Source organism: Neltuma alba, unplaced genomic scaffold, assembly GCF_004799145.2.
Source record: "Neltuma alba isolate B1F8T4 unplaced genomic scaffold, ASM479914v2 tig00013412_pilon, whole genome shotgun sequence".
NCBI classification, from domain to species: domain Eukaryota; kingdom Viridiplantae; phylum Streptophyta; class Magnoliopsida; order Fabales; family Fabaceae; genus Neltuma; species Neltuma alba.
Window position 1 is genome coordinate 1 of NW_021637666.1, and position 136,957 is coordinate 136,957.

The 136,957-nt window shown below is 37.3% G+C and overlaps 19 protein-coding genes, 2 non-coding genes and 1 pseudogene across 34 annotated transcripts in view; 17 read left to right on the forward strand and 5 right to left on the reverse strand.

Moving 5' to 3' along the window:
- Positions 1-89: 89 nt before the first annotated feature.
- On the forward strand, positions 90-7,324 carry LOC114737166 (DNA polymerase zeta catalytic subunit-like; the record flags this gene model as incomplete). The annotated part of the gene is given in 10 exon segments (XM_028925077.1): positions 90-230; positions 350-383; positions 385-939; positions 1,740-1,886; positions 2,696-2,971; positions 3,239-3,346; positions 3,754-3,959; positions 5,101-5,404; positions 5,776-6,390; positions 6,606-7,324. Coding segments are annotated over 10 exon segments (2,560 nt in total), but the record flags the coding sequence as incomplete, so codon positions are not given.
- Positions 7,325-12,941: 5,617 nt separating this feature from the next.
- On the forward strand, positions 12,942-17,088 carry LOC114737153 (cyclin-H1-1). The gene is made up of 13 exons (XM_028925060.1): positions 12,942-13,162; positions 13,464-13,514; positions 14,025-14,094; positions 14,246-14,364; positions 14,499-14,572; positions 14,956-15,076; positions 15,160-15,228; positions 15,396-15,437; positions 15,792-15,869; positions 16,156-16,214; positions 16,353-16,437; positions 16,552-16,640; positions 16,727-17,088. Exons 1-13 carry the CDS (start codon positions 13,103-13,105, stop codon positions 16,806-16,808), a joined length of 999 nt encoding a protein of 332 aa, XP_028780893.1. The 5' UTR covers positions 12,942-13,102; the 3' UTR covers positions 16,809-17,088.
- A 543-nt stretch (positions 17,089-17,631) lies between these two features.
- LOC114737156 (uncharacterized) lies at positions 17,632-20,108 on the forward strand. Its single transcript, XM_028925065.1, has 3 exons — positions 17,632-17,764; positions 18,511-18,574; positions 19,817-20,108. The coding sequence occupies exons 1-3, from the start codon at positions 17,702-17,704 to the stop codon at positions 20,032-20,034; spliced, it is 345 nt and encodes a 114-aa protein (XP_028780898.1). The 5' UTR covers positions 17,632-17,701; the 3' UTR covers positions 20,035-20,108.
- Positions 20,109-23,187: 3,079 nt separating this feature from the next.
- LOC114737154 (nuclear transcription factor Y subunit B-4) lies at positions 23,188-25,291 on the reverse strand. 4 transcript variants are annotated; one of them, XM_028925064.1, is made up of 2 exons: positions 23,886-24,402; positions 23,188-23,251 (listed from the first exon to the last, which is right to left on the reverse strand). In XM_028925064.1, exon 1 carries the CDS (start codon positions 24,380-24,382, stop codon positions 23,930-23,932), a length of 453 nt encoding a protein of 150 aa, XP_028780897.1. In that variant the 5' UTR covers positions 24,383-24,402; the 3' UTR covers positions 23,188-23,251; positions 23,886-23,929. The 4 variants fall into 4 exon arrangements, with proteins under 4 accessions (XP_028780897.1, XP_028780894.1, XP_028780896.1 ...); XM_028925061.1 differs by lacking the exon at positions 23,188-23,251 and adding an exon at positions 25,287-25,291 and having other exon boundaries at positions 23,516-24,384; XM_028925063.1 differs by lacking the exon at positions 23,188-23,251 and adding an exon at positions 23,516-23,705.
- Positions 25,292-29,124: 3,833 nt separating this feature from the next.
- Positions 29,125-35,270, forward strand: LOC114737151 (uncharacterized). The gene is made up of 3 exons (XM_028925057.1): positions 29,125-29,190; positions 30,851-31,681; positions 32,931-35,270. Exons 2-3 carry the CDS (start codon positions 30,887-30,889, stop codon positions 34,947-34,949), a joined length of 2,814 nt encoding a protein of 937 aa, XP_028780890.1. The 5' UTR covers positions 29,125-29,190; positions 30,851-30,886; the 3' UTR covers positions 34,950-35,270.
- Positions 35,271-45,211: 9,941 nt separating this feature from the next.
- LOC114737152 (zinc finger protein GAI-ASSOCIATED FACTOR 1) lies at positions 45,212-48,538 on the forward strand. 2 transcript variants are annotated; one of them, XM_028925059.1, is made up of 4 exons: positions 45,212-45,669; positions 46,542-46,938; positions 47,210-47,421; positions 47,503-48,538. In XM_028925059.1, exons 1-4 carry the CDS (start codon positions 45,471-45,473, stop codon positions 48,177-48,179), a joined length of 1,485 nt encoding a protein of 494 aa, XP_028780892.1. In that variant the 5' UTR covers positions 45,212-45,470; the 3' UTR covers positions 48,180-48,538. The 2 variants fall into 2 exon arrangements, with proteins under 2 accessions (XP_028780892.1, XP_028780891.1); XM_028925058.1 differs by having other exon boundaries at positions 45,213-45,669; positions 47,210-48,538.
- Positions 48,539-52,034: 3,496 nt separating this feature from the next.
- On the forward strand, positions 52,035-59,397 carry LOC114737168 (acyl-CoA-binding domain-containing protein 4). The gene is made up of 18 exons (XM_028925079.1): positions 52,035-52,314; positions 53,032-53,102; positions 53,353-53,416; positions 53,510-53,581; positions 54,094-54,288; positions 54,396-54,473; positions 54,737-54,847; positions 54,954-55,020; positions 55,435-55,496; positions 55,624-55,763; positions 56,108-56,234; positions 56,308-56,422; positions 56,830-56,918; positions 57,009-57,092; positions 57,204-57,392; positions 57,662-57,802; positions 58,151-58,210; positions 58,881-59,397. The coding sequence occupies exons 1-18, from the start codon at positions 52,156-52,158 to the stop codon at positions 59,088-59,090; spliced, it is 2,034 nt and encodes a 677-aa protein (XP_028780912.1). The 5' UTR covers positions 52,035-52,155; the 3' UTR covers positions 59,091-59,397.
- Positions 59,398-60,083: 686 nt separating this feature from the next.
- Positions 60,084-63,125, forward strand: LOC114737157 (autophagy-related protein 18a). Its single transcript, XM_028925066.1, has 4 exons — positions 60,084-61,017; positions 61,969-62,176; positions 62,324-62,450; positions 62,838-63,125. The coding sequence occupies exons 1-4, from the start codon at positions 60,235-60,237 to the stop codon at positions 62,926-62,928; spliced, it is 1,209 nt and encodes a 402-aa protein (XP_028780899.1). The 5' UTR covers positions 60,084-60,234; the 3' UTR covers positions 62,929-63,125.
- A 271-nt stretch (positions 63,126-63,396) lies between these two features.
- Positions 63,397-64,746, reverse strand: LOC114737169 (histone H2A.1-like). The gene is made up of 2 exons (XM_028925080.1): positions 64,188-64,746; positions 63,397-64,026 (listed from the first exon to the last, which is right to left on the reverse strand). Exons 1-2 carry the CDS (start codon positions 64,389-64,391, stop codon positions 63,802-63,804), a joined length of 429 nt encoding a protein of 142 aa, XP_028780913.1. The 5' UTR covers positions 64,392-64,746; the 3' UTR covers positions 63,397-63,801.
- Positions 64,747-65,675: 929 nt separating this feature from the next.
- Positions 65,676-68,566, reverse strand: LOC114737167 (luminal-binding protein 5). Its single transcript, XM_028925078.1, has 7 exons — positions 68,498-68,566; positions 68,083-68,350; positions 67,768-67,979; positions 66,916-67,638; positions 66,653-66,807; positions 66,486-66,568; positions 65,676-66,364 (listed from the first exon to the last, which is right to left on the reverse strand). The coding sequence occupies exons 1-7, from the start codon at positions 68,541-68,543 to the stop codon at positions 65,869-65,871; spliced, it is 1,983 nt and encodes a 660-aa protein (XP_028780911.1). The 5' UTR covers positions 68,544-68,566; the 3' UTR covers positions 65,676-65,868.
- Positions 68,567-76,891: 8,325 nt separating this feature from the next.
- Positions 76,892-82,391, forward strand: LOC114737165 (respiratory burst oxidase homolog protein B). Its single transcript, XM_028925076.1, has 12 exons — positions 76,892-77,689; positions 77,801-77,960; positions 78,845-78,893; positions 79,030-79,143; positions 79,561-79,989; positions 80,112-80,498; positions 80,582-80,677; positions 80,774-80,889; positions 81,010-81,112; positions 81,225-81,298; positions 81,404-81,918; positions 82,030-82,391. The coding sequence occupies exons 1-12, from the start codon at positions 77,182-77,184 to the stop codon at positions 82,137-82,139; spliced, it is 2,661 nt and encodes an 886-aa protein (XP_028780909.1). The 5' UTR covers positions 76,892-77,181; the 3' UTR covers positions 82,140-82,391.
- A 1,024-nt stretch (positions 82,392-83,415) lies between these two features.
- LOC114737158 (heavy metal-associated isoprenylated plant protein 35) lies at positions 83,416-85,489 on the forward strand. Its single transcript, XM_028925067.1, has 3 exons — positions 83,416-83,574; positions 83,678-83,753; positions 84,227-85,489. The coding sequence occupies exons 1-3, from the start codon at positions 83,515-83,517 to the stop codon at positions 85,135-85,137; spliced, it is 1,047 nt and encodes a 348-aa protein (XP_028780900.1). The 5' UTR covers positions 83,416-83,514; the 3' UTR covers positions 85,138-85,489.
- A 9,377-nt stretch (positions 85,490-94,866) lies between these two features.
- Positions 94,867-95,798, forward strand: LOC114737164 (rapid alkalinization factor-like). Its single transcript, XM_028925074.1, has one exon. It carries the CDS (start codon positions 94,977-94,979, stop codon positions 95,334-95,336), a length of 360 nt encoding a protein of 119 aa, XP_028780907.1. The 5' UTR covers positions 94,867-94,976; the 3' UTR covers positions 95,337-95,798.
- Positions 95,799-97,856: 2,058 nt separating this feature from the next.
- LOC114737163 (REF/SRPP-like protein At3g05500) lies at positions 97,857-99,471 on the forward strand. Its single transcript, XM_028925073.1, has 3 exons — positions 97,857-98,002; positions 98,336-98,563; positions 98,774-99,471. Exons 1-3 carry the CDS (start codon positions 97,967-97,969, stop codon positions 99,212-99,214), a joined length of 705 nt encoding a protein of 234 aa, XP_028780906.1. The 5' UTR covers positions 97,857-97,966; the 3' UTR covers positions 99,215-99,471.
- A 1,318-nt stretch (positions 99,472-100,789) lies between these two features.
- Positions 100,790-104,714, forward strand: LOC114737162 (ATP-dependent Clp protease proteolytic subunit-related protein 3, chloroplastic). Of its 2 annotated transcripts, none has more exons than XM_028925072.1 (10): positions 100,790-101,168; positions 101,507-101,608; positions 102,094-102,216; positions 102,367-102,426; positions 102,882-102,978; positions 103,072-103,145; positions 103,327-103,380; positions 103,483-103,566; positions 103,669-103,791; positions 104,270-104,714. In XM_028925072.1, exons 1-9 carry the CDS (start codon positions 100,884-100,886, stop codon positions 103,762-103,764), a joined length of 975 nt encoding a protein of 324 aa, XP_028780905.1. In that variant the 5' UTR covers positions 100,790-100,883; the 3' UTR covers positions 103,765-103,791; positions 104,270-104,714. The 2 variants fall into 2 exon arrangements, with proteins under 2 accessions (XP_028780905.1, XP_028780904.1); XM_028925071.1 differs by having other exon boundaries at positions 100,884-101,168; positions 104,241-104,714.
- Positions 104,715-106,004: 1,290 nt separating this feature from the next.
- Positions 106,005-109,670, forward strand: LOC114737160 (tafazzin). Its single transcript, XM_028925069.1, has 7 exons — positions 106,005-106,419; positions 106,817-106,932; positions 107,047-107,112; positions 107,290-107,487; positions 108,003-108,121; positions 108,304-108,409; positions 108,911-109,670. Exons 1-7 carry the CDS (start codon positions 106,200-106,202, stop codon positions 109,451-109,453), a joined length of 1,368 nt encoding a protein of 455 aa, XP_028780902.1. The 5' UTR covers positions 106,005-106,199; the 3' UTR covers positions 109,454-109,670.
- Positions 109,671-112,311: 2,641 nt separating this feature from the next.
- LOC114737159 (F-actin-capping protein subunit alpha-like) lies at positions 112,312-120,436 on the forward strand (annotated as a pseudogene).
- Positions 118,068-118,139, reverse strand: TRNAE-UUC (transfer RNA glutamic acid (anticodon UUC)). Its single transcript has one exon. It is a non-coding gene; the product is annotated as a tRNA-Glu (tRNA).
- Positions 118,473-118,640, forward strand: LOC114737172 (small nucleolar RNA snoR127). Its single transcript, XR_003739398.1, has one exon. It is a non-coding gene; the product is annotated as a small nucleolar RNA snoR127 (small nucleolar RNA).
- A 620-nt stretch (positions 120,437-121,056) lies between the features above and the next one.
- Positions 121,057-125,583, forward strand: LOC114737161 (26S proteasome regulatory subunit 6A homolog). Its single transcript, XM_028925070.1, has 10 exons — positions 121,057-121,378; positions 121,968-122,084; positions 122,657-122,764; positions 122,907-123,098; positions 123,185-123,376; positions 123,820-123,938; positions 124,093-124,180; positions 124,410-124,529; positions 124,617-124,757; positions 125,144-125,583. Exons 1-10 carry the CDS (start codon positions 121,262-121,264, stop codon positions 125,219-125,221), a joined length of 1,272 nt encoding a protein of 423 aa, XP_028780903.1. The 5' UTR covers positions 121,057-121,261; the 3' UTR covers positions 125,222-125,583.
- A 2,590-nt stretch (positions 125,584-128,173) lies between these two features.
- Positions 128,174-133,133, forward strand: LOC114737170 (E3 ubiquitin-protein ligase RFI2). Of its 2 annotated transcripts, XM_028925082.1 has the most exons (7): positions 128,174-128,569; positions 129,910-130,079; positions 130,741-130,799; positions 131,308-131,333; positions 131,449-131,625; positions 131,710-131,833; positions 132,077-133,133. In XM_028925082.1, exons 1-7 carry the CDS (start codon positions 128,392-128,394, stop codon positions 132,546-132,548), a joined length of 1,206 nt encoding a protein of 401 aa, XP_028780915.1. In that variant the 5' UTR covers positions 128,174-128,391; the 3' UTR covers positions 132,549-133,133. The 2 variants fall into 2 exon arrangements, with proteins under 2 accessions (XP_028780915.1, XP_028780914.1); XM_028925081.1 differs by having other exon boundaries at positions 128,175-128,569; positions 131,449-131,833.
- Positions 133,134-133,397: 264 nt separating this feature from the next.
- LOC114737148 (serine/arginine-rich splicing factor SR30) overlaps positions 133,398-136,957 on the reverse strand; it is a 6,595-nt gene continuing 3,035 nt past the window's right edge. Inside the window, exons 7-15 of one of the 8 annotated variants that reach the window (XR_003739394.1) lie at positions 136,735-136,784; positions 136,544-136,600; positions 136,024-136,157; positions 135,900-135,941; positions 134,941-135,672; positions 134,799-134,858; positions 134,364-134,674; positions 134,010-134,078; positions 133,585-133,905 (exon numbers count right to left, since the gene is read on the reverse strand). Coding sequence is in view for 1 of the 8 variants with exons in the window: in XM_028925052.1 (XP_028780885.1) it covers positions 133,861-133,905; positions 134,010-134,078; positions 134,364-134,397; positions 135,900-135,941; positions 136,024-136,157; positions 136,544-136,600; positions 136,735-136,784 (431 nt within the window). In the remaining 7 variants the exon portion in view is untranslated. Of the gene's footprint in view, positions 133,906-134,009; positions 134,079-134,363; positions 135,673-135,899; positions 135,942-136,023; positions 136,158-136,543; positions 136,601-136,734; positions 136,785-136,957 lie in introns of those variants that run through there. The other 7 variants (XR_003739397.1, XR_003739396.1, XR_003739392.1 and 4 more) reach the window with 7 other exon arrangements.

Here is a 136,957-nt window from a genome sequence, read left to right on the forward strand (position 1 = left end):
TTTGGAACTATGTTTTCTGTTTGGTCAGTTGTTCAATGAACCTCGGTCAACTTTGTTACACATAGGTCTACCTGCTTGCATACTGGCAGGTTTCTTGCAGAATCAAGAGGAGAACTTTTACCTGATCCCCGGTTTGATGCCATCAACGTTGTAGCTCTTTTTTCAAATGATAATGACACTATTGTAGATATTATTGTCCTTTTGCATTGTAAACTAGAACCTTGTCAGAGGTATGGGAAAGTGGAATGACTTCGCATTGCCTCAATTAGAAATTATGTATCTCTTCCAAGTTCCAACTTAGCAAGTGTTTGTGAAATTGGTACCTATGCTTATTCTTAAATGTTTGCAGAAATTTTGGGGGCCTATCAGGCTGCAAGGTGTTGGGTCTTCACAGATGAAAAGTACTTGCTAAAAAAATTTATTAAGATTGTGTCTTCATATGATCCAGATATTCTGATGGGTTGGGATATTCAAGGCGGTTCTCTTGGTTTTTTAGCAGAAAGGGCTTCGCATCTTGGTTTAGGATTACTTAATAGTTTATCTCGCACTCCATCTGACTCTCGGACTACTTCTGATGGTACTGAAACGTCTGAAAAAGATATGTCAGAAACTGCCATTCCGGGTACATCTAGTGCAGATGATGTACAAGAAAGTTCAATAATTGAAGATGAATGGGGACGAACACATGCCAGTGGAGTTCATGTTGGTGGCAGAATCGTGCTTAATGTGTGGCGACTTATCCGTGGAGAAGTTAAGCTCAATTTATACTCAGTTGATGCTGTGGCTGAAGCTGTATTGAGGAGGAAAGTTCCTTCAATTCACAACAAGGTTCTGACCAAATGGTTTTCTGGTGGTCCTGGACGAGCAAGATATCAGTGTGTCAAATATGTTACTAAGAGAGCAAAGCTGAATCTTGAGATATTAAGCCAACTTGATATGGTATTGATAGCATATGACTCTAGCCTGAATTTCTTTTATGAGTCTTCAGTGCTCATAGTTTTGATAGTCTTTTGTCGTGGTACTCTGATAGAGCTCTGCTCTAAATATAAAAGCAACAGTAGAAAATAAATGTGAGAGGACAGCAATTGAGGGAAATACTGAGGTTTTGCTATTAAATGCTTTAGAACCGAATCTGTGTTACAAAGGAACTTCACTAATTCTGGCCAAAACCCTATTTCCTAATACAAAACGGAAAACACAATGAACTGAACAAAACAAAGCAAGACAAGGTCCCTCACTGGTGGTGTTTGAAAGATCAGCACTCCCCTCACTTCTATCCGACTCTCAAAACATAGTTTTCAGTGCTCACAAAAACTAGATACTATTAGTAGCAATAAAAAGTGAGAAGCATCGTGTGTCTAGCATGAGTCTAGAGCCACTCTACAACATTATTTCTCTTTAATCCCCTGAGTTTCCTTTATAGGTCTGAGTAAAGCCAGCAGCTCTATCATACTCTTTTACGGGAGTCCTTCATATTGTCTGTCTTGCTGCATGGGAATGTCAAATGCGTTTACACTTTATAATAGCACATTTTTCTCGCTAGTCATACAATCTAGTTTATGTCTCATTTGATTCCTTATTAGCTTCATCAAAACTAACTTATTGGTCTGAAATAAGTTGCAAATTCATTTTTGATCATTTTTATTTTTGTTCTTTTTTATGCTTTTGATTTCGATGTTTGTGATTCTTAATCATCTTTATTTCCTGGTGGGTTATGCTGATTTATTTTGTTTTCATAGGTAAATCGAACATCAGAACTTGCTCGTATTTTTGGTATAGATTTTTTTTCTGTTCTCTCCAGAGGTTCACAATATCGTGTTGAATCAATGTTTCTGAGGTTGGCACATACGCATAACTATCTTGCCATCTCTCCTGGAAATCAACAGGTTTGCGCACTATTTTCCCTTCACAACTTCTCTATTTGTGGATTCATATTGATGCTTTGATGTGACATGTCAGTATGTTCCCATCATAGACCATATTATCCTGCGTATTTTGTTTTAAGAAGTTTGGAGCTCTTTTCTCGTAACTGAATGATAAGAGCAGGATGTGGTGAGCGAGTAAGGCTAAATCTTTGTTAGAATGTGATAAAAAATCTGAAGTTCACATGCTAATAAAGCCAAGGAGGTCTCCAAATTATAATAAGAATTCGATCATGAGGTGACTCTTGCAGTACGTCATACACCTGTTTATAATGCAAAGAGGAATAGGAACTAACTGTAAAGCATAACTGACACATTCCTAAGCCTAAGACACGATACTGACAATGACTTATCAAAACTGAAGCTGCAGTGGCTTATAAGGCCCTTAATACGCCACCCCACACAATCTTGAATTAAAAGTAAAGTGGGAAACGCAATCAACGGGCCCCTTTGAATGGCTAAGTCAGACCTCTCTCCACACTCCCCTCTTCTTCCGTTAGTATGTGTTTCACATGGTAGTCTATCACTGAAAAAGTTAACTTCTGTCATATGCTGGTCCAGTTCTTACCCATCCCTGACGTGTTTTGCGAATTCAGCTGTTGCAGTTTTCATCTTGCCATGTGACATTGTATTTGTGTTATAAGAAACCCTCAGAATAACAAAACAGCACCGCACAATGAAATGATTGGTCCTTAATGAAGTTTATGTGAGAATTTTTTTTTTATGCACATAATAATTCTTCCTTCACTTGACTCATCATTGTCTCATTTAAGGTTGCTTCTCAACCTGCCATGGAGTGCCTGCCCCTTGTGATGGAACCAGACTCAGGATTTTATTCAGACCCGGTTGTTGTATTTGACTTTCAATCATTATATCCATCCATGATAATTGCGTACAATCTTTGCTTTTGTACGTGCCTTGGCAAAGTTGTGCCATCAAAAGCAAACACGCTTGGGGTTAGTTCATTTTCACCCAGGCAGCATGTTCTGCAGGATTTAAAAGATCAGATCTTGCTTACTCCAAATGGTGTTATGTTTGTTCCTTCCAAGGTGATTTTGTCAAATCTTTTATACTCTACTGGCTATCAAGTAGTCTTGCATGGCTGCTGCCATCTGAATTATATTTTGTCATGTACTTTGACGTCAAAGAATACCTAGGTTAAACCGAACTGTGCCTTTTTTCCCTGTAAATATCAGGCTAGTTTCTATTCAGTTGACCGTCATCCTCAAGTCATGCAATCATTTCTTTGTCAATTCTCTGTTCAATTGTCCTTTAAACTTCCAACGGCAATCCTATGGTATAACTGTTTCGTACAGGTTCGTCGAGGTATACTACCACGCTTGTTGGAAGAAATTCTATCAACTAGGATAATGGTGAAACAAGCAATGAAAATTTTGGCTCCTTCACAGCAAGTCCTTCAGCGGGTATGGATGTGGATTTGATTTTAATTTGTTCCTCTAACCTCTTAAACTTCTATTCCATTATGGTAAATGCCATATAGATATAAATTTTCAGTATCTACTAGGGATGGGCTGGTGGCCCAGTCATTTCAGGTGGGCATCTAGTCATCCCTGTCTGGGCATAGCGATAGGTTGATTTTTGCAATCCAAGGTGTTTCTGGGCCAGGCACTTTGCTTAGATGAAACCTGCCTTGCCCCTAAACTCTATGTTCATGGGTCAGGCATTTTGTATTCTGCATTTTGTGTTGGGCTTTTGTTTTTATTATAGCAAGCAGTAGTTAGGGAGCTTAACTGGTTCCTAACAGTTCGTAAGTTTTCTTGTATGTGTATCATTGCAATGTGATTTGCGAGTACTGCAATCTTTGTTTCAGATATTTAATGCAAGACAGCTTGCTTTGAAGCTTATATCAAATGTGACTTATGGCTACACTGCTGCTGGATTTAGTGGTCGTATGCCTTGCGCAGAGCTTGCAGACAGTATAGTTCAATGCGGCCGTTGCACATTGGAAAGGGCCATATCATTTGTAAATCAACACGATAAGTGGAATGCAAAAGTCATTTATGGAGATACTGATAGGTATTATTGCGGTATTTCTAACTCGTGCTTTGTGTGCAGTACTGTGAAAATTTCTTATAGAGACACAAACTTTTCATAAAAATAATAATTTTGTTGAAGATAACAGTAAACAAAGAAATGAGGACAAGAAGTCCTCCAAAATAAACAATTAAGAAGAAATAAAAGGGGACTCTAGCTCTGAAGTGCCTTCCAATCCCTTTGTTAAAATCAAAATCCACAAGGGAACCACCTACTCTGGGAAAAAAGGTTCATTTGCTGAAACTCAGGCTAAGAAGGTAACTCTGTCCAGAGCAGATGAGAATGCAGAGATTTTTTTTTTCCGTTGACCCTCACATTCATCTGTCACCAATAACACTTCTATGACGCCAAGATAGCAAACTGCCAGGGGGCTTTATATTCCTTTCCTTCCAATCAAAGCTAGTGAAAAGTTTAGATATGATTTGAATGGTCTAGAGTTTTTTCCCCCTCATTTAATCATTATTTTTTGAAGTGGCAATTAAAAAAGTATTTTTGCCGTGTTTGATTTTCTTTAAAGCAGAAAAAGAAAATTGCCAACATGAAAGAGAACTTGAAGCCTGACCATCCAAATCAATTCAGACAGTTCTGATTGCTCAATTTGCTTTGTAAAAATCTGATTGATGAGGTTACTGGTCTAAAAAGTCTGCAGATTTTCTGGATGCACCTGTCGCTCCTGAAAATACCAAATAGCCTACCTTAGATCTGCTTTGGTGACTTCATAATGCAGAGATCGATTAGGAAAAGGTCCAAATCATGGCACATTATCATGTTGAGAGCATGATATTTCCTTTAATTTTGTATATCCTAGTATTAGATATGGATATTATATCCTATATTAATATCTTATCATGTCCTGTTTATTTTGGAAGAATGAATCTGAGATGTTGGCTTTAGTTTTATGATACTAGGATTAGTTTGGGTTTTCTTATGGATACCATCATGTGCATGGTTTTATTCCAGGATTAATAATAGAACAGCGGTACTCTTTTCCCTCTGCCTTCAATCCTTCGTATCAGTATTTATTCTTTTCAGTGATATTAAATCCGGACCTCACTGTTATCTCTTTCATGATTGTCCTTACTTTCTCAATAAATAATCTTGTATAGTGGCTGTTCTCATGCAGCATGTTTGTTCTCCTCAAAGGACGCAATATTAAAGAATGTTTCCAAATTGGGAGTGAGATTGCTTCTGCTGTCACTGCTATGAATCCTAGTCCTGTCACCCTGAAGTTGGAGAAAGTTTATCAGCCTTGTTTCCTCCTTACTAAAAAGCGGTATGTTGGTTACAGTTATGAAAGCCCTGATCAAGTTGAGCCAGTTTTTGATGCTAAAGGTATTGAGACAGTTCGTAGAGACACATGTGGTGCAGTTGCAAAGATAATGGAACAGTCTTTGAGGCTTTTCTTCGAAAATCAAGATTCATCGGAGGTAGAAATTCTTTCTAATTTTTTATTGCAATGTTTTAATTTCAAATTTCAATGGAACATGGTGAACAATTTTGTTATCGTATTTTATTTTACCATACTTTTGGCAGAAACTATCATTTCGTTATTTTAATCACACTAGAGAGAGGTTGCTAGGTTTTCTTGATGGAGATGATCTCAGCAAAAATTTCTAATGCCTATACCTTCCAATTTCCCATCCCCCTTTCTTGTTTAAACTTCCAAAGTTTTTTTTTTTTTTTTTTGAGGTGAGAATAAATACTTAAACAATAGGATTTCTAGTGATTATTCTGATAAAGTGACAATATTAGTTTTACCTGGATTTCTGTTTTTCACCTTGTTTTCCTCTGAATGCAGGTGAAAAGTTATTTACAACGTCAGTGGAGGAGAATTCTTTCAGGCAAAGTCCCGCTTAAAGATTTTGTCTTTGCTAAGGAGGTTCGCCTAGGTAGCTATAGCGCAAGGACATCATCGTCTTTACCTCCAGCTGCAATTGTCGCCACCAAGGCAATGAGGTTTGACCCTAGGGCTGAACCACGTTATGCTGAGAGAGTACCTTATGTTGTAATCCATGGAGAGCCTGGAGCCCGCCTGGTTGACATGGTTGTGGATCCGTTGGAAGTTTTGCGACTCGATTCCCCACTAAGAATAAATGACTTGTATTACATAAATAAACAAGTAATACCTGCTTTGCAGCGGGTGCTTGGGCTTGTTGGTGCTGACCTTAACCAATGGTTCTTAGAGATGCCCCGTCCTTTAAAGGAAGCCCGTGTAAAGCATCTCATAGCTCCGAATTCACATCGAACAAGAATAGACTCCTATTATCTGTCAAAGCATTGCATACTGTGTGGCGGGTTGGTCCAAGGATCTGCACATATATGCATTCAGTGTTCTGAAAATGGAGTGGCTGCTGCAACGGCTGTGATTAGTAAAACATCAAAGTTGGAACGAGAGATGCAGCATCTTGTTGCTGTAAGTGATTGTTTACTGCTTTTCTTTTTATCGCCTTTGAATCAAGAGGTATACAATTTCTAATTATATATCGTGTATCGGCAAAGCAAGAACTTGAAAGCCCTGTGCAGTGTTGACGTTACACGTGGTGACCATCTCTGTCAACTATCTTCCATGGCTTAGCCCCTGCGCATCATTTATTGCTTTGATGATAGTTGTATCGGTATGCTTTGTAGATATGCGACCATTGTGAGGGTGGAGGCAGGCTTCTGGAAAGTGATGTGAAGTGCACGTCAATTTCATGCTCGGTGTTTTATGAGAGACGAAAAGTTCAGAAAGAACTACTAGCGATGAACCATGTTGCTGCTGGTGAAGGCTTCTATCCCAAATGCATGGTCGAGTGGTTCTGAGCAACAGTTGTCACGTTCACCCCTGGATATTTGTGTAGATATATTTCTCTTGTGATTAGATTTGCGTGCCTGGGGTTTGCCATATTTGGTTTCCTTCTTTTCCTTGTTCACAAAATTCATAGTTGCCCATCTTGTTTCCGCAAAAAGAAAAAAGATCCCCATCTTGCTCAGCCTACGAAAAGAAGTGCGTCTCATGATTTATGGAGTTGAAAATGGTCAGGTCAGTTGGGATAGACAGCAGCCGGCTGATGGCCGTCGCAGGCCGTCTTCCGCCTGAAGAGAATATATAGTTTCGAAATACAGTCTTCTGCCGTGGTGAGTCCTAACTTTTTCTTCTTATTTTTTCCTTTAATCTTACACGGATATATTTTCCTACATGCTGCATGCAGTCTAAGAAATGAGTAGGGTTATTCACTATCTTTCGGACCAGAGTTATTAACTGTTTGTGGATGATGTGATTTTGATTTTATATTGTATGCTAATGCTGATGCTGAATGTTTATCTTTGGACAAAAACCTAATATTAGTTACTTTTAATTATTCTAACACCCTTTCTAGTTCTAGGAATAAGTAAAATATAAGATATTTTTTAAGATTATGATTTGATCATAAATATATAATGTCACATTTTCATATTATTTTTCTTTTTCATGACACTTTATGGGGGCAATTTTGTTCTTATGGATGAAATTTTAATTGATAAATGATAGAATTTTGTTTAACAAGTATCATAGATTTTCGATATATTAATTACAAATAATCAATTTGCTTACATTCTTTTTTTATCCGCTCTACATTTGGTCGAGGAAGCCTTATATTTAAAACTAGATTTTACTCTCCCGTGCGCTGCACGGGAAGCTTACAATTATGCAAAATTATTTTCGTTACAAATTTAAATCTCATCAAAACATTAGAAATTGTGTGATTTGTGTTAATTACACAACATCACCATCTATATTTTTTTTAAAAATTCCTTATAAACAACATTTGATGTTTATTGATATTCATTTTAATATGGCTATCAGCTTACCTGGATTGACCTCACATCCATTTGCCTCTTAGAATGCGCACGTTCGTTTCCGTGATTCAAAACATAGAGGGGTTACTTAAATATAATGAAGCAGGTTGAATCCTAGATATCTAATATACAGGGGTTACTTATGATGATGGTGTAATTTTTTATTTTAATAGAAAACTATTCAGAAAAGGAAGACAAAACAACAAAACAGAATCCAAAATCCTTTTATCAACCTCCTCCTCTTGCTGAAGAAGTGGAAGTTGATCAAACGTATACAAATTTTTTATCATCATGTGTGAAGACTTGGCTAAAAAATCAGCAAAACCTAAACGCTCCCTAAAGGTATGATTAATCAGAATATGCAAATCCCTATGTAACAATAATCTAGCGTCTTCAACTATGCCTCTAAAAGGACGAAAGCTAACATAGCCTCTAGTAACTAAGGTCAAGGCTTCTAACTAATGGTGTCATTTAGATAACATCAATCCATTAGACGATATTTGTCATAAACTAAAAAATGATTGATGGAAAATCACAAATCACTTGAATTTGCTTCAACACCATTAAGGCATGAAACCAAGGTTTCTTGCTTTCTCTTGGAACAGCGTTAGCGTATTTAGTTGGATGAACCCCTTTATTCTTGGGTCAAATAATTCTAAGAAAATAATGATGCAAAAAGGTTGATATATTTATCATCTCATTAATTTCAAACCATTTAAATACCTATATAAACCTATTACATTACAAGATATATCAAAAATAAAAAATCATCTCCAAATATTTCAACATAGCCCTTGGGCCAAAAGAAAAAGACAAAGATCAAGCATTTTATACCAAGTTGCAACTGATATGTGCATTTTGTTACGCAAATGCACATCCATTTGAATAAGAGATATTGAAAACAAACAATCCAAATATGAGAGTTGTGTGAAAAAAAATTATCAACTCTAACTTCTCGATACCCATACTGCATCTCAATATAAAAATCTTTTCTTATGGGCATCAAAATATATAACCTTCATTTGCAACTGAGGTTTTTTGGTCATTCAAGTGATGAATACTGCACAAAGGAAATTAAAAAAAAAAATCATTCATTACACGCCAGTTAGTGTGTGCATATAAAAAAAATAGAATGCCACTTGATTATTTAAAAACAATCAAGATCATCCTACACCACAACGATATTCTATTTTTAATAATACCGAACCTGCAAAACCAATCATTCCTTAGGTGCTAGTGGAATGAATTATTCAAAGCATAATTCGTCTCTTGGCAAACAACCAACATAGTGAAAGAGCTTCTTCCTTTCACTTTTCTTTTAACCATTCCTAGATGAAACATGAGAAATTCAAAACTTAGAAAAACCTTCAATCTTCAATGAGGATTAAGCTACGATAGTACAAACTGATAGGCAAAATAAAATTAACAAAAGTTTATGAATGAGAAGCAAAAAAAAAAAAATCCAAATTAAGCGACCACTTGCGATGATTTATTATGATAATGAAGCGCATATTAAAACTCAAATTCACAACTCTATTAAGAGTTATATATATATATATATATATATTATTAAACATTAAAAGAAAATATGAGAAATAACCTGAAGGTTAGGCTTAGAGCATAAGAGACAGAGAGATAAACAATGACTTATTTTTGGGATGTGAAGGAGAAGGCCGTCTATATAAACAATGACTTACTCCTCCGATCTTTAATATAGGACCCAATTTTTGTGTTAGTTTTGGTCCTAAATATAAGATCCATTTCTCATATTTATTAATTTTCTCTAAATTACCCCTATGGATACTCCCTCAACCATAATCAAGTAGAAGAGAGAGAAGAGGTATTAAGAAGGATGATTATGGTATTTTAGAAAAAGTGTGGCACTTTTCCTATAATTAACTAATTTACCTAACTTCCTTAATTTAATCAAATTAGTTAAATGAATCTTATATTAAGGACTGGATGAGTATTAAACATTAAAAGAGTGGTCATTGCTCCTTCATGCCACTTCCCACTTTCATCCTGTAAGTCAATCAAATCTCATATCATAAATAACCCAATACTGAAGCTGATTGATCGGTTCATTCATTCATCCATTCAGGATTTGAATCTAAGAGAGAGATGAATAAGAATGTTAGGTTCAGACTTGGGACATTACTTACTGGTACGCCATGGTCTTGAAGCGAGTATTAACAATCTTACTGATCTCCTCATCTACCTCAATCTGAAGCTTCATAATATGCCCGCATGCTAGTGCACCGATATCAACACAGAGCCCAAGTGCACTGCTTGGGGGTCGATTTCTAAATTTTGAATGAGAGAGAGAAACCGATGGGTAGAAAAGATATAAATAAAAGAGAACGTTTGGGAGAAAAAATAGAAACAAACAGCAACTTTACATGGAAGATAAGGAATAAGAAGGTCAAAAGGATCTCGATAAAAAAACGAAGGAGATATAGAGATGGTGGAGTTCCATTCTGCATAAAACATAAGATCTGATTTTAAATGAGAGAATTGTTGGTATTGAAGAGACATGAATAAAAAGTGAAAGCGGAGCGAATTGGGGGGTTTGAAATTTGAAACGGATGACAAAAGCATAAATGAAGAGAGAGAGAAAGAGGAGGAAATGAGGGATTTTGAAATTCGAAATGTGTGATAAGGAGGGAATGAAGGATTTTGAATTATCTGCTTAGAGAGGGAAATATAGTGTTGGTGCATAGGCAGTACTTGTTGAGGAGCTATTGTTTAGCTTCAATAAATGGCTTGCACGCAGCCCATGGAAGGACGATGAGTAAATTGGACAGCTTATGAATAGTATTCTAGGTGAGAAGCCAATATTAAGCCGCATATACTGATCGGCTAAGGTGGAAGAGTATTAATGTTATATTGATAAGAGAAAGTAGTCTATTTCATGCTGCTACTCCACGCTTTCAAGCTAAGTTCTCAATTTTTATAACCGAAAGTTTTTAGTAATTCGATGGTCCAATATTGATTGATTGATTTTATCCATGAGAAGGTGGTGTAATTGTATCATTCAAAGATTAAATGTAAAATTGCACCCAAAAAATGACGAGTAAAATTATGTCAAAAAAACATTTTAAGTAAAATTATACCACAAAAAAAATTGAATACACTTAAAAAATAAACATAAGATAAATTTGCAGCTTTACTCTAAATTTAATACTTTACTTTGTAATCTGATAGTCCGAAATTAATTGACTAACTGATTATAATTGATTTGCGGCATTTAATTTAACCTTAGAGTGAGTTTGCGAAACTCATAAAACATTGAGAAAAAAAATGTAAGTTGAAATAACTTTTTTTTCACATATTACTTTTTTTTCCAATCACTTTTGAAAAAAAAATACTAATAATTTAAACTCTTGTTAAAATTTACTTTAGGTAAGGTCGGCTTTCTCTTTTACGCTTTCAAGTTGAATTCTTTTCAGTTTTCATGTAGCGGTAATTTGTTAAATTGAATGACCATTAATTGATTAAGGGTGTGTTTGGATAGAAACCAAACCATGGTTTCAGAAGTGCTTTTACGGATTACGAAATAAATATGTGGAGGAGATTATCTCGTTTCGCGGAAAAGTGCTTCTGAAACCGCGGTTTTGGGATACCCAAACAGGCCCTAAGTATAACATGCAACGGAAAATTTTCTTTAGGCCAAAAAACAAGGGGAACATTTTCAAGTTGAATGACGATTGATTGATTAAATATAATTTAATAATCGGCTTTGAGCAGGTAAAAAATAAATATCCATTCAATTGATTAAAGAAATCCGTCTCCAACAAGTAAAAAGAAAAAAAAAGTCTGTTTCCAGCTGGAAAAAAAATCTGCCCCCACCTGGTAAAGAAATCTATCTCCAATTAACGAAAGAAAAATCTCTCTCCAGCAAGCTGGTCTCCCCCGGAAATTCACGCTCTCTCCGGCTGACTGGGAAAAAAAAAAAAAAACTTTTTCTCAGCTGTTAAAAGAGAATCTGTCCCTGACTGTTAAATTGAAAATCTATCCCTACCTGCTAAGAAACACCTGTCGATGAGCCAAATTCTTAACTGGTGACCGTGAATTACCTTCGAGCTTCACCGGCTTCAGCGGAATTCAATCAATGGCCATACACAGAGCTCATAATCTTCACCGTCGTGCGTCATCTCCATGTTCTTGGTCCCCTTCTCATCCATGATCCATCCCTTCCTCGTTTCTTTTTCCCTCTTAATGTCTTCCTGTTTCTGGACTGTCTGATGGAGCTTCCTTATTGTAGTTAACATTTGAGTGTCCGATGATACCATCAGCTGATTCAGTTGATTCTTTTGGAGAGGAACGCAGACTGATGACTTTTAGAATAATCCGTCTCCCAAATTGCTGACGTAATACTGTTATGTTCCACTAAATCATGATTTCTGCCATTTTGAAGGGTGCTGGATTTTTTCCTATCTAAATGTATGGGAAAATCGCAAAAAAAAAAGGGGGGGTAAAATTGTAAATTATTTTGTCAAAAATTTGTTGTCATCTATTGTACAATTGTTGTCAAAGTTTATGCAAATTATGAGATCTTGATTTGCAATTTTATAATTTTTATGGTCTTTTTTTATGATTTTCCAAACATGTTACCCCAGCCTTCTCTCCAATCAAAATGAGTTTTGAAATTCAAATTCGATTTCGTCTCTAACTAGATACAAAATATCATTTGTTTCTAACTTATACTAACTACGTCATACAAATAATATGATTTATTAAAATTTTTATGGTATATAAAGATATGTAAGTATATATTTTATTATCGAAAACCATTCATCTTTTTGAGACTGTAATGTCGTTTGTATTTTTTTTTATTATTAAAAATAAACTGCATATATATGTTTCCATTAAAAATATCTGCTCTCACATTTTATATTTAAAAGGTGTTTGGACAAACCTAAAAACACTTTTAAAAAGTATTTTCAGATAAATCAAAATAAAATTATATATATATATTTTAAATTTCATGAAATTACTTTTAAAATCCTATCATAGTTTGATTTTTACTCAAATAATCTTTAAGTTGTTTTATTAGGAATAAGTAATTTAATAAACTGCTTATATTAGCTCATCTTGACGAATCACGCGAGTTCTATTGAAAGGGTTAATACTCAAAAGGAGTAATAATACTTGAGGGGAGGACCATTAGAACTCCAAATGCCCATAGAAATTCTTGTGGAAGTGACAGAGCGTTTCGCCATCTGAGTTCATCAGTGTGTTCCAGCTTTCGTTTCTTGGGTAAATAATAATATAGCAAAAACGCCTGTTGCAGGCTCTGGCTGGCCATGGCCGATTTTCAGACTTCTACCCACCGTGCCAAGTGGATCTTCACTCCTCCCCAACTGGTGCTTTTCTGTGCTCTCTTTGATTTATGTCTTCATCTTTAGTTGATACTTCATAAAGAATGCTGGGCAAAGAAAACTCCAGCGCAAACTTCTTGACCTTGTACCAACGACAGCTAATTTATCTTTGCGATAGACAATTTGGTTTGCTTTAGAAGCAGAAAAGTAGTAATTTGAAGCTGGAATGCTTTAAAATTAATATTCGTCGAAGTTCGAGACGATTTTTTTTGGTTGCAAAAGTACAAGGGTTTCTGTTATACATTATATGCGTATTATTGCTGAAGCGTATGTTTTTTCGTTTTAGGCTGAAAAATATAAAGCTGCTAATCAGAGAGCAATACAAATTTTAGAGAAGGTATGTATATTTTCTTCCTCCGATCCATCATCTCCCCCCCCCCGGGGGGCCCCCCAAAACAAATGTGTCAACAGCACTGATGCTATACTTAGCAAAAGAAAGAGAAGAAGGTACTAAAAATAGTTTCTTGCATGCTTTATGTTCTTTTCGGTGGAGGTGATAACCTAGAATTTTTGTAGTTATAATCAAATAGAGTATAGACACATGTTAAGGAGGGGTTAGAATAAAACATGTACCTTCTTCTAGAGACATCTTCAATGGTGTCTGAGAACCCGGATTTTACTGCAAGATTCTTCTGTGTTCATCTCATTCCAATATTTTCAATCACGATACTATAATAGTATGTTACAATAAGTTGAACTTACATGTAATCTGTATTAGCATTAGAACTTCTCTCCCTCTCTTTCAAGCATATTTTCTTAGCACAATGTAACTTGTCACAGAAGAAAATGCATTGGTAACATTTGGAACTTTATATTTGGTCACTGATGACTACTGACTTTTTTGAAGCATGGAGCAACTCTTATGGAAGTAGATGTCGATGGGTCTTTGTCATATCCTTCACTTCAGAAAGATAATGGTAATTTCGGGAAAATTCTCATCATCTTACTTCCTTGCATATTGATAGCAGTCAGCATCTCTTGGTTCAGAAGTACTTCATCAGATTCTTGTTCCTCCTGATACTTATGTGAATTCATAACTGTTGACAAGGTTGCTATCTTTTATGTCAGCTGACAAGCATTCTCGCCCTAAACCCCTCAGTATTGAAGAGGAACAATGTATCCGAGTTTTTTACGAGAACAAATTACAAGAAGTGTGCAACAATTTTCACTTTCCTCATAAAATCCAGGTATGCACTATTGTAATTGTAACTTGAAGGAAAGACTGTGCTAACAAGTTGGCTTTGACAATATGCGTTCCATAATGGACTTTTTGAAATGTCTTTTTTTCTTTTTCTTTCTTTTTTTTTAAATTTATATGCAGGCTACAGCGCTCATTTATTTTAAAAGGTTCTATCTACAGTGGTCGGTGATGGAACATCATCCAAAAAATATAATGTAAGATTGGCTTAAATCAGTACAAGAGTTTCTCAGCACTGAGAATGAACCGCGCTCATTGTTTGCTATGATATTGCAAGTTGAAATTGTAGTTCATAAAATCATATGTAGTTTATTCCAAAAGTTGGAACTTGGTTGGGATATAAATCAGCTCATGGATAGCTTTTAAGATGGGTCGATTATTGTTAGTCAACTCTTTTGATCTTTTAATTAATCGTTTTTCCTCATATATCTTCTTATTGGTACTTAATATAATCACATTTTTTAAATGTTATCATCTGATGGATGGTGTGGCGTTCTGATTAGACTTTTACACTTCGTCAAAATCAATGTTGTTTCTGTGTATGCAAGAATAACTAATTGGATCTGTTATTTTGGCTCAGGTTGACCTGCATATATGCTGCTTGTAAGATAGAAGAAAACCATGTATCTGCTGAGGAGCTTGGTAAGGGAATCTCACAGGATCACCAAATGATTCTCAATAATGAGATGATTGTCTATCAGGCATGGATATGCCTCACATGTCAATTTTTATATGTGTCTTGCTGTTGTTTTAAATGCCCATGACATGATCCCTTGTTTTGCAGAGCTTAGAATTTGACCTTATTGTGTATGCTCCGTACCGCTCAGTTGAAGGTTTTGTAAACAATATGGAGGTTTGTGTGATTGATCTATCAATGGACCTTTCTACTTGTTAATTAGATTTTGCGTCTTGCAATAAATAATTTTCTCTTTTGTCCTAATTTTAACTTGACTGCTACTAATATTGCATTCTTTGGACTTTTGTTGTTTCATGCTGGACACTGACCATTGGCATTAACAGGAATTTTGCAAGGCTGGTGACGAAGTGCTTCCAATGTTGAAGGTATTTGTTATTGTAACCAGATTATTGCTTAGGGTGCCTACATGATCTTCAACTCAGAATTTTCCATTTAGAAATCGTTTTGGTTACAAACATATGCAATCACATCATCATAAGGAGGAGATGAAAATTTTTCTTTTAATAATTTGTTCATTTTTTTTTTAATTGCTTCTCCCGCCGTATTCCTTTGGGAGGCCAGACTTTTGTCTGGTCAACTCTTTTTGGTAACGTTTTTTCTATTCATTAAATCTTTATGCTTGCACATCATGCTTGTTATTTAATATGATATGATGAGATGGCTTTCTGTCTCTTGATAATAATGGTGTTTCCTTCTATTGATGTTCTGATACTTTGTAGGCCTTGCGAGACACTGCAAGATTGGAAATTGATAAAATGATGCTTACAGATGCTCCACTTTTGTTTCCTCCTGGCCAGGTAATATGAGTATGACTATATTCTGTAAATATCGATGCTTCCTATTAAATTCTTACTATTCTTTTATGACAAGAGTCTTTTTTTTTTGGGCTTATCATTCTGACTGCCTCTAATTAATGAACTCCGTTTATCAACCTAAAGAATCCGTCTTATGCCTTAAGCTGTATACTCTACATTACGAATACGCATCAGTAGATTTCTTACTTCAAGATATAGTTCATTTTGATTTAATCTATTCTGTTGCTTCTGAATCTTATTTTAACCTTTCATTTGTCTTCCGTTGCAGTTGGGATTGGCTGCTTTGCGAAATTCAAATGCACTTCTTAAAGTTCTTGACTTTGACGGGTAATTGTTGTGTATCCCTAATTTTTCTAGAAATACATAATTTTCGGGCTGGGGAGTCATCTTGCTGTATACACTTTTGACCGAAAACTGACGGTTATTTTATTAGAGTTTCACTTTTCTACTGCCACCTGATTGTAGCTATCTAAGGAGCATCATTTCCCACCAGAACTCTACACATACTGTTCCTGAGCTTATTGGATTGCTGAATGCAATTGACTCGTTGGTAATGACTTCACATTGTGGCTTTTCGTTATTAAATTGAGTGTCGGATGCACAATTCATTGTGTTAGTTGGATATCATTTACGTTGAAGAAGCAAATGTTGACTGTGTTTGCAGGTAAAGAAATACAAATTTCCTTCAGAGAAGGAATTGAAGCATATCAACAGGAAATTGAAATCCTGTTGGGGTGTCAGCTCAAATGACGAGTATTTTCTGTGCCCTTAATGCCCCCTTTTTTCTGATTTTTGGGAGTTGTTCCAAAATTTAATCCTGCCATGTTATGGCTTTGTAGGGGTAAAAAACGAGAGAAGAAATCAAAGCACAAATCCAAAAAGGGCTCCAATGAACCCCAAAATGTGCCTTCTCTCGCCTAAGCTTCTATGATAGGCCCTGCTCTCGCTACTGGGCTGCTTTTCCGGAGATGCTATGGTGTTTCTCTTCATCTGTGATTCAGGTCCCCCGGCCAGTTATCGTCGGGAAACTAAATTCCCTGCACATCATTTTATGAACTCAAATTTTGTGATGTAATTCTCAGTGGATAAGGGCCGAGGAAATTGGTCTGACTTTACCGGTTGAACTTAAAAATCGATGAATACGTTTGGTTCTGGTATAAATTATTAATTGTTTAATGTTACTAAAAATCATTTTAATGCATATATTTTTAAATTTTTAACACATTTATTTAAATATTTATCTAGTAATGTTATAAACACGTGTTGGTCAAAAATATCTTTCAAACGCAAAAATAAATCAGGAATTTTAATGCTGCATGATTTATAAATAACATATAAAACTCCTGCGTGATTTAATTAGAAACAACAAACAAGCGTCTCAGGTATTCAAGACTAAATCTATAAGGTTTTGTCTCGGCTAATTAAAGGGAAACATGATGAATTTTTATGAAAAAAATGAGAGAAAAATACCTTTTAAATTTTAAAATGATAAATGGATGAGTTTAACTTGTTAAAATCATTACAAAAATCATCACCAGTAGTCAATTTATCTTTTTAAAATTTAACAAATATTTTTTTTGGTTATTTTTTCAATTTTTATTGCTTCTCGGTTCTCACTCGCCACTCGTTGCGTATATTTTTTTTATTTTTAGTTATTTTTATTTCAAATTTTTTCCATCTTTAAACTTTTTTTGTAAAAAAAAATAACAAGTCACCCCTGTTGTGCCGTTATGAGAGGGGAAAACCCAGGGTAGCGTATCAGGCGCCGTTCCCGCTTTCGGAGCGGCAAAAGCGGTGGCTGCGGAGCCTTCAAAATGGCAAGCCTAGTTCCCATCTTCTACGTCGGTCCTCTGCGCGCTTCACAAACTCTAATCAAGGTACGTGTTTTCGTACCATCTGTGCTTGTAATCCTAGACCTCTTCTTCCACTTTCTTTCGAAGCCTCAATTTTCGTATCGAAGCTCCAGCTCGAAAAAGCCTTTTTCGTCAATTTATGGAAGTTTAGAACTTCACATTTTTTTCACATCTATTAGCTTTTATTGTATGCGGGTGACTGTTTTCTGGGGAATTACTAAGTGAATGTTCGTACTGTGGATAAGTTCTCTTTGTGTAAGCAAATTTTATTACGGGGGCGAAATAAGGCGATAGCTTATTTTATATCGGAATACGCAAAATTAAGCCAATACCTTCATGTTTTCCTGATAACTCTAAAGGATTTCATTTTCAATGAAGTAAAATAAAGGAATCCATAGAATCAAAATGTAGAAAAGCTGTCGCTGCTTTATAGCAACGGAAAATTTCCATGTCTGGGGTTTTCCTTTCTCTCAGGTTGCACACTAATTAAAAGGTTAAAGGGCTATCTTAGCTTAGGAAGTTAAGCTTGGTCTGGCTGCATTACTGCATAAGTGAAAAACGTTTGCTGCCTTATCCCTGTGACCTGTAAATTTTATGGAATCATAACCCTCTTCTTTCGTACAAAGGCTGGAAAATTGCTAAGTGGTAACGTTTTGATGACCATTGCTGCAACCTTGCCTCGCTTATGCGATACTCACCTTATTGCAATAACTTTGACTATGTTTGCGTTGCAATGATGCAAGCTTTTTTTTTTTGTGACTAACTTGCAGAGGAGGCATCAATTAGAGTTTGCTTTGGGTAGAGTTACGAGTATGGTAACAAGTTGTCACACAGGTATTTTTCTTTCACATCAAATGCTTGAGTACCATATGTTCAGAACTAGAAGCACCTGCTTTTCTTCTTCTTGTTTTAATTACATAGAAATTTAAATGAGTTGAACATAATGGGCTCATAAGGGCTCACGACTCAGAGTGCTTATGATTTATATGTTACTCACTAACAATATCCTTACAGAGGCCAAGCCCTTACCGACTCAATCAAACATTATTGATCAAAAGTAAAAACACCTTTAATAGATTTGAGTTTTTTTTTTTTTTGCCTTAATTTATTTAAGATAATAATTATTTGCCTACAACTAGCTATTCACACTTATTTTTCTCTGGTTACTTATTCCATTAACAATAGCACATAGCCAGGATCATGGAAATTTTATATTACTATTTTGCAGTCTGCACCAATTAATATCAGATTTTAATTTAAAACTTAGTTGATGTGATTGTATTTCAAATCTGCTTTCCCCTTTTGAATTTGAATAATTCCCTATTAGGCTGGTGTTTATAAACCATTTTTCTACATTTCTTTTATTATTTAATTAGATATTATATAAATCTTGATTTGGCAAATGCCTTATAATGCATGATGAATATAATTATTTATACGTGTATAAGATTTCCATTAAACTAAGAGCATTTTCCAATCTTCAAGAACGCTAAATGAAATAAAATGATCTTAAAGGGAAAGAGTTCAGCCTTGTGTAAAATATGGCGCAAATCTCCAATGCCTCCTATAAAGATCAAGGGCGTGGCAGTTTATTGGGCTCCAAATCTGATGAGACACATAAAACATAAAGTTCATCCTTAATCAGATTCTCTAAATTATGACAATTATGGTAAACCTGTTCAGGTCTTCGTTTGCACGGCTGGACATTTAAACCAGTTGTGTCCGGATCTGTTTTTGAGTAGAGACCAGGAGTTAATGTTGCCCTTGTGAATCTCCATGGGGTTTTATGCGAAGCGGAAACTTGCGTAATGAGATGTTTTGATGAATATGAGGAACTATGAAGCAAAGACGAGGAATTGGCATCAGCAACATAAAAGCTAAATGATCTATTATGTTACCTGTATTGCTTACTACACAAAATCCTGAGTGATTATTGTATGTGCGGGTCTTATATGTTTGTGCTATATTCAACTTTAACGATTAAGATGATGGGCAATATTTTTGGAAGAGTCTTGCCTTTGGTAATTGATGCCTTGTATGTAATTGTCTTTTGAGCAATATTTGTATATTTTGCAGCTCAAAATGTTCTTGGCTCCTTCGTCAGTTCAAATAAAGGCGTATTGTCTGTGAATCAAATTTGTCATCATCACTTAGAGGCATTTATATCGGGAACTCAGTCTCTTAATTTGATTGCTGATTGTTGCACTGATATAGTAATATCGGGATATTGGGTAGGACCTGATATCGATGACGGGTGGGGATTTGTGGAAGCTGTTATTAACCAAGTTAGTTGATTTTGTTGTCTCGACAAAGAGCTGATTTCTGTGTGCTTCGAATAAGAGATGCAAGTGCCGCTTACTATTTTGGTCAGTCGACCCGAGTTTCTGTTTTAAAGGCTCTCTCAGGTGAACGATATGGACTATTGAAGGGTACCATGTGAACAGTGAAAAGTAGCCCTCTGGAAGAGTATTTATAACATTAAACAAATGGGGGAAACGCTTCCTATCAGAAAAATGATCAGTTGTCCCACATGAATGTCATTCTACACACGAATTAAGACGTTCACTTCCGCTTCTGTATTTGGAAGACGTCTGGTTGTTCACATCCTCAATTACAGCCAGCGCCATCCCCGCAACTAGACGAAAGAATAAGCTGTGCCCTGCCTCCCCTGGGCTATTAAAATAAAAAATTTAATTAAAAAAAAAAAGGGAAACTTGTCTTGTCTCCGAAAATCAAATCAATTTGCTTCTGAGTTCTGAGCTTGAACCTTGTGAAATGTAAACCCCGTTCAGTGTATTTTCTCCGGAAATCATCAGCGTGTTGGCCATGATTGTGATGACTAAGGTTTTTTGTTGGTCCCATGACTCTATCTAAAGAAAAGCCAGGACCTTTAGACTTGAACACGAGCTGAACCAAATTGTAACCAATGCAACAAAACCGGTGTTATGCGTTTTCTTCTATTCATGCCCATTACCATCCAAATGTTTGAACTTGCTTTATCATTAGCCTATTCTCTCCCCCCTCCCTTCTCGATCAAAGCGAACTTTTTTTCAGAAGAAAGACTAAAGGAAAAAAAATTTTGGGGGGGGGGTGAATCTCCTAGATTTTTATTGGCAAGTATTCATGTTACCGATATTTTGTAAATTGTACATACAGAAGTGCTTTAATTTAGATATTTTTCGCCAATAAAATTCTAAATGGAGACTTTTCCCCCATTATCGGATTGGTTTATCCCTCTCGACGCAACCCGTTGTGCAAGACATCAGTAAAATTACATCGGAAAGTTGAAACGGCGACGGTCGACGCACAATTTTGAAACTAATCACTCAAAGGAAACGAGTGGTATTAGTCCACCTCTACCTTGTCTACACATGCTAGGAGCTTCATCGTCCCAAGGGACGAGAATAGATGCTTCGTTGCTTCTACATGCTTGTCTGATTGGGCTTCGGAAGAAATAGTGCCTAGTGTGTGAAAAATGGGCAACTGAAATATTACGTCTTCAAATTCCACTTCTGGGTTGTAATTTGTTGTGATGTAAGCAAAGAGGCGTCGATCTAACGAACTGATGAATGGATATGAAATTCTCTCTTGTTGCGTTTTGATTGAATGTTGAACATCATTATTATATGCATGTCATTGTAGCTTTCATTTTTAGTTTTCTGTTAACTCTGATTGTCTTCATCTGTCTGCAAATTGAAGGCTGCTCAATTTTCCTTATGTTAACCTCGGAGGGAAATTCCACCAACAGCAGAGCCTAAATGAAATTAAAATATATGGATGAAAAGTTATCAATTATACCCCAAAAAAAAGGTTGTGTTCGTCTATATCTACTTGTGGGTGTGTGTGTGTGTAGACAGATAGATGGATATGTATATCATTTCTGACCATCCTGAATCTTCAAAAATTTCTGCATTGAGAAAAGCCACCATTGACATTCACAGAATTAAGATGCTAATCAAATTATATTATGGGCCACATTTCTTACCAATAGGTGTACTTGAAATGAGCAAACACAAAAATCAAGAGCTTAAGATAGATTCTGATCAGAAGATGTGTGTATCGTCTAGCTATATTTAATAAGGTCACATCCTCTTATCATCGATTAATTTAGCTGGCGAATCTGCCTCGTACATGCTCGACAATGAGTTACATCCATCCAGCACCATGACTTATTGGAACTAAGTTAATGAGAATTATCATAACGAATATATACAGATCTTCTACGGTTACTGGCATCAGGTTTTAGAGATGCAAATGAGGATATATATGTACAAATTCGAGATATCTTCTTCTGAGCTGGAGATGCAAACGAAGGTATATATATACAAAAGATGAAAATAGTTGAAGACGGAATTTTAATTCACTAAACATATAAGACAATTGAAAATTTTATCAAAATGTATATATTCAGCTTTCTCTGCAGTGACACTAGTAACTGTCAAAGATCCATATTCAACATATATAGAAACATTTAACATATGGGGCGGTTGAATGCCGGTTTGCCACAACTAAATAGAGATTAATTAAAAGAAATGATGAACATGGAGGCAATTGATGAATCTCGATGCCGCAAATTCATGCATGGTCGGACCCAACGGGAACACTGTTCATTCGAAACTGTTTATTTAAGGAAACCATCGCCCCATTATATGCTTCATAGTCGCCAGCAAACTTTTAGGATTCCAGAAATCAAATCACATGTAGATCATTAACTTAGTGCTGCTAATAAGTATTTTCAGCTTTTCAAAGTGTTACGGTCAACACGATTGCGTTGGGTTGCCATAAATTTTAATGTTTCATAACCTTATAACTGATTAATGTTAATGCTTTGTTTTTCAGGATTTAAATCTCACATGAGTAGAAGTTTTAGTTTTAATAATAATATTGTCACGATGAGGTTGTAAATAGTACTGCATACCAGATCTGGTCATCAGAGATCATATATATGAATTTTATATGCGCATTTGCAGGTGTCAGAGAGAGAGGCGTGGTTGAGAAGTGGTCCCAAAGAAGGCAAGGGTTTATGGGTTTGTTCCTGGATAAGGATGCTGGAAACCCTAAATTCTAACGCAAGTTCAAATTAAATAGATAGGGCGTTGCCACTGCTAAGAACCCTAGCTCATATAAAAGCGAAGCATGCCTGAGATATGATTTGATTTTCACGATTTATTAAGCACATGTAAAGCATCGAAACCATGTGGTCCCTGGTTCTAGGGTTAGGAAACCAAAACCTAGTACATGTATGTGCCAGTTTTCCATACCCTGACATATCACTTACTGGTTGGATTCGGAACTCACCACTGTTTTAATTTGTTCCTCGAAAAAACCTGATTAACTTATCTGTGGTTATATACATATCCCCTCACTGGAAGAGTAATTGATTTTATTATAACAACTTTTAACCATTTCATATACATAAAGAATTTCCATTATCTCGCATCAGCTGCGTTTTCTTCAGCAGGTTCTTCGGTCGCGACTAACCACTCAGCTTCTTCCCTAACCACTCCCTAGCTGGAAAGAGTCGCAGTATTATTATATCGGATCATCTTGATAACATGTATAGGAATTCTGATTGGTCCATCGGATAGATCGAACAATCAATATGCATACAAATCATGTTCTTAAACTTCAAGTCACAAGGCTTGTATTTACGCAGCAAAAGATACAAAAAGATACCTTTTATGGAGCAAGCTGGAAGAGGGATTTCCTTCCCAGTTGATTACTTGATTAGACAAAGTGGGGAAAAACGAATGATCAAAAGATAGCGTGGTTATTAACTTGAAAGAATTGCAAGACTTGGACTATCTGAATTTAGAGTATTGATCATCCATCACACTATAAAGAAGGCTCCTGCTGCTTCAAATCATCACTAGCTAGGCTAATAGCAATATAAAAAAGTTCAAATTCTTCGATGCAAATTAAAGAGGCCTTCTGCAAAAATTATCTTCGGTTGACCTGTCCTTACCTAGCTATGATTCAATCAACATTTGTAACAAGTATTAAACTCTCTACTATAGCAGCGAGCCAGCTTTTAATTAATAACACCCAGATATAGTGATACTGTAGATAATTAAAGGTAAAGAAAAGGAACTGATTGAACTGATGAGATGAGCAAGCAGCTTCAGACTATATGTATATATATTACCTTTCAAATAGGAGCCAGAATTAATTAGACGGTATCAAGTAACTTCATCGAGATTGATTTGTTGCAGGAGCCTTCTCTTCAGAAACCCTATTCTCTGATGCATCACAGATTTCAGATGGGTGCTTGTCCCTTTGGGCGGAGCTTGCTGATTTTTCAAGCATACGCTGAGTTTTATGATGATGAGGTTGGGTTTTCTGGTTGACGATTCTGTGCCTCTCAGCTTGCCTGTATTTATGTAAATACCTGGCAATGGCCTCAGCATAATTATCAAACCCTAAAGCACTTAGGGCCCAACAGATGTCATCCCCATTGACGGTCTTGCGATTCTCTTTGTGACACTTGTCAGAAGCTTCCTCTGTCACAAAGCTTATGAACTCAGTCGCACATTCTTGCATTAACTGCTTCCCTTCTTTTGAGATCTTTGCACTCCCAGGAAGTATCTGCCTCATGATCCTTCCCACATTCGCAATCGGCAACAGTCTCTGATCATCCTCCATTTCTTAAAATCAACGAACAAACTCAGCTTTTATTACTTCCAATAATCAATGAACGTAGCTTGCTTTCTTAGTACCGCTTAGGTGTATTTATATATATAGTCTGCCCGTTTGTGTGAAAGCAATTGTTCTTCGTACCGCCGAGCTACTTAATTATATAAATTAAGTTTGTGTGTTTGAGAAAGCAACGGTTCGTGAAATACGATATGAATGTTGCATGTTAAGACATCAATATTTTCATCGTCGGAAGATATTAATTTATAATTACTAATTTCAAATTAGTCATGATTGAAATCACAAGAGATGGTACCTTTTCATCTGAAAAATTTGTTTTTGTTTTTGTGTGGATGTGATATTCTCATAGTTAAGATAGCATCACTTTACTGCTAGCTGAAACAATATGTCTCAATAACATAACAAAATCACTAATTAATTGCAACCTGTGAAAAAGCATAAAAAAGGATCATACAGGAATGATTTGGGAACCAGATGTCGAGAGAAATTTGCTAGCTAGCTGGATAAAATGACAGTGGTGTATATGTATTATGTTTGCCTATATAAATAATGCGAGTTTTCATAATTTGTGAAGATAGAATCAAATTTTACGGAAGTCTGCTCATTTTCTATTTTGGATTGTCGTAAAGTTGAAAAGGTACATAAACCAGAAACAACATCAAGGACAAGAGATAACATTGAAAATTTTCAGTTTTGGAATCAAATGCCTACTATAGTTACCACTTACCAGCTTTGGTCCATCCATGGTCCCCACGGCCATTCCACTAATATCCCTATACTTTAATAGCTAAGTTAAGACAATATATAATAATTGACCTGTTATTCGTACTAGTCACATTAGTGGAGCTAGCACATTTATGCGTTGTCAGGTTCTGGGACGTACAAATTCCACCTAATGTTCCTGAAAAAAGTCCTCACAGTACACTATAGTGGGAATATCATTTCCTTCCCTTTCTGAATTAGTCAGGTGTTCGGTCTAGTTCTGTTGATAGATAAGACGTAATTTTAATGTTTGCATTCTCGACAAATCTATATACTATCGACACTCCATTTATTCTTTAACATGAGATCTAAGTTGTAGTTAGATCTTATATTAAGTATTAGGGGTAGTATATATATACTTTCTTGTAGTCCAGGAGTGGCGATATGTTTACATTCACACTCTAGCATGAAGGAGAAAGTAACATATAAGAGGGAGTGAGAGAGAGTGCTACAGGCACAAGTTTTTGAAACGACAAGGCTTTAAAAGTTAGCTATCAGAGTCAAAAATTCAGAGTCTTGCGAGATTCTTACCTCAAGATAACCTTCCTAATATAAGACTCATGACATAAAGAGAGAAAGAACATGCGGCTCCCGTTAATGGAGGGTCCAAGGTAAAGATAGATGTGTAGATTCTAGCAAAGCATCAGCTTTTGGATGTTGGGATAAAGAATCGATGGCCAGGTTATTCCACTATTCGGTCCCTTGCAATATTGTGCTTCTTTCATTAATTAGTTCAGAACAGTACAATGCTTTTCTGTTGCCTTTTAGGATCTGGGAACACTTGTGAGTGTCTTTTGCTAAATGAGGAGGATGAAGCCAAAATCATCTTCTGCTAAATACTACTACACTATGAACCCCATGTTTGATATAGCTCGTGCATAATCTATTAGCTTGCGCTGCGGCAAGAACCAGGAGGAACAATGATTAGCTGGTTCCATTGTGTCAACTCCCATTGCAAAGTATTCCTTTCTCGTATTGGACGAGGTTCTGTAACATTCACGCTTCACTTTTATGCGTTCGGGAGTATTTTTTTTTTTTAAAGTGCATTCAATATTTTAAAATATTTTGTAATACAGCCAAAGTCGTAAAATATTTTTTTTCAGGTGACTCTAATATTATAAATCATGTTACGGGGCTAGACACATTTGAAAAAAAATATTTTAAAGTGCTGAATAAACCATAAAATACTTTAAAACACTAGATATATTTGAAAAAAATACTTAATAGTAGTGGATGCACCTTCACACAAGAAACTATTCCAACTTTAGGCTTTTTTTTCTGATACAAAAAAAGTTTAGGTAAGCTAGATCTCGAGGTTCATTATAGCCAAGACATGCCATTCAGGCTCAAAAAGCGCTTACAGAGATACTGACAAATCGCCCATCAACCTTATAACCTTGTAGGTTATAAACTGACTTCTTATCAACCGGATCAACTCTGGTTGGCCCAACTACTGGCTTTGATTTATCTTGTGCGACGCAGCGTAAATTGGGCTCACGGCCTTCTTTAAGTTTGGGAGCAATCCTTAAGGCCGAATCGCTTCCGAAGGCGGGCTTTAGATGATGTTGAAATTTTCTTCTTTAACTTGGCCCCACATATCATTGGTTTTTAGGAAAGTGATATTCTGTCGACTGTTGACCAGAAAAGAAGTCTTCTTTTCAAATATCAGAATTTTATATTTATATATATAAAAAGAAGTGGGTTAGATGAAGTCCAAGGTTGTCAGGGAACGACCCTGGGCTGAGCCCAATCTACCGCTCAATGAATTCACCACTTTTTTTGAAAAGGAAGTCTCTCTTGTTTTTTACGGGGTGTTTGAAAAAGCAAGTTTTTTTAATGTAATGAGAATTTTACACATAAACTCGTAAAATATTCAATGTGGCCTGATAAAATAAATAAATAAATAAACTATTAATCCTGGCCGCGGTTTAGTCCCTTGTTTTTCTTTTTTGGGCGTTCAGTCATACCAATTGCCAATTGACGCCTGTGCCCTGTTTTTTCGCCGGGGGCGGGCAATCCATGCATCTCCGTGTCATTGACTCGTTGCCCAGAATCATAGTTTATTCTAAGACAAAAACAAAATAAATAATTGTTAATTAAATTCATGAAATATACTCCTTCGGGTTCTTAATATGAGAGTTAATTAATTAATTTGAATAAATTAAATAATATGAGTATGATCTTTTGTCATGTAAATTTCTTAATTATCATTCCAAGCAAATAATAGCCAAGCCATTTCTTAAATTAGTTATTTATAATAAATAAATGTTGTTTTTTTCTAAATATGTACATTAACTAGAACTATTATTTAATAAAATTTTTAACATGTACAACTACTACAAATACTACTTTGAAAAAAATATATCAATATGAGAGATAAGATGAATTGAAATCTTGTATTTAAAATCATATTAAAAGTTAATTAAAAGAATCAGCTGTGTTAGTTATATGTAATAAAGATATTATTTTTTCTAAAATATCCTTACTAATTAAGTGTATTGGATAAAACTATCATTACTACAATAACTATTTTGAAAAAAAAAAGATAAATATGCGAAATAAAGTCTATGGGGCCTTATATTTAATATCAAAATAAAAGTGAAACAAACTTAATATGCAAGGATAAAAAGTAGTACATAACTAAAAGTAAAGATATATTTGCTGGTGTGTTTGTCACAATCATTTAAGCCAGAAACAAAAGGCATGTTTGGGAGGGCTTAAAAAATTTCCTATGAGCACATTTTACATAAGTCAAGACAAAACTCATCTCGCATACTTGTCTCGTATTTCGTAAATTACTATTAAAAAGTTATTTATAAACTACTTATAAGATATTCTAAACGGGTCTAAATTCTCTCAACTCCACTAAATATTTATCGGCGGTTATTTGTGTAACAGGGTTAAGAATACAAAATTCTTCTAATGGTGTGATAGAATATATGCATTGAGTTAGGTATTAGAAGCATGAAGTCTAAGCTACATTTTTTAAAGAACAGAAAATTCTGGTGAACCACGATAAAAACGAACTAATTGCTGGCTTTCCTGCACTTACATGGATTTTGGGGGGGAAAATGTCTGACACTTGGATAGAGTGTGCTAGTCTGTAGATTTGCCCAACTCGCCCAATAGTATTATATGATAATTAATGTTGGTTAGATCAGATTTAATTCAAAAAGCTCGCCAAATTCATGTTGTATAATGTTGTCTACATATTGCACGTGATAATATTTATCAGTATGCGCTTTATAATTCTATAATAATGTGACACATACGATGTCAAGGTTCCTCTCAGGGACAAAAACATATTAGTTTTAATATCTTATCACTAGATCATCGGTTTGTGTCACGTTGCTCGTATAATGTATAACGAGATCAGATCTTTTCAATACACAATAAATCAACGCTGGCTCGTTAATTGTGTTCTCAGCTCATTATAAATTAAGAAATGAGTAGCGGGTAGATAAAATTATCGGAGAAAAAAATTATTGTGACGTGATGTTATCCTCTCAAGCTAATCATTAGATTGATTAAAGGCGCATTTGATTCAGGTCTTGTTCCTGTCACTACCATGGTATTACTTAGAAAAAATATGAATAAATTCTTTTAAATGCACTCTTTTATGTACATTCTGGATTTTAATTAATTTTTTTTAATAGAATTCGAACTTGTTTTAATTAAACCAATTCCTTCGATTCTTAGTATAACAATGATACATTACGCTACATTGAATGGTTTTGTACATGTAGGGGAGATAATTATACATAACTGTGAACTGTCCAACTGTCCAGCTCCAAGCAATTTTTCTTTTTTCCTCATCCGGATTTTTGATTATCAGAATTACTTGGATGACTTGTAATCACGTCAACTCTACTCGTCTTCAAGAACTCGGCCGATTCGGTTGTCTAAGGCAACTCGGCGTGTTTAAAAACGCAGAGACGAGTATTTTCTTGTTCACTTCTCTCTCCCCCCTCTCATGTAATGCCCCGCGAATTCACCCTTATGTTCAGCCATTAAAGTCAGCTCTTTTTCACCAGGTTCTCTTTCTCTTCATTCCACTCTTTCAGTTTCCGTCTTGTACCATAGTTTTTCACGCTTGCTTTAATGTGTTTGATGCCCAGTTTGATAAGATATGCAAATCAGCTCGAAATACAAAGCACCCATTTTTCTCACGTTTCTCCTTTCGCGTTACCCTTTGATGTTAACTCTTCCCTGGTTGTTAGCTGATATTTATCTTCCCCTATCATCAATCTTATCAATGCTCTTTATATTGTCCAATACATGTCTTCGTGCTGCATCTCAGGATTATATGGTTTGTGGGTGTATAATATCAAAGAACACAGAGAAAGATCTTTCAATATTTTTGGGTCCATAGTTTATCGATTGATTGTTTGCTGTATGGTTGTAATTTTGTGGCTTACTCAATCTTCATACCAATGTGCTTGTTGTTTTCTGGCCTCCATTCCTGCTTTTATTTTTTCCTCTGCTGTACGTCTAAGTCTGATCGTTCTGTATCGATTTGTATACAACATCGTTAACTTTGATTACGAAGTCGAGTAGGAATGGATCTGGGTTTAATTATCTTGGAGTTAGTTGGCAATTTACCCCGTCATATATGCTATTTCTACAGAGGGTATTTTCCACTAAGATCGCATATACAGTTGTCTTCTTATGGTATGTTAGTTCTGAAGCTGCTTCAAGCAGTGAAGAATATTGTCTTCAAGGAGGAGTAGAGAGTAGATAGGCTGACTTTGCTTTCCCTGGCAAGGCAAATTTATAGGGTTTTATGTGAGTACTTTAGGCACCCAGCCATTGTTCAGAATTCTGATGTTTTGTGGTATTACCAATGGCTCTAGTTTGAGCTGGGATCTAATTAGCCTCAACACGCGAAAGAATCTTGTTTTCTATTTTTCTCTGTAATTTTTTGGTTATTAAAGGATTCCTTTCCCAATTAATAGCTTCTTACCTGTTGGTTGAAGCTAATCTGATAGTCTTCAACATCTCATGTTCTCGCTTTGTAGGAATTAAAACTATTCAGTTTACGAATAAGACATGTGCTCCCGCCCTTAAAAAATATTAAAAAAAAATTACGGCAATATCATCAATCCTCCTTTCAACCATTATATCAGCTATTATCAAAGAAACCAATGTAAAGCATTTGGACTTTGAGGAAGTTGAAAATTCTAATAGGATATCTCCACAATAATAACCATGGCAAGTCCTGTTTGTGAAATAATTATACTAAATAAACACCAGTTGCAGTTGACTAGTATGTACTGCTTATGCAAAAGGCAAACGACCTATTTTCCATTGCTATCTTTTAAATCCGCTTGCATAATATTGGAGATTTATAATTTTCTTTAAAGCTAAACAAACTGTTCACGCAGTTTATGGAGAGTGTTTGATTATTTAAATGTAGTAAAAACAAGGAGAGAGATCTCAACCTTTTTATATGGCTCATATGCATCTATAGGATGATCAATTGTCTTTAAAAAGTAAAGCTCATAATCTTGAAATCAGAATGCTAATGATTAGAAAAGCTGAACATTTCCTATTATTATGATGCTCTTACATAGGCGTTGCCGAGTAAAATAGCTTGGTGACTCCCGCTGCATTATTCGTATATAGAGAGGGAAATCATATTTGAATCATGTCCCTGATTATATTATCTTCATAACCTTCATAATGTTTTTTCAGGTATTGATTGAGTTATTTGTCAGTGTTGCTTGGCAGATGGATTTAGTTTGCGTCGATTGTGATAATAGTTGCACGGAGTTTAAATGTAATATACAGTCAAGTCCTCCTGGTTCTCCTGATATAAATGACATAGTTGGAGCCCCACAGCTGAATCCCCGACTTGGTGATGAATATCAAGTGGAAATTCCTTCCATGACAATTGAATCAGAACGACTTAAACTTATAAGGAGTCCTGCTGATTCAGAAGTTGTGAATGACAAGTCTCTTTACTTTGCATTGGGTTTGCCTGTCCCCCTCATATGGATTGATGATGAAGTGGAGGATGGTAGAAATGAAGGGCAGGAATATTTTAGAAACAATGATGGTGATGTCAATGTTTTTGGACCAGCAGAAACAAGTGATGTGAAACCAAATATTACATCAGACAATGAAATAGAAATGAGCCCGATCACTTTAAAACCTGTGACGACAGAAGAAAGAAAGTCATGTCAACAAGATCAAGGAAAAACTTATGGATCAGCTCCCGGAAAACTGAGTAGTTCTTGGAGTGATGCTGACATAAAAAGCTTTCTACTTGGTCTGTTTATATTTGGGAAGAATTTCATTCAGATAAAGAGGTTTTTAGAGGACAAAGGAATGGGGGAAATACTGTCATTTTATTATGGAAAGTTTTACAAATCTGATGACCATGTTAGATGGTCAGATTGCAGAAAAATAAAAGGGAGAAAATGTGTGACGGGCCAGAAGCTTTTTACTGGATGGAGGCAACATGAACTGTTGTCTCGCTTAAATTCAAAGGTTCCAGAGCAAGTTCAAGATACATTGCTGCAGGTATTCGGCTGTGCTATCATTAACTCCTTTTTCCTCCAATGTCATTAATGAACTGCAATATGTATATTTCTGTTACTTGATCATTAACTAAGTCTGTATCTCTGTATTCTTTGATGTATATTTCTGGAAGTCTTCAACCTTTCAGTTGACCTTGGGGGTAGGGCTTCTTTCATTTGTCTTTTATAAGTGGCAGTATGGATCTTTTATGTAAATTTGATGATTATAGAATAGTTTAGTTAGCACTAATGTGGTCTGTGCGTACTATGATTGCCTTTGATACGGGTGATTGACTCTGTAGTAGAATACAGGGGGATCAGAAATAAGGGGTCACGTATCATTTGAGGGAAACGTAACTCCTTCTTGAGAGGTGAACTGTGGCATGGAAAGTCATAGTTTATTCTGTTCATGAATTTCAAGTGATGCTTAAATTTTGTACTGTTGCTTGACCCAGGGATTAAAACTTGGAAATATGATTTGTACATTGTTTATTGGTGCCTTTACAAGCTAAAAGTATACTTCTAGTTGTGATGCATCATGATAAATAAATGATGAAATAGTATTGGGACCGTCAGTTTTAATTTTCTTGAATTGAGTTGTCATTATAAACCCTTAAATTAAAGGATCTGAAACTTCCCCATGAATCACTGCCTCTTCCAGTACAAGAGGTAATGGATTGTTGGGTTGAAGTAATGATCATAGGGTTCAATCCCTTATGCCAGTAATTAGGGAACACGTTGACTTATTTTATGGATATTTGAGCCAGTTCGAGAACATACGCCCTTACCTTTGAGGTTTCAGTGTTAATTCTGTTTTGGTCTTATGTCGTTTGTTTAATTGTGAAGATGACCTGCAAATTGATTTAAACTTATCAATTTACTTTTCAGAGCTATGTTATTGTGTATATACTTCTTTATTTAACAAATGGGCTTTACGGAGAAACTTTTGCATGGCATAGCTCCACAACTTACTTAAGAAGCACAGTGTCTTTTATATCCCCATTATTTCTGTAAGGTGACGAGCTGATCTGTTTGACAGGGGTTGTTTTCTAGTTTGCATTTTCCTATTCTTGTAATCCTATTATTAATCTTGAAAAATGAATGCTTAACAAGCTTTACCGGCATACTATTTCTTCAACTTTGCATACTTTGTAGTTTGTTTCTTAGCGGCAATATTACTAGGCAACTCAGAATAAGATAATTTTAGTGTGGAAGAATAATTATTTGGATCTTTATTTTGCTTCTCTTATCAGGTTTCTAAGTCTTATGCTGAGGGCAGAGCTTCACTCCAGGAATACATCTTTTCTTTGAAGTCTACTGTTGGACTCAGCAGTCTTGTGGAAGCAGTAGGAATCGGTAAGGATAAAGCAGACCTCACAAGCTTTGCTGCAGAACCTCCTAAGAGCAACCCATCGTTTTCAATTCATCCCTCTGCCCCAGCTGGCAAAGCCTGGTCTTCCCTTGAACCCTGTGATATAATAAAATATTTGACTGGAGGGTTTCGACTAAGCAAAGCCAAAAGTAATGATCTCTTCTGGGAAGCCGTTTGGCCCCGCTTGTTGGCCAGAGGTTGGCACTCTGAGCAACCCAACAACAATCCAGGCTTTGTAAGCTCCAGAGATTATCTGGTTTTTCTTATCCCTGGTGTTAAAAAATTCTCAAGGAGAAAACTTGTGAAAGGTGATCATTACTTTGATTCTGTCAGTGATGTGTTGAGCAAAGTAGTATCTGAGCCAAATCTTCTTGAGCTTGAATTTGAAGAAGGTAAAGTCGGAAGCTGCAATGGAGAAGATGGATGGATTTCAGAAAGGGCATCAGACAAAGATGATCAATCTGATAGTTATCGCCATTGTTACCTCAAACCCCGAGTTTCTTCTTTCAAAACGGATCATATGAAGTTCACAGTTGTTGATACCAGTTTGAAGCATGGAGGAAAGTCATCTGATTTGAGGGAACTGAGATCTTTACCCCCTGGATTCAAAATAACCTCCCAACATACCAATCAAGTGAGAGGAAAAGAAAGTGACTCGTCTGGCAACGCAAGGGGTGAAATTGAGGTAAACGCTGCTGTTAAGGCTGATAAAGGGGACAAACATTCCAGTGAAGCAAACCGCAGGAAAGGTACGTTCGATAGTATAAGCCAAAAGTTGACGAAGTTCACAGTAGTTGATACCAGTTTGGTTCACTGTGGAAAGTTATCTAGAGAACTGAGATGCGTGCCAGTTGAATTGAAAGATGCTTCTAAGAAGATGACTGCTCTTTCAAGAGAAGTCAATGGGAGCTTGTCTGATTATTCTCCTGGTGAAAAGGAGACCACTGCACCATTAGATGACAAAAAGAATAGCAGTAGTGTTAATTGCCATAGGGACACATCTGATGGTGAATCAATCAACAGAAAAGGGGCATATGATAGTATAAATAATAATGCACACAAAATTGTGGAAAAACATCAAAGTCAAAAGGCCAGCGTGTCTGATGATAAGCAACTTAAGAAGATCGTAAAGCAGCAGTTCAGTCGGAGAGCAAGATCTGGTCATTCAACTCACGCAGCTCCTCCCATCAAACGTAGAAGATTGACTGCTTGTGCTAAGGCCGAGACAAGCCGTATTCTTGAGGTTTCCTCAGAAGACTCAAAATCCGAAAAACCAGGACTTAGTCAGCCATCAAGCCTTCCAGAAGACAGCCAAAATAATGCATTCTTAATTGCTTTTTCTGTTGAAGTTATGGAAGAGGACAGCAAAGGAAGCATTCCCAACAAAGATTGCCTTGGCACAGGCATGTCTTGCAGTAAAGCTGAAAAATGTGAATCACAGCCACCAATCAACTTGAACTTACACCAGCTTCCACCCAAGTCTGAAAACGGTGAAATGATGGGGGAAGATGAGGAGTGCCTGAGGCCAAATGATGGAAGTTTTACGTCTGATGGTCAGAAGCAAGTTCCCAAGCCAGTAGGAATCTCTGGCGATGGTGGTTGTGTGGAGCAGAAGACGGATGTAAATCCCAGGAGGCAGAGCACAAGAAACCGACCGTTGACAGTTAGAGCCTTGGAGTCTATGGAGAATGAGTTATTATATGTTCAGAGGAAACAGAAAAAGAAAGAAGTACAAACACCAAAGGCCCCATTCAGTCCATGCCGGAGGGCACGTACCAGAGTCAAAACAACAATGCATCGTCATAGTTCAAGTGGTGGTTCTTCTGCGGGTTCAATGCAAGAGAAACACTTGAATGGAGATAGTGATGTTAACCAGGATATTAACAAGGCTCTTCATTAGAATGGTCATTTTAATACTACATATTTTGAAGGTGCCTGTGATCGCGCTAGTTCTGACACCTGGGAACAATACCTGAGTGATCTTTACTATTGTACAGAATTTTGCCTGCTCAGGAGAATGCTGACACGACGTCAGTTTGTTGGTGGTAATTTTTTGCGTTCTCACAGCGTTATAACATGTCATCTTGATGTTGATAAAGATAGACTTCTTGTTATTGTCTTATCTGAAGTTCATCTTCTTGGGCTCCTAGACAATAATTATAAACAACCCTGTATAGAGCTCCATCCTGGGCTTCAATCAAATTCTCTGTGATTCTGGCCTGCTTTTGTTTCTTTTTCTTCTTGTTTTCACTTTTGGAGCAAATCATTTAATATTTGCAAGTAATCCAAATTTGAATCGAGTTAAGCCCCAATCCAATTGAAAAGGGCTACTACAATGGGCTGACTCTGACTCCTTAATAGTTTGATGTCAAATTTCCATCATTCGAGGCGACATGCACGAGACCAACAAATTCTCGTACATTTGTTCTTCAGAGCATATGGGCCTTTCTTTCAACCCAAATGGCTATGGGCCTAACCGCATTCTTCCTCTAAAAAGTTTTGTATCTATTCATTGTGATTATCCTTTTTCTTTTCTTTTTTTTTGGTTGAACCCAAGCTATTCACAAGCTGTTGATAATGATTAGTTCCCTCACAGTGTAGACTTTCCAAAGGAGCTTTAGTGCTGGCTACAAGATCCTTTCTGTATACACCACCAGAGATTGAATTCTTAACTAAATGCTTAAAAAACCCAACTAAGTGCTAATTATTCGTTTTTTGATTACCCCTTTTTCTTAGTAACGCATTGTAGGATTATTTTGCAATATCAGCTTCCTATTTGTGAGAAAACCACCCTGTTTGTTGGGAAAAGAAAAAAAGAAAGAAAAGAAAGAAAATCACTGTGTTTGGTACAAACGGGACTGAAATCAGCATGACTGAAAGTTAGTTTGTGGTGGATAACAGGGGAAAGTTAAAGGGAGTCAAATAAAGGAGGGAACACGGGGAAATTGTTTTAAAATGGTCATAATAAGAAATTTGAATTTGATGCCCATGAAACATAAAGGACTTGCGGAAATCAAAATCATAGACCTGATCATTATATTTGAACATTTTTATCACTTTTTTAATTTATTTATGGGCACTTGTGATTCTTTTGGGTCGAATAATTCTGGGTACTAGACCAATGATCGCTTAAAACAACAGAATTCAAACGGGGGAAAATTTGAGATGAAGCAAGAGGCGATCCCTCATGTTCCCGCTCTTTTGCTCTTTTGCATGATGGGCTCCACCAGGCAATTTCGTGCGGGGCCCATGTCCTGCACTCACTGACCATCACGGGTCCATTTTCAACGTCTCTTTCGGCTCTCTCCTCTCGCGCTCTCTCTCGTGCTGCATCCATCTCCCATTTCCTGAGGATAGGATTCAAATTTTTCATTTTCAAAGTGTAATACGTCGTCATTAGTCTCATAGTCTAATCATATAAAATTTTTTATGCTGGTCAAAAATATAAATTTTTTTTATAAATATAAAGTTGCGAGTTCATTTTTACTTATAATCTTGTATTATTGTTATATGTCTTTTTAGAAAAAATCTTGATGCGTAAGTTATATACTTATATATTTTAATGTCGATGCTTTATAATTTGAGATTTGGCATGAAGTTGAAGGATGATATTGTTTAGAACTCCTCGCTCACTGTTCATAAACCCTTTTTTTTTCCCCTACAGTTTTTCAAATCATGAAGGACTAAGCTTACAAAAAGGATCGCCCTACGTAATAATAATTCCCCTATCTAAATCTGTGATTCCTCTTTGGCAGCACTGTACCTTGGAGGACCCACTATTTTAAAACATTTTTCAAAGAAACAGTGTTTATAAACAAGGGGGAAAAAGAAGAAGAAACTATTTAATTACAAGCATATTTAAACAAGGGACCTGTTCATGGATTAACGAAAATGTGTAAAAGCTCTATTTGTCTCTGTCATTCTATGAGTATCTTTCTTTTTGCGTATAGCATCGCCACTACCTTTCACAGCATCCACTAATTCAGAACTTAATTTGAAAGCCATGAGAAGAAATTCTCCACGTTGAGGGGTCTAATAATTTTACAGCTCAGGATATCATGGATGGATTAATCGGGAGGGGTTTATTAGACTGATCTGGTTTACGAACAACCAAACAGAAGGGGATAGTTGTATGGAAACGAAACCAAGTGATTGTGCAAATAAAGCGAGCAATAATTGTGAGTATAAATGATGAATGATATAAAGAGGAAATAACTTTAGAAGTGAGTGATATGTATGGTCCCGAATCATTCATTCATTCTATGGGGAGGAGACAGGAGAATCTAGGGGACGTGTCTAAAGACTAAAAAGTATATCTCCTTTACTTATTTATTCATTCTTTTTCAGTTAATAATTAGAGGATCGAGCAAGGACGACGCAGGAAATAATTAAAAGATTTAATCTTCCTGAAGATCTTGAAATGGCCGGGAAGGAACAAAAAGGAGCGAGGGAGAGGACGAGAGGCTTAAGCTTTAACCCATGGATCATTATGATGATGGCTGGTCCATGGCATACTGGGAGGTTCTTTTTATCATTATTTACCAGACCCAACATAGAAAAGAACCCGAAATCCCTATGAGGATCTAACCCTGTCATTTTAGTTCGAAAAGACCAAAACATGATATGCACCGAAAAAAGGAATAATAACAAAATTATGTAAATTTTTTACAAAAGTAGGGGAAAAGCTTCGATGTAAAGCGATGGGCATTTTCCAGTGATGATGAGGCGGAGCTAATAAAGCGTCACGAGGCAGCCAGTTCTTATCACTTCCAACCACGTTACGTTCGTTCTTTATCAATCATCCGTCCAGATCAAATTAATTAAAATTTCTTTCATTATTTACCCTTTACTACTTACTTAACATCTATTTGATGGTATAAATTATACTCCTCCGGTCCTAATTATAAGACCCAATTGACTTATTTGAGGAGATTAAGGAAGTAAGTTAAGTTGGTTATTTATAATAAATAAGTGTTGTCATTCCTAAAATATCCTTGCTAATTAAGTATATTGGCTAAAACTATCATTATTAGAAGGATTATCTTGGAAAAAAATGTATAAATATAAGAGACAAAATGGATTGGGTCTTATAATTAGGACCAAATAAAAAGTCAAATTGGGTCTTATAATAAGGACCGGAGGAGTACTATAAAATGGGTCTTATATACAGAGTAGGATGCAACTGCACTGCTTGCTTCTTATTTGTAAGTAGTACAATTTTTTGTGTTTCACATTGTAAATTGTTAAGAAAATAGAAAACTGAAACATGAAAAATAATCTCAAAAGAAGCATACATTTCTTTTCTTCTGTAATTTATGGTCGATATTCAGCATATTTTTTACGAAACCACCTCCTCCTTTTCTTTTATGGGTGAATTTCCAGCTAATCTGTCACGTAGATAAAGTGTTTGATGTAATATAATAGATTGTATCAGAAGGGAAAGGGGGGAATAATGAAGAAAAGGCTGTAAGCCATTGTATGGTGAATGATGCCACATGCCTTTCCCTTTCTTTGGATGCATTATATGTATGTAAGTTCTTCTTTTCCGTAACATTTTCTTTTGTATTTGATTTTCCGCCATTAGTAAAGTTAATTTCCTTCCACACAGGCCTCGATGGCAATGCAAGCATGAATGTTTGTTTTCGTTCATGAAATAATGGGATAAACATTATACTACCTCTGGTCCTAATTATAAGAGTCAGTTGACTAATTTGAAGAGATTAAGGAAGTAGGTTGAGTTAGTTATTTGTCCTAAATAGGTGTTGTCTTTCCTAAAATATCTTTGCTAATCAAGTGTATTGACTGGAACTCTTATTATTATAAGGGCTGCTTTAGAAAAATATATATAAATATGAGAGATAGAGTGGATTGGGGTCTTATATTTAGAACCAAAATAAAAGTCAAACAGGGTCTTATATTAAGGATCGGAGGTAGTAATTGATAACCTACCTAACGCATGCTTATGCGTAATTCCTAAATTAAGCATGTTAAAATTTGTTAAGTCAGGCTTTCATTTCTAATAAAGATGTAAAGAACACGACCGCCTTTGCATATAAGCCACGTCCTAAATGGAGGACAAGTCGAAAGGAGGAGAGAGATGAGAGAGAGAGAGGGATGATGGTACAGGGTAGTGGCTTTACACATGAAAAAAGTTGCCGTGCATGCTTAAAAGAGAAACAGCCAGTTTGCCACTATGTCCACCACACACAGTGCTATATAGCCCCACGAGGTCCCACTCATGCAACTTCCTAGTTCCTCATCAGTGTATTAAAATCTCCATCACACTTACCTTTTCCTTAAAATGATTGATACAGGATCTTTCCTCCTTAACACTATGTCTGCCATGAATCCCTTTTTTTAAAAAAAAATTTATTAAGTAATTTACAGATGGGACAATCATCAGAAAATTAAAAGAAAAATGCAACAAAATAAATAAATTTTCATCAATCTGGTTTGAGATTGCCTTCGCACATATATACAGCTTACAATTTAATTACGAACAATAAGAGGCCAAATCAGCATGGACAGAAAGGGGGAAGGAGTTTATTGATTTAAGCGGATAAGATGGCAATATTGCTAAAATCAGCCAAGTTTATCTGATAATCAAAATTTTGTTACCTAACAGGAGAGAGAAAACAGGCAAATGTACTAGTGGACCTTAGGAAAGACGCAAGCTCCTGCAAGGGCGAGAGAGAGAGTGGAAGAAACAAAAACAAGTAGTGAGGTTTTGTGGATTATTAGGGTATGTATGAGTACAAATCGGGTGCCCTTTTTTTTGTATCATTCCCTGAACTCAGTGAATAAGAAGTTTCCTTTTGGTCGTTTTTCAAATGTGTATCATTTTTCCGAAGTTGGACTCCATGTCTGCTTCTTCACCATACGTCAAATAACCATCGATGATAACAACGTAATCATTCCAAAATAATGACAAAACATGCTCGCGACGACACCCTACAGATGTGCCGTTGCTCGTTTCGCTCTCCCTGTGTGTGCATGTGTGTGTCGATATATATATATAGAGAGAGAGAGAGAGTACTTTTAGGGCTTTAGCTATTTCTCATCATTCCATTGTCTCCTTCCCATTAACCTGTATATTTCTCCTGCTTTTACCCACAGCTTATGGATTGTCATGTAGCAGATATGATACATGTGGCAAAATACTTCTCCAGTCCTTAATATATGACCTGATTCTTGAGTTGGTCTTGGTCCTAAATATAAGGTTCATTCATCATATTTATCAATTTTCTTTAAATTACCCCTATGGTACTCCCTCAACTGTAATAAGTAGAAGAGGAAGAGGGGGTATTAAAAAAGATGATTATAGTGTTTTAGGAAAAATATGTCACTTTTTTATAATTTACTAACTTACCTAACTTCCTTAATCTAATCAAATTAGTTAAATGGGTCTTACATTAAGGACCGGAGGAGTAGTTTATTTTGAGAATTATGTGAAAGTGATATATATATATATATATTCACACTCCATTCACTCTTTATTATAATTTTTAAATAATTAATTCAATAATAATAAAAAATTACTTAAAAATAATAAATAGATTAGAAATATACTTTTATTTTTAAATATTTTTTATAAAAAATAAGAAAATGAATGAAAGAGAATGTGTGAAAAATATGAAAATTATAAAAGATAATGTTAGGAAAAACATTAAATATTAAAATCAAATTAAATTCAAATTTATAAATTAACTAGATCACCTTTTTTTTTTAAATATGAAGTTTTATAAATAAGGGCCTGGGTAATACATATTGTATGGAAACGACAATAACGTCGGCTTACAGCCTGACAGGCAGATTCAGTGGACGACGTTGCATTTTAAAAATCATTTTTATTTTTGTGGGCATCGAAGCCCGAGAAGTGTGGGGACCAACGCTAACCCAAGTGGTCGATCGATACTCTCGACGACGGGAGAGGAAGGAAGGAAGGAAGGAAAAAAACTTAATTTTAAGTGAAATGAATAGGGACCGATCGATTAAATTATGTTTTGTCAACTCCATCGCCTCAATTAATCAATGACTCGGTGGAAAAACAATATCCCTCGCCTTTTCATTGATTGATAGAGATAAAATTTCACACGATCCACCGTCCATGTCCGTGTTAAATCATATATTTCGATTTACTAACAAAATCGAGACAATAACAATAATAATAAGTAAGAATTATTTAACCAATTTAAGTAGCTCAAAAAAATTAGTTAGGTTATTTGTAATAAATAAATATTATCTTTTTGAAAATATCTTTACTAATCATATGTATTAGCTAGAACTATTATTTGGTAAAATTTTTAATATCTGTAACTACTACAAAAACTATCTTAAAAAAATAAATAAGAAAAAAATTCAATTAATATCTTATATTTAAAATTAAATAAAATACCAAATTAGTTTTCACATTAAAATCTACCAGTTAACATCGCTGAATGGCAAAAAGCGCGAGGTTTGCGTTGATGAACGGGAACCGTCCGATATTTTCCAAGTGGAGCGAGAGGAACCGTCGAAATGCAAGCCTGAACAGTCATGGGAAAATATGTGTGCCTATTCAGTACTATATTCGTCATCATTAGATAGTTGTATGTGAACCAAAAAGGTGCAATCATGGTTGTTAAGACCATGCTTTAAAGTTAAGAAACCAATGTTACTTAATTGGTGTCTCATTCATTCGTTTGTTCGCTGTTTATATTTTTTTTTAAAGGAAAAACAACATATCTGCACATGTATTAATCCCCATGCATTTGCCGTACGTCAAAGTTTAAAACCTAAGATTACGAGCGCAGAGCATCCACTTTCTTAGTTTTTTTTTTGGTCAGAAAACTTTCTTGGTTATTATCACCGCCCAGTAGCTAGCCGTGGGCCACGGCAGGCACACGTACATAAATGAATATATATACACGCACATTTGAATTTAAATATATATATTTATATATAACTAGTTGCTATTAAATTGGTACATTGGATGAGGAGATAAGGTAGTATACGCCTGTAAGTCGCATATACACAAGTCAGTCAGCATCAAGTACAGTGTGGATTCGTTTTCTATCTAATGGTGGACCCGTGCATTATCTACAGAAGGGTATCTTTCAGTTTGAATCATTAAAACACTGGATTATTGATCGGGTCACAATGAAGATATTAAGCTCAGCTCTGTTCTCAGTAATAACATGCAGAAATAAGTCGTACGCGTATTTCCTATATTATAAGTATATGGTCCTTTTTATTTTTATTTTATTCATTTGGATATTATATGTGCGTTGAATAATTCGTTAGTTGTCAATCAGGACACGCAAAATACAAAAAAGGAACGTAACGAACACGAGGGGAGTACGTTGAATAATACAGTCCCTGTTCATTCTTTTTATCTTTTTTTCCTCCCCCCTTCTTGTATGATATTTTGAACATTAGCCTTAAGGCGTGCGTACATATAAAAGCAATGGGCTCTTATATGATATGCCGTCACCACGTTAAGCCACACCACCCGCCAATGTGGCATGAAGAACTGCCCTCTTTTGCAATTTCTAGCACATAAATCCTCTTTTAAATATTAAACGTATGCATATTTTTCAACGGAAATTTAAACACTATTGATTACTATATTATGAGTGATCATTAGCTGTTTTTTATTAGATTGATAATTTATATTGATTGGCCCAATTGTATTTAGTAATGAACTAATTAAACTCCCCTGAATGCCCTTTTTAAACAAAAAGACATTGTAATTTAATTTCGTCTAGTTTCATGCAAGATTTGAAAACGCCAATTACAATAACCTGAACACTTGGGATAAATTAACTAACTGTCGTGAATAAAGTCTTTTTTTTCCTTCTCCTTTTTGCTCTGCGAAGCCGATGTTTTTTTTTAAATAATTAATTAATAATGGAATAGTACTCCTCCGGTCCTAATTATAAGACCCAATTGACTTATTTGAAGAGATTAAGGAAGTAAGTTAAGTTGGTTATTTATAATAAATAAGTATTGTTATTCCTAAAATATCCTTGCTAATTAAGTATATTGGCTAAAACTATCATTATTAGAAGGATTATCTTGGAAAAAAATGCATAAATATAAGAGAGAAAATGGATTGGGTCTTATAATTAGGATCAAATAAAAAGTCAAATTGGGTCTTATAATAAGGACCGGAGGAGTATATATTTAAGGCGGATATATTCCCTTTAGGCTTTAGGTTACGTGTGTGCTAAACAGTTCGTTGGAGTATAAAGTTTGTATAGTATATGTTTTTATTTATGTCACTTTCTCAGTCAAGCAAGTCTCTCTGGAAGCAGAACCGATTATTAATATCACCCAACAGGAAACTGAGATTAAAAAAAAATTATTGTATAGTAATTTCATAGCTGAACAGCACAAAAAGTTGAATAAGATCGAACACGAGAAAATTTGCTATCGAACAATGGAAAAAATTAAGCAACTCTTTTTATTGATCCTACGGCCGGGCTCATCACTCAATAATTGTATTATATAGTTTGTGAGCCGTATTTCGCCTGTTAAGTGCGTAGTTTCTGTTTCATAACGAAACTGACATGAAATATACTATTATTAAATAATGTGTAATTGCCGTCATAATTGAAGTACTCATTAGTCTATTATTATTGCATGTTGAAAAATGAACTCGAATTGACACGCGTGACCCACACTTAATCATCAAACCAATATCAACGTCAAATATCAAAACTATGAGCTCATATTATTCACAAATTATAAATAATATAATTTATTTCAGATCCTATAGGTCCAATCATATAATAATACTGCCCCAAGTTCCGTGAGAAATCCGATCGAAATCTCTGGCCTGCAATCTTCGAAAATAAAATAACGCCACCTGAAACGGCAAGCTAACCTCATTTATATTCTAGGCATGGTTTGGGTCTATATATCACTCTCAATAATGATAATATTATCTTGTTTTATATTTTAATCTGGTGCATAACCAATTTTAAATGCGAAGGGGGAGAAAAATAAATACTCCTCTAGTTCTATTTATAAGGCAGAGAGAGAAGATATTTTTGGTCATATTTATTGTGCACTGAGAGAAATTTTCTGTATGGATGTATAATTTTATCCCTCATTTATTATTGTGTTGACTTTGTTTATATGAGGCACAATATATAATAAATAAGAAAAAAGTTAGAAAATCATTAAATTTTAATTAATAATTAATAAAAAAAAATTATCTTTGTAAAACATACTGAAAATGTCTTATAAATAGAATTAAATAAGTTAGAGAGGAGGCCGCTTACGACACGCCACTGTTATTTGCTCATTATGCTCCCAGTTACGCGAAAATGACGAAAGAGCCCTGCTTTGAATATGTTATATCAAAATTGGCCCTCAGTGGTGTCGCCGCACGTGAATAGAAGAATTTTTGGATTATCTATCGGGGAATCCACCCGCTATTATTGAACCATTTTCGAGAAGGATTTGGATCAGAGCTCGCTCGCCTATCATGGGGGAGGCTGGTTTAGTAATTACATGCTGAAGGCGGCAGGCTCAGTGGCAGTATTGTGATTTTGAAAACAAGCAGTGGCAACTCCGGAGCGAGATTATTCCATTTAAAATATCATCAGAAACAGCCAAAATCATAAATTAAACTCTTGCGGACAGACCCGTTGTAATACCCATACTGCCCTCCTGATTCTCCCCGCTTTCAATTAATCCGCACCTCAATAAATAAACCAGTCAATAAAATATACATTTGATTTTTAAATTTAATAATTATTAAGGGTATTTGAAAAAAATTCTTTGTATTTTTAAAAGTGTTATTTAAAAAATACTTTATAAATTTAAACGAACTGAAGTGAGTTCTTTGATTTAGATAGAGTGTTCCATTCACAGTTATGGAAATCAGAAAAGTTTTTTGCCACCGAAAGTCAGATAAGTGATGACTGTTGTCTGTTGTCTTGACCTCCGTCCTGAACTTTTTCTAGAAATATTTAAGAACATAAATTGGCATTTTGATCAGTATTTAATGCCACACTGAGTGAGTTAATAATGGAAATAGAGAGGAGGGTAATTAATGGGCAAGTATTTAATATAATTGAAGGCCAGGGGCATAAATAATATAGGCACAAGCAACAGTGGCTTCAAGAAATAGAATATATATTAAATCCAAAGCCTGGTTTCTTGTATTCTTCTGCCAGCAACAAACCTGGTCTCCCCACACCATAAATGGAGGAGAGTTTCCTGGTTTTTGTCTTCCTCTAGTTACTCATATCCCTTCCTTTCTGTTTCGACCTCACCACCTTCTTCCCCTGAGATTTTCTGAGGAAAATCTTCCTCCAGGGAGAAGCAAGAAAAGGAGAAAAATCATTGTAGCTTGGAGAGAGAGAGAGAACGATTTCAATTCATAGATAATAGATTCGCGTCCCTTATCTCTTTGCCTGCCTTCAATTCAATGTCGAACAACACAAGCGGCGACAGTGGAAGCTTCTCGACAGAGAACGCCGGAGACGGTGTCGGAAAACGGCAGTCGGAGCTACTCGGTCAGTTTCACAGTCCAAATTCTCTTACTTCAACGACAACTAATAGCAATGGTTCCAACACACCTCCCCCTCCACCTCCTAAGAAGAAGAGAAACCTGCCAGGAAATCCAGGTATTTTAATTTTCACACCCAACTCATGACTTCAACTTTTCTTCCCTTGAAGAATATTGATTATTATTATAATTTGTTTGTGTTTTTTCTGGCCCCGTTAATACTGAGCGTTATGTTTGCAAGTTTTCGGAAGGTTTTATAAAGTTCCTGGCCTGCAAATGCAAAATTGAAGTAACTGAGTAAAATATCGTATATTAATTGAAGTGGGAAACTGGGTGAATGGCGATCGAGTGGTCGGTACGTAATGAAGTTTGCAGAAGCAGCTCAATTATTGTCTGCGATTACCAATTTACAATCGTCGCTCTTCCCTGTTGACCTGTCTTGACTCCTCTCTCCTCCTGTTTATTTTCTTTTTGGTTTCACGTGCTACTGTACCTTCTATGAAATGCCTCTGATCTTCACAGTTCACCCCCTTTCTCTCTCTCTCTCTCTCTCTCTCATTCACACTGGCACACGCTTACACTCACAGACACCTCCCTAGACCCACACTTGCGAGAGAGAAAGAGGGATTTTCTGGGTTTTATTATATTTAATTAGTACATTCGGTTTATCCATGCGTGAAGCGAACAAAAGAATCATATATTACAATTTTCTTTGTTTTTACATATACCCCTATCTTCACAAAAGACAGGGATCTTGTTTCTCATCTCACTTTTTCAAAATTCGGTCATTTTCGGTTTTAAAATGACGACACTCACATTTGTAACGTAACGTGATGGTTTTTTCTTGTCAGTTAGCCTATTATGATATTTCGTTCAAACCCTTTGAAAAATTGTTGCCTTCGGTGCCGTGCAATGCCAATATATACATATAAATATTGCATCAATTTAACTAATGAATCTGTCATTTTTGTATGTATACGATAATGGCAGATCCGAGCGCTGAGGTGATAGCTCTATCGCCAACCACCCTAATGGCCACAAACCGATTCATCTGTGAGATTTGCAACAAAGGGTTTCAGAGGGATCAAAACCTGCAATTGCACCGGCGAGGCCATAACCTGCCATGGAAGCTCAAGCAAAGAACCACCACGGAAGTTCGAAAGAGGGTCTACGTTTGTCCTGAAACATCGTGTGTACACCACAACCCAGCCCGAGCACTTGGTGACCTCACTGGCATTAAGAAGCACTTCTGCAGAAAGCATGGAGAGAAGAAGTGGAAGTGTGACAAATGCTCAAAGAAATACGCCGTTCAATCTGACTGGAAAGCCCACTCTAAGATCTGTGGAACCAAGGAATACAAATGTGACTGCGGCACTATCTTTTCGAGGTTCATATTTTGAGACAATTCATTCACTTGCTTGCTAGATTCTTCCACTGAGGCATTGACCATTCGCGCTCTAGTCCTTTTCTAGTTAATTTTTCCATATAAACTATGCTAATTAATATATATAGCTAGTAGATTCAATCTAGCTATAATCTACCGCGATTATTAGACTTAATATGGGACTATTATATTGTACCTAGATGTACGCCTTTTCGGTTTTTTTATTTTATTTCCATCTCATAATTATCTGACGGCAAACTTCATTTATGTGCAGGAGAGATAGTTTCATCACCCATAGAGCTTTCTGTGACGCACTAGCTGAGGAGAATAACAAAGCCAGCGAAAGACAAGCAATGCAAGGAATGAGCCCGAGCTTTCGGCCGGCGGGGCATCAAATTCAGAACCTGGTTTCTTCATTACCAGTCAATAATACCAATAACATCCCGAACCCACAAGCCGGGAAGATTATGGACAACAACAATAACAATAAGCATCCAATGTCGTCACTGTTTCAGGAGCTCATGCCAATGCCTGCAAATAAACCATTAAACCATAATATGAATGCAGGAAACCTATTCACGAGAAGCCTCTCTTCTAGTTCCTCGACACCTCCTCTTCAACTCAATTCAAATTCACCCAACGTCGTCTTTGAAGAAAATGGGCACCACCAACTACCGCTACCGGCAGCAGCTGCTCCCTCGCATCTCATGTCTGCGACGGCGCTGCTGCAGAAAGCCGCCCAAATGGGTGCAACTGTGAGCAGCTCGTCGTCCATGGCGGAAAAGGGCTTCGTGACGAGCATGGCGCCTCCGTCATATGGTCCCAACGGGCTTTCCTTCATGAACCACTATATGCAGAATGGGCAAGAGGATCATATCTCCGGTCAGTATTTAAATGCGAACGGGAGCCTGGGAATGAACGGTGTGGATATGTTTAACGCTATCTTGGACCAAAGCAAAGCTTTCTCGAAGATCATAGAGGAAAATAACCGGAGCAATAATGGAGTTTTGCATGGTGGGGCAAGTGGTGGGGCTATTAACATGGATGCAACTAAGGGAAGTGGGGATGTGCTGACTCTGGACTTCATGGGAATAGGAGGAGGAGGAGGTTCACATGCAAGTTTCTACGGAAACCAACACCAACAGCGAGAGAAGGGTGCAATTACAGGAGATGAGATCTGGAGAAGTTGGTCCATGAAGAATGCCGGATTTGAGTCATTCTCAGCAACAAGCAGCATCAACTGAAGAAGGCCATTAGGGTTAATTAATGCTCAACAATAACTCCTTTCTGGGGCGTGACATCTGTCAGCTCTCAGTTTGATTGCTTATTTAATTTTTCTTAATTTCATCCTTTTTTTTCCTAAGAAAATGTTTCTTCTCACCCATAGTCATAGTGTATAAATCATGGAACAAATATCTAGAGTGGCTTGCGAAAGAGCAGGTCGATCGATCATATTGGTTCATTTTGCCATGAGATGCCCTAGGGTAGAATCTGCCATAAATTAGTGTTCGATATTTGTGCTGAATTGATGGTCAAGTAGTACTTGTTCAATGCGGACGCTATATATATAGAATATATATTTGATTTCATAACGTTTCAATAATGCTTCTCTTTTTGGATGTTATGTGCACCATATACACATGCAGTGTCTAAAAGCTGAGCCCATCAAGATCATCCACATGCATATATATATATATGCATATATATATAACCTCTCCTATATGTATATGATTTCCCCCACTACATGGCATGTAACACGACTCACAATTAACGTCCCCACGCCTAAAAGGCTCTACTGACCACCCAATGAGGTCGCAACGTAGGGACAAGAAGAGGATATCGTACAACTTTTTCCAGTTTGCCCCCAGCACGATACACGACACATGTCATTGGGCAAGCCAGCTTCATGCCTTCAGTTTTACTTTTTCGTTCCGAATAATGTTCGTCGCAGAGAAAATAACTACGAGTCCATTAGGGTGGTCTCCAGCAAGGGGCAACTCGGGCGACGACTGACTTTTCGGTGAAATTACCGGTTTTCTTGTCACTCATAAGAGGAGAATGAAGGGCTGACGTCATGCATGCTCTTTATTTATTTATTTATTTATTTTTCCCTTTAGCTCCTGCCTTGCCTTTGATGACGACTGGTTGGGCTGTCAAAAGTCAAAACTTGAGGTAGTCTTTGGTCAGAGCAGACTCTGTTTGTATTACCAAACACTATCCTTTGTTCCTCAGGTCTCAGACCAATTCTGCAGCGCGTCTCCGAGTCAGTGGACGTCGAGACCGTGGCGGGAATCTGAGTAGACTTTCAGGATCTCCTAGTAATTACGTTGTGGAGGGCATGTATGGCATTCTTGCTATTTTTCCTATAATGCCCTGGAATGCTATGGTCCTAGTCAGACAATTATGACATGAATCCGGGCTACTTAGTTACTAAGTATTGGTGTAACCATCCTCCTTTTCTCATCACTTTTTTTTATGGGAATATAAAGTTAATTTTTCTATAAATTGTCATTCTGCCTAAACAAAAAAAAAAAAAAAAACTCTTTGCGCCTTTTAAAACTTGTTAGCATTTTTGACTCATTTCTGGGCTTAAAGCTTGTGAGCTAATATATACTATTTGGACACCGGAGGTCCACGAAGGAGACTGAAGCTATGGGCCGGCCCAATATTCTCAGCAACACGAGAAACAAATTTGTGTTGAGCTACTGGATATATTTTTCCTAATTCTCATCATCTTGCAGATGAACGCAAAAATCATGCGACACAAAAACGAAAAAGAAAACACTACAAACGAATATTGTTAAACTAGAATTGACTGTACATGCCATTTGCCCGACTCGCTGGCTTCACAGGTACGAACCCAGATGAACACCGATGGCTTCGATCTTGCATTGGGCATAGCATATGGATATGGTGCCTAATTACATTCAGCCAATTGATACTATTTTGTTCCGGCGAGATGTGTCAACCTGCATACAACTTCCTGGTGATGGTTCGTAAGACAAAACATATTATCTTACCAGATGTTCTGTCAAGATAAACAACTTCCCATCACACAGAGGTGGGCCTGAATGATGCAGCAGCCAGATAAAAGGGTCAAAACCAAGACAGAATTATAAGGGAGGAATTAAGAGTAAGATGCAGACATACCTATGCGATATTCCTAGCAAAAAAATCACAAACGTACCTGTACTGACCAGTCTAAGTAATCCATGTTCATCTTTCATTTTCTCATTGGCTGTCTCTAAAAACCCCTCTTTATATGATGGCTCATCATCATTGACCTCTCTGTAATAATATTTCCAAGCTTTAATATCACTGTTCAGCCTAGTTTCAGGTTCTTGCAGACACTAACCATTTTCCCCCCATAAGACTGAAGAAGTCTCTCCTGAAGGGGCAACATATTGACCTCAAAACGATAAGAGGGAGCCGTCAAGATTAAGTTGCTGTGGCTCTGACCACCGTGAGGAACTTATAGCTTTTCTACTAGAGTTATTTTAGCAACATTTTAATTCAGTACTCCTGTGATAACAAGTCATGGGGTATTCTGTAACATCAATGACTGCGTTTTATTTTCTAAACTTTAGAATGGAGAATTTACCCATAGACAGGAAAGAACAGAAGTTGAAGCCCTCCGGCTCTCATATTTGCGAGTGGCAGGCACATCAAAATCATTCCTCTTGCTCTCTTGATGAAGATCAGATCACCCTCGTCTAATGACAATGGATGGGTTTCTTTAAAGATCACCTCCGGCTAGCTCTCACGGCAGAATTAGCTGCCTTTGTCTTTGCCTGAATGTATTGTTATGAGTGCTGATGACAGCGGCAAATATGCAGTTCGATCTTCTATTCGTTTGCTTCTAAGTGAATCTCTACTAATCCCAAGGATGAACATGAGATGAGATCATCGGGGTCCCGACCCTGTAAAGGTCTAAAAGAGCAATGACTACATTCAAATTTCAACTCAGCCCACCATATTAATGCAGATCTTTCTTGTGGTGCAGATCTTTCTTCTGGTAATTTAGTGCATATATTTTACTGTGTGCGTAGTGCATATATTATTTAGTTTAATACGATCCTAAATTAAAACTCATTTTGTAATTAAATTATACTAAAAAAAATAGGTCTTGTTTAGAATCAGAGCGGACGAGTATAAAATATATAATAATTTTATTAATTAGTTCCTCCTCAAACTTTTTTTTCCGCAAATCTTAATAAATTAAATAATATGCATATACGCTATTCAAAATCTTCCGAGTATAAGGAATTAACGACCGCACTGTATTATTTCCCAAAAAAATCTAATGGCATTGAAAACTAAAAGGAATTGAAAAGAGCCAGAGCTGAAAAACGTGCATAGCGTTGAAACAATAAAAAAGGAAAGAAAGAAACATGTACCCCGTGGGTCCGTAGCCCAAAAGATTGGCCGAAATCCATAGCTACCGATGATTTCTCTTGCTTTTTTCGTGATTTTTTTTACTGTGCATGCAGTCATATTGAAGCACTGTTGAGCACTGTGAGCACCTTGCCTAAGAAAAAATTGAGTCATGTTGTGAAGAAGGTATTGGTTCTTGATTTTTTTTTTGTTAAATATAAAAATCTTTCTATTTGAGACAATTCTATTTAGATCGCCATTATAACACTAAATGTAGGCACATTTTCTGACAAATATTCAAACATTAATCATTACGTTATAAAAAATTAACTCCTTCTGCTCCACCTAACCTCTATTGGTGATTCATAATCTTATAAACAAAGTTAAAAATTAAAATAATCCAACTTAAGCAACCCTCTAAGGGCCTATTTGGCATAATCTAAAAAATTTCAAATATGTTTCATGTAAATTAAAACAAAATTTTTTTATACACTTATTTTATATTTCATAAATCACAACTGAAAACCTACTATTTTGAATACGCTTTAAAACTTAAGTTTTTAACCCTAGGCACTTATGGGAGACTCGGGGTTTGGGACAGTGTAATTAAGAAAAGCTGAGGGAACTATGCCAAATATTCGCAAATAGCTGTGAAGAAGAGTGCAAAGTCAGACAATATTACCGCGCTGCTTGTCAACAGACTTCCCTTTTGGTTTTATCTTTTTATGCAAATCTAAAATCTCATTATTTCTGAAAATCCTTTTAGGACACGCATTGTTTGCACCCTTCCTATGTCCTGGACTGTTTCAGAACGTTAATCATCGATCTGAAGAGGTACTGAGAGAGATGGCGATGGCGAGGGCAAGCTCTGGTCTGCAATACCCAGAGCGCTTCTACGCAGCGGCCTCCTACGTTGGATTCGACGGATCCACATCTCCCACCAAATCTCTCACTTCCAAGTTCTCCAACTCCACTGCCCTCCTTCTCTATAGCTTGTATCAGCAGGTGCCACAATCTTCTTCATCTCCCATTCATTCTCATATTTTTGTTTTCATTCTATGCATTTCTGCTTCGCGCCTTCCTTATGGTGATCTGATCCATTGGATGCGGATTTGTGATATTGTGATCTCCTCTCTAGCTTGGCGTCGTGATCTCTTGCCTCCTTTATGTGGTTTTAAGTGAAATTCTGTGTGACCGCATGTCCCCCCCCCCCCGGGGTTTTTGCGTGCATTACCTGACCAGCTTTCCCAAACGTTCTCTCGGCTGGTTAATGCTAATCCCAACGTATTTGAGCATAGGAAATTGAGAATTTTTGTATTAATTTAATAAGCTTGTCTTATAATCTTTCTATTGATATCTTCATTCATTTTATGGATGAAATGGGCGATAAAAAGGCTTTGAATCTTTGATGGTCATTTACGCAATAGTAGACAAGACATCCTTGCTGATTTACCAACCTCATGAGCAATTAAGCAATTTGTCTTATTAGAATTAAACCATTTACAATTAGATAATCCTAGGTTCAGATGGAATGCCCGAATCACAATTTTGTTCCCTAAGATCAAGAAGTCATTTGAATTGTGAAGGAATATTATAAAAGATTGATTTACTAATTACCGGTCCTTTATGGACATATCCATCAGTGCGGAATTTCGGCAAGGGAGCCATTATCAATCCATTCAAGAGGGTTTGAATGTAATTTAAGTTTAATTTTCATGGCAGGCTAGCGTAGGACCTTGTAACATCCCAGAGCCCAGTTCATGGAAGATTGTAGATCATAGTAAATGGGCCAGGTTTGTACACTTTAAACATTCGTGTTGCTTTTTACTATCTGATCTATTTCTATTCACACTTTTTGATTCCTCCAGTGGACCTGTATTTGTTTCCCTGGTCGTGATATTCCATGCATAGATAATTTTATGTTATTTTAGTTGTTTGTCATAAATACTACTATAGTTCTCCTCAAATATCATATCTGCAATATGCATTATTATATTGCTAGGGTCAAATTGAGAATACTTCTGAAAGGTATTATTAATGCAGTTGGAACCAGCTTGGAAACATGTCTTCTGCAGAAGCTATGCGTCTTTTTGTGAAAATATTGGAGGTAATACATACAATTTCCCCTCCATGTTTTTCATTTCTGTAATGCAGACTGTTAACTGATTATTTTCCTTCAATGTTTTTTTCTTTCATTTAGGAAGAAGATCCTGGCTGGTATTCAAGGGTATCTAACTCTTTCGTAGAGCCTGTAATAGATGTGCCAATGAATGTGAGTATTCTGATTGTTATATATGCTGTTGCGTCTTGTCTGGCAGGTGTTAGTCAGATATTTGTGTATCTATATACCTCGATTGCAATAGCTTTACCTGTTATATTCATATGTTATTCAGAATGGAAGTACTGATCGAATTTGGTCTTTGCTCATAATCAAATGAGAAAGAATCATATTATTTTGCAAAGCTAAATCTGTGTCCTGTACATAACATGTCTTATTGAGTTTCAACAGCCTTTACCCCAATGTGTGTGAGTGCAATTTTTGACCCACTCAAATACTTGCCTGGTTAATTGCCATTCATGTACAATTTTCAGAGAATGAATTTAGAATTTGATGTTTTGAACTAGATTTCATTTTATGAGGCAAGTTGTCTTGCAGTTAGATAACAGAAGCGCCACAAAAACATGTTCATCATGTTATTCAACTTTCTCTACTGTGCTACTATTTACATTGAAATCTCTTTTATGTGGGGCGTATTCTTCAATTCCATGATTTTCGTCTTACAGCATAATTCTAAAGCGGAGCCAATAATGGAGAATGGGAAGTCTTATCCAGAAACAAAGACTATATCTACTGAAAATGGAAGTCAAGTTGGAGCTGAGGACAAAGATGTTGTTGTCGAGGGCTTTGGTTCAGTACGAGTCTATGATCAATGGATTGCCCCTCCTGTATCTGGTCAACGACCGAAACCCCGATATGAGGTATTGACCTGTGCAAAATATAAATATATTAAATTTATTCTTCACTATTTTTTGCCTTTATGAATTCATTCTTTATTTTTCTAAGCTAAATGTGTTTATATGTTCAGCATGGCGCTGCAGTCATTCAAGACAAATTCTACATATATGGCGGAAACCACAATGGTCGTTACCTTAATGATCTTCATGTAAGCATGTGTTCACTATATCTGTTGCATGTGATTATACATTTTGGCCAAGTCATGTTGTATCTATAAAGGTTGATGGGAACCATTGATTTTATGCTATTCCTCTCTTTCTATGGTTTTGTTCTGATATATCTGTCATAGTGTTTTTGGATATTTATTTGGCATTTTGTTCTGATATGTCTTACCCCCCCCCCCCAAACACACACACAGAGGCTTGTTGGCTGAGTTATTTGGCATTTTGAATCACATGGATACTGATGCAGGTTTTAGATTTGAGAAGTTGGACTTGGTCAAAGATTGAGGCCAAGGCTGGAGCTGAGCTTACTGAGTCGACACCCCCTCTGAAATTAACTCCTTGTGCTGGCCATTCATTGGTTTGTGTTGAGAATAGTTTGTTTTCATAAAATCGAAAGATAATATTATCTACTGCTTCCAACTTATTTCTTGCTCGTGCTAATTCTGGAATATTTTTTATGGTAGATTCCATGGGAGAATAAACTTCTATCAATTGCTGGACATACCAAAGATCCTTCTGAAAGTATCCAAGGTACAAATAAAAATGTTATCATCTATTATTGTCTAGACATTATCATTTTTGGAATTCTTTCTGTGGAAAAATTTTTAAAATGTAGAATAGAAAATATGTTGGAAGAGCATGCCAATAAGAATAAAAAGCATGACAGTGTTGCTTTACGCATCTTAAAGAAAGAGATATGTAGAGTTGGTAATGATAAAATTCTCAACAAATTTTTTTATCTCTACATATAAAAACTATAGAGAGCTGCATTAGTCGGCATGTCATCTCAATTTTGAATTTTTCCTTTATTGTACGCTTCTGGTTGAAAAAACTACACGTGTTGCTGAGTATGGAGTTTTTCCTAGTTTGTGAATTGTTTTCTATTTTTATTACAGTTTATTAACATTACTGTAACCAGTGTTCATTATTATTACTTTATGACAGTGAAAGTGTTTGATCCGCAAACGGCAACATGGTCAGCCCTGAAGACTTATGGGAAAGCCCCAGTAAGTATAAAAAATCCATAGAAGCTTTTCAAATGTTAAATTAGTATGCGACGTGTGATTCTTATTTTTGTAAAGAGAGAGACGTTAATTTTATGGTTCGCAAATGCATAACAGTAATATTTTGTAGGTATCAAGAGGAGGTCAATCAGTGACCCTTGTCGGGACAAGTTTAGTGATTTTTGGTGGACAAGATGCTAAGAGAACTCTCTTGAATGATCTGCATATTCTTGACTTGGAAACCCTGACATGGGATGAAATTGATGCTGCGTAAGAAACTTTCTGAAGCAATCCTCTCTATCTCCCTGCTTTTCTTATTTTATTTTCTGCTCCACGGCAGGCATGGCGTGCTGGTGACTTCTTTGTAATGCATGAGATGTTTTGGATTTCTGAGTTGAAAAAAGCCTTTGATAAACTGAATCAAAATTGGAGCACCTTTCTGGGCCTTCTTGTTCCGTTGTTCCAAAATCTGGTTTTATACTTATCTGTTTGATTTCTTCAGTTTACTCCCCTGTTGTGTTTTGATTTTGGATTCTTGATTTTTTGAGATTTTTTCTTTTCTTTTTGAAAAATCATGTTTGTGCTTGCTGCTGACAAAGTCTTGCAAATGGCAGTGGCGTGCCTCCTTCACCACGGTCTGATCATGCTGCTGCTGTACATGCGGAGCGATACTTACTTATCTTTGGTGGGGGTTCACATGCAACTTGCTACAATGATTTACATGTTCTTGATTTGCAAGCTGTAAGGCTATTGCCTCCTCTATTAGCTACGGCCTAAAAAATCTACTGCTTCTAATCAACTTTTATTTCTGTAGATGGAGTGGTCTCGGCCAGCACAACTAGGTGATATACCTACACCACGTTCTGGACATGCTGGTGTGACTGTAGGGGAGAACTGGTTCATTGTTGGTGGTGGTGACAATAAGAGTGGTATCTTTTGGCCGCTTTGTCCGTTAAATTTAAGATTGTTTTTAGATTATTTCTTATATCAGGAATAAGGGCATATTGTTTACTCATATTGTTACTGGAGCTAGGAATGAGGGCAGTTAAATGAGATGACTTCTTCATGGTCATCTCTTCCATTTCTTTGGTTTCTTATCAGTTCTGGCCTGGTGCATCTTTTTTTCTTGCAAAAGCTATGTGATTAACAAATAAAAGGCCTTAATCTGTTTGCTTCTGATCACTTTGAAGCATAACTCTTGCTGTGGTTATCACATATCTATAGTGCTTATCACGATTCACGATTGCTTTAAATTTATGACTTGTGGTGATGACTCTAATTGCCATTTGTGGCATGTATCCTTGATAACAAGTTATATTCCATGTTATCTTTGCAGGAGTCTCTGAGACTGTTGTGCTGAATATGTCTACATTGACATGGTCAGTTGTAACTTCTGTCCAAGGGCGTGTTCCTGTTGCTAGTGAGGTATCATCGGTTTCGGAAGGACCTCTTTTTGTGTTGTGAAATTGTTTAAGTACTGATCCTTCATGCTCAATTCTCTGATTCTTATTGCAGGGCTTGAGTGTGGTTGTAAGCTCCTACAATGGTGAAGATGTACTTGTATCTTTTGGTGGATACAACGGCCGTTACAACAATGATGTAAAACACTACTTCATATTTTTGGTCTCTTCTGTTACTTGTGTTGTTTCTTTTTCTTAATTTATTTATTTAATTTTGTCATCCTTCCTCTGATATGATTTCCCGCTTTAGGTCTTTGTACTTAAACCTAGCCATAAATCAACCCTGCAATCAAAAACAGTTGAAACCCCTGTTCCAGACAGTGTCGCTGCCGTGCACAATGCCACCAATGCTACCCGTGATGTGGAGTCTGAAGTTGAAGCTGGTTATGATGGGAAAATTCGGGAAATTGTCATGGACAATGCTGATCCAAGGACAACAGTATGTTTTATTACTATACATGCTCATCTTTTCTGCCCAGTTTTAAGAAGTTTACTCTTGCATATATGGCGTAAAAAAATACTTAAAGCATATTAGCACATATTCTGACCTACAATAAAAGCATTAACATATACTTCAGGGGTATTTTCGTTGACAGATGATCACAAGTTGTTTTTTAGTGTTTTAGTTAGATCCGGACCAATTAAATTATAAACAACAATCACTTATTCTGCCAATGACAGCTTTTTCATATTTTGGCTGCCTCATAGAATTCCAAAGGGGATCTTATATCCAGCCTGAAGGCAGAGAAAGAAGAATTGGAATCATCGCTCAGCAAGGAGAAAATACAAACTATTCAGCTAAAGGAAGAATTAGCAGAATCTGAGGCTCGTAACTCTGAACTTTACAAGGTAAATTACTTGCAGAGTTGAAGTCCTTCTCCATGTTGGAATCTGTTGAAGTAGAATACCATGGTTTGTGTATGTATTATATTGAACAGATTGCGTAGGTAATACCGGTAAAGTTAAAGAAATTTACCATGCTATTCCAGCTTGCTTGCTTGATTTATTACTGAGAACTAAACAGGTCATATACTTCGTGAATACTGATTTTTCTAAGGTTTGTGGATGGGATACTACATATAATGTATTACTAGTACTTGTTACAAGCAAAAGTTATGTATACTTGTTGAGATTTGGACTATGTTGTTTATTCTGTAACGCAATCAAAAGTCCTCATACTTTGCCCTGATATTGTAGGAGCTCCAATCAGTGCGTAGTCAGCTTGCTGTTGAGCAGTCAAGGTGTTTCAAGCTTGAGGTATGCATAAATGCTTCTGTGTATCTTTTCCTTTGACTTTTATAGCTAGGTTTTGACATGACATATGACTTTTTAAGAACAAGAAAGGTATAGAACTAGATATTGCTTTAGCAGTTTTTTAAAATCATTTTTCATTTCTTGTTCGAGTGTGGCTTTTCACCCCTTATTATATACAGCATGATCTTTTTATTGTGAGAAACATCTTTTAATATTAACATTGATGGAATAATTGAATATTGACGCGATGTATATGTAGGCCAGGGTTTTGATGGAATCCTTTCTCCCTTTTGGGAGGTGAAAATGTTTACAGTGACGTGGAGAAAATTGAGCGTATTGGTTATTTTGTCCAACCTAGAAGAATGTATCTGGTGTTACGATGCTTAACGTGTAAAATGTTTTGACTTCGGGTGCAGTGTGATCAAGAATTTGAATTTCAATATTTTCTGTTCTTTGCAAAATGGGTCTCGAGTGCTTATTTTACATGGACAATGTAATGTTCAACTTGATGATTGGTCCTGGGCGTATACACTGCCTCGGGGGTCTCGCCTTCCATTGAAGACCTAGGCAGATAATTTTGCTTTCAATATTAGTTTGTTATCAGCATTTTATCATCAGCTGAGCTCTAGATGAAATGAATTTTAGAAATTTATCTAAAAGTTTGAGCTTGCAGGTGGAGGTTGCTGAATTAGGACAGAAGCTTCAAACTATTGGAACATTACAGAAGGAACTTGAACTCCTCCAGCGACAGAAAGCGGCATCTGAGCAGGCCGCCTTAAGTGCAAAACAGAGGCAGAGTTCAGGTGGTGTATGGGGTTGGCTTGCCGGTAGCCCCCCAAGCCAGAAAGCAGATGATGGATCAAATTTTAACCACTCGCCCTAACTGAACAGCGATTCTACGTTCGGTTTCGTGGAGTTACTTGTCTTCGCAATACTATTTTTTTTCTCCTTTTGGAATTGAGTTCTTTTTTTACTGACGGAAATAAGTTTCAGCTTTCGTTTTGGCCAAAAGGAAACCCCATCGGGGCAATTCGCGGTGATACATGTACTGTAACTTAGTCGTCTAGCTTCATATTGCTGCTAGTCCAGTATTAGTGCACATCTTATTTTTCCACCATTTTTGCCGATGATTGTATTCAATGTTAATCCATTATTGAATGAAAGTAAAGATATTCTTTTTGTTTTTGCAATTTTTCTCATTGGATATCCGTCTACGCCTACCAGCTAAATAGGATATGTGTTTGGAGAAGGTAAGTTCCTCGTAATGTAGTGAATTAAAATTCGAATACCTATTCGAAGAAGTATCTCTATTTAGTATCCTGTCTCCAGTAAAAGCAATGGTCTTTTTTTAAAAAAAAATTGGCACTTCAGAATTTTAATAAAATATTTATTTGCTTGGTTGGATAAGAAAACATTTTTCTTGTGCAATGTCTGGGAAATGCGAGATTAGTCGGGTTAAAATCAATGATCATGGCGTGGGCTTTGCAGGTCCTGGCCTCCTGGGGGAAAAAAAATGCAATACCAATATGATCTGATGAGGCGGGGGCTTTGTTGCTTCTCAAAAAAAGATACCAATATTTCTTTGTATAATATGAAATTTGTATTTGTATATAATAAATTATTATTAATTTTTTAAAGTAAAACATGTATATGAAAATCAAGTATTTTTTATATATTCTTTATAGAAATTTATTTAACTGTTCAATAATTTTAAAAGTAATTACAGGATTAAATAAACTAATTATAAAATTAAATGAGTTAAAATGGACTAAATCGATGTCAAATCAAAACCGCTCCGATTTAGGTAGATTCGGGGGCTTAGAGCCGACCTCTATCCGATAAAGGGGTGGGTATATATTTCTGGGCTGACTTCTCCTTCACGTCGTCGTGTCAATCAAGTTTGTGTTAGTTACTTGCTCCTGCTCACGCCCCAAGTTGTCTTCTTCCTTTTGTTTGATCACATACCTCGCTTACGCAGCTTCCTGTTCAGCTTGAAGGCATCGTTTTCTTGCCAGTCATTCTCACCCATGTCAGTGCCGCATCCTCCTCAAACCCTCTCGCACCCCCATTCCCAAAGTGAAGATTCCTACTCCGCCGTCGCTCGAGCCCAAGAAACTCATTCGATTTCAAACCCTACTTCTCCTATTCGGACCCCGAATTCTGATGCAACCGGAATGGCAACCCTCCTTCATCTCTCATTCAATCAAGATTCCGGCTGCTTCGCCGCCGGCACCAATTGTGGTTTCCGTGTATTCAATTGTGACCCATTTCGCGAGATCTTTCGGCGGGATTTTGGCCCTTCCGGTGGGATTGGATTGGTTGAGATGTTATTTCGGTGCAATATACTTGCCTTCGTTGGTGGTGGGTTTGACCCTGCATACGCAATCAACAAAGTGATGATTTGGGACGACCATCAGTCCCGCTGCATCGGCGAGCTATCATTTCGTTCTGAGGTGAAAGGGGTTCGTCTTAGAAGGGACAGAATCGTGGTGGTTCTGGTGCAAAAGATATTAGTGTACAATTTCGATGATCTTAGAGTGTTGCATCAAATTGAGACAATTGCGAATCCAAAGGGGCTTTGTGAAGTCTCCCATGTCTCAGGGCCAATGGTTCTGGTTTGTCCCGGGTTACAGAAGGGTCAGGTAAGAGTCGAACTTTACGCGTCAAGGCGGACCAAGTTTATAACGGCGCACAACTCCCGAATTGCTTGTTTTGCGCTTACGCAAGACGGGCGCTTGCTTGCCACCGCAAGTAGCAAGGGCACTCTGGTTAGGATTTTCAATACTATGGATGGTTCATTGCTCCAAGAGGTAGTTACAACTTGTTCATACTTTTTTCCTTGAATAACTAATATTTCAGCCATATGCTAGTGATTTTTTTCCATCTACGAAGACTATTGGCCCTCGGGAATGTCAATCTATAGTGTCTCCAAGTCCCATAAAATTGTGTCATAGGAATTTTAAAAAGTAAACGCAATCAATCGAAAGAGAAATATTTTGATTTGGTATGTCTTGTCTTCTAGAGCTCCAAATAACTGGCTAAATTTATTTAACAGTTGAACCTAACACTAACCTGCACCCATTGGCAATAATTTGCATTAAACTTCAGTCCTTTCTATTTGACCCATTGAACCAGCATATGCAAGCACTTCGATAGTTGCAAAATGCTAACTTGACTAATGTGCTCTAATGTCTAACTAGAAGTGGACCCCATATATTGGATGGAGTCTAAAAAGTATGTCACACTATTCATAACTTGTCAGTAGTGTGATATGCCACAGATTTCATGTTGATTATATTGATTTACTATTTATTAGGAAATTAGACTCTGGACCCCATGCCTTGTTTGGAGTATGAGGTAAGAATAGTGCAGCATGCGATAAATTTTATATTGCATATTGATAACAAGTGTTCACAGGAATGCCCTGCAGAGATTCTTAATTTTCTATGGAGAGTCGCCCTTCATGGGCTTGGTGTGTTTACGTAATACAATTGAATGTCATCTGTCTGGAATTTTACTCTGCATTTGTCTATGTCATCCCATCATCTCAAAATCAGCTTTCCTGTTTACATTCTTCAGAGGATCAAACTGTTTCTCAAGTGTGATATGCATTACCTGCTACAGACTAAAGTTCATGCTGTAATTACTACTGTTTAGGACTCAAAATGTTATATTAAGGTTGTCAAGGAGAGGCTAATGCTAATTTCATGAAACTCTCGGAAGTTTGATGTGATGTAAAATTAGTCGGATGATACTTTCAGGTGCGAAGAGGTGCTGATCGAGCAGAGATACACCATCTTGCATTCTCTCCCACTGCTCAGTGGCTAGCCGTCTCAAGTGACAAGGGGACTGTTCATGTCTTCGGTCTAAAGGTTGATTCAGGATTACTGGGGCATCGTGGATCACAAAGTACATCTGAATCTAATCCCACTAGCCCCTCCTCAGTTTCATCCCTTTCATTTATTAAAGGTTTGTGGGTTTGTCCACTGGCTTCATCTTAGTTTCATCTGGCATTTGGTTCTGTGACATTATGTGCTCTCTTATAGACTTGAAGTTGAAAACCTTCTCTATAGCAAGTTATGGCTCATGGTCATCTCAGATCTGGTTGGTTTACAGGTGTCCTGCCTAAGTATTTCACCTCAGAGTGGTCAGTGGCCCGGTTTCGCTTGAATGAAGGCTTGCAATATAATGTTGCCTTTGGCCACCAAAAGAATACGATTGTGATACTAGGCATGGATGGAAGGTATATCTTGTGGATCATATCTTTATGCTTTGTGTATTGTTCTTTTCAACTTCTTCCACGTGTTTCACAATTCTTAATAAAGTTAGTTATTCTGCTTAGTTGTATTTGAAATTGATTTTTTTCCCCCTTCAAACCTCTATGGAATTAGTACTAATAGTGTTGGACGTTGAGCGGCATATATTGGAAGAGGAGCCGTCTGTGATTGTTTGGTTGTTTTTTTTTTTTTTGGGGGGGGGGGGTGGCGAATTCTAAAGTAACCCAGTCTCAAATGAGCAACTTTTGTGATAAGAATTTTATTTACATTGTATTTACTAGTGCTTTGTCTGTGGCATTTCCGTCTCTTGTGAGTTAAATTTTGATGTCGTGTGTTTTGGAATGTGAATGCAGCTTCTATCGATGCAAGTTTGACCCCATGACCGGAGGAGAGATGACTCAACTTGAATATTACAATTTTATGAAGCCGGAAGAGACTTTCTAGATTTGAATGTATATTTATTCACTATGCGTGGGCGTGGCTCTTGCTGTAAATAGATTTGATCTTTTTCCGTTAACCGCCGGCACCGTCCTCTGCCTGCTTATGTTACAGCGTTTGTAAAGCCGCGGTAGCCAATATCTTTCGCAGTCCTATCGATTGCCATGAATTAAATAAATCACCGCCGCCAATTCAGTTTTGAAAATTTTCTGGGCCTTCTGGTTTTTCAGCCGACCTTTTTTATACGCCAGAACTCAGAAGTGGAAAGCTTTTATATTTATTGGCATCACGGTACCATAATTTTTTTCGGGACGGTCAATTCATATTTATGATATTTTACTGAAATGTTATTAAAATTGGATTATTTTCTAATAGACAGTGCACCGAACTCCGAAGCTTCAAATGTCATTTTTTCCGCAGACGAGAAGAGTAAAATAATGCTCCTATCAAAATAAAAATAATTCATGTCTCATTTAAATTTCTAAAATATACTTTCCTTCCCGGGGGGCTATAAACAGAGGCTGAGAGTTGGGCTTTTGGGCTCACTGGGATTAGAGCAATTTTACTGACCAAAAATAAATAGCTGCTGGGCGGAGCGTTGGCCAAGTTGGTAAAGTGATACTTATTGGCAATCAGACAAATTTTTATTGGTGGGAAAAAGGTGGTAAAGTAACTTTTGTATGAAGTAATGATTATTTTGAAATGGAGTCATGGGGGAGTTCAATGCTAATCGAGGTGGAAAAAACGCGGAAGGCCCACGCCATATGCCGAAAATAAATTGAGGAAGTTTGGCGGCTACATTAATGCAGTGCGTAGCATGTATGACCGCCCCAAATTAAAGAAAGTGGAAGTGAAATACAGTTATACAGATGGAAGGGTCTACTGTTGTTCGGGCTTCACATCGTCGTCAGCGGCAGAAGAAGGAGGTGGCTTCTTCGGCAGCAACACCGGGTTGATATTTGGCAGCACTCCTCCGCTTGCTATGGTCACTCCCTGCAGAAGCTTTGCCAGCTCATCGTCGTTCCTCACCGCAAGCAGCACGTGTCTGGGGTTGATCCTCTGCTTGTTGTTATCACGCGCCGCATTCCCTGCCAGTTCCAGCACCTACGCTCCATCCCGTTCCAGAGTCAGAACCACTAAAACAATATAATCCAGCATTTCAAAAACAAAATCCAGAACACCAGACAAATACACGCTCAGCCTCAGGTGTATCGCGAAACCTGAAGGCGTTGGGGAGCGACCGAGCAAGGAAATCAACAAAATACCTCGGCGGCGAGATATTCGAGGACGGCCGCCAGGTAGATCGGTGCTCCAGTGCCCAAACGCTTAGAATAGCGACCTTTCCTCATGAACCTGGCTACACGAGCCACCGGAAACTGAAGGCCCGCTTTCACAGACTTGGTTACGGCCTTTTTCCTGTTCCCTCCTATTCTTCCGCTCGTGCCCTTAACTTTGTTTGCGGGATCCATTGCCGACGCTATCAACGATAACCGCCTCGTTTCAGTGTAATGCCTGAAATGAGGACGCCGCTTGTATTAATTAATACTGCCACACGCTGACTGTTCCTTCGATCCATGGCATCCGACGGTATCCGTGTGAGCCTCATCAGTGATCCATGGTTTCGATCTCCAGCAGCAAATGCACGCATGATCGTGAAAGCGCGAAATGTTCGGAGACGATAAATGACCCGAAATCGCCATTTTCTTTTGTTTTTTTTCCTTAATAAATTAATTTGATGGATGATCGTGGGGCTGACAAAGTCCACACTCCGGCGATCCATCATCTTTTTAACATTTTTTTAATCTTCAATTTCGGATCATGAGGAGAGGAGCTACAAAATTTCTTAATTAAAAAAAATAAACAACAGAACAATGAAATATGTACGAAGATATATATATATGCATATGAATGACGAGATATCCAAAGAGAAGGAAATTAATAGAAGTGGGAGGTGGCATTAATTAATGAGCGAAATGGGAGAAGAACAAGATTTATCTGATCCCTGGGGAGGTGGGTTGGTTGGGAGCTAGGGAAAGTTGAAGGTCGAGAGCTTGAGGGAAAGAGCAAATGATGTGTAACTGCATTCTCCTCAAGCACGCAGCGAACTCCAGTGCCTGATTCATGCTCGCCCTTGCTCCTCCCAGTGCCTCCAACAGCTCCGTGTTGGTCAAATAATAAGCGCTCATCTCACTCAGTATCCGGTCGTGTCTCTCTTGGTATCTCGCTACTCTCTCTTCTGCCGCCTCCAGCGCCTCGCTTATTATTCTTAGCTTTTCTGCCGCCATCTTCTTCTTCTGCCATCTCTTCACATTTGGCACGCACAGTAAAAACGATGTTGAAAACCCTATGACGGCGAAAATGATGTTCCCACACTTCATGGTCGTATGTTTTGTATCCTACCCTGCTAAGTTTTGAATCCCCCGGCATTTCAGTTATGCGCTGCCTCCGCACCGATACTTTGCTTTCATCTGGGGACACCACATTGCTTCATCCTCAATTCATTTTCCAACTCGCATCCCTCCTGATCTGGGCTCTCTGTTAAAGTTTAGTTGTTAAGAGTAAAGAGTATGTATGAGCAGCCCAAAAGACAGGCCATCGTTAGCCCTCAATCTTACACTAGCGAAGGGTGTACGGTGTAAAGAGGGCAGGGTGGCTGCACTCTGAATTTAGGTTAATGTACTTACAAATTGGAATTTGGAAGCACTCACCCCATTCCCAGGGGCGAAGTCGAGAACATATGCGAAGCCAATCACTTTTTAATAGCAATGTCACATTTTCAATGATTCACTATCGTCAAAAGGAGAACATAATTAAATAAAGAACATATAATAAAATCTCCTGAAAGAGACCCACTCGGAATTCACAAGAATAGAACTCTCGCCTATCCACACGGGAGGAGAACAGCCCTCCGAAGAGTAAGAGTAGAAAAGAAAAAAGCGCCTGACTCTACAGTTCATCGTTTGGTTCCGCATCATCATCAGCAGAAGCAGAAGAGCTTCCACCGCTCCTCTCATAAACCTGCTTGATGACTGGATTACATACTGCCTCAACCTCCTTCAATTTCTCGTCGAACTCATCTTTCTCGGCGTTTTGGTTGTCATCCAGCCACTCAAGGGCCTCCTTCAGCACGTTCTCTATCTTTTCCTTATCCTCCGAATCGATCTTGTCTGTCAGCTTATCCTTGTCGTTGATTGTGCTTCTCATGTTATATATGTATGTCTCCAATTTATTCCTGGCATCGATCCGTTCCCTAACCTTTCTATCCTCTTCCGCCAATTCCTCGGCCTCCTTCACCATCCTTTCAATCTCTTCTTGGCTCAGACGCCCTTTATCATTCGTAATCGTGATTGATTCCGATTTCTTTGCCGCCTTGTCCTCTGCTCTCACATGCAGGATTCCATTCGCATCAACCTCAAAAGTAACCTCAATTTGAGGCACACCCCTGCAAGTATTATTCATTAATGATGATCAGAAACAACATTGTCCTACTTTCTTCTATAGCACTCAAGAAGAGAAATTTTACAATATGAAAGGCTGTATCTTTGTTATTTCCTCAACGTTACCTAGGTGCTGGTGGGATTCCCGACAGGTCAAACCTCCCGAGCTCGCGACAATCCTTAGTCAAGGTTCTTTCACCTTCATAAACCTAAAATTTTGCCGCACAAGGATTAGCACACAAATAAAGCGGCAGTCACTTTTGCTATTAAAACAGGGATGTTAATTATCTTACTTTGATGGACACTGTGGTTTGTTGATCTTGGTAAGTGGTGAAGACCTGAGACTTTTTGGTTGGAATAACGGTGTTCCTTGGTATCAATTTTGTCATGACACCACCAACTGTCTCAATCCCCAGACTCAAAGGAGTAACATCGAGGAGAAGAATATCTGCCAAAAGTAAAGCAAGTTCAAGTTCCAACTCCAAATAACCAAAAAAGAGTTAAACAGAGAGTAATTTAAGAAGCAAGAAAGGAATAGATAGGTTTGTTATGTTACCCTTGGTTTCTTCGCCGCCTTCGCCGCTGAGTATTCCACCTTGGATAGCAGCACCGTAAGCAACAGCCTCGTCAGGATTAATTCCTTTGTTGAGTTCTTTTCCATCAAAAAAGTCCATCAAGAACTGTTGCACCTTAGGAATTCGAGTACTTCCTCCGACCAACACAATCTCGTTGATATCAGTCTTCTTCAGCCCTGCATCTTCCAGAGCTCTTTTCACCGGCCCCATCGTTTTCTTGAACAAGTCCATGTTCAACTCCTCAAATCTTGCTCTTGTCAGTGATTCGGACAAGTCAATTCCATCAAAGAGTGACTCAACTTCAACCCTCACTTGGTGCTGGCTACTCAAAGCTCTCTTGGCTCTCTCACATTCCCTCCTGAGCTTCCCCAAAGCCCTATTGTCCCTGCTAATGTCTTTGTTGTACTTCTTTTTAATCAATTTAATGAAATAGTCCATAAGTCGGTGGTCGAAATCCTCTCCGCCCAAGTGGGTGTCTCCGCTAGTAGAAAGCACCTCAAACACACCATTATCGATGGTCAAGATGCTGACATCAAAGGTACCACCACCAAGATCATAAACCAATATGTTCTTCTCTCCTCCTTTCTTGTCCAGTCCGTAGGCTATTGCTGCAGCCGTGGGCTCATTGATTATACGAGCCACGTTGAGTCCGGCAATAGTGCCAGCATCCTTAGTGGCTTGCCTTTGCGCATCGTTAAAATACGCTACAATCACCAGGAACAAGAAGCAAATTAGACCACATATGCATGCACAGATCAGCTGCGCATACATAATAAAAGGGAAAAAAAAAAGTGACATCAAATATGGGGGTGAAAGGAAAGAAAGAATGGTACCTGGTACAGTGACAACAGCGTCTTTGATCTTCTTACCCAAATAGGCTTCGGCGGTTTCCTTCATTTTAGTCAAAACCATAGCACTGATCTCCTCGGGGCTAAACACTTTGTTTTCTCCTTTGACTTTCACTTGTATATAGGGTTTTCCATCCTTATTTACGACCTTATAAGGTAAGAACTTTACATCCCTCTGGACCTCTGGATCATTATACCTAACAATCAGAAGCAAATCAAACCCAGTTCAGTTGGTCATCCTATAAACAGAACCCAGGTATTATTGATCGTAACACTTTAAAAGGGGACAACATCACTCACTTCCTTCCAATAAGACGCTTGACATCGAAAATTGTGCGTTCAGCGTTGAGAGGAGCTTGGTTCTTCGCTGCCTCTCCGATCAAACGTTCTGTGTCAGTGAATGCGACCCACGAAGGAGTGATTCTGTTCCCCTGATCATTCGCTATGATCTCTACGTGACCATTCTTGTAAACACCCACGCAGGAGTAAGTAGTACCCAGATCGATACCGATCACAGTTCCGAGTTTTGGAGACTCTTCAGCAGCTACCGCCAATCCAAACATAAATTCTGCTGAAAAAAATAAACATTAAACCAACTCGAACACCAAGGAACAAAAACGAAAAGAGCTCCTCTGTCAATTCCATCTGTGCATTGCAGTATCTTTTAAAGCGTAGCATTTCGACAGGAAGAAAAAACTCACGAGCAGAATCTTACCTAAAGAAAATAGAAGCAGAATTGCCAGTGTTTTATTCTTCGCCATGATCGTATTGATTTTTTCTGTACGTTTCACCTTCTTCCTCCCAGTTGCTTGCTCTGTTTAGTAACTCCGCTGGCGTTTAAATTGGAGCGCAACAGAGATATATTGGTGTCAGTTGGTCCCTTGGGCTAGATTGTTCTCTCCAATGAAGATAAGCCACGTCAATATTACAGGAGCAGTGCTATGTGGACCCTTCCTGGCAAAACACGTTAAATACCCAATGGAAAGTTGACACGTTACCACAATGACTACGCGCGTAAAATCCTGAAAGTTCTTGATTTGTGGCGCCATGGCGAGGAGATGGGGAAGCTTGGGCTTTGGCTTTTTTTTCAGCCATGGGCTTGGGCTTCCACGGTGAGTTAGCGAGCACGACATTGTATATATGGGCCTGGCCTGACTCTCTGTCTTCAAAGACATCAGCAGGTTTCTGTTTTTTGCTTCTCCTTTTCTTTAGAGACCACTCAGGTCACTGGATTGCCGGATTTTGCTATGAGATTGGGAATGGTGGTGCTGAAGAAGCTGAGGAATGGGCACTCTTCAAGGGTCTCAATATGGAAAGATTTTAGTTGAGAAGCTGAATTTTGTTTTGGAAAACACTGCCAATGGCAGCTTAATCTTCCTCGGGATTCGGGATATGCTGAGTATGATAAAATTGCAACACATCCCAACAGACTGTAACAAAACCGCTGATGCGCTTGCCCAGATGGGTCTCTCCCAATCTTCTCTTTTTGTCTTTTTGATGTGTGCCTAGGGACCCGGCTTCTCTCCGCCGCCACGTCCCATCCGCTGCCCTACCCAGAAAACTGCCGTTTTAGATGCAAAATGAGGGGGTTGATAACTTTTTTTTTTTTTTCCTAATTTGAAGTATTTTGTTAGTAACATCTATATCTTAAAATAATTTTTAGTACAACATTAAAATATTTTTCTAGCACCTTGCATTTTAAAGTAATTTATTTATACTCAACATCCTAAAATATTTTTTCAGTAGCACCCAGTATTTTGTAATAATTTTTGATACACTCAATATTTTAAAATAATCTTTTGGTACACTTAGCAAGTTATAACATTTCTTTCAAGAGTGTCTTGTATGGTAAAAAAAAATACTTGGCATCCTAAAAATTTTTTTTTAGAAGTATGTACTATCCTACAATAATTTTCTATACGCTCAAAATCTTAAAATATTTTTTCAGTAGAATAATTTTTAGTATTTTAGTAGTTTACTCAATATACTAAAATATTTTTTCATGAGCATTCAATATCCTAAAATAATTTTTTGTTACACCCAGCATTATAAAATATTTTTTCAGTGACATGGACAATATAAAGTAGCTTTTATCTTAAAAGTGTTTTTCAAGTAGCACATAGTGTCCCAGATTTAGGATGCTTGTTGCCTCTAAGAAATATATCTAAGATATTATATGTTACTGAAAAAAATATTTTAAAATGCTAAGTGTATCAAAAATTATTTTAAGATATTGAGTGTACCAGAAATTATTTTTGGATATCGAGTGCCATTGAAAACATATTTTAGAATGTTGAATGTAAATAAATTACTTTAAAATGCAAGGTGCTTCTAAAAAATATTTTAATGTGGTCAGTGTACTAAAAATTATTTTAAAATATTAGATGCTAATAAAAAATACTTCAAGTTAAGAAAAAGAAAGAAAAAATGAAGAAGCAGTCAGCCCCCTCATTTTGCACCCAAAACAACAGTGTTTTGGGAGAGGAGGGTAGCGGATGACGTGGCAGCGGAGAGAAGCCAGGTCCGAGTTTGAAGGCTCTGATGAATAAGGATTGCGTACGGAGGTTTTAATATTCTTTTCTGGGCTTCAAGCCCTTCTTCTTACCAAAAAAAAAAATCTGGGTCAATACTTGCCATCATAATAAATATAATAGCATTTATTATTGTAATGAGATATGTATTTCTCAAGTATAATTTCAAAAATCTATAGATAAAACTTTTAACTGATAATTTTTAAATAAAAATATTTTAAAAATAAAATTTTATTTAAAAAATCATCTTCATTTTAAATTTTGTCAAAGAATAAAAGCAAATAAAATAAAATTCAATTTAAGTTATTCAAATTAGATCTAGACGATACATAATAGTGTTAGATTTTTTTTTATACACATCATTTCATCAATTTGCTTATCACTGAGACTCATTATTACTTTGTCTAGCCCTGGGAAAATCTGCCCTTAAAATCCTTCATCACCGGGGGAATTTTTCACATTTTTATGGGAAGACGTATGGAAAATTTAAAAAAGCAATAAAAAGAAAAAGATACATGGAATAATTCCTTGAGACAAAATAAAGGGAATGATTTATTCAATGGAAAAGAACTACTCTCTCCATTCCTTATTATAAGAGACAAATAACCGAAGTATGTTGATAAAAAAAAAGTTAAAATTAGTTAAGAACAATTAATGTGTAAAAAGTATAATTTTTTTTCAAAAATGCCCTCATTAATAAGGAGAGAGAGCATGAGAGAGAACAATTAAATTATTAAAAGAAAGAGAAGTGAGAGGGGGAGAGAGTGTGAGTTAAAGATAATAAATATGGGTAAAATAGTAAATCAACACAAAAAAGTAGAGACAACTTGTAAGTGTCTCTTATATATAGAAACATGCCATAAACATCAAATGTCTCTTATAATAAAAAACGGAAGGAGTAGTTAGAAATGCCAACACGTACATGGCTCCCATTAGCCAGTTGATTTTCCAAATTATATTTTTAATTTATATTATCGATTAATCTAAAAATTAACGGAGGATAAGCTGCGGGACAAATTTAAAACATGGAGGATAGGTTAAAAATTAAAATTGACTTTTACCAGTGAATAAACAGTTATTGCTGTGGTGTTTAATTATGAGAGAAAACACAAAATCACAACACAGAAGTTAGGACAGTGTCTTTTTTATTTTGGATCGAAAGAGAATGACATCTGACACAAGTAATTAGGAAATCAGGCAGAAAGGTTAAGAATGCAAATAAACAAAAAATATCACATAAATGAGAGGAGAATGGCGGAATAGTGCAACTGCGGGAAGCGATTCTAGAAGAGGCGGAGTGAGTCCAAACGATACTTGGCTACCACGCGAGTGGTAGACAGCTGGGCATCATCAAGGCCTCTCCTGCCTTTTTATTTGACTTTCACATTTGGTCGGTATCTCTGACTCCGACGGAAGAAATACCCTATTATCAACCAACTCTCTTCTATTTTTATTATAAGATGCATTTAATTATAAATTTACCCACATTCAATCTAATGAATTACGTTCAGAACAATATAAAAGGCGTGATTAATAAAATTTTTAATGACGATATAATCTTCAAAGAATGCAATTAATTTGATAATAATGTCTTATAATTAATGAGAATCATTTTTTTTCTTTTAGAATGCAAGTTATAATAAAGATTGAAGGGAGTAATACTTAAAAATTATTGACAGGCATGAAAAATTTATTTCCAAATTTATCTTTCTGTAATCCTAAGAATAAAAAATTGAACGTCTTCACAAAAGACTAAACACAGGATGCACGCCTGATTGCTCAAGGCAAATTACCTGAACCAGATATTAGATTAACCCAGTATTAGGTTAATATAATGTACATTCAAATGCATACTCTGGTGGATGCTTTCACTATTTTCTTGTTTAATTTGCACTTTTTTATTGTCTTTTAATTTGGTGAGGCGGACTATAATGTTATGTGTGCTTATTTCTTTTCTCGGTTGTTTCTGTTTTTACTTAACTGTTTCATGCAGACTCTCGTATGTTTAAGGTTGAGTAAAATCCGTTGTCGGGAAACAATAAAAAAGATGGGTGTCCACAAGTAACCGAGGTCGTGCCTCCTTATAGCCGTAGATTAACTTCCATTGCATGATTGCTTCAATTAATAGCTTATTTTATATATTATTAACGCTTGTCGCTGACCAAAATCGAGAAAAGTCAGAGATCATTTTGACTTTCGTTAGGAGTGTGGGGCCTGGGGAATCAATCCTCCTTTCCCCTTCTGTCTTTGATATAAAACTTATTTAACTAATTTGATCAGATTAAAAAAATTAAGTAAGTTAGTTAATTATAAGAAATATAACATGTTTTTTTTAAAATACTATAATAATCTTCCTTAATAGCCATTCTCTCTTTTTTACTTGATTATGGTTGAGAGAGTATCTATAGGGGTAATTTAGAAAAAACTAATAAATATGAGAAATAGATCCTATATTTAGACAAAAAACCAACTCAACAATTAGATTCTATATTAAGGACCGGAAAAGTATATAAATACAGACTGATGAAGATAAAGTCTAATTTAATTAATACCACCATATGAAATCAATGGGCTGAACACTTCCACGTTGCAAACACGCATGAATTTAGCTGGCGTAGGCCCTTTTTGATATGAGTTTGAAAAAGAAGCAACTTTTTTCGACTACATACATGTTTTTCAACGGAGACAATATAATTTTTGAATTATTAATTTATTTTCTGAACTCTTATTCAAAATAACTCGGTTATCATAGTATATTATCGATTCTGAACAATTCAGTCTTTAGAGATTTTTGATTTTTCCAATTCAACAAACTATAAGAATGGAGTCATATATTAATTAAGTCTAAATTTAGTGATGGAATCGACATCTAAGAGAAGGTTTGAGAGGAATAAAAATGATATTACTGCTTTTCAAAATAAGGGAAACTCCAGAGAATATATGTAGGTCAAATACTAGTGATGTGATGAATGTGGGGATTAATGAGGATGCAGCTTACACAGCCACACGATTAGTAATTTATAATAACACGTGTACATATAACAGCAAGCTAATAAGGCTGATCCAGATTAAAAATAAGAAAGAAAGGCCTTGGAAATGGAAGGTATGCGTACAGCCACGCTAGCTCTATTGGATCACGCTGCCGTTATCCGTTTCCCAGTTTCTCATATTGGCGGCGCCCAACCGCGTGTGTTGTGGTTGTGTTCATCCCAAATAATGTCTAACGCAACAAAGTACGTAATTACATGCTCCCCACTTCAACTCCATCGCAGTTACATTTTCATTCACGCGTTTCCTTTTGGAAGCTTCCTTTCATATGTTTTTACGTCTTATCAAGCAACATAACCTTCTGTGGAGCAAAACAAATACGATAACGTCATGATGACCTCACCCGAAACCCAAAGTGGATATGTGTTTGGATTTCGAATCCCAGGGCTTCAACGCTGAATTTTTCGTCTGGTAAACAACAACGTCCCACATATATATATATATATATATATATATATATGTATTGCACCTTACTTGGCAGTTGGCAAACATCCTCGACAGTTTAACGGGAAGGAAGGTGATCACTCATGAAATACGAATTGGCCCAAAAAAAAAAAAACAGAAACAGAGACAGTCAAAGCCTTCGTGGCCACTGAGGAAAAGTGCAAGAAATCTCAGGACGCCCCCGAGTGAGGTATAATAGGTGGAGTAATCCTGGGTTTTAAGCACAGCACGATTAATTTTAAATTGATCTTTAACTGTCTCAAATGTACATATTTGGAGAGAGGATATCTGATCTATGCATTTTGCTCATCATGAGCAAAATTAATAATTTAATTTTTTTTTTCTAATATGATTAGATTACTCTCGTGGGGTGGGGACAGACTCAGACAGCGGGCGGCCAGGTACATTCCTAATGTGGAAGAGGGGTAAAACAGCACACATCTTAATGGGCTTAATAGTTTGAGTTGGAGTTGTGTACGATTAATGAAGCTCGGCCGCATGCGAACGTTGTGTGAACACGGATGAAGCTAATGGTCAGAATGCATGTATTGGGAGGCGGCACATGCCGAATAAGACATCATTCATTAATCGGAGGTTTGAAAAATATAAGCTGTCTGTCATGATAAGGAAGACATGCACATATAAGAATAGACACTTTACCTAACAATACGCCTTCAGTTTTCGCAGCAGTGCGTAGTTAATTAACCCCTCTCTTTCTCTCTCTCCCTCCCTCTGTATTGGTTAGAACTATTATTATTAGAAGGACTATCTTGGAAAAAAATGCATAATTATGAGAGACAAAATGGGACTAGCTAAATTAGGACCATGCATTATAGGGTTTTAATTTATAGGACCTCTTCCTAATATAATTGGACTCCCTTTAATTAATAATTGATTCTCCCTGTTTGATTAGCATCTCGGTCAAAATAATTAGTTCGGTATTGGCATATTCGCTTCAAGAGACCACGTAATTTCATTAACAAAAAAATAAAATTCTCTTGTAATTGTATATATGTTACTGCCCTCTCCTGATGAATACATATAATATTGTCGTAACGGATTATGCGACGACGCACATGATTCGAGAGTTTGTTATTAAAAGTCTTTTTTAATTGAATTCCTCACTTGTCGTCCATCGGATACATGTAATTTAGCGACAGTTTATGCATGCATGGCATCAGCTCCCAGTTTAATTTTATTATCGGAAAATTATTACATATCTACCTGTAAAATATGACAAGTAATGTCACAGTATATAATTATATACCCCCCGCAGATATACATATATATATATATGTACACGTTTTTTTTTTTTTTCAAATGCTATTCTTTGTCTGCGTTTAAGATAACAGTTCATTAAAAAAAAGACATATTTAATTACTAATCCCTTATCGAGCAATGCCATGTCACTGTTTTGATTCATTGAATGGAAATTAAAGTATATGCCATTCGTACGGCCTTCATTTTTGCATTATGGGACGAAAATAATTGATCCTGACGATGATAATTTATTGCAATTATATATAATTGGCTCGCAATTCCGACCATTTCATGCAATGAAAATGGCATGTTTCCAATAAAACGCAGCGATATGGTTATGCAATGGCATGGCATATATATTACTCCTCCAGTCTTTAATATAGGACTTAATTCTTGAGTTGGTTTTGGTCATAAATATAAGACTCATTTCTCATATTTATCAAGTTTCTCTAAATTACCCTTATAGGTACTTTCTCAACCATAATCAAATAAAAGAGGGAGAGGGGGTATTAAGAAAGATGATTATGGTGTTTTGGGAAAAACGTATCACTTTTCTTATAATTAACTAACTTACCCAACTTCCTTAATCTAATCAAACTAATTAAATAGGTCTTATATTAAGGACAGGAGGAGTATAATTTTTCTGAGGTATAGACACAGTTGTTGACATGTTATCTATTATCATTAGCGGGAGAGAAATTCTTAAAAAAGTCATAACTACAGGTTTTGTTGGGTTCTATATTTCTCTATGAGCGCAAAACAATAATGATAAACTGTGGGTCGTTCATATGCTTTACTGCCTTTTGTCCTCACTCATACGAGGAACCATCACTTTAATTAAAGATTATTATTTTATTTTATTTTATTTTTATTTTGTATACTTTCTTGGATCATAAATATGAGACCTGGTTAGATTTTTTTTATAGAATGATAAAACGGTCCAAACAATTATTAATATCAATACTTTATTAAAATGAAAAAATTAAATCAAAAAATAATTTAAAATAATTGATTCTTAATTATCTCAGAATAATTAAATGAAGTACTAATTATTGATTTGAGATGACAAAAGTAACCATGGGGTATTGGGTGAGAAGACCGCCCGTGAAGTTTACCAGCACAACACGCATTATTGATCCGTCAGTTCATTTCATGTGCGGGACAGAAGAATGATCTCAAATTGACACCTTTCGTTTTTTATCCCTAATACGACACGTCGCACTCACTTTAACTCATCCATCAATATTCAAGTTCTTTCTCTGTTGTTATCTCCCGGAAAAGCTCTTTCTCTGACATTTTCTCGCTATTATCAGGCCATTTTATGCCTGTTTAATTTCGGATGTTGATTGCTGATTTCCTTATAAGAAAATATTATACTTTGACATCGATACTTAGGGGAAAAACTGTTGAAATAAAATATCATATTTGTTAATTTTTAAAAAATAATATAGTTAAAGAGGGAAATAAAAGCACAAGTATTAATTTTGTTTAAATTCCTAGATAAAAAAAAACAAAGAAAGGTCAAAGTAGCGTTTGGACGGACCTCGCTCTTGCTGCTCAGTCAAAACGCTGGCCAGGCCTGCCTCAGCTCTTTTTGAGTTGTAGTAGAAACTCGAATTTTTATTTTAATTTGCTTAAAGTTTCCGTTTTGCCAAGGAAAAAAACTTGACGGGAGCGGCTGTGACTAACTATATATGCAACAGACACGCACCTTCGTAGGGTCTTCAGGAAGGACGATTCTGGCATTTCGTGTGCTCTGATAAGTTTGGAGGCAAAATAAAAAACGTCCCATTGAACTTCAACAGCCATCCTCCGTCAACTAACGCGCTCTCCGGAGCCCAGCCAGTTCACATGCGATCCTTGAATCTTCATCATCGACTTCTATCCTCCATTTTTGACTCTCCCCCATTCAACGTACCTATATAAGACCACCCCACCACTCTTCCCTCTTTTTATATAGACTCTTCTTTTCTCATTCTCCTATTACTCTCCCACCTCTCTCTCTAAGTCTCTGACTCCAAATTCTTCACCTATTCTTTCTCAATTCTTTTTTGGCTGGCTTCACTCATACATTCATTCTTGCACGGAGAGGTCGGGATACGAACTTCGCTTGGGAATGGAGATTCAAGAGAACCAAATGGAGTCGTGGTCGGAGACTGGGAGTGCGGGAAGCAGGAGCACGCGAGTGGGATTCAGTGGGCCGTTAGTGACCAACAAGAGGAACAGCAGCAAGAAGAGCGCCAGGTTCAAGGACGAGGACGATGAGTACGTGGAAATAACGCTGGACGTCAGGGATGACTCTGTGTCTGTGCAGAACATCCGAGGGGGTGACCCCGAGACGGCGTTACTGGCCGGCCGTCTGGAGAAGAGGCCGTCCTCGACGTCGCTTGGCTCGCAGCTGTCCATCCGCCTGAGACAGGTGTCGCAGGAGCTCAGGCGCATGACTTCTGTGAAGAAGTTCGACCGGGTGGACAGGACCAAGTCGGGAGCTGCTCGTGCTCTCCGAGGTCTCAAGTTCATGACCAAGAATGTCGGAAGCGCCGGTTGGTCTCAGGTTGAGAAGCGCTTTGATGACTTGGCTGTCGACGGAAAACTACCCAAAACTCGCTTTGCCCAGTGCATAGGTATATATATCCCTTTGCAGAATCAATAAAAATTCACAGACAGATTCATGATGGCCGGAGTGTATGTATTGATTACGAAAACTAACTTTGATGCTCACTGATGATGATTAGGGATGAACGAGTCGAGCGAGTTCGCCGGTGAGCTATTCGACGCGTTAGCTCGTCGAAGAGGCTTAGTATCGGCTTCCGTAACCAAGGAGGAGCTTCGTGAATTTTGGGAACAAATTACAGATCAGAGCTTCGATTCGCGATTGCAAACCTTTTTTGATATGTGAGTTTTTTCTTCTCATTTTATCCTTTGCCTGCCTTTATCTTTGTTTTTTTTTTTTCCTTTGGCCGTGTCCATATCTTAGGCCTTGAACAACCGTCTAAGCCAAAACACAGAGAAAAAAAAAAGAGAGTAAAGAACAAGTGCACTACATATTCCTCGGTTCACAAGGGTCAAGAACTTCTCATTATATGATCGATGCTCAAATTTCTCTGAAACTAGAAAGATCATGAGAAATTGTGGACTTTGGGTAGGGAATTATTACGCCCTCTCAACGCGTCGAAAGCAACACTGAGCGCATCTGCCGCAACTTGCATGTGGTCGTGGCAATAAGCACACACTATTATATTTTCTGTAAATTAAAGTACACTTCGTCTCCACTCCCCAAAAAAACCAAATACGGGACGTCCTACTTAATTTAGTTTATTAAAATTATAAGTCTTTTTTAGGGGATAAAACAAGGTTTTTTATAGGAGGAAAAATCCTCGTTAGTTAGTAGTTTCATAGAATCACCAACATTTTCAAATAAAACACAAAATGAAAAAAAAAAAAACTAGGTCTTTTTGTAGGACAACAACAGTGTGAGCTACGAAAATGGCACAAAAGGTTATGGTAAATCAGACGGAGAAGTTAGGTAAGCAATAATGGGACATGAACAGAGATATCTTTTTCTTTTTCTTCCCCTTAAAGGTTTTTTTTTTTTTTTTTTTTTAGCTTTTTCGGTTGAGATTAGGGATCTGGTACTCGAGAAAAAGTCAAAAGTGGAAGGAATAAAAAACCATATGTAATTAGTGATGTCAAAGTTGTAGAATGCTTGATTAGGTCTACATGCACTTACTATATTATAGTGTTATTCATCATCGCTTCATATATTTGACCAATGGCAGGGTGGACAAGGACGCGGACGGACGGATCACCGAAGAAGAAGTGAAAGAGGTGGGAACTCAACATAGAAAAATATTGAAGGCATTAATTAATTAAATTGCTCAGTTTACAAGAAATTAAATCTGGAGAGTTCTAGAAGCATTCCGAATCATCCTTTTTTTTTCCTCATTGTTTTTTTTTTTGACAGATTATTGCCTTAAGCGCCTCCGCTAATAAATTGTCAAAAATAAAAGAACGTGCGGAAGAATATGCGGCCCTTATCATAGAGGAGCTGGACCCCGACAACTTGGGATACATTGAGGTTTGTATTCTTACCATCAATTCATGTATAAGAAAACCTATTGCATATATTGGCTCTCATATATGTTAATTTACTTTACTGGGATACTTTGGCCTTAAGTGAGCGTGCACTGATTAAACAATACTCCTGCAAAGGTCCCAAAAACTGTTTTGATTTTTTACATGTCATCAAAAAAAGTGGATCACCTTGTGTTAATTTAAAAGTTCTGGGCTGCCCCAAAGATAACCCATAATCAGTAATAACAAAATCGGCCTTGCCCTGCACATATGGTCAAAATAGCCGGTGTTGGCAAAAGCTGGCCCAGTCAATTATTATCATTTCATAACTCTGAACCTCTGATGAAGCCCAATAATTGCAGTAGTGCAAGTGGAACGTAAATGTGAATGCTAATGTTTGCGGGTGGATATATATGTACAGTTGTACAACTTGGAAACGCTGCTTCTGCAAGCCCCTGCGCAGTCAACGCACATAACGACGGACAGTAGAGTGCTGAGTCAGATGCTGAGTCAGAAGCTGGTCCCCACCAAAGAGTACAACCCAGTAAAGCGGTGCACGAGCGGCATCGCCTACTTCGTGCAGGACAACTGGAAGAGGATATGGGTGATAGCTCTGTGGATTTGCATATGTGCAGGGCTTTTCGCGTGGAAGTTCGTTCAGTACAAGAACAGGGCCGTCTTCGGCATCATGGGCTACTGTGTCACTTCAGCTAAAGGTGCCGCCGAGACTCTCAAATTCAACATGGCCCTCATTTTACTGCCTGTCTGCAGAAACACCATCACCTGGCTTCGAAGCAGGACCAAACTGGGAGCCATCGTTCCATTCGATGACAACATTAACTTTCACAAGGTGTGTGTGTCTATATACTGATAACGTTAATACACCCACATGCTCGGCCTTCACCGGTCATGCATGCCCTTACTTCGGTTGTTTGAGAAGTAACAGGAGTGTTTTGTTTTGTGTGGATTCAGGTGATCGCTTTTGGCATTGCGCTTGGGGTTGGGACGCATGCGATATCACATTTAACATGCGACTTCCCGAGGTTGTTGCACGCGACGGACGCAGAGTATGAGCCGATGAAGAAGTATTTTGGAAAAGAGAGGCCCAACAATTATTGGTGGTTCGTGAAGGGGACGGAGGGTTGGACCGGCATCGTCATGGTGGTGCTTATGGCCATAGCCTTCATACTGGCCCAGCCTTGGTTCCGTCGCAACAGGCTAAACCTCCCCAAACCCCTCAAGAAGCTTACTGGCTTCAACGCCTTTTGGTACTCTCACCACCTCTTCGTCATCGTCTATGCCCTACTAATCGTTCACGGATACTACCTATACCTCTCCAAGCACTGGTACAAGAAAACGGTATGCTTCGTCTCCCCCCTACTCTGTAATCCACCCTCTCCTTTTTGTTCTACTTTGTTGCTGAACTTTGTGTTGTGCCCCAGACGTGGATGTATCTCGCCGTTCCAATGGTAATATATGCATGCGAACGACTCATTCGCGCTTTTAGGTCCGGTTACAAATCTGTCAAAATCTTGAAGGTGCGTACATTTTTCCTTGAATTTGATTTACTATTCCATCCTCTGTTTTGCTTTATTACTGATGTTTATTAATAACTCTGCCTTTCAAAACTGCAGGTTGCAGTATACCCAGGAAATGTACTGGCTTTGTATATGTCTAAGCCACAAGGATTCAAGTACATGAGTGGCCAGTACTTATTCGTTAATTGCTCAGATGTCTCCCCATTTCAATGGTATGTGCCTTGTTCACGAGTTCATAATTTCTTTTCATTTTGCTGATATGAACCGACGACTTCACTACTGATGCGAAGATAATGGCTAATAAATTAGTTTAATTTGCGTGGTATCTGCAGGCATCCCTTCTCTATCACATCAGCTCCAGGAGACGAATATGTAAGCGTTCACATTCGGACTCTGGGAGACTGGACATCACAGCTCAAAACCGTTTTCGCCAAGGTCACTTTTCTACCACTCACAACCTGAACTTTATATGGTGCATTCATTCATGTTATTCTATATGAAAATCCTTCCTGGTCTAAATACATACTCGTGGCATTAATTGATTCAGGCATGCCAGCCAGCAAGTGAGGGCCAAAGTGGTCTTCTACGAGCAGACGTCTCAGCGGGCAACAATATACCAAGGTAAGGCTTATTAACAAGAAGACCTATATATACACATACCCCGATTCAAATGATCAGAAAAGCATTTCTATACTGACTCTGTAATGAAACTGGAAATAATTGCAGGATGCCAAAGCTGTTGATTGATGGGCCATACGGAGCACCAGCACAAGACTACAAAAACTACGAAGTTCTTCTTCTGGTAGGACTTGGAATTGGAGCGACCCCATTGATCAGCATACTCAAGGACGTGCTGAACAACATGATGCAACAGCAAGACGTAGAAGTAGGAGAGGTAGAGAGTGGAGTTAAGAACAACAAGAGGAAACCTTTCGCCACCAAGCGAGCCTATTTCTACTGGGTTACTAGGGAACAAGGTTCCTTCGAATGGTTCAAGGGTGTGATGAACGAGGTCGCAGAGAACGACAAGGAGGGACTCATTGAGCTCCATAACTATTGCACAAGTGTGTACGAAGAAGGAGATGCTCGATCAGCATTAATCACTATGCTTCAATCTCTTCACCATGCTAAGAGTGGGGTCGATATCGTTTCAGACACAAGGGTCAAGACCCATTTTGCCAGACCCAATTGGCGCAGTGTCTTTAAACGCGTCGCCCTTAAACACACTGACAAAAGAGTTGGTACGTAGTAGCATACTAGTATATTAATTTCCCCCCTTGCTTGTTCCTCGTTCCTACTCATCATTCATTCTTTCTCCTGTGGCTCATTTCATCTCCTTGTGCTTTTCTCAGGTGTTTTTTACTGTGGGGCTCCGGCACTGGTTGGTGAACTGAGAAGGCATTCTCAGGACTTTTCCAGGAAAACCAGCACCAAATTTGATTTTCATAAAGAGAATTTTTAGATTTTTTTTAACAGTTCAATAATTCTTTTAAACTGTATTATATATAGTCGTATCTAGCTGTGCTTTTCTTTCCTATTTTTCTTCTATTTAGATACGAGAAGTTGCAACTGATGCATAGACATATGTACATGTATTATACAACTAATTTATTTTATCCACCGTCGTGTAACAACATGACACACAGACACACACATCTTGATGCTGTACGATTCCATGGAATCAAGTGAATGAATTGAAGAGCTTTAGTGTGAACTCTGGATCATCAAGGTATATTTATTATCACATCAGGGAGAGCGTCTAAAACCTCAAAGCTAACATGTGTCGTGGAAGCAGCGAGCTGGGCCTCTGCTTTGCCAATAAACAGTTGGAGAACTCTACTTTCCGATAGCTTTCAGAGAAAACGATCAGGCCTTTTTCTTTGAATCTATATATGCTCATAAAATATTTATGACTTAAGAGTACAAATAAAATCAATGGAAGAAAACATCAATCATTTACTCCCAGAAACTAAACATCAACTTGTAATCTTGTGCTATGGAATTAGTGAATGTGCAAACAAAAAAAACTTCCATAATTGACAAGAACACACAAACTCAATGCAGTTCCTGAATAACTTGAGAAGAAAGGGTGTGACGTGTGAGGTTTTCTTTCCAACACCAAAGCCATTTTGGCTATAAAATAAAAAGCACTGTCCAATCTGTATGGAAAGAAAGCTATGCTAATTGCAACACCTCACATATAAAAGTAGAGAGACAAAGGGGAAAGAAAATCCGGCATCTTTTTTTCTTCCTTTTATCGAATTGTTTTCCGGTGTTTGAATTTGGTCCATTTTATGAGACCGACGTAACAAAACTCACTTCTCCTCGTATTCAGCAAACGGTCCGAGGAAAGGATAAATGAAAATGGAACTACTAGGTGATGAGTAAAATAAGCTGTCAAACTGTGGGTTGGTTTTTTGCGGTAAAAGTAACTTGCATTGAAGTTACTTTGTGAAATAGAACAAGTATGAAAGAAAGAAAATTCTTCAGCCAGAAGGCATCAGACACCGATTAGAAAAAGGCAAAAAGGCGAAGAGGTATCAAATGCCAAATTGATAGGTCTCCACTATACAAATTGAAGAGTATTAAATAAACAATGACATTTTCAGGAACGTCTACCCCTTACACTCTTCTGGGCCCACCATATATTTCCTTTTACTCATAGCGTCCCTCTACTGCATAAAAAGCCTCACTTTATTTGTTTGTTTATTCTTGCGGGCCAAAGTTTTGAGGCCTTCTTTGTATTTGCTTTATAAGCTGTCCCAGCAGTTTTAGATTACCCTTCCAACTCTTCTCTCTCCGGAAATCAAAGTCCAGCATCAATCTTCCTAGACGGAATGGCTGCAACGGAATCAAAAGCGGAAGCTAGAGAACAAGTAGAACCCCTCATGTGTAAGGTAAATCATTCATTATGCTGCCATTTGTTAAATCCTTTTCTTCTAATTAAAGTTAAATTCTTGAGTCTAAAGGTTCTTAATGTCTGACGGCTCTGTTTCTCAGACTTGCGTGTTGAAAGTCTCCATTCACTGCGAAGGATGCAAAAGGAAAGTCAAGAAAGTTCTCCAGAGTATTAACGGTGAGTTGATGACCCACAGATCATCTCCAAAATTGTTTTTTCCTTTTTGATTTCATATGTGTTCTTCTCGATTCTCATTTTGTTTTATTAGCATAACGATGCTTTTTATTTGCTTGTTCAAATCCTGCACTCGCTGCTTCTTCATGCAGTACACTTTCTGATTGTCCTTGAAATATTCACTGGTTAGTTGTTTAAAATCTGTTCACTTTCAGCGGACATCAGAGTCATGAGTTTTATATGTCTCTGCGTATGATTTTCGGCCCGTGCTTCTATAACAATATTGTTAGCTCTGAGCTCCTGAATCCTGATGAGTTTTCTATTCCTTGCTTGCAAGATAGATCTCATGTTTCATGACTTTTTCTTTTTCTCATGTGTTCCTTTTGCTATTTTGGGTCTTTGTGATGAGTGAGTATCGTCTTCTTTTAAATTTGAAGCTTGCTCCTAATATTATGTTCCTTCTGTCTGTAACTCAGGTGTTTATAACGTAGACATTGATCTGAGGCAACATAAAGTGGTGGTAACGGGGAACGTGGACAGCGAAACTTTGATCAAGAAATTGATAAAAACAGGGAAGCACGCGGAGTTGTGGCCAGAAAAAGCTGAATCAAAAAAGAAAAAGCAGCCCAAACCAGAGAAAAAAGAGAAACAGACCGACCCAGAAAGCACTGAAGAAAGCAACCAAGGCGGTGATACCGAAAAAGAAACTGTCAAAGGTGTAGTCCAAGACTCCGAAGGCGGCAACCCCAGTAAAGATAGCAATGAAGGACCACCAACTGGTAAAACCGGTGTCCAGTTCCAAGAACCAAGTCCGGAGGCGAAGCAAACAGGGATATCACCGGCCGGTAACCCTTCGCCGGCGGCCGAGAAAAAAGTTAGCATCGCTGTCCAGGTTGGCAGTGAAAATGAAGCAGCTCCAGGGAATGAAAAAAGCGGAGGAGGTAAAAAGAAGAAAAAGAAGGGGCATAAGGGGAATAACGCTGGCGAACACTCTGGTGGTGATGCCCCTGCAAGCACCGGATCGGCGAACCCATCACATGGCCAGGGTGATCAAGGCCATGATCCAGTTCCGGCTTCATTTCCAAATCCAGCAAATCAGAGCCCTCCACGCCATCCCATGTACCATCAGTATCCTCCCGGACCTCCACATTACTATTCACCACCGGTGTACACCGTGAGCCATCACACAGCGTATCCCAGCAGCAGCTACAGCACAGCGTATTATACGGCCCCACAGCCACATTCATACGCGCAGGTGCATTATCCCGGGATGGGGACAGAAACGGAGCCTCCACCGTACGATTCGGAAGCGTATACATCACATCCGTCCAATTCTTCATTCGAGTTCTTCAGCGACGAAAACCCAAATGCGTGCTCCGTCATGTGAGAGGCAGTGCGCGTGATGATTACACAGAAGGGACAATCTGGACTTTTCACGAAATTTCCTGCATACGCCTCGTATGGCTGTGGGAGTATTAATTCTTGTAATGCATATCGATGTAGATATCAAAGAGCGGTTCTAATTTTAAAATCGCAGTGTACTTTCAAGATAGAGAACAGTTTTATTCCATGCTTGTTTCCAACATGAAGAGGAATTTAAAAAAAAAAAAAGAAGGGAAGACTGGTGGAATAAAATGGGCATCTGTCCCTGGGTGTCCAGTTTTTGTTCAGCGGGTGCTCTAATTAAACACCGTAATTCTGACGTAGAAATATATATAATCACATGTGCTTCTCTATTTCACTTTGCTTTGTTTTGTCGATCACTGTGATTGTCATGATGTGCAAATTAGGCGAGAAGAAGGCTGTTGGGTATATATGCTTAAGGTGGGGCAAAGGCAAATAGGTGCAACGACAAGACATGAAGGCAGTGTGTCGTCTCGGCGTAGGCGATTGGAAAGAACGTAACATCACAAGTGAATTTTGGCCATTGAAATTGTAATAAACTTGAAACGTGTCATGGGTTGGAAGCTATGAGGCATGCGGCATTTGCTGGATCTTGGCTCGCTATCGAATATGGTTGGTTTGTGTGGAATTCAGGGCCCCTTAGATCAGCTTCACATTATGGACTTTCTGATGTTTAAACCAAGCACTGTACATGTTGACTGTGAAAGTGGGTTTTCCATGTCTAAACATTCACACCAATTATTGCTGAGGCTGCTTTCATCCAACAATGTGTCCATTTATTGTCTCTGCCTTCAATTTTCATTTAAAAAAAAAAAAACACAGCAACATGATTACTTAATTAGCATTCGCCTTAACTGAAAGGGTTGCTTTTCAAAAAGAACTGGCAGTTCTCTGCCTCTGCTTTTCTTTTTCTTTCCTCTTTCTGATTTTGCTATTGATTTGAATAGCCAGCTTGTTATTTTCAGCTAGCTGGCTTCTTGTGTGCAGCAGAGTTGGGTTAAGTAAGCTTTCTTTTAAAAAGCAATGATCTGTTGGCTTGTCACGAAAACCCCTTTTCTTTTCTTTAATGGAGCTTCTTTTTGGTATATTAATCTCACTACGATGCTGTATATGCTGATCCTAATCATGTTTCAAGGCTCGTGAGGTACATATAGGCTCTGATCTTCTTGCTGCTATCGTTAGTACTCTCTAGTTTGATTGCACTGTCCATAATATCGAGGGGCAAATGGCGAAATCATATACATGTACCAAATTTTGTTAATCACTTCGACGGGGAAGATAAACCAGATCGATGAGTATCTGTGAGGTTAAAGAAGAGAACAATGAATTAATAATGAGGACTGTATTAGATTGGTATTTGAATATCAGGAGAGAATATATCATTTTCTTTTAGGGTAATTTTCTATATGTAAGAATCATAGAGAGCCAAACAAGGCACCCATACCCAGCATGCTGGGACAACCCACCTCTTTAGTGGATCCAGCTTTTTTCAATTTCAATTTATGCACACAGTTGTCTTTAAATCTCTGTAAAGCTCTTTATGGCTTTGGTTCTCCTGTCAACCCCGGGAATATCTGACATTCCCTGGTTACTTTTAATTCATACGTAACTTTCACAAATATATTCCTATTCTTTCCTAAGGAGACCGGATTGGAGCAGATTATTGCTCAGCGTTGCTTGTAATGGTATTATAAGTATCTGAAAATTTTATACCTCACAGCGACAGATATCGTCAAAACTACAGTTTCTGGTTCTGCGCATATGGTGGTAGCTTGCACCGCTCAATCAATCAGCTCCTTTCTGTGCATCCCCAGATTGCATATTCTGACAAGGAATCTGGTTCCTTCAATCCAATCCACATTCTTATCCAGGCCTCGCCGTTTAAACTGAGAGGCCCTTTCCATTATTAACTCTTTTGACTTCAACTGCAAATTGTCAGCCCTTCATCTTTTGAGAGGGCAAGAAAAAGAAAGACGACAAGGGGCTCTATCTCAGCTTATCGTTTGCCACCGTGGAAAGTGACATGGGTTTCGATTTGTGGAAGGAATGAATGTGGCGACCCATATATATTCTGATGCATATAGACGAAGACGCTATGCATGTGGGGTTTGAGAAATTTAAAATCCTTAGTTTGTCTATAATTTTTTTTTTTGGCCAATCAGTTTTTTCTATAATTGCAACGGAGAAAATAAAACATCGATTACTTGTTACAGGGGAAACTTGAGAAGAAGATTAGAGTGTGAGAATCTATTCTGAATTAATGAGATGATGCCGCGTGGGTCATAAATAAAGAAAAGAACCTCTCCTTGTGATTGCTGCCATCGCGTATACTTCCACTTTCGCAGAATATTACAGTTGCCTTTAGAGCAACCGTCGTCTGGGTTTAACATGAAATAACCGCCGGAGTACTCATGGATGAGGACCGTACGATTTCGAATGGTGCTTTAATTTTTAATTTGATATCCATGTGTTTTTCTTCTTATTAAATCTTTTAATTTTACTCGTTTAGCAGCATTAATCTCTACGGTTTACTCTATTAGCATTGTTAAACCATGTACAAAAACCAATCGTGCTAATAAAGTGAAATTAAATGATTTAATAGAGAAAAATAACTCATAAGTACCAAATAAAAAATAAAAAATTATAGATAGTTGAAGAATGGTTTTTCCTTTAATTATATTAGACATTGTTTCCAAAGGCTGTCGTTCTAACTAGTTCGTGAAAATTCTGATCATACCTTCTATTTTGTGATAATTATTCTCTACCTAAACTGTTTAAAATATGCCTTTTTCTAATTTTTTTTTCCTCCATTACACACCTCCCAGCTGCTATATACAAACAATAATAAAACCAAATTTCACACTTTAGAAATCTAATTTATTTTCTTCTTTAATACCTTGTCATGCTAATTCTTATTGCCGAACCAGTTTGGGCACCCATACAAGCAAGTGCCCATAAAAAACCAGTTCCCTTATTACTTATCTTTCTATGCAAGTGCCTGTAGAACATGAGGAATAGGTTACTTTCTTCTAAACCAAATATATTTAGATATTTAACAATAATGATACTCCTCTTGTCCTTAATATAGGACCCAATTGTTGAGTTGGTTTTGGTTCTAAATATAAGACCTATTTCTCATATTTATCAATGTTCTCTAAATTACTCCTATAAATACTCCCTCAACCATAATCAAGTAGAATGGGGAGAGAGGGTATTAAGAAAGATGATTATGGTGTTTTAGGAAAAACATGTCACATTTCTTATAATTAACTAATTTACCTAACTTCCTTAATTTAATCAAATTAGTTAAATGGGTCTTATATTAAGGATCGGAGGAGTATAAATTATGACTCAAGCTGCAGTAATAGTTCTTGCTTTCTTTTCGCACATACTTCGCTCAGTTGAATGATTTTTAATATTATTTTATATCGTACAAAAAATAATGCCTTAAGATGAAAGTTTGTAACAAGTAAAGAAAATATCTATTGCATTCACGGCATATTCCCGACCGGATGAATCTATACTTGTTCCGGTCCATTAGGGTGCTGATCCTGGTATTGATGCGTTTCTATTGGCCGGCGACAGAGAGAAATCGGAGAAGGGAGTCACCGGTGATTCGAGTTCCAACGACTTCCTAATTCAAGCCGTAATATAATTCTTCCTTTCTGGAACGTTAACCAGGCGCAAATGAACGCGCGGTTCGAGTACCGTGCATTCCGACTTTCTAATTCATTTTTTCCGTTTCATGTTTCTGCCAACAATCTTCGTTTCAGTTCTCTACGTTCTGTTGATCGCTTCATCTTATAAAAACACTCGTCCTCTCATCTTAAGATGCTGTTGGTATTGATGGCCGCCATGCATCGTTTTGTGAAATTTAATAACGCAGATTTATTAGCTTCGGAGCAACTTCTCCATTCGAAATAACATCTCTAGTTTACTTTTTCCGCACTTATTATATATATACCACTTGTAATGTATAGCGTGCGTCTGAACCCGTGAGATGATCTGCCATTGGCCATTTCACTTCATCGGTTTGATGATATATTTAGCGTATATATATTGAACTATTTGTTCCGTTCTCAGGATGCCTATTACAAATGACCATCTATTGACTCTGAGCTTGTCTGATCCTAAAGCACAGAAGATTTTGGGATGCTACAGGCGATCAGTGTTTATCCCCGATTTATATGCATGACCTATGGTTCAATTTGATAGTTGAGAGGCAACGAATAGTTCTACCATCAACTACAACTTCCAGAGGATCAAATTCGCCCGAGTTAACTTGGTAGACAGCTCATTTACTCATCTTTCGTTTCGAGTTTGTCCAACTATACTCTGAGGTAGGTAACGGAACTGAAACTGCATATTTTCTGTTGGCACGACCCTCTTTTACTATTATGGTTGGCTAATTATTACAATAGTGTTTAGCTCAATTCGTCTGTAACATTAAATGCATGTAATAAGTTTTTCATACACTTTCTTTCTGATTAGTTTATTATCAGGCCTAATGACCAAATGTGACTTCAATTAATCCAAGCAATTTTCAATCTTGAAATCTTCACAACACAGACATTTCTTACTACCTCCTGTGTAAATATAACATCTAATTTGTGCAAACTAGATCTTAATATTTAGTACCGGAAGTAGTATTATATTCCTTGAAACTTTTCTGAGGCCTCAAGATAACTAAAGTTTACTGGCTGATGATTTAATTATTTTATCAAGAGAGCTCCGTCATCACAACAGAACTCCCTTTGAAGCTGCAAGTGAAATTGGCGCGAAGACTATTGTACTTGAGGTTTGGAAAGGAGAAATAATCCCACGGCATATGGCAAGTGTGCTCAGGCGAGTACATATCTGTTGTAGTCTCAATGTTTGGAAAACGTATGCTTATTGTCAGAAAACTATTGCGGGACATTTGTGCATGTTTAAGGATTATGAGGGTTTACTTGTGGAAGTCATGTTCGTGGTTTCGTCATTTAATTCGTTGGAACCTGCTTCTTCTAATTTTCTCGCAGTTTTCTTAGTCCCTAATCAAAAGTCTGATAACGTTGATCACATATCAACTACTAGTATTTCTGCTCCCTCGCCGCATTGTCTAGTTTCATTTTTTTGAGATTTTATTCTATGGTATCCCTGCCATGTTTCATCTCCTCCTTGCATCTTGGTCAGGCAAATGAAAGGTCGCCCTAAGCAGACTTTATTATGAGATCACGTGCAAAAGCCTTTGTCTGAATATCTCACGGCTGAGTTTGCAACTTTTAATATAGCTGGTGTCGTTAATAGCTGACAGAAGTTTCTCCAAGCATGGGGATTGGGGAGTAAATATGTGATCAACGTTTTATTTATGCCTTTACTGACACACGCACATGTATCAAATCAATTGATGCACAAGAGCGTCGAGGTAGTTAACTGGGCAAGTGGATATGAGCTCATTTTGAACTAATAACTGTTGTGTGCGTTCTTTTTGTGCCCACATGGTGAGAGATGATTCCCAAGGGCCATCGAGTCAAAGGAGATCCAAACATCACCCCAGTACAGAGCAGATGCTGGAGAGGGGATGATAAGAGTGAAAAGTGGATTCAATCCGCACTGTGACGCTGCGTTTAAAGAACAGAAACACGAAACGCATCTGATCTGACATAATGGCTGTCTTTTTCCCTGGTAAGTAGCGAGTACTTGTCTCACTTCTTGTGACGTGCTCTGTCTCTCCAACCTCTTCTATACGACTCATACGAGACAGTAACCCAGCACCGACTACTCATAATGACTGTATTATTATTATTATTGGCTGTCATGGGAATTTTGCTACTATTACCTCCAGCTCCAGATAACTGTTTTTAGTAATACAACACTAATGCACTATTTTGCAGAAATCAAGACATCAACCAACAGTAATTAAGCGCGGATTCACTTGTCAGTTCATTTCTCAGAACGAGACTTGCTGCCAGATTACCTCTGATTTATGAGAAATTTTGAATCAACAGGACTCTTTCAGTGGTCGGTTTCATATTTTAGAAAGTCGTAGTAGAGATTTGACTCCTCCCCATCTTTTGTCGTCCCAAATCAGGTTTCTTTTCTTAGTTATTTCACTAACATCGTTATTTTCTTGAAAAAAAAAAAATAATCAGTGGCTTGCCAGCCGAAGCAATAAGGGAGTGAGCTCCATGGACGTCTAGAAGAGGTATTTCTTGTCTTGTGTGTCTTCTCGTATCGGACATATGATGTCGGTTCTGTTCACATTTCACATTCAATGTTGCGCTTAAGTGGATTAGAGAATCGATAATGGACCGTTGAGGTAGAGCCGTAGAGGGATGATCGTTGTGCGGTGCCATGTCGGGTTCAGCACCCACACTACCTATTTTTAATTTTTTCAAGATGATTGGGTCTTGGAGTCGTCGTTTTATTTTAAGAGATGTTGCCTCTCTGGGATTTTAATCTGATTTTGATTATTTTTATTTCATTTCATCTTTCGTTAATGCCAATTAATTAATTAAAAATGAGAGTGAGCTATAAAATTAAGAATATATATAAATAGAAAATTAAGACTATTTTAACCAAATATCATTGCATTTTACTATAATCTACGTTACTATCAAATAACGTGTGCATGTGACTTTAACTCATTGTTAATGATTCGGAAATCAAATGGATAAAAGAAAATTAAAAATCACATTATTTATTTATAACTAACAGGTGGTGATATCCAAAAGTCAACGATTTATATTTACGGTCAAGTCTGTTTTGAATAAACAAATAAATCTTATTTAAGTATAATAAACTTACTAAGTACCCCCTACATTTTTTTGTAAAAGAATTTTGAGAATTTTTTCATATTTAGAAATAAGTAGTATTTACACTTTATCTACAGTATTTATCAAAACTCTTCAAAGAATGAGTGCAGTTTTTCATTAATTAGTTAATCTCTTAAAATTACTACTCCCTCAGTTTCTTATTATAAGAGACGAATAACCGAATTACGTTGATAAAAAAAAAGTTAAAATTAGTTAAGAACAATTAATGTGTAAAAAGTGTAATTTTTTTTCTAAAAATGCCCTCATTAATAAGGAGAGAGAACATGAGAGAGAATAATTAAATTATTAAAAGAAAGAGAAGTGGGAGGGGGAGAGAGTGTGAATTGGAGACAAAATAAATATGGGTAAAATAGGAAATCAACACAAAAAAGTAGAGACAACTTTTAAGTGTCTCTTATATATAGGAACATGCCATAAGTATCAAATTCTCTTATAATAAGGAACGGAGGGAGTATTAAATAAGTGAGGGTATTTTTAAAAATAAAATTATATCTATGACATATTTACAACTTGTCACTAATTTTACTTAATTTCTCTAGTCTTGGCAAATTAAGTATTTGTTTGTTATGAAAAGGGATGAGGAATTTTTTTTTTCCCGAGGGAACGGGGGAAGTATTCTTTCTCTTATTGGATCAAATAATATTCAAAAAGAAAAATATAATATTATGTGCACATGATTGAAGAAGTAAAAAGTAAAATTAGAAAAAATGGAAGGCAAAAACGGGGAAGTATTCAATAAGCCAGGATGGTTCATTGTTTGTTTTTCTAGGCAAGAAAGAAAAGTCCGTTATTTTTATGTCAGACAGGTGGCAACCGGAGGGTGATTTCGACTTGCCAGATCCCGCCCTTGTACTCTCTCCGGCCGTCGACCGCTTTCGCCCAGGTTTGGTTTCCTCAGGACACCAACCCGCCTCTTCATCTCTCCAGCCGTGAAAGTACAGTGTTTTTTCGTCGTCCTTCTGCCGGGCCTTGTTCATTTTTGGTCCAGACGCTTATATTCACCAAATAATTAAAATAATCATATAATAATGCAACATGCATTTTCTTTAAAAAGAAATAGAGGGTCAAAAAAAGACATTGGCTTGAAGCATATTAGGTAAGGGGAGATGGAATATTGACTAGGCACTCCAAACAGCTCACATTTAAAATAATGAAATCTGAGGTTGGAAGCAAATAATAAGAAGAAAACGTGTTTTAGTTATCAGAAGAATCTGGGAACATAGCATTGCACCCAAAAGGGAAAAAAATTCTCAACACCGTCTCGCCTCTTTTATTTTTTTAAAGAAAACTGAAATTACTAATCTGCATCCTTTTCCATTCAAAACTACGATGTTGCCCTTAACTGACATTGAGAGTTGGCTAGGAGATAATGAATTTTTAAATACAAAACATCAATTTATTTTATCTTTTATATTTATCATATTTTTAAAATAATTTATTTTTACTTATAAATTGGTATATAGAGATATTTCTGAGAAATTAAGTTATATTTGTTATAAATTAACTAATTTATCAATATCTTCTTATATTTAAATTAGTCAAATATAATTCTTATATTTGAGGTTGTATCGCACTATTTAGAAAGCACAATATTTGCAAATACTAAAAAAATATTACCTGTTCTAGACCCGTCCTAATTTCTCTCTGGCAGCTCTCTCTTCTTATTTGTATAACTATATGTTTCAATAAAATTTGAGAAGGGGATTGCATTTATTCATCTTCAAGAGCTGCTCTCTTTTAAAATTTTATCAAACTTTACATGCCTGTAGCAGATGAATTTACATTATTAATTTTTCATTGATAAAACTTAATATATAAGCATTTTAAAATTGTATTAGTGCCACTTGACAGCCTTTGTTATTAAAATAAAAATAATATCAGAACAATAAAATTAAAAATAGGACACCCTTAATTGAAAGTCTGGCATTCTCTGGTTCATCTAATAATAAAATGGAAGTTTAGGTTCTTGCCAAGCTAAATCAAAGTTTAGGTATAACAAATAATCACTGCAGATTCAATGAGTTTAATTTTTTTCCCCTTTCATTGTCAACGCCTCTAGAAACACTAAAATGAGATTCGCACCTACCCTAAAAAATGTCTTTAAAATTTTTAGTTGACTTTATTATTTTGCGCATTTCCTTTTAATAGGCCATGAAGTTACTTGCACGAATGAATATAGTTTAATTATTTATTGTTTATGGATGTGAAACCCCGTTGTTATCCAGGAACTGAGCTGTGGCCCGTTCAAAGCCGTCAAGGAGAGCCGTTTCTTCCCGCTTTCGTATATGCAAGTTGATGATTACAAAAAGAAGAGGGTGACTTGACCCTTTGGCCTTCTCTCCCATGCTTAAGTGTGGAAACGGTCAACACATATGTAAAATAGCCTCGTTACTTATACCAATCAAGTTGAACGAGAAGAATCAAATCAATAGAGACAGGTCAATGTCTTGATATTACGCACGATCCACTATTTTCACGAAACTACTCAAAAAAAAAAAAAACGAAATCCGTATTACTATATTTGCATGTTCTCCTTAATCTTCAACTATCAAACCTAAAATGTTTTAATAAAATTATAGTTACTCAATACATATTAATTATTAAATACTAGTCTAATACGCTGGCAAAAAAAATTTGTCTAATATTCATAATCATCCAATGCAAAAACGAGAAACAAGAGCAAGGCTCCAAAAGGATAAAATCAAAACAAAAAATTAAAAATTCAAAAAGAAGGGCGGGACGGACTGTCAGTTTTTTGTTTTTTTTTTTTAAACGGAAAAATGATTGAGGAGATGGCATATATGTAAATAAGTAGGATTTGAGTGTCGTTGTTGAGATTGGGGTCTTTTATAGTTCCAAGTGGTTCCTTGCGCTCGCCACTGCTCTGTTCATTGGGAAGACCCAAAGCCACACGCAGAAGGCCAGATTCAGAAAAAAAAACTACACGGAAATACACACCGGCTCCTTCGATAGTCCATTCCAGAAACAGAGCATCATCTTCTGAAAGATGGCCAACCCTCATTCCGTTGCTTTCCTTGTCATTTGTTCCGTCGTACTAGTGATCAGTTCATCGGCCGTCGTCAACGCCGGAGGCGACCGCCATCACCACCTGGGGCTAGGGCTGGTTCGCACTAAGTCGAGCTGTGAGGGTTCAATTGCAGAGTGCCTGAATGGAGAGGAGTTTGACTTGGACTCGGAGACCAACCGCCGCATCTTGGCCACGTCGCAGTACATCAGCTACGGAGCTTTGCAGAGGAACACCGTGCCCTGCTCTCGCCGTGGCGCCTCCTACTACAACTGCCGACCCGGTGCTCAGGCTAACCCTTACAGTCGTGGCTGCAGCGCCATTACAAGGTGCAGGAGCTAGAATTTTGCTGCTATAAAAATTCCCCTCCTGTATTTATTTACTGTTTATTTTTCAAGCTGATTTGATTGCTATATACTTGTATTAATCATACCCCCGGGACCGAGCATATGCAATTTCGAGTTGATGGACTTGTCGGTCACAGTTGTGTTGATTGATAATAATACATGCCGTTATACTGGTACCCCTGCGTTTTGGACGTTTCTGAGGCGAGGAGGGCACCGGCAGTGTCCTTCTATTGGTGTTTGGAAACAGTGATTCGTCACAGATTCCTGTTTGGGCAATATTTTGAATTTGGGCAACACCGCGCATCATGCGAGTCCTCTTTTTTCTTTTTGGGCTATTTTTTGATTTTTGATTGTTGAATCCCTAGTACCGATTGTTTGTTAATGATTTTAGCACCTGTCTTTTTTCCCTTAACATTCTTTGTTCCATGCTATAATGTCTATAACCTTGTCTTTTAAATTCGTTGTGTTCTGGGCAATTTTGTGAATGGGGCTTGCTTTACCTGCTAGCATAAGGCATCATGTGTTAACTTTTTCATTTTTTCCCCCCTCCATAAAGAGAGGAAAAGAGCTCGGCCCGGCCAAAAAAAAAAAAGGGAAAAGAGAGAGCTTTTACTTTGACGGAATGAAAGAAAGAAGCGATTGAATCATATTGAAGTAATAAATCTCTGGCAGGGGTAAAGTGATATATTCATCATTCATTCAATCTCGACTTAAAAATAGGGATATCAGCCATAAAATAATGAGGTGGGGTTAGGTCGTGATTCGTGAAACATGTTAAGCGAATTTAATAATGGAAAATGGAAGGGAAAGCTGCCGGCAAGAGGGAGTAGAAGAGTGGTTAGAGTCATTAATCATGTACCTTTCCTATGTTATTTTAGTTGGTTGGGTTGTTTAGTGATGGGTTTTGTGACCAAATCAAAAGCTAAGAGTGGTCCCACTACCATACAACGAGTCATGGCGAGAAGGCCCCACCCACCAACCTCGTCCAGCATATTTCAAAGAAGCACACCGTAAGCTTTTCATCCTCTTTCTCACCCCTCACCGTCGAATAGTTGAGATTCTGAGTGTAGTTCATGCGTGCGGATTTTGGCATTCAAAGCCAATTGGTGAACCTGAAAACGCTGAGTTGGTCACGCAGAAATTGCTAAAAACCCAGTCTTGTCCCCGGTCATCGAGATCAAATAAGATTTTGAGGGTATATCATTTCCTCATGTGTCGTATGATAATTTTTTTTCCCCTTCAGATTGGACGTATGATGATAATAGTGACAAGAGTACTGTTTTAACTTGATCCAAAATGATAAACCCAACTTAATAACACATAAAGTATTTAATATTTATTTTTCTATTTTCCCTTTCGTACAGATAAATTTCACAAGTTAACTTTTGTCAGAGGCATATTCAGACTGCTTTAAAATTCCTTACATGTTTAATGTTTTGATTATTTTTTAACTAGTATTTTTGGTCCGTGTGAGCCGGTTAAGTCAGACATATCATGAACTAAAGGATCACATATATACATGAAAATTCCCTTAGTGTGTGTCTTTTTTTTAAATTTAAATATCAAGATATAAATAAATTGAGTTTTGAAATCTCATTCAAACCGGGAAAAATTTTGTGGATGAACTTATACAACAAGTGAGTCATCAGCGAAAACACATAGATTAGGGCACGCAGCCCGTGGCACTTGACATTTATGGATGACAAATTCATAGCGAGGTTCTATCTGGATCAACGATAGATGAAGTTGATTTTGGATATTTAATTTTTAAAAAGTATTTGAGTAGAAACAAAACTATAGTTTTGATTTTAAAGTATAAAAAATATGTATGTAAAAAAAAATTTCTTTTGGTCTACGTGAAAAGATTTTTTAAAAGTGTTTTTTTGAAGAAGCCAAGCACGCCGGAATAGATTTTGAGCAGCGGTTGGTAGGTTGGTATCAATGGCTCATGGCAAAATTATGGTTTTGGATTAAAAATATACTTTTGACATGATTAGGTGTGTTTGAGTAATTTTTTTTCCCAAAGAATGAAGATTTTGTGAGCAATAGTTGATTTCAATATTGCCGCTCGTGGTGTGGACAGGGAAATAATCGTCCATGGATTGAAACAGAAAGAGTCCAGCTTCTTAGACATATTGAGCCTAGGGCCTCATCGGACGCACCACAGCCCAAAAACTTAGAGCGAAAACCTAGATGCTTAGCGCATTGGATTATTTACTTAAGCTGGAAGTATGCAAACGAAGAAAAAACCACATGAGCAGTCAATGACTTGATGATGACGGTCTGTTTCCCATGGAAAGCTAATAGCTACGCCCACACAACACAATTCTTAATTCCTAAATATGCATACAGGCATGCATACAACACCTCGCATTCCTTCAGGTCAAAAATAAAAAGGAAAAAACATCTCGCTTTCCCACCACAGCCATTCGTTCTCACCGCGGTTTTCCACCTGCTTCTGGAAGCTTCTTTCGTTGTTCCTCTATTCTCTCCCTTGCTATTTAATCAATCCATTTTTCTCCAACCCTCACCATTCGGTGCTCTCATTCCAAGGGAAAAACAAAATATTAAAGATTCCTCTTCACCTCCTCCCTGAACTCTCCGGATCAAAACTCTTCTGCGACCATGGCCGATGAAAATCCCCAATCCCAGCAACATCTAGTAAGCTCCGCTATAAAATTGTCGAGTTTTCCTCTATTATTTCTTTTATGCAATTAAACATAGCCCTCCTCTTCTAGTTTGGGGCTTTTGATTCAACCGTTTATTTTCTGATTTTTCTTTATCAATAGCCGTACTGATTGCTGACAATCTTTTTATCTATCAAACTTCTGTGAGTAACCAAAGGCTCCGTCGCGCGAGATTTCATCTATTTTCTTTCATTCTGAATTTCCCCTCTCAAATCGCACCCCAATTAGGGTTTTTACTTTATTTTACACGTTATGATTTTGATTCGTAACATATTCAATTTATACGGTTTCTTGAATGTGGTGATAGGCTACCCGGGAAAATGAACGAGGGCTCATGTACCTGGGATTCGTGCAAGTGGCTGCTATTCAGGCCCTTATGAGCTTCTCCATCCTCTATGCCTATGCTAGGGAACATGCTGGCCCCCTCAAGCCCGGCGTCGAGAGCGTAGAGGGAACCGTCAAAAGCGTGGTTCGACCTGTGTACGATAAATTTCGTGACGTCCCTGTCGAAGTCCTCAAATACGTTGATCGTAAGGTCAGGGTCGAATGGAGAAATTTGCAATTTTGTCCTCCCTTCATTGTGTTACGCTAAAGCTTAAAGAAAAAAAAGAAAGGAATTACCCTATCAGATTTGATTTGCTATTACAGTTTAATTGAAAATCAAAAGGCGAAAGACGCATCTGTTGTTATGTTTGCCTGCTGATTGAAGCTCTTGAGATTTATGCTGTGCGTGATTTTTCCGCAGGTGGGAGAATCTTTGACTGAGCTGGATCGCCGCGTGCCTACTAACATCAAGAAGGCATCGGCCCAAGTCTTGACAGTGGCTCAAAAGGTTCCGGAGGCGGCTCGAACCTTGGTTTCTGAAGTCAGACGAGCTGGCGTGGTAGATACTGCGTCGGGTTTGGCTAAGTCGGTTTACTTCAAGTACGAGCCTACAGCCGAGGAGCTGTATGCAAAGTATGAGCCGAAGGCTGAGCAGTGCGCTGTGTCGGCATGGCAGAAGTTGAACAAGCTGCCGTTGTTCCCGCAAGTTGCTAATGTTGTTATTCCACCGGCAGCCTTCTGTACGGACAAGTATAACGAGACTGTTGTTTATGCCGCTCAGAAGGGTTATAGAGTTTCGGCCTACCTGCCATTGGTGCCTACAGAGAAGATTGCAAGGATATTCGGTGAAAACAGAGCATGATATTTCTTTGGTGGTTGTTATCTTTGAAAAAATGTGAGGGATTGTGTATGCTTTAGTAGCTGTGTTTTCCGTGGTTTCTTTCTGCTGTGTACCGTTTAAGTTGTTAAACCGGGATGCAGCTATTTTGTTTCCCGGTTCTGCTGTAAAGAGTGTTTAGGTGAATAGGTTGTGACTGGTGGCTTAACAACAGCGTGATGGTTGAGTTGATATGGCTAATCTCTTCTCCCGTGTTGCGATGCTTTCAGTTAAAGACCAAATGTGGTTACAAAAAATTTTAGCCAAACAAAAAGATCACATTTTCAGCCAGCTGATAGCTCTCAAGCTAAGATTTGGATCATCTCAACAAGTTGTAGGGTGGTTGAATTTGAGACTGCAAGGCGGTCTCCGTCCAACGAGAGTTGGCCCTGTTTTCATGTTATGCCTCAGTGAACAACATAGGTAATATAATTTTTAATATAATTTTAATTATTTATTAAAAATTAAAAAAATACTAAAAGATACTAAAAATATATTTATTATACATGATAAATAAGTAAGTGTATTTAATAAATGAAAAATATGTAATTTAAAAATTATAGAAGTCTAAAATGCTCTGGACCTAATTATTTGTAAAATGCTTGGGCAATATTCTCCTCCTTATCTTAAGTTGAAAGTATTACGGGTAACAAATAATTACTTAAAATTAGATAAAGTAAAAAATATGTTAGAAAAAAATATTTTAGAAATATATTTTTATTTATAAATTTTTTTAAGAAATGAGAAAAAAATGAAAAATATAGAAATATGTGATAAGAAAATATGTAAATAATAAATAGTTATGGATAAAATTGAAAAAATGCATTAAATATTAAAACAAATTCAAATTGATGCTTATAAAATAGAGCACATTTCTTCTTAAATTTGAAGTTTATGAGTAAGATAAGAGGGAGTAGTACTTCCGATCTTTAATGTATAATCTAATTATTGTTAATTTAAATTTATTGTTATTACAATTTTCAATCATATTATATTTCTAGTTGTATTTTTCCAGTCTTTAACATATGACCTAATGTAAAACTTATTATATATATTTATTTTTTAAATTAATAATCAAGTAGGAATGGGGAAGGAATTAAGAAAGATGCTTAGAATTTTTTAAAAAGAACATATTAACTAATTTAACTAATATTTTTAATATACTTAAATTAGTTAATTAGGTTATAGATAATTAATACTAAATATAATAATATAAAAATATTCCTTTCTAACTTTATTATCATCGTAGTATCTTATTAGAAGTAATCATATTCGAGATATTATCAGGTACTAAATGTGAACAATTTTTCAAATAGAAATTTAAATTTTAGTTTACTATGTTGTAAAGAACTAGTATCTTCTATTAGGCTTAATTTCTGCTAGTGTATTCCATGTTTGCTTCTGAGTACGTTCATTATACGTAAGGCATCACATTCAAAATCCGATCGGCCCAAACCAGACCAACCCGACCCAGAAAGGACCAGCACGGAAGGGAGAAAGATTCTGTTGAAATAGATATTAAAATTAAAAAAAATAATAATAAACACAGCAGGGTCGCTTGTAATCCTCCAGCCTCCCATCCCTGGTTCGGCTTCAACCCATTTCATTCAAGAGGATTCCAGAATTAGCAGGGACACAATTATAATCACAAAGCATGTCCACGTATGTGTGGGCGCCAATGGCCACTTCCATGCCGACTTCGTCTTCCTCCTCTCAATTGCCCGTGAGGAGAAATTCTAGGACCTGTTGCTTCATGAATGCCAGAAATCAGGCTAGAATTCCTATGCCCCCTATCAACCCTAAAGATCCCTTTCTCTCGAAGCTTGCTTCTGTGGCTGCCACTTCTCCGGAAACGCTGCTTAACCGTCCCGTGAATTCTGAAACCCCTCCTTATTTGGACATATTTGAGTCCCCGAAGCTCATGGCTACTCCCGCCCAAGTAATATCTCTTTCGCTTACTATCCAGTCACAAGTGTAAAGTCTGTGGTCAATTCGGTGTTCTGGTAAATGGTCGTGTTCAAAATTCGCTCTTGAAGAGATGTTAATATCTGCTGACACATAAAAGCCAGAGTATCACACCCTAAATGGGGATATAGTGTTGACAGAATTTGGTTAGAGACTAGGATGATTATGTAACATGTATGGCAACCTTTTAGGAAGCAGTGTTGATCAACTATGAGTTCTATAGTCTCTTAGTCTGTTTGTGACGACTTTCTTCTAGTATTCGCATTGGTTATGCTTATTCGTTCAAGTAACGCTATTGTCTACTTGTAATAGGTGGAGAGATCGGTTTCATACAATGAACACCGTCCCAGAAGGCCTCCACCTGATTTGCCTTCACTGCTTCTTCATGGCAGAATTGTTTATATTGGCATGCCTGTGAGTACCAAATTATGCTTCCGATTCCATATGCATTTGTTCTTTCGGTTTTATCATTTGCTGTTACATGTGTTACTCTTTATTATAAAATTAATCGAAAATTTCATTCCCCTACTATCCGTGAGAAAAATCTGAGTGAAAAGCTTTAGCTTTTAGTCATGGAAGGGTAACCAAATTATTGCAATAGTGGTTATTGATGTACTATAATGTTATTTGTGAATTAAGTTGAATATTTTGTAACATTTTGAGCCTCGGATTGATCGAACGAGATAGTGAAGAGAATATTTTACATGTTGAGGATTTTGTGAACACTAACAAAGTAGTTAATCCACCTATTTATGCCTTCTCTTACATTTCCATCTTTTGTTTAGCGTATGTTAATCCCCAGCCACAGTTTCTATTGCCTGCATTCCGCTGCTACTTGCTTATGATAACAGTATTTTACCACAGTAATTTTTCTGATTCATTATAACTCTGCCTTTCAGTTGGTGCCAGCCGTCACAGAACTCGTTGTTGCAGAGTTGATGTACCTTCAGTGGATGGATCCCAAAGAACCTATATATATTTATATTAATTCAACTGGAACTACTCGTGATGATGGTGAAACGGTAAGCGTTGCACTCATTTCCAACTTCTACATGATGTGAAATATTCACGGTATTGACGTGTCGTCCATGTTGTTTATGCACCAATAATTTAAGATAATCTATTGTGCTGCCTTCCTCTGTGTCTAATGTATTGTGGATATTTGCATTCAGGTAGGGATGGAGACAGAAGGTTTCGCCATTTATGATGCAATGATGCAGTTAAAAAATGAGGTTTGTTTCTCTCCGTTCAATATAAATTCTGCGTTCATATATATGAATATATATTGTATATCTGTTTTGTTTTTAAGTTTTGTCGGAAATAATATATAATGTGAAATGGAAGTGGGCTGCTATAGAAATCTAAACTTATGAAGGTTGATGCATCTATTTGTGTTAATTATGCTATGGAATCTGTTGATGCTGTGTTCTCTTCATGATTTGTGTTATTGGTAGCTTAGTGGCTGTTTCTAGTGCTTACAAGTCAACCTTGCATTCATTCGTCTGATGTTGCATTCGTTTTTATGTATCAATGACCTGGCATTTCAGGTGATGACTTAAGGAAGTCACATTAAAACAAGGCTGAATGGAAATAATGTGCAATGCTTCTGCTTTGAATAGCGATGCCTTTTTACTCTTCCATAATGCATTAGCTATCAGTTCCCACATCAGTTTTTCTACCTATGCAGATTCACACAGTGGCAGTTGGAGCAGCTATAGGTCAAGCCTGTCTGCTGCTTGCTGCAGGGACCAAGAGTAAACGATTTATGATGCCGCATTCCAAAGGTATGGTTGGGACCCTGTGGTTAGATTAAGTTTGCTACTCCAGGACTTCAATCCTATAGAGATGTGAAACTGTTCTATTGATTTCTATTACAGCCATGATTCAGCAGCCTCGTGTTCCATCATCTGGTTTAATGCCTGCCAGTGATGTTCTTATTCGTGCACAGGAGGTTGGTCAAATTTGTTATTTTCTGCGGACCATTTAACACCGTGGGGAATGATCATCTTACTTGGTGTTAATAGTTTTCCATATCAATGCTGTTTGGATGTTGCCAAGTAATGTTTTCCTAACATCCGAAGAATCCCTACTTACGTTGTTGAAACCTTTGTTTATTTTCAAATATTTTCCAGGTGATAATAAACAGGGATACTCTTGTCAAACTACTCGCAAAACATACTGGAAATGTGAGTAACCATTCGTAGATTGTCTGTGGATGTCATATTTATTTGTGAAAGGTAAGGCAGGATCTAACGATTCCTTGCTTGACTTGCTTTTCTTATCATTAGTCGGAGGAGAGAGTAGCTAATGTGATGAAGAGACCATATTATATGGATTCCACAAAGGCGAAGGAATTTGGCGTCGTTGACAAAGTAAGTGCTATTTAATGGTAATATCAGGTCTAACCTCTGTTCGCATCCCCAACCATGCATGAGGTTCACCAAACTAATGATGCTGGAATACTATTTCCTTAGATTCTTTGGCGAGGTCAGGAGAAGGTGATGGCAGATGTTGCTCCTCCCGAGGAATGGGACAAGGGTGCTGGTATCAAAGTTGTAGATGGATTTTAGTTACTCTCGATTGGGTATCTGTTCACTGTAAGTGAACTCATCCTTTCAAATCGTGACACTTGTTCTTGTTTTTGCTTAGTGTAGAATCAATTGTTGCTTATTCACAATGGTGCGGCTGCTTTGTCTTGTCTTTTTATTTTGGGTATGGATGTTGCCATATGCCGTTTTGGCTTTGCCAAACATGCATTTTGAATTTTTGATATTGACCCAAAAAAAGGACGCTTCGATTATTTTTTCCCCATGAAACAATTTATCTTATGGTAAGTTAATTAGGCTATTTCTGTAGACATATTTTAAAAGCCATGATTTTGCTCGACTTAACAAGAGATGTTGGAAAGGGTCTAGATATGCTGATACTTTTGCGTCCTTTCCTTCCCCGCCTAATGGATGCCTGGGAATGAACTTAACGGCAATGCTCATGAAAGCTGGCACCGCTCTTTATTTCCTAATTGTTCTGCTTTCTTTCTTTTTATTTGGGGGATAGCTGAGAATGTTTCTTTTGCAGATATAAATGATGATATGGTTATGGTCGTTGCCTGAAAGATGAACTGAACATGCTGTAAGAGTGCTTTCTAGGATGATTGAGACCAAGTTATAGGCAAAGTAGATGAAACATGAGCTACAGGAATGGCCATGCAAAGGAAACAAGCTTGTGCTGTGTTGGGATCGTCATTCAACTAATTTCCAATCCAGATACATGAATAATTATATTTTTTTTATATGGTTCGTAAGTTAGTAGCCATGTTCAAGCAGCAACTTTTTTGCACTCAGAATACGAATTTCTTGACTTGACTGGTGCTACTGGCGTCCTCTTGTATTCTGGTTCCGGCTATCGTCATTGATTTCGTGCAATCCTTCCCTCCACAACCTGTGAGGTTGCTCTATGAATTGATCACTTTGATCATAACAAGTTTGTTTTTGGTCAGTTTAAGTCATTTAATAATGTACTACGAGATCCTCTAGTTTCAATTTTTGGTAATTCAAAATTCTTAGCTGCACCCCTTACTTTTGAGAGGCTTAGCATTTGATTAGTTGAGTGCGGCTCTAGCTTAGAGAGGTTAAAATTGTCTGGAGTGTATAGAAAGTCGCACATCTAATGGTTATAAAGTAAATTAAGGAAACGGTAGAGGTGAAATGAGAGGGAGGGAGAGCTGGAGTGGGGAGAAGGTAAAGGCAGAAGAGAGAAGTAAAGGTTATACTTGAGGGTTCAGTAATGGATAAGTTTCACGTATACAGTATACATGGTAACTGAAAATATAAATAAAAATTAAAAAATCCTGTGCTCGCCAAAAATCAGTTCAAGCACAGGGGGTTGATGTTTATAAGAAGCTTATAGCCCAAAATCATTTAAGAATTAGGCGCAATAGGTGCTGAAAGATGATGATAGTCTTCGTAGTGATATATGTAATGAAATTTGATCCTCTATACGTGAATTTATTGAATAATGATTTCCCCCAGGGATCAATGGCCCATTGAAAGTCGTGGTATAGTTTGCAAGTCAAGAGCGCATGGTTCCTTCTTTTTTTCATGGAGAAGTGAGGGAGAAATTGTGCCGGCTGATCATCCCCACCAAAGAGGATTATATGAAAATTACAAACATCTTGTTATATATAAAATAATTTCAGAGGAAGTGGCTTTTAGCCTTACTATTTTTTTCACAGAACAATTAACAATTAATACTCTATTTTGTCTTTATCATAAATTTTAAATGACTAATTCACGGATAATAAATAATTAATTAAAAATAATAAATATATTAGAAGTATATTTTTATTTTTAAAAATGCTCTTATAATAAATTAAAAACTGATGGAAAAAATGTGTAGGAAAATGTGATAAGAAAAAATAATTAAAGATAATATTAAAAAATATATTAAATATTAAGATAAATTAAAATTAAAATTTATAAGATAAGTCATATGTTCCTCAAGTACGAAAATAATAAAAAGAATATAATATAATAATTCAATTATCATCGGCACCGGCAGTCGGATTGGGGTAGAACCAGTCAATCGTGGACCGATGTTTTCACCCGTTGAGTATCCGGTTTCCGCTTTCCGGTACCGCCTTCCTTCTTACAACAACTCGAGGATGATGTGGCAACAAACAAACATAAGTGCGGGCCATCTTTATCTCACATGTGGTCATTGTGGAGCAGCCTTGTGGGCCCGAGTAAGTAGGGTTGAAACTGAACACCCTAATCCAAGAAAACCTGGGCTCCAATTCCTGAGAAGCGCGCATAATGCGCACAGAGGCTGAGGCAGCGACTCACACCGACTTCCTTGCGGACGTTGGAAAACGTTCCCTCTCAATTTGCTATCGGCACTTGCGCTTCGCTGTCCCTCTTCTCACAATCTCACTCCAAGGTCCTTTCTAGTATCCCAGTGACATTTTGAATCTTCAGAATTCCCTCTCCCTTTCATCGATTCTGCATCGATGCCGCGTTTTGATCGTGGAGATCTCTGGAAGAACAAGGCTCGCTCTCTGCAACTGCAGCTCCGGAACCGTTTCAGAGTTGCCGTCGATCGCCATTGGCGGCGCCAGCCGACGTTTATCCCTGAAGGTTATTTCTCCTGCACTATGCAGCGCTGGCTTCGCCGTTTTCGTGATTTTCGTCAGGAATCTTTGCCTTCTTCCTCTTTCTATCGAAAAAAAGGTGCTCATTCTTCCTTTCTTGTTTCTCGTAGCTGATTTTCCCTCACATTTTTTTCCAATCAGCTTCTTTAATTGGGATCGATCAAGTCTTGGTTATGTTCGATTCGTGCATTTGTCACTTTTGAGTATTCTACTATTCTTGGCTCGACGTTATCAATCTCCTTTATATGCCTTTCCTCGCAGTTTTTGAGCTCCTACCTGGTTATTCCTACTGCGCGTTGTTTGGCCTTCAATTTTGTTCGTATGATTCTGAAATCAATGTTTTTGGATGATTAGATGTCCGCTTTCCCCTTCTTTTCTTGCATATGTTCCGTTCAATTTCTCAAATGCATTGCAATTTGTGACGGTTCGTTAGTTGTATTGTTTGTATTTATCATTTTCTGAATTTTTTTCCCCAGTGAGTAAGGACTTCAGTTCTGAAGAGTCGGCTCTACTTCGAGTGCTGCAAGCTGTAGCTGTTCCTGTGCTTGGAAATGTGTGCCATGTGTTTATGAACGGGTTAAACCGTGTCCAGGTATGTGAAATTGTGAATTTCTTTGGTCTTGAGCTAGGTTGCAAACTTTTTTTGTTTCTTCCTGCTATCTTTTTTCGTCGTAGAGTGCTTAATTTCGCTGCTGTGTCACAACAGGTGTACGGTTTAGAAAAGTTGCACGAACCTTTGCTTCATAGACCCAAAGACAAGCCTCTTCTTACGGTATGCTCCGAGGCCTAGGAGCATGTCTTATAAACAGTATAGTTTGATTAGCTTAGTCTTCGTTATCTTTGAGAAAGTGATCTCTGTAATTAATTTCTTTATGGTTCCAGTTGTATTGCATACGCCATAGTACATATCATATTGATGCTGGCTCGCTCTTTTATAACTCCTGTTCAGGTTAGCAATCATGTGGCTTCCATGGATGATCCTCTTGTTATTGCTTCACTGCTTCCCCCTCATGTTCTGTTGGATGCTCAGAACCTGAGATGGACATTGTGTGCAACTGACCGATGTTTTAAAAACCCCGTAACTTCTGCATTCTTTCAATCTGTCAAAGTCTTGCCGGTTTCTCGTGGTGATGGAATTTATCAGAAGGTATGAATTTAATGATACTCTAATGCTTTACTATATTGGAGACTTTGGTGTTTATGGTACCTGCCAATGTCCGGTAAAATTTGCAGACTTTGGTGAAACTCTTGGCTTATTCTTTTTTTCATTTTATTGCTTTTACTGCCATGGATTAAATTATTTTCTTTGACAACTTGTTCTATTCTGGAAATAGATTCCTTGCTGTCTACTCATTAATTACTAGGCTTTGAAGTCGCTTTTGAGTCTTGTCTTGTGTATTAATGCTTGTTGTTGAGAGTGAAAGCAAACAAAATTTGTTTATTGAATTAATATCCTTTCCTGAGTGAATTACTTTTCCGACCTAAAATCTACCGTTTATGGTTTTGTCTCAAAAATAAGCAGCTGCCTTGTATTATCTGTGTTTTCTTCCATATGTCTTTTGCTTCCTAGCTTCTAGCTATGTCTTGCTTTAGGCCTTCTACAAAATGGAATCTCTTGAGATAAATTATTGAGATTTTATCTTGTTGCTCATTCTGCTGCAGGGAATGGACATGGCCATTTCAAAATTGAACCGTGGTGGGTGGGTCCACATATTTCCAGAAGGAAGTCGTTCACGTGATGGTGGTAAAACTATGGGTTCTTCGAAGAGAGGTGTTGGAAGGTAACAATCTCCTGCGTGGTATTTGGTAATTCATTCAAATACTAGCTGAAAAGTTTGCTTCTCTCACGTTATCGAAGCCGCTTTTCTACTTCTACAATGACATGGAATGGATATGTAAAACTAGCATGTGCTTTGGGAAATTTGCTCCTCGGGTTACTCTGATATGTGTATTTGCTCCTTAGGTTGGTCCTGGATTCAGACAGTGTGCCCATTGTGGTCCCATTTGTGCATACAGGGATGCAAGATATCATGCCAATAGGCGCCAAATTTCCCAGAGTTGGCAAGACGGTATAATCCTAGTCCCTTACATGTGATGAGCTACCAACAGAGATCCTGTTTTAATAGTTTTGCGAACTTTCCTTTGTTCAGATCGGGTGGTTGGTGCTAGTTGTAGGGATTTGGATTTTTTTTTTCCCCTTGGAAAAAGACTCTCTTTAAGGTGATCTTGATCGTCCAATCAATCTAGACAGCCTAGAGTTTTTCATAAAAACAAAAATTATTCTGAACAGTCCTAATTAACTGAGCAGTTAGGTTATACTCCAAATGACAGTCAGTTTTCTCCACAAAAATGAGGGAATTCATAAGTTGCATTGTTATGACCGTGTATGAGGTGTCTTTTGCGTTCCTGTCTGATTCTTCCCTGTGGACCAAGTTATCGGTAATTATGGAAACTGGTTTCTTTACGAAATGGAAGAGCTTCTTGTCATCGACTGCATTTTATTATTCTTTTTTATTGAATAAACCTTTGGCCGTATCTTAATTTGATTGTCTGGACATGATGTTTCCTAGGTTACAGTGCTCGTAGGTGACCCAATCAATTTCGATGATCTGCTAAATGCGGAAAAAGGTGAGAATGTGCCAAGAAGAACACTATATGATGCAGTAGCAACAAGGATTGGCAACCGTTTACATGAATTGAAAGTCCAAGTCACCAATCTGGCTATTGAACAAGAAATGCTGTTAAAAACCAGCTCTACCCATACCGCGGAGCGAGCATCTGGGATTTTTCAGCAGGTTGATTGGGAATTATTTGGAATGGGAAGCTCGATGTCAGTACATGAGGATTCCAAGCAGAGACAAGAAACTCTTGCTCTCCCAAATGAAAGTGTTACAAAACTTCAGTACTCTCATGATAAACACAATTCGAGAACGGGCTTCTCATACAGGGTGCGTGGTTATATGGATCGGATGGAGCTGATGTCCTTTGCTGCGAGAGGCTTGTTTATGAATCGTGGAACCAGGAGTTCTGCCAGCTGTACAGATATAACCCCGTTAAGGGCATGGAAGCAATTTTTGGAAGCAAACGTCTGGCGCCATTGGAATTATTGCTAAAGATGGTCTCTGCTTGTGCCCTGTGTGTGGGTTTCTTGATTAAATTAATTAAAAAAAAGAAAGAGGAGTAGGGATAGGGTAAACACAATGTAATTACGAATGATCTCTCACCTAAATACCAATCTTGTGCTGTGGGATCGTTCCATGTGTCCCCTCTGCGAAAGCCAGCACCTGTGACCTATTGTGGTTTGGGACTGATGACGTCCTATTTGATCAATCAGTTAGATGTGACAGATCAGTTTAGTCTAGAATTGGGGTTTTGCCGAGCAGCAGCTATTGGACGTTTGAATATTTCCTCCTTCCTCGGGCCTGATAATTGACACGAGAGTGAATCGTTTAATTAGTTGATAGCTATCTTTTCAAATAAATGGTTGGATGGCTCGACCTTCTTTTTCCCTCGTGACTTTATGGAGTTGTATTTATTATTCTTTGGTCTTACTGGAATAATACTACTTTTAGTTTTTAATATAAGAACTAATTAACTAAATAGATTAACAAAATTAGTTAAATTCTTTATGCTAATTATGTGTATTAATTAATTAAAATTATTATTTGATGAGATTTTTAACTATAAGGATTATTTTAGAAAAAAATTAGATAAATATAAAAGATAAAGTAAAGTAAAATGTTATATTTAAATTAAATAAAATATTAATTAGTTATTATATTAAACACAAGTTAATCTTACCCTGATTTGGTTTTACAAAGTGACTTGCTCGGACCGCTTGACAAGCCGCGATGGAGAAACTGTCGGACATCAAGCTCGCTCGGGCGTCGTAGGATTTGAGGCAGCCAACGGTGTAATCAAACGCGGTCTTGCGAATGCGCGCGGAGCGGAATCTGGTGATGTGTGTGGTTTTGATGATCTGCACCCATGAATTGCAAATTTGTAATGCATTTTTGGTATTGAATCAGTGAATTTTGAATTATAGTTTTATCGGGATCGATTTGAATTAGAGAGATATCATATATTTTAATATATATATTTTTTAATTCAGAGTATGTTTAACTCATTTTAAACTTAAAACTAGTGTCTGTTACATGAAATCCTCCAAGTGCCCGATTAAAAAGTAAAAACTTTTTTGGGCCAATGCTAGATCTGGGCTTATACTCGCCGTTAGATTCCTCCCAATCAAAGCGTTTTAGCGGTGAAGACTGAAGACAACAGACAAAAGTCCCCGTGATTGTCGACCAAAATTATGAAGTGACGCAAGGTCCTTGAGGTCCCGTTTGGTATATGGAATCTGCTGATTCTCTTGGCACGACAAGGGTAGTAGGTTGAAGAGAAATTTGTTGGGAAGCATTTTCATCATGCAAGGGAGGCTTCTGTCCCACCTATTTCCACGGAGATGGTGAGCTTCCGTTGGAAAAATTTGTAAAATGTCAAAAATGCCTCAACACCAGAACGATTTGCTTCGCTGCTCCGTGTTGAATTTCGATTAAAACCAATCCACGCATTTTATCCTATCTCCTCCATCCCTTCCTTACTCGTGACTCCACTGCTCTCCACGAATTTAATCTTTTTTTTTTTTGGCGAAACGGTTGATAAAAGTTTTGTTAATGGCGGATTTCCGGGGTGTTTAGAAGGTGCCAAAAGCATTTGTTTTACTATATAAATTTCATAAAATCACTTTTAAATTGTAGTTTCATTCTCATCTAAATATTTCATTTATCATCTTCGATCCTTTTTTCAGTTCTCGGAAAAATTGAAAGAAAAATGTATTGGCAAAAGAAATTAACTATCAACTAGTTATATTCTTGAAAATTTATTATGCTCGATTATTTAAAAACAAGTCAGGTATAATATTTTAGAATTTGAATATTTTTAATTAACGAGATTTAAATAATATTCTGATTGAAATTTAGGTATATTAAATTAAATGAGAAGTATCATTATGAAATGAGATTTTAATTGGAGGCTCAAATAAAAAAATAATAATTAATTTTGAATTTGAATAATATCTTGATTGATATTTGAATAGATCAAATCAATTTGAGAGCATCATAATTAAATAGTATGTTAATGAGGACTCAGATGGAGAAATAAATAAATTTAAAATTTCATATATTTCTCTAAATCTGGAATTTCTAAATTTCATTTAGATAATATAATTTATTAGAATTTAAAATCTAATCAAATATTCAAGTTTGTGTATTACATGAGGAAATTTATAGTTATAAGTGAAAAACTTGCACATGAAGGCGGAGAAATTTAAATGTACTGTTATTTATTTTGATAACACTGATAATTTAAATTTTTTATCATATTTTATTATCTTAAAGAAAATAAAATAATCTCTTTCATTAGTAATGATAATTAACATATAATATACTTAATACTCCTCCGGTTCTTAATATAGGACCCAATTCTTAAGTTGGTTTTTGGTTCTAAATATAAGACCCATTTCTCATATTTATTAATTTTCTCTAAATTACCCCTATGGATATTCTTTTAACCATAATCAAGTAGAAGAGGGAGGTGGGGTATTAAGAAAGATGATTATGGTGTTTTAGGAAAAATGTGTCACTTTTTCTATAATTAACTAACTTACCTAACTTTCTTAATCTAATCAAATTAGTTAAATGGGTCTTATATTAAGGACAGAAGGAGTAATTTACATGGGTATTTTAGGTATTCCATCTCAAAGCGTCCGCGGCCGAAAATTTTCCCTTGCCTTCCATTTCCGCCCCTTACCGAACGGGCCCTTGCAGATCACGCTACACGACGAAGCAGAATATTATTATCCGCTGGGTCCACCTGAGCAACTGTGCGTATCTTGTCCGTTCGGATTCAGGACCCTACCCAGTGGATGGTCCTGGTTTTCCAGCAAGCATCTCGATCCCCGCGCGGCCTTGTGGTGGTTGCTCATTTCCTTCGCTGTCCCCACACTGAACTTGCATATCGGAATCTTGTCGCCGGAGTCGCAGAGATATGGCAGAAGAAGAAGAAGAAGCAGAGCTAAGCGACAAGCAGAAGATCGAAATTGCCAAATGGTTCCTCCTCAACTCCCCTCCCGGAGAAATCCAGTACGTGGCCAAAGGTGATTTGCTTCTATTAGCTTTTCATGCATCTGGTTTATCTGTGTAGTTCGATATCTAGAATTTATAATTCGCATTTACTTAAGAAAGATGATTATGGTGTTTTAGGAAAAAATGTGTCACTTTTCTATAATTAAACTTACCTAACTTTCTTAATCTAATCAAATTAGTTAAATGGGTCTTATATTAGGACAGGAGGGAGTAATTTACATGGGTATTTTAGGTATTCCATCTCAAAGCGTCCGCGGCCGAAATTTTCCCTTGCCTTCCATTTCCGCCCCTTACCGAACGGGCCCTTGCAGATCAGCTACACGACGAAGCAGAATATTATTATCCGCTGGGTCCACCTGAGCAACTGTGCGTATCTTGTCCGTTCGGATTCAGGACCCTACCCAGTGGATGGTCCTGGTTTTCCAGCAAGCATCTCGATCCCCGCGCGGCCTTGGTGGTTGCTCATTCCTTCGCTGTCCCCACACTGAACTTGCATATCGGAATCTTGTCGCCGGAGTCGCAGAGATATGGCAGAAGAAGAAGAAGAAGCAGAGCTAAGCGACAAGCAGAAGATCGAAATTGCCAAATGGTTCCTCCTCAACTCCCCTCTCCGGAGAAATCCAGTACGTGGCCAAAGGTGATTTGCTTCTATTAGCTTTTCATGCATCTGGTTTATCTGTGTAGTTCGATATCTAGAATTTATAATTCGCATTTACTTCCGCTTAAATTTATACGGATTAGAAAATGTCCCTGCAGATGTGAAATCGATTCTGAACGACGATGATGTGTACCATGAGGCCGCATTAGAGGCATTTTCCTTGTACAATAAATCTCACATGATTTCCCTTGAAATGCCGGATCGGAGCGGAGACGTATGTATCGATGAAATTCTCCAAACACGAGCATCGTCATTTTCTTAGGGTTTATATGTTTTTTATTCAAAACGTCGCTGTTTCTTTTTAGGGAAAAAATCATTAGAGGAATTTGGATTTTGGATATGATAATTGTTAGGCTGGTAGGGCGCTGTATTTTTTATTTCTTTGCCCCCTCCGTTAACAGATTTTTTTTTTTTGAATGAAAACTGGATCATATCATTACTTCACATAGAGAATGGTAATCATAATGCCGTGCATGGGGTTAACCGATTATTTGCCGAATCGTTTGCGTACATCTTCAGGATTATTTTCTGAAAATCCTTGTGATATCTGGAAAGAGTACAAATTACCCCAAATTTACTGGATTATGTGCATCCGGCTGCATTATTATTATTTTTTTTTTTTAAATTTCTCCTGGCTCCCTAATTTATCATGCGCATGCAGGTGCTAGTTACTACGTTTGGTGAGTTTGAAGAGAATGCCTATCTTGATCCGAGGACTACTCAAGTTGCCATAGTCGACCATGTTAAACAAGTAAGACACCCCCCCCCCCCCCAAAAAAAAAAAAGAAGTAAGGGGCATTGAAATCGTTAATATTGAGTTTACCAAACACATTATAGTCCGATGAAAGATTGGAATATGCTATGGTTCTACTGATTTTTCCCTCTTCCCACCTTGAGGAATGGTGAAAACAAACTAAAAATATAATGCTGCTGCTGCTGCTCATAATCACTACTTTTTCCTTTCATTCATTTTGTTTTAATTTGCAATCTAAGAAAGGTGACGGAAACTATATCACAGCTTAATTTTGATCTGTTGCTTCATCTATTATCTTCAGTACAATGAGTCAAATGTACTCTACTGTCTGCTTATTGTAACATTTCTGCCAATAATTTACATTTTCTTGAAATTGCATTTGAAGTTTGGGGGATGTTTCAAATTATGAAAAAGTGGTACTGCAACTAGGTTATTATAGCTCAATCAATCCTGTTCTATTCTATTCTACTATATACTGGAGTAGATTTGCAGTTCTACTTTGGTCCATTTCCTTTCCCAACTGCGTGTTCTAATTTATATAACTCTGTCACCTGTGTGTTATTATAATGTGCTAAAATGTTTCAGGTTGTACAGAGGTGAGACCTGCAACTGATGCAGAACTTCCATCTTCATACGTTGAAGAATTCCGGTATGCCCTGCACTCTTTAATTTTATGCTTGAAATTTTGTCTGCTTTTATAATTTCCTCAACTAAAGCCAGCTTTAAAGGATTTGATACAATATCACTGGACAGTATACTCTGACTGATTTGTATATTTTTGAACAACTTGTTATTTTGTGTCATTTCAGTAAATTTTGTGTTACCTGCTTGAAAGTGGAAATATCGTCTAGTACAGTATAATGACCAATGAAATTTTTTCTGCAAGTCGTACATGACAAAGTATGTCTTTATTGCAGATGTGCCCTGGATGCTGAAATTCTTAAATATGTGGGTGAAGCTTATCCGAAAGGGGTCTGCTCTGTCTACTGTGTGTAAATGGAAAAGATGTTGAGGGGCCCAGGTTCTGATTTTGAGCTTGTTGTGGTGATCTCTGCTGCTAAGCATAGTCCCCAGAATTTCTGGTGTGTGCAATTAGTCAAATGAAACTCCTGTGCTTTCCTTCCATTTCAACCGTACCATTTAAACAACTAGATTTTGATGCATCTGCTGACGTCAAGTTTATTTTTATTATTTCATCTCTCTTTTGGCCCTTTTTAGCAATGGTAGTTGGCGTTCAGTATGGAATATTCTGTTCAAAGATTATCTACAGATAGTTGAAGTACAGGGAAAAATGCAGGTAATATGGGATATCTTTTTGATGAATAAATTTGAATGGATGATACAAACAACATAATTATATTGACGTGTTTTCAGGTGGGTGCCCATTATTTTGAAGAAGGAAATGTGCAGTTAGATGCAAAACATGAGTGCAAAGATTCAACGCTTTTTCAGGTTACTACAAATCAGCATATTTTTCACCTTTCATTTTCTCTCAGGTGTAGATATAAGGGGATAAATTAGTTAATGTAAAACAAAAGAAAAAAGAAAGAGTGAGAAGACAACGGAGGGGGCGACAGAGAGACACGGGTAGACAACTGGCAGCAATATTTAGTCTCAGTAGTTATTTATCAAAAGGTCGATAATAACTTTAGGGCCATTTGTAGATCTCTAAACACAATAATTAAAATAATAACTTAAACCTAAAAATATAAATAAACCGTAACTTATATTTCTAGTAAAATAAAGCATAAAATAGGAAACACCTAAGAAAGCCTAATAGGAAATAAAATGAAGTCAGAAAAATATAAATACTGAAACATAAATAGTTTCCTAATTTCGCGTCATTTGGCATGCATTTCTTTGCACATAGTTTCTTACAACTTTCATTTCCATGTTATCACTGATTAGCTCTGCCTTTCTGCTGTCAGTTTCCTTGCTTCTTTGATAAAAAGCATCGAGTGCAATCTCAATTATCCTGTAAAGACTAAAGAGAACTTCTTATCAAGTATCTCATTAATAATTTGATTTCTGTGACAGGATATACATTAAACCTAATATACATATGGAAAAAATGAGCTTCAAATATTCACTGGAAAGTTGTGTAGCGAATGACATGATGATGGTTGTTAAGTAATCCTCACAGATACTTGTTTTCCACGGGCATTTAACTTAATTGTCCCTGTTGCTAAATTAATTCATTACTTTCCTTGGCTAATTGTTGACGTCTCAGGTACTTCAACTGGGATTTATTTGTCATGGATGAGCCGTATTCCTGCATGTGATTTTTTTTCTTCTTGCATAATCATTTGATTGGCACTTCTGTGCTCGATATTTGGTTCTATATTCAGGCCCCGGAAGATTGTGCTCTTGCCATATCAAGCATTATTAGTCACCATGAAACAGAGTACCTGGCTTCTCTCGAGGTTCTGAATTTTCCATCTTGTGGCATGGTTTTTTAAATTAAATATGTATGATATACTAATGGTTTGCGGTTGTTGCTTTACAGGCGTCGTATTTAAACTTGCCCGATTCCACTTTTAAGGTACTCTTTATATTATAAAGGATCTTTCTGTTTTTTTTTTTTGGGGGAAAAAAATCTTCCCTCCAAGTTTTAGATGGAGTGTCTATGGAATTGCTTTATGATACTTTGACTCCTGTTAAAGTTATCTAATTCGCGTCATGCATCTCTCTATTAGTGTCAGCCGCACAGTGCTCTGATGATCACCCCCCCGGGGGGGGGAGCTCCTGGTCATTTGTGAATTTGAACTGAACTTAGGAATAGCACATTTATGCAGGGTTTGTGAACCCGCGTTCTTAGTTCTTACTGGATCGCATGGGTGGATTTGCCCCTGCCCTCTTTATCTTTGTCAATTATACCCTTTAAACGGATGTTAAATGACGCCACATTCACACTTGAAATTGCTGGGGGGGGGGCATATATGCTTCAAATTGCTCAATCTGACAATATGTTTTTACTTTTTTCGCTTGGATAATTTATTACTGAACTAGTTTATTACACGCCTGGTCTTTTATAGAAGAGACTGATGTGTGTTTGAAAAGGGCAAGGCATATTTCCTGCTTTGCTTGTCTATAAATCTGTTGATTTACCCGTGTTGAGATTTATTTAAAGCTCGGGAATGACTATTGCAGGATCTTCGGAGGAAGCTCCCAGTCACTCGTACGCTATTTCCGTGGCACAACACCTGCAGTTCAGCCTGACAAGAGACATCACAAAAGAGCTGGCATTGGAAAGTGAACATGCACCCAAAAGACAGAAACTTGTGTGACAGGAGCAAGATAGCTATCCCAGGGGCTGATTTCCTGTTTTCATTCGTGTGCTGCATGAATCATCCTCCTCTGTGTTTTGAGACTCTCTGCCTGGGATAGGGGCATTGTACTGTAATTCTTTTAAATACAATTCTGTAATTCTGTATAGCACTAAGAATTTACGGTCTTAAGAAATTAGTTGGCGGACTGCATGAAACCGGCTACGTTGTCATAGAAAGAGAAGAATTTGGTTGCACGGACGTATCTCCACTGTTGGAATCTGGCCCCCGCATTCGCAATATTTGGGAGAGAAGGAATGATCCATTTAAATTCTCTTTCTCTTTCTCTCTCTGACATTTTATGTAAACCTATATGAGATAGAGGGGATATAGTTAGCAATTCGACGAAACGCAGACATACCTTTACTATGGCATAGTTATTTGACTTTCCATTCATCTCTTATGCGTTATGACCGTGTGTTATATTTCTATTAGTAAGTAGTTATGATGAAGAGCCTTCTTTGGCAGCTTACATTATGACGAATTTTTAAAACCATTTTTGCAGGATTATTTCACAGTGATTAAATGTTAAGTATCAGATAGTATTTCACTATTTTTGCCCAATTTCGTGAATTAGAATTACAAATTTACTAAATACTTGTACAGAAATGAAATTATCCGGATATATTAATAATTAAAAATAACGTTAAATAATCATTAAATGAAATATTATGCTATGTGTAGTGATTATTGCATCATAATTATGGATAAGCTAATTAGAACTTCACAGAATAACCAAATTTCGGGTGAATCGGCACAAAAGTAGACTAGGATCAGAGAGCGGCCTTGCTCATTCGGAATTAATTAATTAATTAATTAAAACGACGGACTACTACAAAAGTCTATTTCCGTTGCCGGGAATCGAACCCGGGTCTCCTGGGTGAAAGCCAGATATCCTAACCGCTGGACGACAACGGATGCTTGATGGAAGGCCTTCATTTTTATCACTTTCTTATATAATTCTCTGATACCTTGTATTTAATCGATGGCTAGGGTTCTTTTTTCTCACGCAGCGCGATTTGACAAATCCGCCTTTTAGTATGCCTTTGATCGCCCTGTCCTTACTTTGGTTACTCCTCCATCTTGCTTGATAATTGGAAATCAAATTCATATCAATCAGTAAAAGATTTAGGGATTTGCATTGCATCACATGATCCTCCGCCTGTATTTTGCTTCTGGTCTGCGTTCTCCGTAATCCGCTTCCGTCTGCGAATATAGTGTGTTCGTTATCCCTTCCTTTCTTCCCTGTCTCTGAATGAATGATGCAGCTTAGCCAAATCAGACATTCATGTGCTCCACAAAGCATTATCTTTTAAAGCCATATGGCACTTCGAGAGTGCAAGCATTGGTTGATGTGCTCTGTGTTGAAGTGCAGTTTTTTTGATGATAAACGAAGAGATTGGTTGTTTACTGACCAGAGCAGTTCTTTTTCTTAAAGAGAGGAAGCTAGGGTTGGTGGGGGGTATTTTTTAAGGCTTTGTTTTTGCCAAGTTCTGATTCATCTTTGGAACGAGGTATTTGGTAACTTTTTTGTAAAAACACACAACATTTTAGCCCCGACCACATGTATGTGCCACTACCAACTATGCCGGATCTTTCTTTGACTGACGATTTTTAAGGGTTAAAAGTATTGCTCATAGATTAGTACACCTTATAATTTAATATTACTTTCGATTCTTATATAAGATTTTGTTTGATTTTTATTTTAGTCATAAATACAAACATCTCAATCCATATTGTCTATATTTATTTTTCTTTTCAAGAAACTCTTTGTATAATAATTTCTAACCAATATACTTGAGTAATAAGGATATTTTTAAAAAAAAATATTTATTTATTATAAATAATTATAAAGTTAACTTCCCTTAATTGTCGCTTTGGGGTTACTCCAAAAATTAACCAAATTAATGTAATATAGTACACAATCCGGGTCGTATTCACTTTGAGGAGTCGAAAATGAAATTAAACCCTAGTAAATAAATGCTAATAACCTAAACTATAAAAAAGGATTTTTTGATTTTGAAAAATTGCTAATTAAATGCCTTGAATTAAATTGAAATTAAAATAATTTTTTTTTGTTTTATGTAAAAATGATTAAAATGAATGAAAATTAAAGAAATGAAAATGAGACACACAAATAACACTGATAAAAATCAATCATCCAAATCAACAATTCAGGCAATCATCACTCTAAAAGATGTGGGAGTTAAAACAATGAATTAAGAATTATAATTAAGCTTTTAGTCCAACAACCGAGCCACCTCGAATTGCCTCAAAATATTTTCCTAAAAATTTAAATTACTAACTGCAACCAGAATAGTAAAATGAAATTAAAGATACTAAAAACCAATACTTAATTAAACTCTTAAATAAAAAACAATAGAATTAAAGCTAACAAGAGACAATATGATCCAAGATTCTAAGTCACTTTAGAAAATCATAATATATTAACTCCAAAATTAATATAAATGTCATTACCACAACATTATAATTGAAATCAAAGCTATAAACAGCCAATGTCAAATGCTAAACAATAATCCAGTTAAAATAATCCCCAAATATAATCAGGTTAAATAATATAATTATCCCAATAATCAGAAAAAACTATCCTAAAACCTAAGAATTGTTAAACAATTATTGAATAGGAAATTAAAGCAACTAAAACTCCCTTTTAAAAATCCAAGCTCCTGTCATTATTGTTGAATTGGACAATCATGACTTAGCCACGGTTTGCCATCAAATTCGCTGCCACCAACAATTCTTTATTGCAAGCTTCCATGGGAAGAAGGACGGACTGATTTTGCTGTCTCACTCGTTCTGTGCGCTGGCAAGGAGAAGAAGAAGGTGAAGGCGTCGTCGCTCACTGGCTCGTCGCCCAGCTCCTGCTTCTCGCCGTCACGAGCTCGTGTTCCGCTTCGCGTCCTGCTATGTTTTGTCTCTTTTTTCCGCCGCCCACAGCTCGTTCCGTCTTCAGGAAGAAGTCAACGATGATGATGGTCTTGAATGGAGGTGGGAGAGGTGATGATGATGGATGGATGATTTCGCTTCTTCCCCGTCGAGCTCTGGACCTCACTCTGTTTCTCCCCTGGTGCCGCTGTCCGTGCGTCTTGCTCTGTTTCCTCCAGCCGCGCCTCCAGTTTCTGTTTTTCCGCTTTTTCGCTAGTGTTCTTTCCTTCCGGGTCCTCTTCCGCCTAATTGAAGAAGATGGATATTAGGTTGGGGCAAAACGTTGCGTTTTGCCCCCACCTTATTATTATTATTTTTCTTTTTAATTTAATTTTTTTTTAATCTTCTAAGAATCTGCAAACAAAATTTAAGGATAAGGTAGCATTAATTGTCCTCAAAAATCAATTAGTCACAATTAAATCAAAATATGACAATTTTACCCCTATAAAATAATAATTCAAAAGAAAACATATTAAATCCATTAACAATCAATTAAAGTCAAAAGGGACTAATTAAGTTAACAAAATCCATATAAAAGATATCAAAATATATAAAAATAATTAAGTTTGTCAAACTAATTTAAATAATTTTTTAATTTATTCAAACCAATCAACTAAGTTTTGTATTGTAATTTTTAATACTGTTATAACAAATGGTTTAGAGCGTTTTTTTTGTTTTTGGCTAGAACCCACGGCAGAAAAAACACCCTCAACATCAACCAGTAGCAAACGGATTCTACCAATCTTCTCCTCTACACCATAAGATGAATCTGATGGCTTTATTCACGCGCTTCCTACGCACAGCAAGAGTGGCACGGGAGGGGATCCGGGTCCTCTTTCATCGTATGGGACAAGTTTTCCTCTCTCTCTCTCTCTATTAAGTGTGACCTATCTCAGTGCTCGGAACTAAAGAATCAAATATACCTCCCTTCGACATCTCACCATCTTGTTCTCCAAGGTTTGGGCCGGGAAGTAAATCTGTTGAATTTAATCATTCACTTACTAGTAATCACGCTCGGAGCCTCCTAAGTTTTGCTCATTCTCGATAATCCCTAGCTTCATCGCCTCTCAATTTTTCCTTCGCACTGATAATCGATGGCAACAGCCATGGTAGAGGATAGCGGCTTCGAAGATGACCAGTTGGCGTCGATGACTACCGACGACATCGTCAGAGCATCCCGTCTACTCGACAACGAGATTCGAATCCTGAAGGTCTGATATCCCCTCTCTAGTAATCTCTTTTCATTTGTATATACTTTCGTTGCCTACTCTACTTCTGGTTACTGTATAGCGTAGCTGTTAGGGTTACCTATTTGATTGTTCTCGCCAGTGTCAAATATGCTAATATCGAATTTTTTTTTTTTCCTTCCAATTCTTCGAAGTCTCGCGGTGAATTCTTCGTACTCCTAGACGTCAGAATATTAATAGATTGCTGAATTTTTTTTTTTTTTACTCATACTTCTCACCTTTCTATTGATGCAAAATGTTCACTTTCTATATCCTGGTAAATTGACAACTGGTTCTCCTTTCTAGGCCTTCTGGCATAATTGATGTACTTAATGCAGGAACCAACTAATTTGAGTAGATAGATTAAAGATGTTAATTAAATTAGTTAATATGATTTTTATTTTGAAAAAAGTAAAAAAGCACTTAATTATTCTTGGGAGGGGTCAGTCTCGGAAAAAATTGGTGAGCATGTGAAATAGGTCTTACATATGGGGCTAATATTCTAATTAAGTCTTTATATTAAGGATTAGAGTATTAAGTTTCTGGTTTTGACTTCTATCGTTTTGGGATGAAGGAAGAGTTGCAGAGGACTAATCTGGAGTTGGAATCATACAAGGAGAAGATAAAAGAGAATCAGGAGAAAATCAAGCTCAATAAGCAATTGCCCTACCTTGTAGGGAATATTGTGGAGGTAGTTCACTGCTTTTATCCTCGTTGCTAATGTGCATCACTCTTATTTTCATTACAGCCTTGGTGTCCATCGTTCAGTTATTTTTATGATCCATAATAGCCTGCTACACTGAAGACTAAGATTTATGTCAAGGCATGTTAAGGTATTTGCACATTTGATGGCGAAGATATGTTTATCTGGTGAAATTCTGAGACCCAATACCTAGTAATATTGCTGTTTACAAAATTAAAGCCCTCTCTTGATATTTCTCATATGTTTTTTTTTTTCCCCGTTAAATTCATTTATCTTAACCTCCTAACAATTGAGGCCGTATGGCCCTTTGTTAGAGAAAATGCCAATGTGCAGTATACCCTGGACCATGAAACGGTAAAGGTTGCGTTATGTGTATTGATGTTTTGGATTTGCACTGAGTAGCAAATTAGAAGGCAATTGGATGCCTTTTAAACATCAATCTGTATTTTTTATTTAAATTTTTCGAGTAAACTTCTCTCTCTTCCCCTTGGTAGTGATTTACTAGCTTATTCTTATGTCCCACGTTCTCCTCAAATTGTGACCTTTTTTTCTTTTTCCAGATATTGGAAATGAACCCAGAGGACGAAGCTGAAGAAGATGGTGCCAATATTGATCTTGACTCACAAAGGAAGGGTAAATGTGTTGTACTAAAGACATCTACTCGACAGGTGACATAGATGATGTTACTTTGTTTTGTCATCAAGGAAATATAAGCCTTCATATATACTTTTGGAATTATCTGGTGATAAAGAGCCTCTTGTCTTTGTTACGGCAATCATAAAATCTAATTGTGCTTTGTTTCTACTCCAGACAATCTTTCTTCCTGTTGTTGGGCTTGTTGACCCTGATAAGTTAAAACCTGGTGATCTGGTCGGTGTTAACAAAGATAGCTATTTAATCTTGGATACCCTGCCTTCTGAGTATGATTCTCGAGTAAAAGCCATGGAAGTTGATGAAAAGCCAACTGAAGACTATAATGACATAGGTGGATTAGAGAAGCAGGTGAGGTGTAATTATTGGCTGAATCTATTGTAGCACACTATTTTTGGCAGGTTAACGTGGTTCTCTAACATCGTCTTTGTTGACAGATTCAAGAATTAGTTGAAGCCATTGTTTTGCCAATGACCCACAAGGAAAGGTTTCAGAAGTTAGGAATTCGTCCGCCAAAGGGAGTGCTCTTATATGGGCCTCCAGGGACAGGGAAAACATTGATGGCTCGTGCTTGTGCAGCACAAACAAATGCCACTTTTCTGAAATTGGCAGGCCCCCAACTGGTCCAGGTGTATAATTCGTAACCAATTTCTGTCCTATTTTTTCAATTTTGAGTATTAGCATGGCTAATGATTTTATTGTGGTTTGTTTGTCTAGTTTTTTGTTTTTATTTTCTTTCTTGTAAGTTTAAGTAGAGTTGATGTCTTGACTTTTGCCAATCTTTAATAATGCACCGGGAACCAGGTTATACATTATTCTCCTTTGTTTTCCTGCTTGCTAACATGCTGGTGATGTCTCGTATATGCATTTTGGTGTTGGAGAGGTGATGATTGTATGAAGATTATTTTCTTAACTTTCCACATTCCTTATAAAAACACGCTTCAGCAATTTGTAACTGATAATTTTCTATCTCCTGCCCATATTTGTTGTCTGTCTTGAGTTTATTTATGAACTCTGTATTAATGTAATTTGTACTGGGTTTGAAGTGCTCTTACCTGGAATTGTTGTACAGATGTTCATAGGAGATGGAGCAAAGCTTGTCCGTGATGCTTTTCAGCTGGCAAAAGAGAAGTCTCCCTGCATTATATTTATAGATGAAATAGATGCAATTGGGACAAAGCGTTTTGACAGGTATGGTGAATACTTATGAGCAGGCAAGATTTTACATCTACTTACATGTTCTGTTAGTGTCATTTGTGATCGGATCCCTTCAATACTGGAGTAATCTAGGTCTGGGCTATTCAGCATTCTTATGACATGACTTGTTGCTGATGTTTGCCTGCAGTGAAGTAAGTGGAGATAGGGAGGTACAACGAACCATGCTAGAATTGCTCAATCAGCTTGATGGTTTTAGCAGTGATGAAAGGATTAAGGTTTGTTGTCATTTGTTTTTCTCCATGCACCTGTTATTTGCTTATTTATGTACTCAGAGAGAACTTCATAAAATTTGCTGTTGTTGGGTCTGCATATTAGACTTCCGAAAACCTATGTTCTTGGATTAGTCCCTCAGCCTAATTTTTACAACTAGCTGGTCTCTTCTTATATTTCTAGTTGGAATTCAGGAAATTGAATTGTTGGTTTAATGATTGTTGTGATTTGCAGGTGATAGCAGCAACAAACCGTGCAGATATTCTTGACCCTGCCCTTATGCGTTCTGGTAGGCTAGATCGTAAAATTGAGTTTCCACATCCAACTGAAGATGCGAGGGCTCGAATTCTGCAGGTTTGCTTTCTTATGGTTCTATCTGCTGTCGTTATTTCTAACTTAAGTTCTGAACAATCGATCACTGCTATCATATGGATATTTCAGATCCACTCCCGAAAGATGAATGTTCACCCAGATGTCAACTTTGAAGAACTAGCTCGGTCCACAGATGATTTCAATGGAGCACAATTGAAAGCTGTCTGTGTTGAGGCTGGCATGTTAGCCCTTCGACGTGATGCCACTGAGGTTGTTCTCTTTGCGATATGCAACTTATTGAATATTACGTTAAATACATGAGGCCATTCCTGCGGTGACAATTCTGTTTAGAACTGTTGTTTAACTTATTTTCTATATCTAAGGATTGGGTTGTTGATAAAGCACGATGGCGTCGTGTGATTCATGTAGCTGACCCCACCTAGTGGGATAAGGCTTGTTGTTCTTGTTGTTTAACTTATTTTCTATCCTGCCATTACTATAAGCACGAACATAATCAGTGAATTCTCCTTGAAGTCATGTAATATTTGCCAAATGTGTTTCACTCTTTTTTGGAGGAGCTTAACTGGAATGCTCATCAAACTAGAATCTGTTCTGTTGCGGGGATGATCATTAATCTATATTTTGTACAATTGCAGGTCAATCACGAGGACTTTAATGAAGGTATTATTCAAGTTCAGGCAAAGAAGAAAGCCAGCTTGAATTATTATGCTTAGGCTGGATTCTGGAAGAGAAGTTTCAGTTCGCACAAAGCATTACTTGTATCTTATAGGCTATAGCTCGCCATTACTATCCCTTTAGGCCGTCCATTTTTTTCGCTTCAGAAAAACCGAATGTGGTTGTGAATTAGATTTAGCGATAGATTTTGAGGCATTTCAACGGAACGTGGGCTAAAATAATTAATTATGGATACTCTGCGCTGTAATTTACTTTATTTCCAAATAGTTAATGATGGATATTAATGGCTGCATCGTTGGCAGGACCCGGCAATCTGTTTAGAAGAAATGCGGGCCTGACTAACGCTGATCGGACGAGGTGAAGATGAAATATAAAGATTATAAAGTTTTCTTCAAGATAATGTTTATTAGGGCTAATATAACTTTTGTTTTTAAAATTTTATTCTTATTTTGATTTTCGTTGATCAATTTTTTTTAATTAAAATATTAGTTCTCATATTTTATTAGAAATTTAGACCATTTTGTTTCTAAAGAGATCAAACCTAAGAGTAAATTGGAAAGAATAAAGATTATATTAACTACTATAATTGCTTGATAATTTGTTTTTTAATTTTTATTGAAAGAGTTTCTTCATATCTCTATTATTGTTATATTTGGCCGGGAAAAAAAACATCTCTATTATTATTATTATTGTTATAGCCTCGAGCCCTCGACTGCATACGCGGTGGTGGGTGACGGAGTTGAGATAATATTATCGCGCGGAATTCTGATTTAAGGATGGTAGTTTGAAGGCAGTAAAAAGTATTTGTAAAGTGCAAACTGTCAAATTGTTAGATAATATGTAATTAATCTGTTCATAAGATACTGTGCCACACTCAGGATCCTAAATAGGAACAAAAAATTGACCCCTCAGAGAAGAACCTGAACTGGGAGAGGTGGACCAGGATATCTACGTAACTTGCTGTTTGAAAGCCTGTAGGCACGAGTTTGGCACTTGACTTGAATCCATAGGCAAGGTAGATGGACGTTGCATGTTGGATTCCTTCATTCAGATGGATGCTGCCATCATCGGGCACGACCTCGACCTCAAAACTTCCATATTGGAACTCAACCATTACCATTTATATGAAAAAATAAATAAATTATCAGTTACCAGAACAATAAAATAAAATCAGAGAACATGGAAGACATATAAATACAGTTGGAGGCCGCTGAGGTTGCTCCGTCTCCCACAATGTGCATCCTGAACAACTCTGAATTTTAATTTTTTCTCTGCCTCTAATTTGGGTGCCACCTGCTGCCGTCTTGAAAATGACGCAGAAGAATATTCAATTTACACTGTATATAACCCCGAGAAGCAAAGAAAATCTTCCTTGCCTGAAGCCTGAAAGCATCAAACAGTATCGACTACTTCGACACCTTCATCCATCAACGACTCCGTTCTGTTCCCCAATGTGTGTATTTGCCGCCCCCTGAACGGCCGGCCGTCACAAGCAACATTAAAACAAGTTCAAGATCATGACATAACACAGCACCAATTAAAATTAGAATATGTAGTGTTGTTTGCGGTTGCGTTGGAATATACTTAAGGTGCGAGACTGATTCTCTTTAATTAAAATGATGATCGTGGATGGAGCTTGGGAGGAAGCCAAGTGGGATGATGGGAATAAGAATAAAGGTGTTTCTCTGCCCACGTTCACTTTAACCTCTCCTCAAGCTCGGTATATTGCAGTTTTGTATTTAGCCTCCTTCGATTCCAAGTCCTCCATGCAGCCTCATTAGTTGGCCCGCTCTTTTATTATGATTGTTATTTTAATAATGTAGCGAATGGCGCAGCGAATAAATGCAGTGACACACAATGCGAAATGAACGAGGCATTAAAATTGCTGAGAAGATTGCGAACTATGCAATCCAGCCCGTCATATTCAACGCCCCTTATATTTGTGTAGGGATATTTCATGTGAGGGTTAAGTGCGAACATATAAAATGTTAGGAATGGGAGGGTGGGAATATAGAATTTCTAAGGATGTGAAAGCCAAGAAATTTGGGAGTTGGTCAGAAAAGGTCACCAAGAAAAACAAGGAACAGTGGAAGACAACGCACATGCCCCTGTAAGCCAGGTTCATGCATGCATGCTTGCTTGCGTGCCCTAGGCAAAGTATTCCTTCCGCAAGAGCCAATGAATGGAAAAATAATGACTGGGTCGAATTTTCTTTTTCAACCATTTTATTTTTTATTTTTTTGGTTCAAAACGGTTTGATTATTTTTGGACTGAATCCTCTTTCTTAAATGAGCCCTGACCGTCAATGACGCTGTCAACAAAATTCTAGGAATTAAAAAAAAAATACTAATTCCAGTTTTTGATATTTGATATAAGAGTTCGTTTGACTTTTATTTTGATTCTAATTATAAGACCTCAATACATTTTGATACTGTTTGGTACGAAGTATTGAAAATGAGAGATAGAGATTATGATAGAAATCGAAAAAATAGTATTTAAAATGAGAGATTACTTGTTACATACGATTAGACAAACTTATGTATATAGAATTGAGGAATATTATAGGGAGAAGTGATATTCTCAAATCCTATTTTCATGAGTTTGTCTAATCTCACAGAACAAATAATTACTTATGCTAAAAACTTTTTTAATGATTTTTTAATTACAATTTTAGTATCTATTCTTTTTTTTAATGTTTCATACCAAACGAAACCTTCATCTTTCACTTTTATCTACTTTTTCTTAAGATAGTTCTTATAATAATAATAGTTCTAATAAATCTATTTTATTAGCAAAAATATTTTTTAAAAAATAACACTTATTTATTATAAATAATTAATTTAATTAATTTTTTTAATTTATTAAGGAATTTAGAGGCAACCAAAATCTATGCGCAATTAATCTGAGCCGTCCATGTGTATTGCTTGGACAGCCGTGAGCCGTTATTGGTAGTCGCAGTGGTAGTCCAACCTTCAATCCAACTGTTTAGGCACAGATACAGAAGGGAAGAAGTGATGTTTTCAATCCAAAATTTTCAACCATCTTCTCATGTCACTGCTAAAAAGAGTTTAGATCTCACATGCACACGTCGATTTTCTCGCCTTCGTAGCTTTTTGTGTGGGAACGGTGCCTGTCGTGATTACCCGGACGCATTTATACGGTGTTATCACCATCTCCGGCATTAGGGTTTTGAAGCTTCGTCTTTGTAATGGGCCTTGGCAATGACAACGACGTGGTCGTTGACGACGGCGATGAAGGTGGTGCCGATACCGGCGGTGCAACCAAGTCATTTGGCTCCATTTCTTGCTCTATTTGTCTCGAGGTCGTTGCTGACAATGGGGATAGATCGTCGGCCAAGCTTCAATGCGGCCATCAATTTCATCTCGGTAAGTAAATTTGTGGCTAGAATAGTTAATTCCATTATTTCTCTGTTTTAAAATCTGTGCATTCGAGCTTGGGATGGAAAATATTACGGAATCAGAACCTGTGTCTTCCTATATTGTTTAGTAATGGCTACATCCGGTTTGAATGTAATGATCATTTCTGCGTGCTAAGGCAGCCTAACTAGATTTGCAGTGTTACAATTATGGTTTGATTTGACTTTCTTCGGACGAGGATTGTAAGCATGAGAAGGAATTAAAACCAGCTTGTTATAAACTTCTTCTGTGCTTATATGCTCATCAACATTCCTCCTTATTAGGTATTAAACTAAGAGCGAGATCCAGGCTGTAGAATCCCCATTGTATGTATGAAAGACGGAGGCAGAAGGAGAGAAAACCCTTGAATAAAATGTAATTAGCTAGTTCTAACCTATGTCAGTCTTTGTATTCATGGGACGAAGCTGCGATGCAAAACATTGAAGACTCAAAATTACAGAATAATATCCTATTAAATACACAACCTGATAACCACAATCATAGGTTGTAATTTACCAAACATGGATAAAACACATGTTAAATACCACAAACCCACTATCAAGTCAGCATATCTACATCCGGATAGTTTTTACTCAATGGGGTGCTTTTTGTGATTTTGAGCAAGCCAAGAATGGGGAGGTATAATCAAGAAGTTTTTGTGGAATATGAATATATGTCTTCTGAGAACAATGAAATGTATAATTACAAGTTTGATTTGTTATATATGTCAGATGCTTTGCTAGCTTGTCTCTATAAAGTGAAGCAAGCTCCGTGGTGCAATTTTAGGCATCGAGATTGATTTTCGAGATGTACCGTCAGTAATTGATTCAAAAATTTTGATTGTGTGCGAGTGAAGTTTGGGACTAATCTGAACTTCGTTGGGTATGTGGTACTCAAATTGAGACATTTCAACTACCTTGCTGAAAATTTAGCAGGATATTGGGAAAATATTTTCACTTGCCCTATCTCTAGCTGTAAATACTTGCTGCTGCCAATGTAAATTGATAAGAATGAGGAAAGAGTATATTGTAATTTAATATGTTATTTGTGAAGGATTAATTTGGAGCTCAAGAAAGTCACCAAAGGAAAGTAGATATATTGATAAATTATTCTTGTTGAATTAGGTGAGATTTTGGAGTGCTCAGAACAAATTTGGAAATATTGCAGGCCCATAGTGGTGCTTTACTTAATGATGCTTAATAATGTTGTGAAGGCAATATTACGTTCATGTTTTTCTATAATGAACTTTTGACAAACCATATGCATTGTCTTATTCTTATGTTGATGATTACTTTGTTTAAATAATTCAGATTGCATTGGTTCAGCATTTAACGTAAAAGGGGCTATGCAATGTCCTAATTGTCGGAAGATTGAGAAAGGTCAGTGGCTATATGCTAATGGTTGTCGGTCATATCCAGAATTTAGCATGGATGATTGGGCGCATGATGAGGACCTTTATGATCTTAGCTACTCTGAAATGGTATTGGTTCAGTTTGTGTTGTAATTTATGCTTACAAGAGATAAGTTCTGGCCATATAATCATTTTTGTCATTTTGTTCTTTTATTGTGCCAGAAGCATGCTTCAGCTTTGTAATCGGATTATCGTGACTTAGGCCATGTGGTCTTTTGGGCTATGTTTTTCTTTTTGAGTAAATTCCTCTCCTGCCATGAGAGATGAGCAATGTCCAAACTTGAGTCCTCCCACTTACTTTGATGATACACGCTTGCGCTGTGAAACCAAGATATGACCATTTTATTCAAGCAAATCTTTGTTTTTTTTTTTTGGGTGCCCAAATAATTTACGATCTATTAGAAGTAAAACTGTAAATGCATTTTTTTTCCTGTCAATCTGCAATTACTGTTAACCCTGTTTTGGCAGTGACCCTGCTTAGGTGAAATTCATACAATTTAAAGTGAACCATAGTCCTTGCTGTTTCATTCTTTATCTGCCTTGCTACTTATGCAAGAGCATTTTGGTGAAATTGGCTTTTTTATGCATGGGTAGTTTGAGAGGGTGTTAATTGTGTGAATCGCTACCTCTAATTTGAGTGCTCTCTTTCTTTTCTATCTGTTTCTACGTGACATTATACTTGATATTTTGATATCGGACTATCAGTTTGATTTCTAAATGATTTTTGCAGTCTTTTGGAGTACACTGGTGCCCATTTGGTAGCTTGGCACCACCTCCTTCATCTTTCGAGTAAGCCTTATGAAATCAGCAAATTATGCATGCATGAATCCTTTCTTTTTAACATCTATTTAAGCTTGTAGCCTTCAGCTCTATTGATAGTGGTATTTATATATTCACTCTAATAACTGTTAGGCTTCCTGTTTGAGTCAATGGGTATTCTTTAGTTTTGGTGGGAAGATCTTACATATGGATTTTTGGGAAATGAAATACAGATTAAAGGATATTTTCATTAGAGAAACACACTCAGAATTTGAAAAACTTCTATATGGTAGAATCTGAAAGCAGTTATGGAGCCCAAAACCGCCTTCAGCTCTGTTGATTGTGGTTTTTGGCTGTGTTAATGTTACATTCTAGCTCTGCAACATTTAAAATTTGGGAGTTACTTTGAAAGGCTGGTTGACCCTTTGTTTTTTATGGTTTCATCCTTATCCAATGTCTGTTTTCAGTTATACACTTTGAATGCTCCAAAAGTAGAAAGGTTTCCAATTTATTTATTTACTTTTCCTGCTTTTTTCAGGGAAGGAGACCTTTCGTCTACTGCATGTAAGATCCTTTTCATGGCCACAACGATTTCCATTTGGACGTAGTTTAATCAGTTGTAGTTTTAAAGTTGCATTTGACTGAATATGTTCATCTTTACTGGAATGATGGGATGCAGATCATGATGTACTGGGACAACATGCTATGTTTGCCGAACATACAGCGGTATCATCTGCTAGCCATCCATGCCCATATATTGCTTACTTTGGACCTGTGCATCCCTCCTCATCAAACTCTGGCGGAACTGTTTCAGAAGCGTCTAACTACAATCATTGGAATGGCTCATCTTTACCTAGTGAGATGCCAACCTCCTATACATTTCCTGCTATGGATCTTCATTATCATAGTTGGGAACACCATTCCTCTACTTTTCCTCCGGCCAGCAGCCGTGTAGGCACTTTTGATCAACCCTCATTATCAACTATTAATCAAAGGCCAGGCAGGGGTGGTTCAGACGTACCAAGATCAAGGTCTTTTATGCATCCCTTCCTTGTCGGCCACAGGTAGACACATCTTCAATCAAGATTGTCAGTATTCGTTTAAATAAAAACACTGCATTTGCCATACCGATTATACTAACCAACCGAATGTAACTTCACGTGAGCCAGTTTGTATTGCATATTCAGTCTTGCAACTACATGTGGACAATCAATTTAGGTTATAAAAGAGGAAATATGTTTTTCTTTTTCTTGCTTGGGAAAATTTAGTCAGGTCAAATATTGACATTGCATTCGTCTATTATGCAGCTCTGCTGCTAGAGCTGGTAGCTCTCTCGCTTCATCAACAATCCCTCCTTATCCTGGAAGCAACGCTAGGGCCCGTGATAGAGTTCAGGCTCTCCAGGCCTATTATCAACAGCATCAGCCAACTGACTTACCCGCCATGCGGGTACCTATTGTTTCTGGAACCCGAAGATCAAACGGTCATAATAGAGGACCAGCCCAATTAGGACAAGTGACCACGTCATCGGACCAAATTGGCTTCTTTTTCATCCCATCTGGTTCATCAGGACGCAATTTTCAGGAAGAAAACCATATAGCTAGCCCCTTCCATGCTCGGGAAAGAGATCACTTGCCCTCGTCATCAATGAACCATACTGATTGGGATTCTGGTTGGGGAGCACAGCACGATGCTGCCAGCGGCTCAGACACTGGTAACAGGTCCAGCGGTTTTCGATTAAGGAATGGATCGGAGAGATTGCCTTCACATAATCGGTGATGCACTTTTAAGGTCCTTGTTCCTATGAAGTAGACTGCCACTATGGAAAACGTGAAAAACTTGTGTATGATTGAGGAATGTTCATAATGATTTGGCCTTCGGGTCTGCTGGCCCTGGAATTTTCTGGTAGACACACGGCAGCGTGATGGACATTGGCTTCCCCTGGCTCCCTTGCCGAAGGGTTTAAAATAAGATTAGGATGGTTTCTCGTGGGCAGAAAAATCGAGCTGGGGCGTTGTCTCGAGTGACGGTAATCTAGAGCAGCTTGCGGTTGAATATTTATGTTTGATAACGATGCTCCTGCAAACACTTTGTATTGATGATGCAACTAAAACAATTTTTTCACGGCTATTCCTTGACAAGTGCTTGTAGACATGCATGCTAAACTTATCCACGATTTGTGTGCTCGTGAGGTTTGCTAAACTTATCTACGATAAGTGTGCTCGCAAGGTCACAACATCTTTCTTATAGTTCTAATTAGAGGCCGATAGAGCCAAAATCATAACTAGTTAATGGATGTATTAAATCATCTGTTACTGTTGTTTTGAAGTATTTTGCATTAAAAAGAAAAAGCAAAGGTGTAAATTTCACTTGACAGCACTAGATATCCAAGAATTATTTTGAATTTAATATTGCTCTAAAAGTCTAAAATCATAACATTATTCCTACCGTTAAAAACGTTGGCAATCAACAACTTTTTAATGGTGAGAAACATTATTGCCAAGATTTTAAATTTTCAAAACGACATCGATCTCCCACGAACTGATGAGTACTGCTTACGAGAACTTTCAAAAGCGTAACATTAAAAATAAATTTATGCCTCGACTTAAAAAAAAAAAAATTCCTCGATAGATCACAATAAAGATGCATCAAAACTGTTTTCAAAATTAAATATCACATGGCAAGCTCAACGCCAGTTTGATATACAACCAAAACTGTGAACTCATGCGCTAAATTAATCTCGACAAATGATTTCGATGTTCCCTACAACACAATCACCGGCAGCAACGCAGCCAAGTCATCAGCCTTGTATATCATCACATTGCACACCTTTACCCAGATCTTCACAGTCTGCATTGAATCCCATACACAAATAATACGAAAATCCAGAGCGTAGATACTAAGCATCGCAGCACAAAAACTAGACCAATCATGGCATCAGAAACGGAGCCTATCGAGTGTCCTCTGATGTTTCTATTTCACTAATCAATATTGTGCGTTACAACCAATGGATTCTACAAAAGAATCTCAGGTATAGTGTTCCCGCCTATCAATTAACGGAAGCATTACAGTGAGTATGCTCATTAATGTATCAACGATCTCCAGATTCAACAGATCTGCTACGCTCAGATCTCACCTGTCAAATACATGAATGACGTTAGGAGACCCCAACACAAAGGTAGAAATTAGGAATGCCAATCAACTAAGACTCTTTTAGTCGCTTTAGGGCAATAAACATACTGAAGGTGAACGAGATTTTGATGAGCTTCTAGGACTTCTGCTCAAAGTGCGACTCCTGTGACGCGGAGACTGCACAGTACAACAGGACGATGTATAAACTTGTTGCAGAATGAGTTCGTGTTAAATATATCTTACACAGTTACGCCTATTATGGTGTTTCTTTCTTTCTTTCTTTCTTTTTTGAATGCACCCATTATGGTGTTTCTCACTCTTCCCTTTTTCCTCCCACGTTATTGCTTGGCAGAAGGAATACAATTAATGCAAATGTCAATCAAATATACAGTCACAAACGTTCACCCCACTCTTTTAAGATCAACAACATATTGTATTGTAAGCCAAAAAAGGAACACTTACAGATGAATTTGGAGATCTGGATCTTGACAGAGATCTGCAAAATTTTGAACAAACAAATCCGCTTAATATCCAGAATAACCCACCAAAATGTTTATTCCTCAAGCCCACTACCAGTTTCACATCAGAATCCATGACCAAGGGAAAGAAATTGATCTAGCACGGGTCTTACGCAGCAGCCAAGGGAAAAAGTATTTGAGCACAGTATCTCTTATTTATAGTCTCAACAATTGCTACACAATTCATTCCCAGCAGCGCATGATTCCTCAGTAAGGAGCAGGTATATAAACAAAGCCAGCACAATAAGAGAAATCCTAGAGAAAGGACAAGATCAATCCAAGAACTTAGAGCGCAGGTTGCATTGAAGCAGTTTTTGGATTGAAAGAATGCTGATTTGCTATGGATGGTACCACTAGCACTTAGTTCACAGGGATCCACCTTTTAGATTGCAATTCATCCATCTACAGTCATCCAGTCTACAACAGTGGCACACCGTGCCTAACATCAATACACCATTACTGTTATCAATTGTCACAGCATCAGGGTGTTCCAGAGGTGCTCATCAATAGAACTATATTACCTCGACCAAAAAGTTGCAGGCATTTGAGCACCACATGCCATCAAGATCCTAACATGCAGTCCCCAGGTCGCTGTAAAATTCCACATCTAGAAAACAAACAAGTCAACCCTATTGAACATTGTATAGCTTGCGCTCAACCTGTGACCCCCTACAATCCCCCGATCACCTTTGCACATATGAAGAATTGTGCAAACATGCCCATGGGACAACACTACGTTTTATGAGATAGAAAGGATGGATGGAATTACAGTATCGACTTTCAGACAATTACAGGGAAATGAAATATTCCCTCAACTTCGACTTAAAGAAAGAAGGGGAGACCCACACATGCTATATTAATAACGACAATAGTATAAGTAAAACCCTTGATCGTATGAATAAAGCCATAAAAGACCTTTGTACGAATCTCCTTAATGGGGTGGGGACACATAATAGCAAAGTTCCAATCACAGCACTTCAGACTGTTAATCTTCTATCAAAAAGATTGACACAGTACAACATCAAATAGCCAAACAATGATTAGAGCGACCAAACATTCCTAGCCGGCACAAAAATGTTCATGTAAGTCCGTCCACTTACAAGAGCAGCAACATGGCTCAGCTATGCGCCCCAAAAAAAATTAAATAAAATAAAATAGATCAAAGGAGGTAAATACGTTAAAAAAGATTAGGGAGAGTACTTCACGATTCTGCCTGCCATGCTGCATCCCATCTTTGATTAAGAAACTTCAGCCTAGGAGTAAGGGCTGAACTAGTAAATCAGGGAAAGGAATAACTAAACCTTGTCGGCAGGTTAAAATTTATAAACATAGTTTGATGAGCCTATACTTATAGTTATCAATTAGGAGTACCACACTTCTTTACCTTCTGAAAGAAAAGGGTCCAATTGAAATAGCAACTCATTACTTCAAATCAGCAAGCACAAAACTGCATATTTATCCAAGTTAGTTCGAAACTGACCTTGATAATGATCGCCATGAACGTTTTGCCTTTGGAGACGAGCTGGAAAGCAAGAATATTAGGTCAAACTCCTGACTACCAAACACAGACTATTAATTCAAGCCTTCAATGAAATTAAAAGAACCTTCGACTCCTGTCACTGTAGCTAGGACTTCGACTTCGTTCCATGTAAGGACTGCGGCTGCGACTTCTGGAGTAGCTTCTCCTTGAATCACGGCTAGGACTCCTAGAATAACTCCGCCGATCATATTCCCTCACCTAAAATAACAAGATAGAGAAGCAAATGAAAATAAATATACAAATCTCACATATTTTGATATATAAAAGTCTCCCGAAGAGGGAAGAAGAGTAGAAGAGAAACGAGAATAGAGAGAGGGAGAGGGAGAGGGAGAGGCTCACTGCATTCTTCCAAAAATCTCATAAGCAGAGTCCTCTTGCACCTTATTTAAAGACCCTGGACCCTAAAGCCAATTAACTAACTAACCCCTTAACTAACTCCCTTTCATTTATTTATCATATAACATATTTTTACTTGAACATACAATCATTCTTCTCTTTTCCGTTGCCAACTGGAGGTCTACAACGTGCCAACATACTAACAAACCAATTAGAAAACATGCCAAAAAAAAAAAGCCATTACATACCCGTATGTATGCACGAGAGAAGGCATTGCGGAATTCTGAGTCATCAAGCTTCCTAATCTGTTAAAAACATGCAAATACCATTAAAGTTTACAGCATCAACAATAAAGATACCAGTCATAAACTCAGCTGCCGGGGCACATCCAGCTCAGATATGAAACCTTATGATTAAGATTAAAATTCAGACCACTTACAGCATACTTCATATCATCATAGTTTGTATAATCTACTATCCCAGTCATGCCTGCACAAGTTTCAACAGAGTCTAACAAATGTATTCTTAAAATTAAAAAAAAAAATCAACAAAAAAATCATCTCCAACATGATGTGGCAAAAGCTACAATCCACAGGAATGGTCACTATTTCAGCCTACTCCATGACCCAACTTTTGCAAGGTCAGGGCCAGCATGATTATGA

Bases quoted from the DNA above. Each gene is read 5' to 3' on its own strand.
- LOC114737164 (XM_028925074.1), top strand. From the start codon at position 94,977: ATGGCCAACCCTCATTCCGTTGCTTTCCTTGTCATTTGTTCCGTCGTA.
- LOC114737167 (XM_028925078.1), bottom strand. From the start codon at position 68,543: ATGGCGAAGAATAAAACACTGGCAATTCTGCTTCTATTTTCTTTAG. The intron at 67,980-68,082 runs GTGAGTGATGTT...TCTGATTGTTAG, and splicing joins AAGCGTCTTATTGGAAGGAA to GTATAATGATCCAGAGGTCC. The intron at 66,365-66,485 runs GTAACGTTGAGG...TAATACTTGCAG, and splicing joins GGAATCCCACCAGCACCTAG to GGGTGTGCCTCAAATTGAGG.
- LOC114737158 (XM_028925067.1), top strand. From the start codon at position 83,515: ATGGCTGCAACGGAATCAAAAGCGGAAGCTAGAGAACAAGTAGAACCC. The intron at 83,575-83,677 runs GTAAATCATTCA...TCTGTTTCTCAG, and splicing joins TAGAACCCCTCATGTGTAAG to ACTTGCGTGTTGAAAGTCTC. The intron at 83,754-84,226 runs GTGAGTTGATGA...TCTGTAACTCAG, and splicing joins AGTTCTCCAGAGTATTAACG to GTGTTTATAACGTAGACATT.
- LOC114737162 (XM_028925072.1), top strand. From the start codon at position 100,884: ATGTCCACGTATGTGTGGGCGCCAATGGCCACTTCCATGCCGACTTCG. The intron at 102,979-103,071 runs GTATGGTTGGGA...TTTCTATTACAG, and splicing joins TATGATGCCGCATTCCAAAG to CCATGATTCAGCAGCCTCGT. The intron at 103,381-103,482 runs GTGAGTAACCAT...TCTTATCATTAG, and splicing joins TCGCAAAACATACTGGAAAT to TCGGAGGAGAGAGTAGCTAA.
- LOC114737170 (XM_028925081.1), top strand. From the start codon at position 128,392: ATGGGCCTTGGCAATGACAACGACGTGGTCGTTGACGACGGCGATGAA. The intron at 128,570-129,909 runs GTAAGTAAATTT...TAAATAATTCAG, and splicing joins CGGCCATCAATTTCATCTCG to ATTGCATTGGTTCAGCATTT. The intron at 130,800-131,307 runs GTAAGCCTTATG...TGCTTTTTTCAG, and splicing joins CCACCTCCTTCATCTTTCGA to GGAAGGAGACCTTTCGTCTA.
- LOC114737154 (XM_028925064.1), bottom strand. From the start codon at position 24,382: ATGGAGGATGATCAGAGACTGTTGCCGATTGCGAATGTGGGAAGGATC.
- LOC114737165 (XM_028925076.1), top strand. From the start codon at position 77,182: ATGGAGATTCAAGAGAACCAAATGGAGTCGTGGTCGGAGACTGGGAGT. The intron at 77,961-78,844 runs GTGAGTTTTTTC...GACCAATGGCAG, and splicing joins TTGCAAACCTTTTTTGATAT to GGTGGACAAGGACGCGGACG. The intron at 81,299-81,403 runs GTAAGGCTTATT...AAATAATTGCAG, and splicing joins GCGGGCAACAATATACCAAG to GATGCCAAAGCTGTTGATTG.
- LOC114737168 (XM_028925079.1), top strand. From the start codon at position 52,156: ATGGCGATGGCGAGGGCAAGCTCTGGTCTGCAATACCCAGAGCGCTTC. The intron at 56,423-56,829 runs GTATCTTTTGGC...TTATCTTTGCAG, and splicing joins TGGTGGTGACAATAAGAGTG to GAGTCTCTGAGACTGTTGTG. The intron at 57,393-57,661 runs GTATGTTTTATT...GCTGCCTCATAG, and splicing joins ATGCTGATCCAAGGACAACA to AATTCCAAAGGGGATCTTAT.
- LOC114737163 (XM_028925073.1), top strand. From the start codon at position 97,967: ATGGCCGATGAAAATCCCCAATCCCAGCAACATCTA. The intron at 98,003-98,335 runs GTAAGCTCCGCT...ATGTGGTGATAG, and splicing joins CCCAATCCCAGCAACATCTA to GCTACCCGGGAAAATGAACG. The intron at 98,564-98,773 runs GTCAGGGTCGAA...ATTTTTCCGCAG, and splicing joins TCAAATACGTTGATCGTAAG to GTGGGAGAATCTTTGACTGA.
- LOC114737151 (XM_028925057.1), top strand. From the start codon at position 30,887: ATGGATTTAGTTTGCGTCGATTGTGATAATAGTTGCACGGAGTTTAAA. The intron at 31,682-32,930 runs GTATTCGGCTGT...TTCTCTTATCAG, and splicing joins TTCAAGATACATTGCTGCAG to GTTTCTAAGTCTTATGCTGA.
- LOC114737157 (XM_028925066.1), top strand. From the start codon at position 60,235: ATGTCAGTGCCGCATCCTCCTCAAACCCTCTCGCACCCCCATTCCCAA. The intron at 61,018-61,968 runs GTAGTTACAACT...TGATACTTTCAG, and splicing joins ATGGTTCATTGCTCCAAGAG to GTGCGAAGAGGTGCTGATCG. The intron at 62,451-62,837 runs GTATATCTTGTG...ATGTGAATGCAG, and splicing joins ATACTAGGCATGGATGGAAG to CTTCTATCGATGCAAGTTTG.
- LOC114737160 (XM_028925069.1), top strand. From the start codon at position 106,200: ATGCCGCGTTTTGATCGTGGAGATCTCTGGAAGAACAAGGCTCGCTCT. The intron at 106,420-106,816 runs GTGCTCATTCTT...TTTTTTCCCCAG, and splicing joins CTCTTTCTATCGAAAAAAAG to TGAGTAAGGACTTCAGTTCT. The intron at 107,113-107,289 runs GTATGCTCCGAG...ACTCCTGTTCAG, and splicing joins AAGACAAGCCTCTTCTTACG to GTTAGCAATCATGTGGCTTC.
- LOC114737153 (XM_028925060.1), top strand. From the start codon at position 13,103: ATGGCCGATTTTCAGACTTCTACCCACCGTGCCAAGTGGATCTTCACT. The intron at 13,163-13,463 runs GTGCTTTTCTGT...TTTTCGTTTTAG, and splicing joins TCTTCACTCCTCCCCAACTG to GCTGAAAAATATAAAGCTGC. The intron at 15,438-15,791 runs GTATTTGTTATT...GATACTTTGTAG, and splicing joins AAGTGCTTCCAATGTTGAAG to GCCTTGCGAGACACTGCAAG.
- LOC114737161 (XM_028925070.1), top strand. From the start codon at position 121,262: ATGGCAACAGCCATGGTAGAGGATAGCGGCTTCGAAGATGACCAGTTG. The intron at 124,530-124,616 runs GTTTGCTTTCTT...TGGATATTTCAG, and splicing joins CGAGGGCTCGAATTCTGCAG to ATCCACTCCCGAAAGATGAA. The intron at 124,758-125,143 runs GTTGTTCTCTTT...GTACAATTGCAG, and splicing joins TTCGACGTGATGCCACTGAG to GTCAATCACGAGGACTTTAA.
- LOC114737156 (XM_028925065.1), top strand. From the start codon at position 17,702: ATGGCAAGCCTAGTTCCCATCTTCTACGTCGGTCCTCTGCGCGCTTCA. The intron at 17,765-18,510 runs GTACGTGTTTTC...ACTAACTTGCAG, and splicing joins CTTCACAAACTCTAATCAAG to AGGAGGCATCAATTAGAGTT. The intron at 18,575-19,816 runs GTATTTTTCTTT...TATATTTTGCAG, and splicing joins GGTAACAAGTTGTCACACAG to CTCAAAATGTTCTTGGCTCC.
- LOC114737152 (XM_028925058.1), top strand. From the start codon at position 45,471: ATGTCGAACAACACAAGCGGCGACAGTGGAAGCTTCTCGACAGAGAAC. The intron at 45,670-46,541 runs GTATTTTAATTT...CGATAATGGCAG, and splicing joins AAACCTGCCAGGAAATCCAG to ATCCGAGCGCTGAGGTGATA. The intron at 46,939-47,209 runs GTTCATATTTTG...ATTTATGTGCAG, and splicing joins TGCGGCACTATCTTTTCGAG to GAGAGATAGTTTCATCACCC.
- LOC114737169 (XM_028925080.1), bottom strand. From the start codon at position 64,391: ATGGATCCCGCAAACAAAGTTAAGGGCACGAGCGGAAGAATAGGAGGG. The intron at 64,027-64,187 runs GTATTTTGTTGA...GATGGAGCGTAG, and splicing joins TCGAATATCTCGCCGCCGAG to GTGCTGGAACTGGCAGGGAA.